Source organism: Malaya genurostris, chromosome 3, assembly GCF_030247185.1.
Source record: "Malaya genurostris strain Urasoe2022 chromosome 3, Malgen_1.1, whole genome shotgun sequence".
NCBI lineage: Eukaryota > Metazoa > Arthropoda > Insecta > Diptera > Culicidae > Malaya > Malaya genurostris.
The window spans coordinates 226,244,591-226,377,605 of record NC_080572.1 but is presented as its reverse complement, the minus strand read 5'-3'; the positions used below and the strand labels follow the sequence as shown (position 1 = coordinate 226,377,605).

Below are 133,015 nucleotides of genomic sequence, written 5' to 3'. Positions count from 1 at the left end.
TAAGTGTCATTTGATTGCTTAAAAAATGAAGGCATGGTAAAATAAAATTGCCTTTGGAATTTACGAACAGAGTTTTTCAAATGGACGGAATAAGTACTAATATCGTTTTCTAATATCTTTTTTCGACCAAGCCTGTATGAGTATGTAGTTTGAGTTTCTTTCTTGAAATGTTTTTTTAATACGGATGTATAATAAATTACATAAAACAGTAGAATTATCATTTGAACCAAGAATATTATAAATAGTTACCACTGATTTTATCTAGAATACGAAACAAAGTATTCTTTTAATTGGCGGTTCTCTGATGTGTCAGACCAAAATAATCGAATTTTTATCACGTCTCAAACTCGTCTAAAAAGTGGATCTCGAAAATCATTTTAATGTTTCTGCTCAAATTTACACCAAATCTTTAGCGCATATACAACTTCAAGTTGAACTAGGGGAGTAAAGTTTCCTTCGTTAGCTGTTTTTAGCTCTTATACAAACTCCACAAAAAGGAAAGAATGAAATTTTTTCTCAAAAGCTTCCCAAAAAAACTGTTGTTTAGCATTTTTCTTTATTTTAGTTTCGTCTCAAATGTCCTGAATAAAATGGCGTATGGTTTTTTGATGGCAGCAGTGGAGCCTCTTAAAAAATACAAAAATTGGTCAAATGTATTTGAAAGATTTATGTAGTATAACAATTTATTTAGGTTTTCCGAAGAAAAAAGAGCTTCAGCAGTATTGAAAACTGTTGTTATCGAAATACAATATTACCCGCTTGTGAGAAATTCTGGCAGCCTGGCGAAATTCCGGTAATTGTCAAAATTTTGCAGGCGAAATTGCGTCATTCTCTCGCCACGTCACATCTTGCAAGATCGCTGTAAATTAAATGACAACGAGTTTTAAAACCAATAAAAATGAAAATATTGGTAAATTGAGAGAAGAAGCTTCGCATATCATGTTTGGTAGTGCAAAATCTGTTTTTGCCCTTAATTTAAATTTTTAATGAAAAAATAAAACCTAAGGCGTTAAAAATGAAGAACCGATTCGAAAGAGTCCTGCCAGTTTTGTATGGCAAAAATCCGGCAGAAACAAAACCGTTAATAACCGCTAGGTGCAATTCTCTGCCGGAAACGGTTGTAGCATTATCGCCAGTCTCTTGCCCGAGTTCTGCCAGCATTCCGGGAAAATCTTCTGGCAGACGCTGCCAGGCGTCTGGGGGAAATCTGCCAGGCGTCTGGGGGAAATCTGCCAGGCACATGCAAGCTGATATCTTTTGCGTATAACGATTGCATGGGTAAAAATTGATGCAATGCTGAGTAAAACTAGTAAGAATGTAGTTTTTACATATGCAAAATTTCATCACAATCTGTCATGTGGTTATCGAAGTGGATTCCAAGCAAACAGTGCTTCAACAAATTCTGGACGCTATCGCGGTAAATCCAGACCAGATGGTCAGTCGTCTCTCAGATCAGAAACACTTTTTTACCCTATGTGTGGGTTTGATAGTCGAGCCTAGAAAGGTAGTGGGTATTCTCATTCCGCTGAGTTTATCTCCAATGCCGAGTACATTAAATCATATGCTCTAATTCACAACCAGCGACGGTTCAGCAACAGTATGAAATCACCGCTGAATGTTGAATGATCTTAATCAGAACCATTCAATTTAACAGTCCTATTCATTGTCACCGAAATCGTACAAGAAACATTTTCTAAAGAATACTTCGCCTAAATACTAATAAATTTATGAGAAACACAGAAAGATACGCTTCTTTAATATTAGAAACTAAAATTTACATCAATAGTTCAAACCTGATGTAAGGCTGTCGCTTGTAGATTTATCCGGTTTTGCAAATGAAGTCCTGCCTTTCTCTATAGAAAGGGTATGGAATTGTAGGTGAGACCGACATTTGAATGTATAGTCAACTTAGCTCGACGATAACGGAAAATATCTATGCAATTGCCCCATTCAAAGATTTTTCTCTCCGAGATGGCTAAGCTGATTTTAACAATCTTAGGCTCGTTTCAAAGTTACTTTTAGATTATCAATAAAGTTGAAGGGTCATATGGTTTACACTTCCGGTTCCAAAAATATATTTGTAACGTAACCAACAAATTGCATAATATTTTTAGAAAGTCGATTTTAAATGTAGGGTGATATGGGGTAAAAATACAACTTTTGTGTTTGGCGCGTTATAGAAATTAAGTTTTTATAATATTAGCAAAACAAAGCTCGCTTATGATTCTTTGAACCTCTGGCTACAAATTTTAATCAAAACTTTTTTGTATAAAGGATTGTTCAGTACAGTCGTTTGACAAAGTTTCTCCATTTGTCTTCTTACTTCACTAGGTAGAGTATGAACGCCAACATCGTTTTGCCTTTCTCATATAGAAATGTTATGCAATAACTGTGAAAACCGACTTTTTAACCGAGGCCCGGAAGGGCCGAATGTCATATACAATTCGACGAACTGAGCGAATGTCTGCGTGTCTCTCTGTATGTGTGTATGTGTGTGTATGTATGTATCTATTTAACTAAAATGTGCACTCGATTTTCTCGGAGATGGCTGGACCGATTTTAACAAACTTAGATTCAAATGAAAGGTCTCTTGGTCCCATACAAAGTTTACAATACTGTACCCTGTTTTGTTTCATTTTGCTTTTTAACAACTCATTCACTGAAACATTCAAGTTCCGCATTTCGTCTCACAATATTTTGTTGCTGATATTTGCTTTCTTCAAAATGTAATATGAGAGCAAAATTAGTGTCAAACGTGTGTAAAAGTTCGGTTATAATGACGCAAATATTGAAGATGAATCTAATTTCTTTCTCATGCTATCCTTAGAATGAATGCATTGAACAGATCTAACTCTAATCGTTCCAAAATATGAGATGAATGGTAGAGCTGCGATGATTAAGCATACCGTAACCATATTGCGTTATAGTCTGGGCCCAATTATATAAATTATTGCGTAGTAGGTTCTTCCGCAAGTACAATAGAATGCCAGTTAAGTCAGAATAGACGGATGATTATAATTTCACAGTCCCTATGGGACTGTAAGCAGCTCTACTTGACCTACAGTGAGAGCCGAAAATATGAGAATTGTCGTTTTATTTTCACATTAGCAAGCAAAAAAAACTGTCGTTTTATTTTCACATTAGCAAGCAGCTCAACTATGAAAAATCGGACATTTTTATTCCGGGTGTATTTTTGGAGCCCTATACTCAAAATAATAATCATGTTATAGTTACATGAAAAGTTATGTGAATGTTTTCCACCCCAGGTAGGTTTTAATAGACTGGCATTTAAAGCTGTTTAATGCATAATCCAGTAAAAGTTACGTGTTTCATAGGTAAAATGTAATGTACTGCTCATATCACATTTACCTATCAGTTCATATCAAATTTAGATACCAGAGAACTATTATTTTATATATTGGCTGAAGTCAAAAGGGAGATATTTCAGATTTTTATATAAATCTACTAGTGGACCCCTGCCCACTTAATAGCGCAATAATACTAAATTAGATGTAGAAAATCAAAACTACTTATCAATTTATATCGCGGACAACAGGAAAAAATATATAAAACCGATGGTTTGCCGAAACGCAAACAGGCAGCGTACAAATCCGAAAAAAAACTCTAAATTCACGCTACAGACTCATAACGATTATTGACGGTAATAGACATATTAAACGGATGAGAAAATGACGTTCAAATTGAAATGGCATAGCAGTGGGCATCATTGGAATGCGTGAAATGAAAACTTTTTCTTCTTCTGATTTGTCATTCAAAATTGTTGTCTCGATAACATTTGCGATTAACTTTTGAACTTTTAACTTTTTTCTGTACTTGTTCCTCTATTTTCTGTACTTTATTTTGTACTTTGTGTGCTTGTTTCTGTAATTTGTGTGTTTGTTCCTGTACTTTCTGTGCTTGTTTCAAAATTTGTTCCTTTACTTTCTGTACCTGCTCCAGTATTTTCTGTATTTGGTCCTGTAACTTCTGTACTTATATCTGTACCATCTGCACATTCTGTACGTTTTTCTGCACTCAATTGTGCCAGTACTTCCTATACTTGTTTCCCTTATTTTTGTACTTGGTTTTGTACTTTCTGCACTTGTTCCTGTGCCTTCTCCGATTATCGGACCGATTGAGCACGATATGGGGCCGATCGTAGCGCTTCGATCTGCCCGCCATCGGACAATTCTGCACCATTTGCATCAACCGCGTCGACCTAAAAAAGTTTTATGTTTAAATTATATATCGCTATAGGAACAGAGCGAAGGAACATCAAACAAGGCATTTTCGAACCGACGAGACCCGATAGGGTGTGAAATACATTCTTTTGTTTCGATCATAGAGGCTTTAACCTTAAGGTCATTCGCCTCTTAGGGCCAGAAAAACTCTGGCCCTATGTTCGGAGTTGGAAATCCAACCATATCCCATCCCCTGAGTATCAGACATCCGCTCTCTGATTTGGTATTTCTTCACTCTTTTGTTCTACCGATACACTATGTAAGCTCGAAACGCTATCAAAAGCTTTCTTGCACGATGCGTCCGATGTTTGGATTTACTGGGAGTGGGCAGCTTACATAACTCGATACGCGCCAAACAATCATTGGAGATCTAGCATGCATTGAATGGAAAATTTCCAATTCAAAACGAACCATTTTTCTAGTTTTGCTCTACTTTTCCGAAGGATTTACATTATGTACTATAGCCAAAATCCACCGCGTAAACGTCACCTTTCGAACAAAAAAAAATCATTTGTAGATCGGCCCACGCATACCAGAGAACATTAGCAACACACACTTTTTCCACTATTATTTTATGTATATACGTTGAGGGATCTCGAATCGACAAGGGAGGGATCTCGAATTTTATGACAAGGGAGGGATCTCGAATTTTACGTTGAGGGATCTCGAATTTTATGTATATACGTTGAGGGATCTCGAATCGACAAGCCTCCAGAAACAATCGAAGCCGAAGTTGAAGTTGAAGATCCGCAAACTCCCACAACACTTCCGGACTCACGCAGGCACTCGGTCGTAAAAAATTGTAAAAAAAAAACATTTCTCGCAAACATTTACACTACTTACACTTTAAGGCTTCGCCATTTTTAAAATCGAGTTTTTCACACCGGAAATTTACGTAGATTGTTTGACGTTTGGACAATTCACGTAAAATTATGTGATGACTCTATTAATTTTAGGGGATGTTTGTATTACATTCATTTTCGTCACGTAAAATGTTCAATTTGATATTTGAAACCATTTTACGTGGTAAGTTGAAGAGGTAAAAAGTTTTTACCCCCTAGTTTATGCTAGGTGCACATAACAAATTTCATTTGATTTTACGTTTCGTCTTAGACTCATCAGTGCGTAGCAGTTTATGTTGAACTATGCTACCTCCGACCTGACGGTTCAACATAAACCGCTAGGCAGACGTAAAGTTAATGCTATTTGCAAAACACTTCTTTGATATTACAACTAAGTGTAATATCAAGACTGACGTCCCAAACGAAACCAGCTCGGATTTTTTTATTTCAGTGTTGATAAACAATTTCAGTAAGGACAAGATCACAGCGCCGTCTGAATATGTTTGCGTCTGCTTCGCAGTTGAGTCGAACTGATACAATTACAGCAGAAGATCCTGTAAATGTACTGATGAGTCGAAAGACGGAACGCGAATGAAAAATTATTTTATGTTGGGTTTGGTTGGTACATGAATATTATTGGTTCGCACTATAAACCAAATGATGAACGAGATTTTTTAATTCCCATAGATTTCCATTTACTTTATCTCGCCGATTCGAGATCACATCATTGGTTATCTTTGAAGGGAAATCATGCTCTCCTGCCTCATCCAACTTCTCATACCTACCAAAAGAACATATTGAACGATCCTAAATGCGCCGTTCCACAATTTCAAACCGAATCGATGGATGATTGATTGTTTCGATTGTTGCATTTATGGGAACAACATTCGTCTTATGTACAGCTCAGATGATGATGTGTTGATGTTTTAGACATATTATCCGTGTAAATTGAAATTATATTTCAAATGAAATATTTTCTATTGATGATTGTGATCGATTTGATGCTTTAGTGAACCTGTTATGATAACCATGATTCCAAAATATCACAGAAACGGGAACAAAGTCGCACTTATCCCGTTCATGCTATTTTCCAAGTACTGCCAACTTCTGGAAATCGCTCTTTTACGGCAATGATTGATGAGAGACACCTGCTATCGGATTTTAGACTCGTGCTACTGTAACGTGTTGGAACATTCGAGACTATCACGAGTCAGAGTGATTGGTACCGATCAGCGTTGGTGGAATACGGGTGGATTAAATCTGCTCCAATTTAGTTTTGCATCTGACGACTATGACTGCCAAACAGTGAATCTTAACTGAAATTAGGGTGCGGGTAGCGAGTTTACAACCCATCAGATGGAAAAGTATCCAATGCTTGACAAAGTGTTTTAATACGTCTGCCATACAGTGTCCATAATATCCTTTTTTATTAACATGGTGAAAGTTCACATGACAAGTGATGCAGTAAACATCTGCTCATGTTCTATTGCTGTCCGTACCGTGTTTACGAGAAGAAGCGTTCAATTAAAAAATCATTTGAGTTAATTTATTAAACTGATAAAGAACAGTATGGATAATTATGTGACTGGTTACCGTATATTACCACATGACAGCCCTGTACAAAAGAACTAAAAATAGACGACTGCATGGATGAGCTTTCCTTTGACTGTGATATGTTTGGGAAATGTGAACGTTGCGTTGTGAGCGGGTTTAAAAATATTCTAATTATTTTGAACTTGATCTTTATTTAATATCATACTTTAGGTTCTGAAGCACAGTGCCTTTGGATATGGAGATGAATGGGACTACCGTTACTCTTTATCATAATGTCTTTATTATATAATAATGTAAAAAAACTTTCGAAACGAATGCTTTGGAATCTGTCAAGGATTGCACAAATTTGTAAAGTCGTTGTTTGTCTTGGTCGCTTGGATCATTATAACACATTATTATGGATCAGAATTAGTAAAATCGTTCAAAATAATAGTATTTTATTTTTTGTTCAAGTATTGATAATTTGATTCTATTTGATCATTAAACTGACTTTAAAAAAAGAACTTTTTCTCAAGGTAGGTCATTGTAGAATGAAATTATTCTTCAAATTTTCAACAAAGTCATGCTATTCTTTAACAAATAAATATATTTGAATAAAACTTTCACACATTGTGATATGGTAGAAATTGCAATACAATTTTTGAAAACATGGTCTGGACATGATACAATAAAACATCGTAGAATCGGATTTACCATTGATATACATTTCGTCAATAGTTTTGAATTAAGGTGAAATATAACGGATAGCGCGCGTCGCGTTTTTGATCAATTATTAACAAAATAGACAGAATTTCGATAAACAAAATACACTTGAGTTTTCGCAATCAAATTTATTACAACTAAGTATTTTTAGAATTTTGAAATTTTGCTTTGCCGAGACATAGTTGGGTTTTGAAATGTATTGACAGTTACTGTTTCTTTCCACTGTGATGATTTTAGAACTGAAGCATTGTGTTTGAAGTAAAATTTCACTTTCATCTGAAAGGCAATTCAAAATAATAAAACATAACACCCATATACCATTCCAATCAGTTCGTCGAAATCAGCAAATGCGTGTGTGACAAATAATTTCACACAATTTTCACGGAGATGACTAAACCGTTTTCTACAAACTCAGATTCGAATGCAAAGTCGAATGCTCCCAAACAAGGTGTCTGAATTATGTTTGGACCAACCTTCTGGTTCCGAAACTACAGGATGATATGTGAAACGAAATTAAAATTGTGTAACTCATTTTTCTCGTAGCGATTTCGTCCATCTAACATTCAGATGAAAGGTCTTAAGGTCCCATAAAAAATGCTTGTTTTTTAACCAGATCCGACTTCCGGTTCTGGAGATACTGGGCGATTGGTATAAAAATTTCACATAAATTTATCGATTTTATCGCGTTCACAGATTTTGAGAATCGATGACCAAATAAACTTATTTCAGTTTTGACCGGTTTTTGGTTTGTGATCCCGGAAAGTACCCCCAAATTTTATTTGGAATGCACTACGATTTCCCTGAGATGGCTACATTGATTTTAAAAAATCTTCGAATCTAATGTAATGGTTTACAATCCATTAGACAAATTTGACTGACTTCGGCTACATCAATTTCCGAAATCCGTTAGCGGAAGTATCGGGAATCAGTTAAAAGAATGCCAAAACGAATTTAATAAACAAAAATTAAAATTATAATAATCTTATGGTTTCTATCTTCGATTCGTCTTGCAGTTTCAAAAATTCAAGGTAATGAGTGATTGAAATTTCAAACTGGTATTTGAACGACATCTCACTGGTAGATGGATTAAGATCGATTAAGTTTATTGCATTACTTACAATCTGCGATTTACAATTGGTTGGTAAACGACTGGACAATGCGCAATTCAGGCCCAGTGTAGTTCTTAGCCTCTTGTCCAGTAACTCCTATCCCTACCTCCCCGCAGTGCCGGCTGGGGTACGAGCAACCATAGGAAAGATCGGGTAACCAACCCCGGTGGGACCTTGGTCGTATGCTGACAGGGAAGCGGACATCGAGCGGCTACCTTCTACCAAAGCTGTGGCACAACGAACGAGCTGGGAACTGGCTTTATAGTGCTGGGCAAGATGCGTCAGCGAGTGATTGGGTGGCAGCTGATCAACGCTAGGATGTGTAAGTTGAGAATTAAAGGCCGTTTTTTCAATTACAGCATCATCAACGTGCACTGCCCACATGAAGGGAGACCCGATGACGAGAAAGAAGCGTTCTACGTGCAGCCGGAACAAGCCTATGACGGCTGCCCACGCAGAGACGTAAAAATTATCATCGGTGACATGAATGCCCAGTTAGGAAGGGAGGCAATGTACCGACCGGTAATCGGGCCGAACAGCCTGCATACCGCATCGAATAACAACGGCCAACGGTGTGTCAACTTTGCAGCCTCCCGAGGAATGGTAGTCAGAAGCACCTTCTTTCCCTGCAAGGATATCCACAAAGCTACCTGGAGATCACCTGACCAACAGACCGAAAACCAAATCGACCACGTTCTGATCGACGGAAAATTTTTCTCGGACATCAACAATGTTCGCACCTACCGCAGTGTGAATATAGATTCGGACCACTACTTGGTTGCTGTATGCATGCGCTCAAAACTTTCGACGGTGGCTACCCAACGTCGAAACCGAACGTCGCGGTTTAACATCGCGCGGCTCCGGGATGCTGGAGTAGCCCAAGATTACGCGCAGCAGTTGGCAGTGGCACTACCTACGGAAGAGCAGCTTGGTGCAGCTACTCTTGAAGATGGCTGGAGAGACATCCGTTCTGCCATAGGTAGCACTGCATCAGCAACACTAGGTACGGCGGCTCCGAACGTAAGGAACGAATGGTTCGACGACGATTGTGAACAGTTAGTGGCCGAGAAGTATGCAGCTTGGGCAACCAAGCTACAACACCGGACGAAAGCAAACGATGAGCGATACAGACAGGCGCGGAACAGACTAAACTCGGTATCCCGTAGAAAAAAGCGCCAACAGGAAAACCGAGATCGCGAAGCGATGGAACAGCTGTTCCGTGCTAATGACACAAGGAAGTTCTACGAGAAGGTAAACCGTTCGCGCAGATGCCATGTGCCACAGGCCGATATGTGCAAGGACACCAACGGGGATCTTCTCACGAACGACTGTGAGGTGATCGAGAGGTGGCGGCAGTATTTCGACGAGCACCTCAATGGCGATGTGGCGGAATACGAAAGTGGCGGCGCGGTAACGAACTTGGGAACGCGTGCGGAGGACGATAGACTGCCGGTCCCAGACCTCCAAGAAGTCGAGGAGGTGTTAAGCCGGTTGAAAAATAACAAGGCCGCTGGCGTTGACCAACTACCAAGCGAGCTACTAAAACACGGTGGTAATGCACTAGTGAAAGCACTGCACTGGGTCGTTACCAAGCGGATGGAAGGAATCGTGTGTCCCATCTACAAAAAGGGCGTAAAGCTGGATTGCTGCAATTACCGCGCGATAACTCTGCTGAACTCCGCCTACAAGTTACTCTCCCAAATCTTATGCCGTCGACTTTCACCGATTGCAAACGAATTCGTGGGACAATATCAGGCAGGATTTATGGGCGAACGCGCTACCACGGACCAAGTGTTCGCCAAACGCCAGGTGTTGCAAAAGTGCCGCGATACAATGTGCCCACACATGACTTATTCATCGATTTCAAATCAGCCTACGACACAATCGATCGAGAACAGCTATGGAAAATCATGCACGACTACGGATTCCCGGACAAACTGATACGATTGGTCAAGGCTACGATGGATCGAGTGATGTGCGTTGTTCGAGTATCGGGGATAAACTCGAGTCCCTTCGAAACTCGCAGAGGGCTACGGCAAGGTGATGGCCTTTCTTGTCTGCTATTCAACATTGCTTTGGAGGGTGTGATAAGAAGAGCGAGGATAGACACGAGTGGCATGATTTTCAGAAAGTCCGTCCAGCTACTTGGTTTCGCTGATGATATTGACATTATAGCACGCAACTTTGAGAAGATGGAAGATACGTACATCGGACTAAAAGCTGAGGCCAAGCGGATCGGACTTGACATCAATGTTTCAAAGACAAAGTACATGAAAGGCAGGGGCTCAAGAGAAGATAACGTCAGCCACCACCCATTACGAGTTCTGATTGGTGGTGATGAAATCGAAATGGTCGACGAGTTCGTGTATTTGGGCTCACTGGTGACTGCCGATAATGACACCAGTAGAGAAATTCAGAGACGCATATTGTCAGGAAATCGTGCTAACTTTGGACTGCGCAGGACGCTTCGATCGAACAAAATTCGCCGTCGTACGAAGTTAACTATCTACAAAACGCTGATTAGACCGGTTATCCTCTACGGGCATGAGTCCTGGACAATGCTGGCGGAGGATCCCCGAGTAGAAGTGATTTGCAAACCAATAACAAGTTCTGTTATTAAAACCAAACATCTTAATGGTAGAAACTAACATTATTTAGTTTGAAATAAGAGTTAAAATATTACAAATCATAACAAAGCCTGCATGAGAAAATAGTAACAAAATATGAAATTCTGTCATTGTAATATCAAACCAAGAACAAAATATTTATAGAAGACGAATTTTTCAGTTATTTTATATTCTAGCATTCAGAATAGAGTAACATCATAAGTATTTATCTTATCTGATTCTGATGCCATTTGTTCAATAGTATTTTATTTGAAGCTAGAACTACGGGATCAATTTGCTTAATGAAATTTGAATAACTCACCAATAACGGAATAAGATAATATAACTAGTTTTGATACTAAACAGATATTGTACAATTTCTCGATTCCTAGTATGAAATATCAAGAAAATATCAAGTATCGCTACGACAGCACAGAAACATCAAGCCAAGATATGATGGTAAAATTTGTTATTATTTTGATCTTTGTTTGCTATTTACACCTACCCGGGTCAACGCGCACTAGGTGTTTTTGAACGGAAGGTGTTGCGAACCATCTTCGGTGTAGTGCGGATGTAAGACGGTACGTGGAGAAGGCGAATGAACCATGAATTGCAGCAGTTGTTGGGAGGACCAACCCTCGTCCAAACGGCCAATGTCGGGCGGTTACGGTGGGCCGGGCATGTTGTTAGAATGTCGGAGAACAACCCGGTTAAAATGATTCTCGATAATGATCCGACCGGTATAAGAAGAAGAGACGCGCAGCGGGCAAGATGGATCGATCGATTGAGGACGACCTGCGGACCCTTCGCAGCTACCGAGGCTGGCGGCGAACAGCCATGAACCGAGTTGAATGGTGACGCCTCCTGTATACAGCAGAGACCCGCGCTGTCTACGACTGAAAGAGTAAGTAAGTACAATCTGTGAAAGTTTCATTCAAATATGTTTATTTGTCGAAGAATGGCATGACTTTGTTGAAAATTTCATTGCCTTTCATGTACGTTTTTTCACACGATTCGATCAGCGCCATCAAAAAGAAACGAATATTTTCTCAACAAGCACCGGTTTGGTTCATTTCACATAGAATGGACAACAGTGCGAGAACGAATTTCTCTCGATGACTTGTCTGAGTTTGAGCATCACGGGTTTTTTTTTTCATAAATACGTTTATTTCTTAAGGCAGTTTACATAAGTTTTTCTTCGCCGTAGCATCACTTTTACATAATATTCTTATCCTAATTTAATTCTAACATAGTCACAACGTTTTGCATTTATTAAAACATATTCTCTTATTACTTAAATATCATCTTAGGTAACTCGTCATTAATTATGAAATCTACTCGGAAATATTATTTGAACCAAACGATTAACTTCTATAAATTATAAAATAAGCTGTTATTTTCAGACATTTTGTTAATAATTTCATAAACTGTTTCGAGTTTGTTTGTATCATTATATAATTTTTATTCTAATTTAGCTATTGGTTGAACTCATGGACGCAGCTGGGATCAGAACTAAGTCTTAAAAGGGGCCTTTATTAAATTGAAACTCCAGTTTTCTTTATGAAATGATAAATAAGTTTCATGTATGAAAGGTCACGACAAGCAAGAATGTCTCGAACTGGGATATTGGATAGTCTACCTTGGGTACGCAAAGAATTTATTAGTTGAGATCTGACATCACGATACTCCACGCATGTCCAAACGACATGATCAATATCTCGATAACCTTCGCCACAAGCACAATGATTAGTCTCGGAGAGCCCAATTCGAAGGAGATGTGCATCTAACGTGTAGTGATTGGACATGAGTCTAGACATCACACGAATGAAATCTCTACTCACATCCAGTCCCCTGAACCATGCCTTTGTCGATATTTTCGGAATAATTGAGTGCATCCACCGACCCAGATCATCTTTATCCCAAGAAGCTTGCCAGCTGGCAAGTGTTCTTTGGCGAGACGAGCTATAGAATTCGTTGAAAGCAATTGGTCTCTCATAAATTTCACCCTCAATAGCACCACGTTTGGCTAAAATATCGGCTCTTTCATTGCCAGGAATGGAGCAGTGAGCCGGGACCCAGACTATAGTGATTAGATAATTATTGTTCAATATGTCGTTCAGGCACTGTTTTATTTTGCCCAGGAAAAACGGTTCAGTCTTGCCAGTCATGTTTGAGCGAATGGCTTCAATTGCACTCAGACTATCTGTGAAGAGGAAATAATGGTTTGGAATTAATGTGACGATTACACTCAAACTATATTGAACTGCTGCTAGCTCTGCTATATAAACAGATGCAGGTTCTTGAAGCCTAAATGAGGCCGAAACATTATTGTTGAACATACCAAACCCTGTCGCTTCTTCAATTCGCGATCCGTCCGTGTAAAACATTTTCTCAGAGTCAATATGCCTGAACTTACTTGAAAATATTTTTGGGATTTCCGTCGAACGTAGATGATCCGGGATTCCACGCACTTCGCGCTGCAAGGATGTATCGAAAAATAAAGTTGAGTCAGGGACATTTAGGAGGCTGACACGGATAGGAATATATCTTGAAGGGTTGTTTTCCTGTGACATATGGTTAAAATATACTGTCATGAATTTTGTTTGAGATCGAAGCTCGACTAGTCGTTCGAAATTATTAATTACCATGGGATTCAGCACCTCACATCTTATTAGCAGGCGTGATGAAAGCTCCCAAAATCGATCTTTTAATGGAAGAACTCCCGCCAGAACTTCAAGACTCATTGTATGTGTCGAATGCATGCACCCTAAAGCAATTCGCAAACAACGATACTGAATTCGCTCCAGTTTGATAATATGAGAGTTTGCAGCGGAACGAAAGCAAACGCATCCATATTCCATCACTGAAAGTATCGTTGTCTGATACAATTTTATTAGATCTTCCGGATGAGCACCCCACCAAGATCCTGTTATTGTTCGAAGAAAATTTACTCTTTGTTGGCATTTTGTTATCAGAAACCTAATGTGTCCTCCCCACGTGCATTTGGAATCGAACCACACCCCGAGGTATTTAAAAGTTAAAACCTGTTGGATCATTCTTCCCATCATATGGAGCTGAAGCTGCGCGGGATCATGCTTTCTTGAAAAGACGACTAACTCTGTTTTCTCCGCAGAGAATTCGATACCAAGATGAACAGCCCAATCGGACAAGTTATCTAAGGTATCTTGCAATGGTTTATGCAGATCAATAGCTTTGGGTCCAGTAACTGAAACCACGCCATCATCTGCCAATTGTCTTAGTGTACATGGGGTTACTAGACAGCTGTCAATGTCATTTACGTAAAAATTATAGAGGAGCGGACTAAGGCATGAGCCTTGCGGGAGACCCATGTAACTATTTCTGAGTGTTGCCAAATCGCCATGTGAAAAATGCATGTGTTTCTCTGACAAAAGGTTGTGCAAATAATTATTTATAAGCGCTGGGAGTCCATTTTGGTGAAGCTTGTCTGAAAGAACATCAATGGAAACTGAATCAAATGCTCCTTTAATGTCTAAAAATACAGATGCCATTTGTTGCTTTTGAGCGAAGGCAATTTGGATGTCAGACGAAAGTAATGCAAGGCAATCATTCGTCCCTTTATTTCTACGGAAGCCAAACTGAGTATCTGACAACAAACCGTTCGTCTCGACCCAAGTGTCGAGACGTCGTAGAATAATTTTTTCGAACAATTTTCTGATGCAGGACAACATCGCAATGGGTCTATATGAGTTGTGATTGGAAGCTGGTTTCCCCGGTTTTTGAATGGCGATAACTTTCACTTGTCTCCAGTCAGGTGGAACAATATTTTGCTCAAGAAACTTGTTGAACAATTCCAACAAACGTCTTTTTGCGAGGTTGGGCAGATTCTTCACCAAGTTGAATTTAATTCTGTCCAACCCTGGAGCGTTATTGTTACAAGACAAGAGTGCTATAGAAAATTCCATCATTGAAAATGGGTTATTAATAAAACCATTATTTGGAGGAGATTCCCGTATAATGCTCTGCGTAGGAACAGAATCTGGGCAAACTTTCCTAGCAAAGTCAAATATCCATCGGTTCGAGTATTCATCACTCTCATTGCCCACGGTACGATTCCTCATTCGTCTGGCCGTGTTCCAAAGAGTGCTCATTGAGGTATCTCTTGACAAACCTTCGACAAAATGTCTCCAATAGCTACATTTTTTGGCTCGAAGTATGCTCTTGTACTTGGTTTCTAAAACCATAAGTTTTTCAAAATTCTGAGGAGTTCCTCCTCCCCGTTTTAGAAACGTCTTGCAAGCATTTTGTTTTGCGAGTTTAGCCTCTGAGCACTCTTTGTCCCACCAGGGGTTGGGAGGCCTTCTGTTAGTCGTTGGCCCAGGAAAGCGTTTAGTTTGGGATTGTTCTGCTGCCTCCAGAATCGAACAAATGAGGAAGTCATATTCTTCAAGTGGAGGGAGCTCTTCCATTGAATTCAAAATACTAGAGATACTACTTTGGTATTTAATCCAGTCGATATTTTTTGTCAAATCATATGGAATACTAGCGGAAGTAGCAATGCAATTGCTACTGCTAATTGAGATGATGATTGGTAAATGATCGCTACCGTGTAAATCAGGCAGTATTTTCCAGGTGCAATCTAGTCGAATTGATGTTGAGCAAAGAGATAGATCTAATGCACTTGGGCGTGCAGAAGGTCTTGGGATCCGTGTAATGCTACCCATATTTAATACCGTCATGCTAAAATTGTCACAAATGTTTTGTATTAAAGATGATCTGCTATCATTGTAAACGGAACCCCACATAATACCGTGCGAATTTAAATCCCCCAGAATCAATCGTGGTGCAGGAAGGGCTTCAACCATTTCATTAAGCTGTTGCTGTCCAACTTGTGCTTTTGGAGGAATATAAACCGAAGCCATGCAAATATCTTTGCCTATAATGTTTATTTGGCAAGCAACAACTTCTATACTAGAAGTTGAAGGGATGTTTAATCTATAAAAGGAATAGCATTTCTTAATTCCCAAAAGCACTCCACCATACGGAGAGTCTCTATCGAGACGTATAATGTTAAAATCATTAAAATTTAAAGCTATGTTTGAAGTAAGCCATGTTTCGCATAAAGCAAATACATCACATTTTTGACTATGCAATAATATTTTAAATGAATCAAGTTTTGGCATGATGCTTCGACAATTCCACTGCAGGACAGTGATTGTATCATTTGCGACGGGTGATAAATTATCCATCAAAAGATACAAAACCTGAGACAATTGGCCATTGAGCTGATAACTGCTTCAAAAAGGTTCTAGCTATTGGAAGGAATGCCATTATGAGGGTCTTTAAGGGTTCAGATATATTGAATGCTGAGAAAATCCATTCAACAATTTCCGAAAACTTCAGTAATCCTGTTGGTGGCTGTGAAATGGAGCCCACTGGATTATTATCTTTTTCTGTACTAGATCCTGGATTGGTTTGTGAATTTGACAAACCAGGAGGCACAGTCTTTGGTTTTGACTTTTTTTGTTTAACACGGGGATCTTTGAAGATGAAATTTTAGGTGTCTTTTTTGGTAATTTGGAGGAAGACTTCTTTCTCTTAACTGACCCTTGGGTAGTGATAAACGAATTACCTTCACTATTTTCGTCAGAGTCAGAGTCCTCTGGTTCCTCTAGATTTGAAAACCCGTTTTCGGTTTCCAAAGGGGGGACATCAATGACCGTTTTAAGCATTTCTGCATATGTGCGCTTAGACCGTGCTTTTAAAGAAAGCTTAATTTTGTCTTTGTGCACTTTAAATGCAGTGCATACTGAAATATCATCATGAGGACTATTCCCACAATAAATACATTTTTCAATTTCCTTGTTGCAATCATTATCTTTATGAGGCCCTTCACACTTAATACATTTTGGTTTATTACTACAGTAAGTAGCTGTGTGGCCGAATTTTTTGCAGTTCGTACAATTCATTACATTTGGAACAAAAAGCCGAACAGGGAGGCGAATTTTATCGACATAGACATGGGACGGCAACGCAGACCCGGCAAATGTCACTCGAAACGAGTCTGATGGGCGATAAACTTTTTTTTCCTCTTCATGAACTACTGAGTACAGTTGTTTGCACTCCAGTATTTTCACACCCTCAAGCATAGAGTTCTTGAAACAACCAACACCATGCTTGAGTAAATCATCTACCGAAAGACTCGCTTCGGTAACAACACCGTCAATTTCGACATCTTTGGAGGGTATGTAAACTTTATACTCATTATTGAAATGTTCCGAAGAGACAATATCATTCGCGTGTTTCAAATTATTTACCACAACACGAATTTTATCGTTATTTACTTTTATGATCTCTTTGATTGAAGAGTATCGTGATGTCAAACCTTTATTAATTTGAAAAATGTTTAATGGCTTTGATATACGTCTAAAAAAGACTATCCAAGGCCCAGAAGAGCTCTCCTGATATTTTTTCGTTCGTGGGGGTATCGGATTCATGCTAGGATTTACGTCCATGGATTCATCCATTACATTAAAATTTTTAACTAAACTTTAAAATAAAATTTGAAACCAACACTACACAGTACTCAATCAAAAGGAAAAGAAAAAACTTCTACCTTGAAATTGTTGTCTATCTCCGTTGCACTGCCGTGTAGATCCTCGTTGCTCTAGATGTTCTTGTTGGATGTATCTGGACGTTGATACAATGCTGAAGCTCACTGTAGCGATAGAATATGATGTGATGCTACTGCTACCTGACATCCAGCACCACTCGAATTCCGATTTGCTTTCGTCTTCGCCAGCTGTAACCAGCGCAGGTCACCGGTGTATACCTGCGTGTTGTATGGCAGTGGAAAGACCGAGTTGTCTTGTCTCCTTCTTCCTAGTGCTCCGCACCGATATGCTTCTGCACCGAAGTGCCTTCGCACCGGTGTGCCTTTGCACTCTCCTGCTTCTATGTGCCTTTGCACTCTTCCTCTTCGATGTGCCTTTGCACTCTCCTGCTCAGCACTTGTGGCTGTATATTGCGGCCTGGGTAGAGTTTGGGAAACGCCCTTTGTTGTTTCCTTCACCAGCTTGGCCCAGCACTAGGGCTCTCTTATGCAGCACGACTATACGTTTTAACGGCTGCTGCCAACAGGTTTCTACCTGTAGTTCAACCGTTGTCGTATTTAACGCGTGTAAACCAACCAGCGTTATTAAACTGTACGCTTCTATACACAACCTTCTCGGTTGAACGGCTATTACTGAATAGAGCATCACGGGTTAGCACGCTGCTGTGGGGATTCTCTCTGAAGCAACAAACGGTCGCTTATTCTTGTTTTGCGATCCGATTCTATACGGGCAGTAAATGATTGCGATAGAATCATCTTCCTGTTACCGCTTATTCTAACTATGTGCTTTGTATAAGTTGTGTCTATGAAAATGTCTGTGAATGCTCACACAAGGGTTTTGAAATATTGTAACCTAGTATCAGAATCATAGTATCATAGTATCAGTCGAATCATCGATTCGATTCTCTGCGATAATTGTCAATTTGCGATTCTCTCTTGCTAAATTCCACAAAGTACCGAGCATTGTCAGACTAAATATATTTTGTTAAGGGCCGTGGAATACTCAGAGAATGCAGTTGAGCGAAGAAATGTATAAAAATTCTCTCACGGTTCATGCATTAAAAGGCAGTGAGTTTTCTACCAGAATGAAAATGTTTTATACAATGTAGAGAAATATCGAGCCGCTTTCTGCCAAATTATCATCAATCACCAACACTGGTTAAGTCTAAGATCCGGACATTTAGGGTAACAGAGGTATTTTGGCCACTTCATATATTTTCACCCACCTAATTAACTTTATGGATTTAACCGATGTTAAGTAACCAATGTTGCATCAATTTGAAGCTAATCACATTAACCCATTATGTCCAAGCGTATGATATATCATACGCAAAACTTCCTGTATTTTAATACATGTTTACTTTAGAAGTTTAATACCTAAGAGCTTTACTAGAGCACTAGTTGATAGTTTACACTTCTAATTTCTTTGTATTTTGAAATTGTTTGCTAGTGTCAACGTTTTATTTGTATTATAACCTTGTAAAGTTCACACAAATGACCAAAGAAAAGTAAGCAACATATTCGTGTGAATCTTATGTTCGAAATAAAAAGGTAATAATTCCATCTTTTGATAAAAGCAAAGCCTTGGTATTACATTCCTGTAGTGGACTTTTTGTTTCAACAGACTTCGCAGCCGATTCAGAGTGTACAGAACCAGTGCATGGCTGGTGCTACGATTCTACTGACACTACGAATCCTTCCAGGTCGGGGCTCGAACATACGACAACTGCGACGACTGCATACGACCAGCGCCCTACGCATTGAACCGCCAATCCGGGATCTTTTGATAAACCATTGCCAAATATTCAAATTAGTTATTTCTGTAGCGTAATACCAAAAATATATGTTAAACAATAACAATAAATTGTTGTTAACATTTGAACGTATGATATATCATGCGGTGGGATAATACAGCAGTATTTTTTCCAAGGCGTAACGTTAACCGATAAACTCGAGCATAAGAAGTTTCTGATTAGTTGAAGTCTTTCGAAAATCTCTTGCCAAATCGAATACATTTTGTTATATCTTCGAAATGTGGAATATTCAAAAACATGGCTGCAAAAAATAGTGATAAGAATAGGGACTCTTTAGGATTGGACGAACAAGTGGACATGGAGTAGAACTTAGGAAAAAGTAGTATGAATACCTCTAAAACTTATTAAACATTGGAAAAACTATCAAATGAGCATACGATACTCTCAACAAATCGTACAAATATCTCGAATATCATACATATGCAAATAGGCCAAAATACCTTTGTTACCCTACCATAGGTGAGGAGGTTGGACAAACTAACTTTTCAAAAACATAGCTTAAATGTATGTATTTAATCCCTGAGAGTTTAAAAAATATCCGGCTTAAAATAAAGTTTTGTCTGTTGCATTTTTTCCAAGTACAGTCCTATTGGCATATTGTCGCAAAACTGAAATGTAGAGGTATTGCTTGTTTGAGTGATACTTTCAGCAAGAGATGTCAAATCGGTAGAAAAATTTCTAATTACTCCACCTTTTCAACGATTTCTTATGAAAACGGGCAAATTCATTTAAAAAATCATAGTAGAAATTGACGAAAAAGTTTTTACTCTGAGGTGGAAATGTTGATCTTAGTTCATTGTGCGAAATCTACCGTTTATTCAGAATAGAGCATTAAACTTTGGTTGATACCATTTTTCGAATGCCTGGAAATAACAAATAAAGTATCCAAAATAAATAGTACTCGATTGCTATACATTCTAGTATTCGAGAAATCAACACTGCACTGGTTTCTGGTTAAAAAATTGTTGATCCGAAAAAACCTAACCTTACCCAATTTCACACATTTCTGAAGATTTTCCATGTTTAATCGTAGTTTACACTTAAAAAAAATAGTAATAATCACTTTGCAATCGATTTTCTGCTACTCCGAGGGAACATTTATTGCGGATATCTATTTGTACTATTGAATAAACGATAAAAATGCTGCAAAACACTACTGCCGATATGAAAATTTCCGAAAGAATCCTCCTTTTCTTTGTTCCAGTTTTCATTGGCAGGTGTCGCTACAGATAAATCAGCTTTGCGACAATGTGCCAATCATGTAACATAGTGATTTTTATTTGCACTCATAAAAATTAGGATGATTAATGATGTTAAGGTAGAATCTATTCATGGTTAACTTTTCGTTTGAGTGTTTGAACAGAATGATTTTACAAGGATATTTTTTTTAATATTACCATTCAATTCTGTTATAAGTATATCACGTCACTATACAAATTCACTATGTATCTTACAACACTATAAATTATGTATTCATCTTCAGTGTATTAGCGGTTTTTTTTTTAATTTCCTCGTTTGGTGCTATTTTTATTGGAAAATTGGTCAAAATTTGAGTCGATTTGCGTATACAACCTTGACGGTTCTTCGAGTCAGCTCGTGCACTCGCACGTCCAGGGAGTGATCTGAGGGCTTCGGCAGGAATTATTTCTGGATTGTAGGAAAATACGCCCGTGGCTCTGAAACCAGCTAGAATACGTGCTCCACAATCATCAACAACACAAAAAAACCTGACATTACGTCGGTACATGGACGACCTAATACCCTATCAAAACCATTATAGATGTCGCCACTGCCTTTAAGCCGTTTCATAAACGACACTCGGCCAACCACCCCCGGGCTTCCTATACAGATAACAATCCGAATAATGATATTTATCCTATCCTTTATCCTATTGTTACGAAAACTTTCTTTGAATTTCGTAATAAATAAAAGTAATGCTACTGCGAGTTATTAAAGATTTAGGTTAGGTTTTGCTATGCGGTTTTTCACAAAATAAAAATAATCGAAATTCAGCACCATTAAAATTTTGAACCGATTTTTTTGCCTTTCTCATATAGAAAGGTTATGCAATCACTGTGAAAACCGATTTTTGAACCGAGGTCCGGAGGGCCGAGTGTCATATACCATTCGACTCAATTCGTCGAGTACGCAAAATGTCTGTGTGTGTATGTGTGTATGTAACGTTTTATTGCACTAACTTTTCTAGGAGATGGCTGAACCGATTTTCACAAATTTAGATTCAAATGAAAGGTCTTGTGGTTCCTTACAAAATTCCTGAATATTATTTGGATCCGACCTCCGGTTCCGGAATTATGGGGTAAAATGTGCAAAAAATTGTGAAAATAAGTGTACTAACTTTTCTCAGCAACTGTTGAGCCGATTTTCACAAACTTAGATTCAAATGAACGGTCTTGTGGTCCCATACAAAGTTCCTGAATATTATTGGGATCCGACTTCTGGTTCCGGAGTTATGGGGTAAAATGTGCAAAAAATGAAAATATGTGTTCTACTTTTTCTAATAGATGGCGCAACCGATTTTCACAAACTTAGGTTCAAATGAAAGGTCCTGTGGTCCCATACGTAATTTCTAAATTTCATCCGGATCCGGAAATATAGGGTAAAGTGTGTTAAAAATGTTATACCATCATTGAAAAGGGCGAAAAACCGTAAAAAGTTTTCTAAATCGACCTCAAATCTTCTCCAATTGATAGTTATTATCAGTAGACGGTCAAACAAACCGATTTCGGTTATTCTATTAAGAATCGAAGAAAATTATTTTGAAGAATACCACAGTATTATATATGATAGTATGATTGATATGAGAAAGGCATCATTACACTACTAGGTGGATAAAAACAGGTTTTTAAACGTCGTGCCACCAGTAATATAAATAGCACGCGTTAAATGTGATGGCAAAATCGTCAACCGACACAATTCACGAAATGTCTTAACGTAAACTTTCCGTGCTCGAAATGAACGCATCACAACAAGCTCAATCGCATGTGTGGCCACAAAGTTCAATAAACATCTGGGATACATCGCCGACTCTACTTGTAACGATCGAATGCATAATATATAAATTGGGCAATGAATGCCATACAAGAGACTCCCGTCGCTGAATGAATGAATGAAGAAACGAACCGTACGCGATCATGATCTACCGAGCGCCGAGTAACGCCGACGTTTATACATTTCTACCACCACAACTCCTAGGGTACATGCTGAACCGATTCGATCATATGCTTGTGTATCCAACCGAATACCCACCCGCTCCGCGCTACTAATCAATGTCGAGGATAGAGTAGATTGGGGTAAACTTTTATCACCGTCCAGACTGAACTTTCTATTCAATCCACGGTTTCAAAAGCACCACTTTCAATTAACTAGCACCGAGCCGAAAAACGTATTTATCCATATATAAAATTTTGACCTGCTTCCCTCAGCCAATCTAGAGTGGAGGTAATCCGTTTCTACTTTCAGAGGGGTTGGCCCGCTAACTGGAGGAGCACAAAGCGGCCGAAGTTGTGTGGTTCTACAAGCAACTTCTTAGTTATTGAACGGTCGGGTTCGTATTAACAGCCGTGTGTGTGAAGTGGACCTTATTAAATTGGAACAAGATCGAATTGTGTAACTGTTATCACTTTGTGCCAGTCTGTCTCCGGTTAGGATGAAGAGATCTCGGATCTTGCTTACGCTTGTGATCACCTTGACTGTGCAAATTGTGACAGTCCGTGGAATTCCGCTAGGGAAGAATATTTTTGCCGCATCGAAAGCCGTTGGCAGTTCGGAGTTTCATGACGATGCCGCCGACAAAAAGCTTCAGAAAGTATCCTGGGTTGGAAATGATCCAGTAAGTGATAAAAAACTGAAATGAATATGGTGTTCGTGATGGATTTCGCTATTGTTGATGTGATTGAAGCCGCTGCATGTATCGATTTGCGCAAACAGTGAAGCAAGTTGCGTATTTGTTTGATTACCTCTTTAAGTATACTTCATCGCGACGCGAAAATCACATCCATGATCGTTTCGTTGCCTGTAAGGTTGTTGCATCTTGGTTATGCAATGAATTCAATTGCAGTAGGTCCACTGCTTGCAAGAAGAGTTAATATAAACAGGTTGCGCTTGATTTTGTTTGTACATTTAAAGGGTATGTAAGTGTTGTATTGGTCTCATTTGTAGTTTCCAATATTGTTAAACATTTCTAAACGAAAAAGTTGTTGATCATGAGTGTAAGAAACATTTTAAAGAGATATCCAGTTATTTTATGACTTATTTTTTCTGATAGGGATCGATGGCACTGAAATATTAAATAGTTTGAAGCAGTCACTGAAAGCGAGCTCCATACTGCCTACTGGTCTATTTTGAGGTGATCCTGGAGCTTTCACAGTCATCCAAGAACTTCAGTGCAAACAGATCTTAAGATCTACACGAGTCGTGGACCTACATATTGCTTACTTGTCATTTTGCCCGCGGGCGCAAATTATCCTAGACAGATTAGGTTTATGATTGATACAAACTGGGGTGGAATAAATTATTGATTTGTTTCATTCTGTTTTCATTTGTGTGTAGAAACCCTTAGTAATAATAATATTTTACTATTTATCATGACTAGAGATGTCATCGTCGAGGATGTAACAAATGGTTCCGTTTTCAGGCCAAAACAGCAAATTGCTTGCCAAATCAGGTTTTTCTTGTAGGTTTTGAGTACTCGGCAAACTGTTGTTTTCAGCCGCTCCAGTACATTATCCAGTTTGGAACTGGATCACTTCGATTTCCATTTGACGTTATTTATTAACACGATTGACTACTTTGATCATACTAGAACCAGTTGTTCTCTATAGAATACCAAGTTTGAATCGGCCCCCTGTCACGACGCTATCTTGATGAGATCAAAATCGGAACTTCAAAATCAGTTGATTGCAGCGTAAACAAACAATCAATAACGCAATCTTTTTATGGTTTACCTTGTTTATTGCACGAAACTTAGAGATTTTTGGATCAATTCTCTCACAATAACTTGTCGGTTTACTCAAAATACAGAAACTAGTATTTTGGGACATCAAGTGGAACTAATTTTCACAATTTGAAAATCGCGATGAGTATCAACACATCACAGTGTTTGGGGCCCGAAACACGAAGGGCTCAACGCAATCGGTGGACTTTCAAATGGCTGGTGCTAACATACCGGTGTCAGATGGCTGCTTTGAATGAACCACTGTCGAAAATTTTCGATTCCCGGCACTAGAGGCGAACTAGCCGCACGCGAGGAGCGTTCCAATCTACTGTTAGTTAGCTTTCAGTCGCCATTTCTGTCTTCGAACATCTTCAATGTTACAATATACTTAAAAAAAATATCTGTTACCTTTTTTCTCTGAACACGACGGCTAGCACGCAGTTCAGAAAAAAAAACTTTCAATAGGTAACGGTGCATCTGCACTAAATGCGATTTTTTGATTATAAACATATTCTACCACACAATTGAATAAGACGAAACAAATGGGAGTACTCCCAGTGTACAGTGGGCGAAATCTGCATAGTTATTAAGGTGTATTTTATTATTTTTTAAATGAACCTTTTTGAGGAATTTATCCGATGTTAACAACTATTGAGTTCTTTTAGCCATCATTTATTTATCTATACCATAACCTAAATTTTGGACCAGGATTTAGAAACTGAAATTGAATTCAACAACTTAATTCGTAACCTGGAACAGGTTCCAAACTCAGTTACCAAATTCGGGTTCGGAATCCAGATCAATAATTCAGTTCATGAGTTTAGTTTCAAAATTCTGAAACCGAGCTCAATTTTAGAATCCAGGTTCCGAGTTTAGTACTAGAACTGAGATCGAAACTTGAATTCTGAACCTGAATTAAGTTACAACTCGCAGGTTCTGAATTCTGAAGCTGAAATCTGGATATGAATTCTGAAACTGAATTTAGGAATTAAATTCTGAAACCTAATTTAAGAAATAAATATTGAAGTTGAATTCAAGAATAAAATTTTGGTTCGGAGTTTAGATCAAAGGTTCATATCTTGAATTTTGTTCCAGCATTTGAAGTTGAATTCCTGAATCAAAAATCTAGATTCAAATAAATTCAGTTCCAAAATCTAATTCCTATATAAGAATTTAGCTCTAAATACTCACGATTAAGTTGTACCCATTCATCCACAGAGCGAATTCTGAAAAGGTGCCACATAGTAAAGTAAGACGTAGGGTAAAGTATTATAATATGTCCCCTCAAGGAAACATTGAGAAATTTCTAAATATATTAATGTGTTTTTCATGATTCTGGTAGGAGTGATGTAAATTGATTTTTCAAAACGACCACATTCTCAGTTTTTTTTATTTGCCTTAGACATAATGACCCACAACAAAAGACATTATGTCTCAAAACAATGATGCAATACGCCTAACGCTCGTATATTTTTTTCGACGAAAAACAGCACATTTTGCAGAAAAATCGAGAAAATGCTGTACATCGACATACATCTCAATAATAGTTTTTATTTCCCAATGAAAATAGATATTTTCAGATCAATTAAAACTAAAAATAAATAAATGAATTAATCATCCATCGTCATTACCACCGCATTTACATTGAAAAATTACGAAAAAAGGTTTGCAAAAGTCTTCACATTCATTTTACGTTTTTTTAGGAACGGCAAAACTGTTGTTACGCGCTCTGATCAAGAATGAACAATACAAAGGCCATGATAAAAAGGACAGACAAAATCAAATCTAGGGTATAGTGTTATAATATGCCCTCCTTACGAAAACATTGAAATATTTCTAAATATAATGATATATTTTCCTCGGGTATGTAAGGAAGAGTGTTTTTTTGGGTTACCGGCACCCTTTTATTCTAGGCTCATAATTTCTGACTTAGTGCACATTATGCGGACATCTATACACCAATGAAAAGCTAAAGTCCCTAGCTAACAACTGATTATGAAACTAAGTTGATTCATTTGATTGAAAAAAAAATTATTATCAATTTAGTACAACGATAAATTTTGGCCATTTCAAAAAAGGTGTTCAGTTACCGGCACTAGTGATGGGCAGAACCGTTCATTAAAAAAACCGTTCAGCCACTGTAGCACTTCTCCTATGTAGTGACTGAATGCCAAACAGGTCACAACTTGACAGGACCATTGCAAGGATTAGTGTAGTGATGGGCAAAACCGTTCATTTTGAAAGAACCGTTCAGAACTAAACAGTTAAATCAAAAGAACTAGCGAAAGAACGAAAGAACTAGTTCTTTTGATTTAACTGTTTAGTTCTGAACGGTTCTTTCAAAATGGTATGGTTTTTTCTTAGCAGGACCATCTGTTCTATGAGCAGCTTGATGTTTGACCAAAACTTTGACTTGCTTTGTCTCGACAGCAGCCTGCATATCACTGACTATTTTTCACGATTTGTCGAAAAATGCTGGGGTGCCGGTAACCGAAATCGGTAGACATTTTGAAAATGACAAAACAATTCTTTGGTTGCGAAAATGTTGATTGCATCCGGTATAAAATCACGAAATAGATCGATTTCACCTCATAAATATTCAATCCACTCACCTTTCCGATTGATGCTCTGCAATTTATGATACTATAAAAAAAGTCAGATAAAACTTTAGTGTTGATTTTCACGCAATTAAAATTTGTTTTGAACGTAGCAAAAAGCACAAGCGTCTGTTTGCTTCGGTATTAGGCACAAAAAGAACGTGATGCTATTAGGGGAAAGTGTTATAGAGCGTCCCTGCTGGCCAAAATGCCCCCCTTCCTTTTTTAAGTATTTAAGACTTTTCTAAACAAAAGTTTTATCTCTAATGTTATCTTTTCGTAAGATCTTTCTGGTATGCAAGTTTGGCAGTTGTGGTTTGCTGGAAAATATGAAAAAACTGAAAATATCATTAGATAGCTTTTCGGTGTAAGGTTTTGCTTCGACTAAACAAGCATTTTAATCGTGTAAAACGTCTAATGGTCGGTTGCAACTTAGTAATTTACTTTCAGCAGTGCTAATGCCTCTATTTACAGTATAAATATCTAGAGAAACAAAGCCATTTCTTTGATATACGAATTTTCTCATAACAATCACTCTATGGACATTATGCCCCACCTTTGATTCAACAGTACGCTTCGAGTTAAAATATTGTTTTAAAGATTTATAACGGTTATTAAAACAAAAAGTAGCGTTGGGAGGATAAAAAATGTTGGTAATTAATTGATTATGCAATTGATTTCTGATGCAAAGAATATCTTCTTTTTCTGCTTTTCTTCTATACCGACATTTCAAGGGGCATATTGCATCATTGTTGTGGGGCATACCACTAATTTGTTGTGAGGCATATTATACGGTTGCTGGGGCATTACGCCAACGGCAAGCGAAAAAACTGAGAATGTGGTCGTTTTGGAAAATGTGTTTGTATCAATCAATTCTCATCACTTCTTCCGGAATCATTGAAAATTATGTTCCTCAGACGTATTGCAAAGAAATACATACATTCTCGAAGAAAATATATCAGTACATTTAGAAATATCTCAATGTTTTCTTAAGGGGGACATATTATAACACTTTACCCTACACACACATGACGCCTAATTTGCCTAATGACGCTATCTGCTTTCTGTCAAAAGTTACGGTGGGTCGCCGGCAACCGAACACTGCCGGCAACCGAAAATCTTTCCCTAGATTTTTCTTTGCAATACGCCTGAGGAACATAATTTTCAATGATTTCGGTAGAAGTGATGACAATTGATTGATACAAACACATTTTCCAAAACGACCGCAATCTCATTTTATTCGCTTGCCGTAGGTATAACGCCCCAGCAACCGTATAATATACCTCACAACAAATCAGTGGTATGCCCCACAATAATGCTGCAATATGCCTCTTGAATTGTCGATATAGACGAAAATCAGATAAAGAAGATATTCTTTGCATCAGAAATCAATTGCATAATCAATTAATTTCAAATGGAAACCAACATTTTTGATGCTCTCAACGCTACATTTTGTTATAAATCTTTAAAATATAATAGCCGTTATAAATCCTAAAAATAATATTTTTACTCGAAGCATACTGTTGAATCGAAGGTGGGGCAATAGCATTAGATCGCAAGCACATAGGTTACTCGACTGAACTGCCAAAAAAGATAGTGTTAAAGATAAAACTTGTTTATCCTTGAATGCTTAAAAAAAGAAGGAGACGTTTTAGCCGGCAGGGTCGCTTTATTCAACTTTCCCCTATTCACGTCAAAAATGCAATTCAATATCATTCAACAGATACATCGAAGAACAATCAGTGATGCACAAAACATCTGCGTGATCTAGACATTAAAGTAAAATGAAGCTTAGTGATTATATTATTACATGCATACTAAAAATACATATATACCATTATATCACTTAACGAAATAAACTATCATGTGTCATCCGTATGGTTTGATGAATAAATAAATTCAAATGACATGCTTATTCCAGATACAACATGTAGATAAACCCAACTAATTCATCTGTTTATTTTAATCAGGTTCCTGGCCTGCAAAAATACGACAACCCACCAAATCAGGACAACGCCCGTAAGGAGGTGGACAATTTCCCATCCAATATCTACAGCAAATACGATAATGTTCAGAAAAAGGTTAAGGACTGGTTCGATGTAAGTAGCGGATAAAAGTTTAGTTTCTCGATTCGACATAACACATGATAACACGTTTTCTGGTAACATCACTAGGCGGAACCAATTCTGGACAACATTCACGAATCGGAGAAGTACGGCAATCACGGAGATCACTTTTACTTCATCACCAAACCGTTGGTGCAGTTGACTGAAAAAGTGTCCAAAATAGCCAGTATGGTTCTCGCGGTGAGTTGAATTTTCTACCGTGAACAAGGAAGCTTAATTAATTCCCGTATTTTCCCGTAGGCTCCACGTGATATTTTCCGGAAAGCAAACAAAAGCGTTTCGGAGAAGCTGAATAACATCACCGGAAATTTTATCGGATTGAAAAAATAACCCAAACGATTCTTCTCACTAGTAGTAGGTTTAGGATATGCCGACTGAACGATTATTGTAATTTGTTTGTTGAGAAAGTAAGGTGTCTTGGTAATACGAATCAGGCAAATGGCAGAGATTAAATTGGGTCATGCCGTCGAAGTTAACAAACATATTTGCATGTCACAAAATAATATGCAAAAAAAGAAAATATTTCAGATTCGTTTTTAAATTTTATTTTCGAAATAGATTAGCTTTATTTTTAAGTTAAACATTCAGCTGTTCAAAATAGTTAAGGTAAACATGTAATAATGCACATAGATTAATTAATAAAATTAACTTGTTGGTCTAATGGTCCCAACAAGCGAAAACATAACGAAAATGATGTCAGCATTTGTAGGCCGTATATATTTTTTTCTATCGTCCATCTTAGCCGACTCGCACCGGTAAGTTCAAATGCGCTTGTATTGGCAGGTTGGATGAATTGGTGATGCTGTAGCGGGCTTATTAGATAACCGAGCGACACTGTGCCACCACCATTATTGCACTTTTCGGCAACTCCTATAGCTCTGCAGTGCCTCGAAGAGGTCCCACCAATCTTGTCAAAATCTAGACCATCTCGGTCAGTACAACTCTGGTGATTGGGCATCGCGCTTCGTATGACAAAACAAGTTTGAATTTCGGGAGAGATAGTTTCAAAGTGATTGTAGTTGAATAAAAAATAAGCAATGTCACTCCAGTCGAAGACTAATCTGGTTGTGCTGATGTCCATAATTTTGAACAGTGAACTGACACTTTGCAGACCACAGGAAAAAGTCCCGCAGCAAGAACAGAGCAATGAGCTGACCAAAGAAACCGAAATCGGAGAGGCGAAGGTAAATAAACACAAACATGTTAAACAATTGATATTGTGTAAAAATGTTATTCATCACGATTTTTTGAAAATTTAAATTATGCATAAGCAATCTTCAAGACCAAAAAGGATAATTTGCATCATCAGTTTACCATACTGACTCTTGCTTTACCTTTTAGAAAGCAAAAAATTGTTCGAGCAAGGTTTGTTCGATTGATTTGGTGTTGCCGGCAATGTAAAGACTGTCCCAGAAAGTATGGAAGCAATGTGATTTCGCTGTAAATAATTCACAAGTGTTAGATATTCAAATTTTATTCGATATACTGATAATATTAGACTACAAAAACATAATATTATTCTAAACATTTGCTACTTAGCCATTGTAGACTAGCTGACTTCTTGGCGATAAGTTTGGATAGTTTTTTCCAATCATTTTCGAACTGTTCAATGGTTTCGGCTGCCGAGACATGTTTCCTAAGATGTGCCTTCGTTAATGCCCAAAATTCCTCAATTGGTCGAAGTTGTGGGCAATTTGGTGGATTCATGTCTTTTGGGACGAAAGTGACATTTTTGGTAGTATACTATTCTGCCGTTGATTTCGAGTAGTGGCAAGAAGAAAACCCTGGCCAGAAGACAATAGGATCCTTGTGGCTTCGAATCATGGATAGAAGTCGTTTTTGTAAACATTCCTTGATGTATATTTCGCTTTTCATTAAAGCAGTGGTGATGAAGAGTTTCGAAATCTTACAGCAGCTACAAATTGCTTGCCAGACCATAGCTTTCTTACCAAAATTTTCGACTTCAATCGATGTCTCGGACTGGTTCAACTCTTGCCCTTCTCGCACCGTATAATATTGTGGTCCCGGCAAGAATTTCTAATCGAGTTTCCCGTAGGTTTCGTCGTCCATGATTATGCATTCTTGTTTCGGACTACGTTTTGGTTGTTTCTGCTTCTTGTAGGTTCGAAGATTAAAACGTTCTTTAGCACGAAGAACATTTGACTTCGAAGTGCCCACTTTTTTGCCACATCCCGAACTGAAACCTCCTTCTTTTGTTCGAACGCCTTCAGTATACGTTTATCCAACTGAGGGTTAGCAGGACCTTTTTTTCGACCCGTTTTTGGTTTATCCTCAAAGGTGTTATCCATACCAAACTTTCTGATTGCATTTCGCACGGCTTTTTCACTTACTCCTTCCATTTTTGCTATCTTTCTCAGTGCAGTCCACGTTCTGTGCACTATTTGTACACAATTTTTCGACGCTGTTCTGCTGAAAGTCCACGCATTTCGAAACAAACTAATGAAAACGAATAAACAACTGCACAAGTGTTTAGAGAAGAGTATAAACAACAGGACGCAGCCATAAAAATTGACAGATTCTGAACCATTGCGAAATGGCAGCGGTTTTTGGTTGCGTCCATACTTTCTGGGACAGTCTTTATTTGAGACTATATGAAGAAAGTATGAAAAAAATTTATGTTTTTATTTGGTTCTGAAAATAATACTCGAAAATCAATTTTCTCAATAACGAAACTAATGATTTTTTTTTATTTTTCGATATGTTGAAGCTGATAAACTATCATCTGAATATGAATAATCAATTAAGCAAAAAGTCATGAAGTTTTCAATATATAACTAAGTGTTTGAAACTTATAATACCAAAACTTTACACATATAGGATCTCATGTTCATCAATTTTTTTATTGTGAATTATTAGTCGACTGAAATAACTAATTACAGCTACCTAATAAGGCTGCATGAACTACGAATTTTTGAGTTTGTTTCTACCATTAGGGTCTGTGCAGATCTCTCTGCAACCGACTTAGCTGTTCGAAAGCTTCCTAAAGTTGTAGCTTGTTGTTTATATTGAGAGTTTATATTGTTGTTTATATTGAGGCAGTTTTAATACAACATGGACTCCCTTGGCTTTATACAATTCCAAAACGTATTTGGTGTAATGGCAAGATGCCAAATCATACCAAAATAGCGAGGGAGAAGCATGGCTGCGTAATAATGGTAACAATCAATTCCTTAGACATACTTCATGGTATATTTCCTTGTTTTCCGTTTCGTTAATAAAGTAGCTTTAGCTTGCTCGTACACAGCTTGTTTACCAAAACAAATATTTTTTGAGAACCTTAGCTATTCTCGTCGTCCTGAAAATCTCTTCTACACCGTTCCGTTGCATGGCAGTATAAAAAGACACGTAAGATTTATCACGCAGAAAAAATGGGTCAAATATATGCGATCAGGCGCGGCAACTATGGGGGGCAAGGCATTTATGATCCCCCGCCATCCCACCAATAATTTTATTGGAGGACCACGCCACCCCAGTATTTTGGCAACTGGAATATTTGAAAATTAAGTGAAGATAATTAATGATATCACACTTTTTTCTGTAATCCCCATAATTCATCTCCGTAGTCGTAAATGGTAACTAATTTAATGCAATTTTGAATATAATTAACTACAATGTGGGAAGTGATACAAAACATTTACTCTATCATAATATTTGAGTTTATTGTGCTATGTTTATTCTGTATATTTAGTATAATAAAATTTTGTATAATTTGTAATTTCTGTTTATATCAGAGGTGGAAATAAGCCCATTTTGCGCATTAAAATGTGAATCAAGATTTCCAATTGTGAATCAAAAAATCGAATACCGTGAATAAAAAAATTGGGTAACAAAACTAAAATTGCGATTATGTTTCAAATTGTGGGAAATGAAATTGAAAACCTTTTCAAATTTTAAGTAAAACCAAAGTATATCTTATCAAAAATTATATATTTCCAAATTCATTATAATATCTACAACAAGTATGTGATATGAAAAGATAATACTGACTATTTTTAGTCACTGTGAATCAAAAAAATTTCTTATTTCCACCCCTGGTTTATATACCATCAACTTATTTCCTTTCGCTTTGTAGAGAAATTTTTTGTGCTAAATAAAATGATATATGATAAGAATTTTTTTGACCCCCAATATTTTTTGGAACTTGCCGCCCCTGTATGCGGTTCAATTTCCACCTTGAACGTCATACCTTGCCAGTGCTTAGAAATATGCACGAAAGTTGGAGAAATTTTTATTTTACTAGTCACAGTACGTACCGAAAGATCTGGTCTCTCCTGCAATATTTGCTTCACCTTCGCGTCCTTCTGGTGGTTCCTGAGATTCGTTTTTGTTACGCTCACAGCTTTCCTGGTTGCTGTCAAACGTGTATCGGAAGATTTAAGAACGTTATTGGCAGTGCTTACTGTAAAATCCAGCTTTTCCGAATGTTTTCTTACTAATAGATCTGGATTCTCATTGCTCTTCTATAGAGGCCATCTTCGATCTAAAAGCTTGTAGTATCCCCAAAAATTGATTTTACACAATAAACAGATATACGTTCATCAGTTTGTGAAATATTGGACGCATTAATGAAGTATTTCCAGAGATATGCAGAGGGGTGTCCAGAGATATTTAGCCTTGATTGGGATCAAAATTACTGTTTAAATTTGAAGGTAGTTCCGACACACTTCTTAGTAACCGATTTTCAGCCGATTTCTACTTACAATCTTCGGTATCGTTACATAAATCTTCGTTGAAATAGCGGGTGGATAATGTCACAGACATTACTGGAGGATGTGGATACGAATAAAACGGTCATGCTTCCATCACATGTCCGAATTAGAAGTATTAGTTGATTGTGTGAATTTTACACTGCTTCGCTTTCAGAATTGGAACAGTGCATATATAGTGAAGTACTACTTATTGACGACAGACATATTTTACCAAACAGTTAAATAATACGAAACTAATGGAAGAAAAAAAATTCAACATACAATGTTATAGTATAGTTTTTGTGGATTTATCCAAGTAGCAATTAAAACTTGTTATAATTGGCATGTTTCACAATTGCTTCAGATCGGTTATTTTTGTTAGATATGTTAGACAATTGATTCAACAGCAGTTTCAACAAGACTTTTTTGCAAGCAGTTTTTAATGGATTGTTTTACTTTGACACTTTTCATGAGTTTTTTGGCTAATAAACTTGTTAATAAAATCGATTTCATTTTTGTTTTCTTTGTGCTGTCTTTCAGCAGTGATGGTGACAGATAGATAGAGTTAAATTTTCTGATTTTAATCACAAAATTAGTTTCCAATAAGAATTTCGTGTTGGATTGAAATTTTTCTGGTTTGTGTCCAGGACATTCGCCAACTAAACACATTCTCTAAAAGCAAGAGTTTTTTTCAGAAAAGTAAATTCTGAATTTCAACTAGTTCTTTTGGACATTCTGTTGTTAAAAACTACAAATAAAAAAACAGTAATACGAATTATACGCAGAGCTAATTTCGGTCGTTCCGCGTACACTTGCTACAATAAGATATTCGTTCGAACCTATACATTTCTTCGGATCTCCTACGCTAGAACTAATTATGGATATAACGAACCCTTGACCAGTATGTGCCGCATATTCAATCATTGTCTCAGTTCCTTAGATCACAGTCTAATTGGTTTTAATTATGTTTAGTCTAGTTAGAATTATTGTATAAGAATTAGGTACATGAAATATGTGTCATTTGGATTATTGTAACCTGTTGATGCGATTGTAAAAGGAAAGATTTGGAAAACAAGGAAGGTTTTCAAAAACGACTAGGATGTGAAGAAAGAGTGGATAAAATTTTGTAAGAAATATAACGCAAGTGTCGCACAGAATTTTATGAATGCACAGAAAAAAATCATTAAATTTACACGACATTTAAATCAATAGTACTATGATATACACATCATTTGAATCGAAAATCTGATTTGAAACCATGATCGATGTAAAATTAAATGGGAATGCATTGCTTTCTCAGAGAACAAGACTGTATGTTAAAAAAAATGCTTAGTTTTGTTTTCAAAGTATATGAATGTAATGAAAAACTGTAATTGATGATGTAAAGTCATAAAATATTTACCCTACGATAGAAGATTGGATAAACTATCTTCGCAAAAACATAGCTTTGAGTTTGTTTATTCCCTGAGAGTTTTAGAAATATCCGACCTAAAACAATGTTTTGGTAATTATACTTATTGTGTGTTGCATTTCTTTCGAGTACAGTCTAGATTTTTCAAGCACTTCAAAAAATCCTGCCAAAATCATTTCTGTGTAATTTGTTCTTAAAACCTTTCATCAACGGAAATACCACAACAAAATGTGTGAATATATTGTCATTCAAAATCAATTTATCTCGAAGTTCGTCTCATTTTCACTGTGCTACGATCATTATGCCCTATGGCAAATTCTGAATAGGGTGGCAGTTTTAACCCAATTTAACAAATCGATAAAAAATAGCTATCGACATGGCAAATTTTAACCAATAGTGTAAATTCCTCCCGAAATGTTTCACAGCCTATGGAGCACCTAGAATACATAGTTCGGCTGTTAAGCAACGAAAAAGTTCTCTTGGAGCTTGTTATGTACTTAGAAGTTATCAAAAGTTACACGGTTACTTTTGAGCAACGTAGTTCACACAGAATCTCATTATGTACTTTCAAATTTCCAAATATTTCCTGTGTCTTCTAAGCAGCGAGAAAGTTCAAGCAGAACTTGTTCTGTACTTTCAAGTTGTCAAAAGTTTCTCATGTACTTTTAAGCAACAAGAAAGTGATTTTTTTCAGCAACTGCGGAACTTATGGTTGCTTCGGCCGTCCGATGTATCGATTCCTTTTTGTATGGCACCGTTATACAAGTCAACATTCATTCTAGGTCTATGGTCTGATTCACAATGATTCGGAAGGAAAAGATGCAAAACTAGAAAAGGAAGACTTCGACTCAAAAGTTCTTACCGTCCTCGAAGGTATTCAGCAGAAGATCATCAACTCGTGGAATGTAAGCTCGGCTACTTTCTCCGTGTATTCGTTCTGATTATGTTTCGTATTTCCAGCCCGGAGCCGTTATCGACAAAACCAAACCGGAGGACTGGGAACGCAACCCCATCGAGGACTACGAAGCGCTTCGGTCGGGTATCGTCAAAGTAGTTGATTTCATAGCTAAACAGATCAATGCCGCCATTGATGTTTGTATTCTTTGAATTATGAAAAATTTATGTCCTTACTTAAAGTTATCAATCATTACAGGCACCAAAAAAAGTTTCGAAAAAAATTAACAAATCGATTACCAAATCTCTCAACGATATCGGTAACAAGCTGGTAGGACTGGAGTGATACAACATATGATCGTTTTATTGCGAGTTTTTTGTTTTATTGTTCTTTTGTAAATAAACTCTTACATTACGACCTCTATTGCTTTGGAATGTCTTCTTTTTTTTGGTTAGCTATCCGTTATGGAACCAACGCTGTATGATTCTGTTTATAAATAACTTAATAAAAACGGAATTGTTGAAAATGAACAGTTGCAACAGATGTTTAACACTAATGTATCAATTTTAAATAAATGATTAATCGTTCGTAATAGCCTACAATTAAATTGGTTTCTAACTGACCTTAAATTCATCATACTTTTCATGTATTCTGATAAGTTATTTTTCGTCAAACCCAATGTGGCTCATTAAATTATTAGGATTAAAAACAAGTAGTTATTTTTTGGCACAACATCTCCTTAATCTAAGGATTCGATAAAAAGTTAACACTAGTACTTTTTGCTTATGGTAGAAGATATGAGTATTGTTTCCTCTTAGCGTAACGTATCGGTCTAAGCCGTTCTCTAGTGTTCCGTCGACATTCACTGTTCGAGTTTGTTAACTATTTCAGTTAATATCAATCATCCAAATATGTTCCGGTGCTGTTTCGATTCAGAGTCGTATCTACTGTCGGCGAGTATGACTTGTACGTTTTCGACGCTCGTTTATGTTTGACGGTGCAAAATAGCAGCATCGATGAGATTAAGCCAAACAGCTGGAAGAATAACAGAACATTAACTCGCACTTGTAGGAACAATGTTTGGTAGAAATCACCTGAAGGAATGCTATGACTAGACCGACTGTTCCAACGACATGTAACCGTTGGACGAACCACATCTGAAGAATTTGACCGCAGCTTTTATCCCACAACAAGGAAGGATCCCCAGCTCTGTAAATTTAATCGACAAAATAATCAAAGAAATAAATACACAATGAGCACAAAGAACGTACTTGCGACAATCTATACCCTGCAGATCATCACCGGATCCTTCCAGAAATACCGAGCTGTATCGTGGCCGGCAGCAGGACCGAGGCACCCATCGTTCACCCGGCCAAGCACTTATGTCGTACCAATCCTCGTAGGAAGTCACACCGCAGCATTGTAACTGAAAAAGTCAATTCGAAATGAATCATTTTTGAAAATTTCTATTTTATCTATTCTCCAGATATACTCCGTAATAGAAAAGCGTTATAGTATGCGTGATACTGCATGCACCACATTTAACAAAATTCCGAAAAAATCGGTGCCGTTTTTGTTTATTCAAACAAGGGGATGATTCTCAGAATCTTAAACTATGTTAATCGTCGATCGAGTTTCCACTCGTTGAAATTCGGAATGCACGGCAGATCCTAATAAGGTACTCTGGAGGTATTTAGAAAAGGACATGGTCTTCATGACGCGCCAAACGGAGTAATCCAGCTGAATAAGATCGGGGCTAGATTGCGGCCATATATCCTTCACCCAGAAGGATAGATGTTCCTACAATCACTTTTTAGTGCGGTTCGAGTTGTGTCACAGACAGAGCCGGTGAAACATATTAAGCCCAGGTGGGTAATTATTCGTACCGGGGAGAACGACCCACTATTTTGAATTATTATTTAGTCGATTTTTAAATAATATTTTGTTTCGATATAACTTTGCATGAAACGCGTAAATTCGAAGCTTGAAGCGTTTTCGATATTTTGTTGTGAAACAAAATTGCGCATTTAAGGGTTAAATACAATATCAAACTACAAAATTTCGGCCCATATTTGTTTGAAATATCAAGTCAGCAGTCTTTTAGGTTCCGTATAAACTTATTTGTGTTTGCAAATTTCGAAATTATTTATTTGAGAATTGTGGTTACCCTGATCGTTTAGTTGGTTGGGGTTGTTGGTGAAAGATGTCTCGCATGAATCGAAAGCAATGTCTTGGCATTACATTCCTTCTGTGGAATTTGGCCTTTCTTTTTCAACAGACTTCGCAGCCGATTCTTAGCATACAGAATCATTTTATGGCTAGTATTACGATCCTACTGACACTATGAATCATTCCACGTCGGGGCTCGAACATATGACAACTGGCTTATAAGACCAGCGCCGTATGCATTGAACCGCAAACCCGGGCGAATCGAACGGTGCACAAAACAAATCCAGCCGCTGATGTGCATAGCACATTGTTAAAAAAAGTCCCGGACCGACTGAGATGACGTTTGTAATGTCAAACTATCATCATCGTTCAGAAGACAAGTGTCAAATTTTTACATCAATCGCACCACAAACACTGAACTTACCAACATATAAGTGACGTTACTTTTTGATTTACGAAAACTTAAAAATAACCAATTCCGTTTATTAATAAAACATTGCTTCCTATAAGGAAAAACCGGGCAAGTCCAGTAATGGTTTAAGAAGTGTTACCCGCACTCAGATTAAAAACAAGGATTTATGGTATTCTGATTTTAACGTGACCAAATTAAGCAGTCATCCGGAAAAAATGTGAGCAAGTTTTGATAATCGTTATGGATGAACACAAAATCAAAGTCCGACTGAACTGGAAGTGCTTTTATGCGAAAATCTGGGCATGAAAAAAATCTTTTCCAAATAGGTACCTCGTTCGCTCATAATCCATCAAAAGCAACAACGCATCAACAATCCAGAGCGCTGGTCGGCACTGTTTAGTCGCAATAAAAAGAATTTCTTACGTTGGTATGAAACAGTGGACGACACATGGATCTATCTTTTTTTTCCGGAGTTGTTTTAACATTTAGACGGGGAAAACGCAACAGGTAGCTGCAACAAATATGGCGTCAGTTTTTAGACTCTCGAGGTATAATTAACGTCGACTATCTTGAAAAAGAAGTACCAACAAAAGTTTTTAGTTATTAATGCGTTTGAAGTACGGAATCTAAAAAACGGCCTCATATGGAGCAGATAAAATCATCTTTAACCAAGACAATGCACAGTGCCACAAGTCAATGAAAATAATGGCCAAATTGAACGTATTGGGCACCGATCTGTTTCTTCACCCACCATATCCTCAATAACCTAGCTCCCAGCGACTACTTGTCATTTGATGATCTAAGAGAGTCATCGCCGCAACTGAAGCCTATTATAAGGCCATGGACAAATCATTCTATAAGTATGATATAAAAAATGTAGATAATAAATAAAGAAATTTTGCTCAAGAAATGTTGTTTTCCTAGTTAGTTCCTGAACTTTTTGGACGATGTGGAAGCAACCTTCTCTACGGCAGTGTCGAACCGCACGGAGTGCAAGTCGATTCGACATTGAATTTGGTTTTCTGTGAGTAATTTTCTCAAATGCGAACGCACTCATTGAAGAGCAGAAATCATATGGAAACCGTGAACTTATGTATACGAAACCGTCATATCAAATAGAGGAATGACAATGGTTTGAAAAACATGGAGAATTAGACATTGTTCGTGGTTGAGTTGAGATGTTCAAAACCTAACCACTGTCTATATGGTTTTACTTCTATATTTTGAATTTGTACCCCGGTATAGAAAACAAAGACGCAAGAAAAGATAAAGAATGGAAAGGCGAAATGGGACAAGGTTGATTTTAGCAAGCTGAAATCTTTTACTAACTTAACTTTCGCAAGAGGAGTTGAACTTAAGCATCTCATCAATGCAAATCACTCGAGTCTCTGGTATGCCGGAAAGTACCGATAAAGGTCTTTTACCACTTACTATCCGAACCGACAAAAGAATAGTTATCAGAAGTTGTTGCTTTCTAAAGGGTGATTTTTTAAGAGCTTGAGAACTTTTTTAAACAATAAAACGCATAAAATTTGCAAAATCTCATCGGTTCTTTATTTTAAACGTTAGATTGGTACATGACATTTACTTTTTGAAGATAATTTCATTTAAATGTTGACCGCGGCTGCGTCTTAGGTGGTCCATTCGGAAAGTCCAATTTTGGGCAACTTTTTCGAGCATTTCGGCCGGAATAGCCCGAATTTCTTCGGAAATGTTGTCTTCCAAAGCTGGAATAGTTACTGGCTTATTTCTGTAGACTTTAGACTTGACGTAGCCCCACAAAAAATAGTCTAAAGGCATCAAATCGCATGATCTTGGTGGCCAACTTACCGGTCCATTTCTTGAGATGAATTGTTCTCCGAAGTTTTCCCTCAAAATGGCCATAGAATCGCGAGCTGTGTGGCATGTAGCGCCATCTTGTTGAAACCACATGTCAACCAAGTTCAGTTCTTCCATTTTTGGCAACAAAAAGTTTGTTAGCATCGAACGATAGCGATCGCCATTCACTGTAACGTTGCGTCCAACAGCATCTTTGAAAAAATACGGTCCAATGATTCCACCAGCGTACAAACCACACCAAACAGTGCATTTTTCGGGATGCATGGGCAGTTCTTGAACGGCTTCTGGTTGCTCTTCACTCCAAATGCGGCAATTTTGCTTATTTACGTAGCCATTCAACCAGAAATGAGCCTCATCGCTGAACAAAATTTGTCGATAAAAAAGCGGATTTTCCGAATGGACCACCTAAGACGCAGCCGCGGTCAACATTTAAATGAAATTATCTTCAAAAAGTAAATGTCATGTACCAATCTAACGTTTAAAATAAAGAACCGATGAGATTTTGCAAATTTTATGCGTTTTATTGTTTAAAAAAGTTCTCAAGCTCTTAAAAAATCACCCTTTACTTGCGGCTGCATTCTCGTACACAATTAATAAGTAAAAATAGCATGATGGGTTTCCATCAGGTAGCGGTGAGTGCAGCGCTACTGAATACCACTTACAACCTAGGCTAAACAGCCAGTACGCTGTGACTCTGGGGGCATGAGCAATAGTTCGAACAAACCTTTCATTCTGATGTTCAACTTGCTGTATAGAGATTGAGGAAAATATCCATACAGTGGAGAACTCAATGTGTATAAGAATGCTGTTGCAAGTAGAAACTGACAACTTCTGGTAACTTTTCTTTTACCGGTTCGTATAGTAGATGGTAAAAGACCTTTTTCGGTACTTTCCGGCATACCAGAGACTCGAGTGATTTGCATGAATGAGATGCTTAAACTCGGCCCCTTTGGTTGAAGGTAAAAATTAAGTCACTAAAAGATTTCTGCTTACTCAAATGACCATTGTCACACCACACCTTTTTGTTGTATATCTTCTCATCCTTGCTCTACCTTGAGTACTAGCATTTTATAATTCTGATTTTATTTATTGTTCTCAGTTACAATAAACTAATAAATGATACTAATATTACTGATATTTTTCGTTAGAAATTTCAGGTGGGTAATTACCCACCTTTGGAATTTTCGGGTGGGTAGTACTACCTACCGTACCCACCTCTTTCACCGACCCTGGGCACAGAGCCCCATCTAGTTTAAATACAACAATTATCTTCGGACCGTACTATTACTTGATCCACAGAAGAACATACTCATACGTTTCGATTACAGAGGTTTTAACCTTGAACCAGAGGTGGAAATAAGCCCATTTTGCGCATGAAAATGTGAAATAAGTTTTCCGATTGTGAATCAAAAAACCGAGCACCGTAAATCAAAAATTTGGGTAACAAAAATAAAATAGCGATAACGTTTTAAAATATGGGAAATGAAGTTTAAGACCTTTTTGAATTCTAAGGAAAACCGAAATTCATCCTAACAAAAATGATTCATTTCAAAATTCAATATAATATCTACCATAAATATGTGATATGAAAAGATAATACTGACTAGTTTTATTTACTGTGAATCAAATTTTTTCTTATTTCCACCCCTGCCTTGAACCTTGAATTCTTCTCTTCGGGCCAGAAAAACCTTCTGACCCTATGTGCGGGGTTGGGACTCGAACCCAGGTGGGCTGCGTGAAAGGCATCGACTTATCCATCACGCTATACTCGTCCACCATTTGTAGTTGTACTGAAAATCGAGTCGGTTTGTAACCTGATTTTTATATCCGGTTTGCTCACACCCCCGTTACTAAGTGTTTGCTTGATGAAACTACCCTGGGTCAGTTTTATTTTTTCTAACGAAAACGACATAGCAAAACCAAACCCTAATTGGACCCCAACTGCTGTCAAATGTATGGATTTGACAGCAGTTGAGGTTGGAACTAGGTTCATTTCGGTTTCAAACGAAATCGACCAAAATGAACCTAGATCCAACCGACGAAACAAAAGCACGTAAAAAAATTTCTAAACTGGTCTCAAAACTACACAAATTGATAGCCATTATCAGTAGGCAACTAAACAAACGGATTGCGGTTATCCTGGTTCCCGGTCTCCGGTTCCGGAAGTACCGGAAATAGTGGTCATATATTCCAAAATAGATATCACTCACTTTTCTCAGCGATGGTATGACCGATTTTAACCAACTTAGGTTCAAATGAAAGGTCTAACGGTCCCATACGGAATTCCTGAATATCATCCGGACCCTACTTCCGGTTCCGGAGTTTTAGAGTAAAATGTGTTTAATATTGTACACCGTCACTTAAACCGGCGAAACAAAAACACGTAAAAAAATTTATAAACGGGTCCAAAAACTACAAACATAATTAAAAGTAGAGTGCCAAATTTTAAAATATCATAATGTTCAATTGGATTGTCTGTAGGACTCAATCTTTTGTGAGATATAATCCTGCTCGTCGAAAATCTAGGTACTGTCTCGAAACTTGACGCCCTGCTGTACCAATTTATTCTAAAACTGACGAAAGTTAGAGGCTTTATTGAAGTGTATTTGATTGTTTTTGTTCAGATTAACCTCGCACAGAAAATTCAATTTAAAGACGCAATAATAATTTTATTTTCCACGTAATAAAAAAAAACACAATATAAAAATTTTAAAGCACTAACCAGACCGTCGCACAATTATGCCAAGGTGGCAGAAACTCAAAAAAAAATTATTCATATGAAACATTGATGCTATTATATTTTTTCAAAAAATCAAGAAATACTCTCAAGAATTTGTTGAAGTAAGTGAAATATATTTTATTTTTTCCATAAAAAATATATCGCGTAAAGGCAATGTGTTGTATCTATTATTTCAAACGTGTAGGAAACGTCTGGAACTGTTCACCAGTAATTGATTTCGTAGCATATTTTCTCTCCTTTTCGAAAATCTATGAGTCTTTGTGCGCATTTCTGTGCTTTGAAATTTTTCTCAATTGTTCGTGAGTAAGTAGATGAAAATTATTCCAACATAATCTGAACTTAGTCTGATGCGCTCTGATGAGCTTATTCAATTTGATTTACAGACGTTCAATATGTTGCGGACATAAAGGATGATTTCTTGAGGGGTGTAGGATTTGATTTTTTTCCGCTTTAGATGACCCTTGCGCAAGGTTTAATTTTGGCACACTCTCTTCAACATGGATCAGGGTCATTTCGCCGAAAGCCGTTTCGCCGAAAGCCATTTCGCCGAAAGGGTTATTTCGCCGAATCCTGAAATCGTCTTAGAATTGATTTAAAATAAAGACAAATGAAAGATGATAGCGTTAACACCCGTTTTGTTGACCTACAATTGTGCTTCTTGAATAAAGATTGATTCTTGTACTTTTGGATAAAAATTGATTCATGAACCTCAGAACGGAGTTCCCAAGAAAACTTGTTGACTATTAGCTACTAAGCATCAAAGCAATTGCATAGGTGTATCTACCAGGCAAATGTATGTGATATGTTCCGTTTATTAAGTGAAAATGAAAAAATATCTAATGCGGCGACACCACATTGTTTTGGTTCATGTGCTGTCCGACCTCGCTACCCCTCGTTCGAACCTAAACTAAAGCAAAGAAACCTAGCTTTGAGTAGACCAGGCAAACGAGGCGGTTACAGGTTTGTATGCAAGAGGCCGCCGCTTCCGACCGGCTTTGTGCCGCCGAGTTCTTGGCTTCGGTTATGTGGCTGCGCCACATCAGTTATACAGGAGACATAACATACAGGAGACATGACCCTTTCGGCGAAATGACCTATTCGGCGAAACGACTTCCGGTGAAATGGCTTTCGACGAAATGACCCGCTCCCCTTCAACATTGGGTTGGTATTTCAAGAATAATGCCACCGGCACATAATCTACACCAAACTGTGCCTTTTTGGTGTTGCATTGGTTGTTCTTGCAACGCTTCTAGCTGGTCTTAACTCCAAAAACGGCAATTTTGCTTGTTGATGTATCCATTCAACCAGAAATGAGCTTCGTCGCTGAACACATTTTTTCGATAAAAAGGTGTATCTTCTTCCAACTTTTCCAGCGCCCATTCATGAATAAATTATAAACCGAACGACGATTTTTGATTAAATTATAGACCGCACTGAACAAATTTGAACATGACACAAGACACGATTCACTTGTGAGCTGTCAAAAACAGTGTTGCCAAAAAGATAACAGCTAAAAAATCACTCTTATAAAATAAAAACATCAATTATAAAACAGGAACTAACAGAAATATTTCATCCTAATCCAATTCAATATAAGTAATCCTACAAGTTATTCTTTCAAAATATCTTGGCTCAGTATGTACATTGATCGTACTTACCCCACAGACTGATTGAACTAGAGTTGCCCTATATGATAGCAAATTCAATCAGAATAAAAGTTCCGAGAATTTTTTTAATGCTTACATTCCATGACTATGTAACATAGCTCGTGTCATTCAGTAATAGCCGTTCAACCGAGAAGGTTGTGTATAGAAGCGTACAGTTTAACAACGCTGGTTAGTTTACACGCGTTAAATACGACAACGGTTGAACTACAGGTAGAGACCTGTTGGCAGCAGCCGTTAAAAAGTATAGTCGTGCTGCATAAGAGAGCCCTAGTGCTGGGCCAAGCTGGTGAAGGAAACAACAAAGGGCGTTTCCCAAGCTCTACCCAGGCCACAATACACAGCCACAAGTGCTGAGCAAGAGAGTTCAAAGGCACATCGAAGAAGGAGAGTGCAAAGGCACATAGAAGCAGGAGAGTGCAAAGGCACACCGGTGCGAAGGCACTTCGGTGCAGAAGCATATCGGTGCGGAGCACAAGGAAGAAGGAGACAAGACAACTCGGTCTTTCCACTGCCATACAACACGCAGGTATACACCGGTGACCTGCGCTGGTTGCAGCTGGCGAAGACAAAAGTAAATCGGAAATCGAGTGGTGCTGGATGTCAGGTAGCAGTAGCATCACATCCAACAATCAGCATCCAACAAGAACATCTAGAGCAACGAGGATCTACACGGCAGTGCAACGGAGATAGACAACAATTTCAAGGTAGAAGTTTTTTCTTTTCCTTTTGATTGAGTACTGTGTAGTGTTGGTTTCATTTTTTATTTTAAACTTTGATTAAAAATTTTAATGTGATGGATGAATCCATGGACGTAAATCCTAGCATGAATCCTATACCCCCACGAACGAAAAAATATCAGGAGAGCTCTTCTGGGCCTTGGATAGTCTTTTTTAGACGTATATCAAAGCCATTAAACATTTTACAAATTAATAAAGGTTTGACATCACGATACTCTTCAATCAAAGAGATCATAAAAGTAAATAATGATAAAATTCGTGTTGTAGTAAATAATTTGAAACAAGCGAATGATATTGTCTCTTCGGAACATTTCAATAAAGAGTATAAAGTATACATACCCTCCAAAGATGTCGAAATTGACGGTGTTGTTACCGAAGCGAGTCTTTCGGTAGATGATTTACTCAAGCATGGTGTTGGTCGTTTCAAGAACTCTATGCTTGAGGGTGTGAAAATACTGGAGTGCAAACAACTGTACTCAGTAGTTCATGAAGAGGGAAAGAAAGTTTATCGCCCATCAGACTCGTTTCGAGTGACATTTGCCGGGTCTGCGTTGCCGTCCCATGTCTATGTCGATAAAATTCGCCTCCCTGTTCGGCTTTTTGTTCCAAATGTAATGAATTGTACGAACTGCAAAAAATTCGGCCACACAGCTACTTACTGTAGTAATAAACCAAAATGTATTAAGTGTGAAGGGCCTCATAAAGATAATGATTGCAACAAGGAAATTGAAAAATGTATTTATTGTGGAGAAAGTCCTCATGAGGATATTTCAGTATGCACTGCATTTAAAGTACACAAAGACAAAATTAAGCTTTCTTTAAAAGCACGGTCTAAGCGCACATATGCAGAAATGCTTAAAACGGTCATTGATGTCCCCCCTTTGGAAACCGAAAACGGGTTTTCAAATCTAGAGGAACCAGAGGACTCTGACTCTGACGAAAATAGTGAAGGTAATTCGTTTATCACTACCCAAGGGTCAGTTAAGAGAAAGAAGTCTTCTTCCAAATTACCAAAAAAGGCACCTAAAATTTCATCTTCAAAAAAAGATCCCCGTGTTAAACAAAAAAAGTCAAAACCAAAGACTGTGCCTCCTGGTTTGTCAAATTCACAAACCAATCCAGGATCTAGCACAGAAAAAGGTAATAATCCTGTGGGCTCCATTTCACAGCCACCAACAGGATTACTGAAGTTTTCGGAAATTGTTGAATGGATTTTCTCAGCATTCAATATATCTGAACCCTTAAAGACCCTCATAATGGCATTCCTTCCAATAGCTAGAAATTTTTTGAAGCAGTTATCAGCTCAATGGCCAATTGTCTCAGGTTTTGTATCTTTTGATGGATAATTTATCACCCGCCGCAAATGATACAATCATTGTCCTGCAGTGGAATTGTCGAAGTATCATGCCAAAACTTAATTCATTTAAAATTTTATTGCATAGCCAAAAATGTGATGTATTTGCTTTATGCGAAACATGGCTTACTTCAAACATAGCTTTAAATTTTAATGATTTTAACATTATACGTCTCGATAGAGACTCTCCGTATGGTGGAGTGCTTTTGGGAATTAAGAAATGCTATTCCTTTTATAGATTAAACATCCCTTCAACTTCTAGTATAGAAGTTGTTGCTTGCCAAATAAACATTAAAGGCAAAGATATTTGCATAGCTTCGGTTTATATTCCTCCAAAAGCACAAGTTGGACAGCGACAGCTTAATGAAATGGTTGAAGCCCTTCCTGCTCCACGATTGATTCTGGGGGATTTAAATTCGCACGGAATGATGTGGGGTTCCGTTTACAATGATAGCAGATCATCTTTAATACAAAACATTTGTGACAATTTTAGCATGACGGTATTAAATATGGGTAGCATTACACGGATCCCAAGACCTCCTGCACGCCCAAGTGCATTAGATCTATCTCTTTGCTCAACATCAATTCGACTAGATTGCACCTGGAAAATACTGCCTGATTTACACGGTAGCGATCATTTACCAATCATCATCTCAATTAGCAGTAGCAATTGCATTGCTACTTCCGCTAGTATTCCATATGATTTGACAAAAAATATCGACTGGATTAAATACCAAAGTAGTATCTCTAGTATTTTGAATTCAATGGAAGAGCTCCCTCCACTTGAAGAATATGACTTCCTCATTTGTTCGATTCTGGAGGCAGCAGAACAATCCCAAACTAAACGCTTTCCTGGGCCAACGACTAACAGAAGGCCTCCCAACCCCTGGTGGGACAAAGAGTGCTCAGAGGCTAAACTCGCAAAACAAAATGCTTGCAAGACGTTTCTAAAACGGGGAGGAGGAACTCCTCAGAATTTTGAAAAACTTATGGCTTTAGAAACCAAGTACAAGAGCATACTTCGAGCCAAAAAATGTAGCTATTGGAGACATTTTGTCGAAGGTTTGTCAAGAGAAACCTCAATGAGCACTCTTTGGAACACGGCCAGACGAATGAGGAATCGTAACGTGGGCAATGAGAGTGATGAATACTCGAACCGATGGATATTTGACTTTGCTAGGAAAGTTTGCCCAGATTCTGTTCCTACGCAGAGTATTATAAGGGAATCTCCTCCAAATAATGGGTTTATTAATAACCCATTTTCAATGATGGAATTTTCAATAGCACTCTTGTCTTGTAACAATAACGCTCCAGGGTTGGACAGAATTAAATTCAACTTGGTGAAGAATCTGCCCGACCTCGCAAAAAGACGTTTGTTGGAATTGTTCAACAAGTTTCTTGAGCAAAATATTGTTCCACCTGACTGGAGACAAGTGAAAGTTATCGCCATTCAAAAGCCGGGGAAACCAGCTTCCAATCACAACTCATATAGACCCATTGCGATGTTGTCCTGCATCAGAAAATTGTTCGAAAAATTTATTCTACGACGTCTCGACACTTGGGTCGAGACGAACGGTTTGTTGTCAGATACTCAGTTTGGCTTCCGTAGAAATAAAGGGACGAATGATTGCCTTGCATTACTTTCGTCTGACATCCAAATTGCCTTCGCTCAAAAGCAACAAATGGCATCTGTATTTTTAGACATTAAAGGAGCATTTGATTCAGTTTCCATTGATGTTCTTTCAGACAAGCTCCACCAACATGGACTCCCAGCGGTTATAAATAATTATTTGCACAACCTTTTGTCAGAGAAACACATGCATTTTTCACATGGCGATTTGGCAACACTCAGAAATAGTTACATGGGTCTCCCGCAAGGCTCATGCCTCAGTCCGCTCCTCTATAATTTTTACGTAAATGACATTGACAGCTGTCTAGTAACCCCATGTACACTAAGACAATTGGCAGATGATGGCGTGGTTTCAGTTACTGGACCCAAAGCTATTGATCTGCATAAACCATTGCAAGATACCTTAGATAACTTGTCCGATTGGGCTGTTCATCTTGGTATCGAATTCTCTGCGGAGAAAACAGAGTTAGTCGTCTTTTCAAGAAAGCATGATCCCGCGCAGCTTCAGCTCCATATGATGGGAAGAATGATCCAACAGGTTTTAACTTTTAAATACCTCGGGGTGTGGTTCGATTCCAAATGCACGTGGGGAGGACACATTAGGTTTCTGATAACAAAATGCCAACAAAGAGTAAATTTTCTTCGAACAATAACAGGATCTTGGTGGGGTGCTCATCCGGAAGATCTAATAAAATTGTATCAGACAACGATACTTTCAGTGATGGAATATGGATGCGTTTGCTTTCGTTCCGCTGCAAACTCTCATATTATCAAACTGGAGCGAATTCAGTATCGTTGTTTGCGAATTGCTTTAGGGTGCATGCATTCGACACATACAATGAGTCTTGAAGTTCTGGCGGGAGTTCTTCCATTAAAAGATCGATTTTGGGAGCTTTCATCACGCCTGCTAATAAGATGTGAGGTGCTGAATTCCATGGTAATTAATAATTTCGAACGACTAGTCGAGCTTCGATCTCAAACAAAATTCATGACAGTATATTTTAACCATATGTCACAGGAAATCAACCCTTCAAGATATATTCCTATCCATGTCAGCCTCCTAAATGTCCCTGACTCAACTTTATTTTTCGACACATCCATGCAGCGCGAAGTGCGTGGAATCCCGGATCATCTACGCTCGACGGAAATCCCAAAAATATTTTCAAGTAAGTTCAGGCATATTGACTCTGAGAAAATGTTTTACACGGACGGATCGCGAATTGAAGAAGCGACAGGGTTTGGTATGTTCAACAATAATGTTTCGGCCTCATTTAGGCTTCAAGAACCTGCATCTGTTTATATAGCAGAGCTAGCAGCAGTTCATTATAGTTTGTTTGTAATCGTCACATTATCTCCAAACCATTATTTCCTCTTCACAGATAGTCTGAGTGCAATTGAAGCCATTCGCTCAAACATGACTGGCAAGACTGAACCGTTTTTCCTGGGCAAAATAAAACAGTGCCTGAACGACATATTGAACAATAATTATCTAATCACTATAGTCTGGGTCCCGGCTCATTGCTCCATTCCTGGCAATGAAAGAGCCGATATTTTAGCCAAAGGTGGTGCTATTGAGGGTGAAATTTATGAGCGACCGATTGCTTTCAACGAATTCTATAGCTCGTCTCGCCAAAGAACACTTGCCAGCTGGCAAGCTTCTTGGGATAGAGATGATCTGGGTCGGTGGATGCACTCAATTATTCCGAATATATCGACAAAGTCATGGTTCAGGGGACTGGATGTGAGTAGGGATTTCATTCGTGTGATGTCCAGACTCATGTCCAATCACTACACGTTAGATGCACATCTCCTTCGAATTGGGCTCTCCGAGACTAATCATTGTGCTTGCGGAGAAGGTTATCGGGATATTGATCATGTCGTTTGGACATGCGTGGAGTATCGTGATGTCAGATCTCAACTAATAAATTCTTTGCGTACCCAAGGTAGACTATCCAATATCCCAGTTCGAGACATTCTTGCTTGTCGTGACCTTTCATACATGAAACTTATTTATCATTTCATAAAGAAAATTGGAGTTTCAATTTAATAAAGGCCCCTTTTAAGACTTAGCTCTGATCCCAGCTGCGTCCATGAGTTCAACCAATAGCTAAATTAGAATAAAAATTATGTAATGATACAAACAAACTCGAAACAGTTTATGAAATTATCAACAAAATGTCAAAAAAATCAGCTCATTTTATAATTTATAGAAGGTAATCGTTTGGTTCAAATAATATTTCCGAGTAGATTTCATAATTAATGACGAGTTACTTAAGATGATATTTAAGCTATAAGAGAATATGTTTTAATAAATTCAAAACGTTGTGACTATGTTAGAATTAAATTAGGATAAGAATATTATGTAAAAGTGATGCTACGGCGAAGAAAAACTTATGTAAACTGCCTTAAGAAATAAACGTATTTATGGAAAAAAAAAGCTCGTGTCAAAGTACTGTATGCGTGATAATGTTTGCTCCATCGTACAAATAACGTTTCACCGGTGCATAGGGAAGATTGGGGAAGGTTTGATCGCTTAATTTTCGAGCGAATTTTTTCAATGAAACTGAATTATAGATTTTGTTTATTCGTGGTCAAATGGAAGAATAAACATCCCTCTACATTATACATAATCGATTATCTGCCCCACTAGCACCGATGAAACGTTATTTGTACGATGGAGCAAACATTATCACGCATACAGTACTTTGACACGAGCTTTGTTACATAGTCATGGAATATTAGCATAGAAAAAATTCTCGGAACATGTTTTCCGATTGGATTTGCTATCATACAGGGCAACTATTTCATCTCAGCTTTACTATTCATCTAATATACCTGCACCATAAGTTAGAGTGATATCTGCTGTCTCTGTTCGACCCATTGACACTTAAGGTAAGATTTCATTCACTTCGAGTTTTTGCTTTGCTAATACATCAGTATTGCACAATTATCAAACTATTGTTTCTTAGACTTAGAGTTAACTAAAAGTGGAGTAATCCAAAAAAAAAATAATACGGGGAAAGATAGAGGAGACGACTATTAGTACAATAGACCTAATCTGATTTGATTTTTTAATTCGTATCTAAAAATGAATAGTTATCCCACTTGCGTAACCATTGCGGTCAGCTTTGAAACGCTGCCACTCTCGACCAATTAGTTTACCATCGAAACATCCTCTTTTGTCTCTTCCACAGCAAACACTCACCTCCACTTGCACCTTATCCCAAATGGATGCCACCGAGGGCGCGAGAAGGCCGCCCCGATCCGTCACGTTGTAGTGCTTTTCGATGCCGTACTTCAACTCGTGTACCAACATTCGGCCGATGCCCCCACGGAACACAAACGCCAACGAACCCAGCAGGAACTCACTCAGGAACAGCAGCACCACCAGCGTGAAATACTGCATCGAGAAAAACAAAAACAAATTGAAACATTACACGAGCAAAGTTTTCGAGCGGGCAATCCGGCCATGCCCGGATAGTCAATACTCACTATAATGAGAAAGCACCTGGACTGGAACCACGAGCCGCAGCAGCCGAAGAATGCGATAACGAAACTAATCACACCGATGGTGATGAAAATGTAGTCCGCACTGAGACCCGCGTGGTCCGGAAGCAGGGTGGCATAGCCTTGTGCTGCCAGTCGAAGCCACACACCGATGGCAAGGAAACCGCTCCCGCAAAGCTGCCGAAGAGTGAGAGGAAGGAAGGAAAATTTAATTTTTCCAGCGGTTCAGCCGGGCTGAAAAATGCTTCTGTCGTGTTACCCATATGAGAATGTTGAACGAGCAAAACGTCCGTCGTATGCACGTGTAACCGGAGTTGCCCATGGTGCTGGAAGAAATGAGAAATAGTTCCATATATCAATTAGTGGTGTTATAATCGATCACGTTGAACCGATAAGTTTAATCTTATTTTTCAATTACCCTTTTCTGCGTTCAATTGCACAAGAAAATGAAGCAAACGTGCCTTGCTTTGATGGATCAATTGTAATTTGCCGTATTCATGCAATTCATCATATGATTTTTTTTGCACAACCGGTGCCTAGTGCTTGAACGATAATACAATAATTCACGAAGGACGCATGAAATGAAGAAGAATTTATTAATGGTATCAAACTGGCCTTCATTGAATATTAATTTCATAAAACTATCAGGGCTTTTCAAAAATTACTTTGTTAATTAATTCTTTTGGAAAGTATAGGAAAAAATTACAAATTTATTTGAATATTCAACGAGCTATTCATTCAAACTTTCACATATGTTTGTTTGATTCTATCCGCAGTGATAATAACTTATCGACTTTAATTTTTTTCGAAAACCACGTCAAAAGGAATCGGTACTGAAAAACTGGTTTAATAATTTTACATAGCAGTTTTAGTAGCATTTTTTTTAATGTGACAGTCAAGATGTGTATTACTTTAAAGTGCCACCTATTTAGTGAGAATATGACTCAATGCAAATTGATTCCGCTTCCGGTAATTTTCTTGATGCAAACTTCCAGTAGTCGTTAGAAATAACCGATATTTCGATACATAAATTTTACTTTACAAAAATTATACAAATTCATATCGCACGATCAATTCTACGTAAGTTTTTGTCGCATAGCCCTGTGAATAAATATACAATTCATACGATAAATCTCCATAATCGCCGAATGTGGCAAAAATCATACCGTTCGTACGTGCAATTAAATTCCAATCTCCAATGTTCTGTAAATACTGATTTTCACGACAAAGAACTGTTATCAAAGTTTTCAGTAGGCGTCTTTTATTTTACCAAAAAAAAATATTGAAGGAATACTCAAAACTATTTATTTACTTATAGGCAAAAAATTGTTTCATATCACTATTGCACTTGCTGCCAACACACTTCGATCGAGAGTAATTTCACTTGAACTCAACAAATTATGCAGTGTGCTGGAAGGCGCTCATATTTAAATCCATAATTTTAACCAAAACAAAATTAACGAACCATTCTTCAGATGATTCAATTTCGTTTACAGAACTGGACGATAGTTGAGTGACAGTTCAAAAAAAATATTACAGAATGATTAATAATCAGTTTAATTGTCGAACGGATTATACCGAACATTCAGCTGTTGCAAATTTGAAAAAAATGAAGAATTCTATGAATTTTTCTAAGTGTGCAGCCTACTACTCTCAAGGCACCAAAAGTTCGGATACAAGGGAATGATTTAGCTTAAGCAGCTTACAAAGTATGCTAGAATTCTAAGCAGTTCATTTTTCAAATAATTATCCACACTTGAACGACTGAAAGCAAAAATCGGATAAGTGCAATTCACATTTTAAAACCTGCTCAAGTAGAGAACAAAAACCGAACTCGGATTATGCAATGCAAGAATCGTTTGATGTTAATGTGCAAGAACGGGACAAAAATTATGAAATCTAAACCCGAAAAAATCTTAACCTGTTCCTGCATTCAAAGTTTTTTGTCCAGTTATTGTGAAAAAAAAGTTCATAAATGTTTCTTGAATTACAAAATCTGAGTCCGGTTTTCGCCCTCATTGTTTTTATTCGATTTTTGCATTCAACAATACTTAAGCGAGTTTTTCAAACTCAGTTGCACTTATCTGATTTTTGCATTCAACCGTTCACTTTTTTTTTCAATATTATAATATAATTTAAAGGCACACTGCTTCAGCTCTAAGATGCCAAGGGTATTTACTAATCCTAATTACGACTAACTTAAAACTAGAATAGTATCATTATGTAATGTAGTATCGGGGTAGTGGGGAATTCAGCTTTCAGTTGGCGATCGGCAGTGGCCGGTGAATTGAATATTGCATGAAGGTCTTCCATATGGCATTGGTGAACATCCATGTTGGCCGCATCCTTCGGTCCGTGTGGGTCCGCGGGAAACACCCCCAGGCTACGAAGGCCCGGCGGGTGGCCCGCATGGTGGTCATCGACTGGAGCGGTCTTCCGTGGGCGGTGATGATGATATTGCCGAAGAGAATGAAAGAGAAGTAAATATTGTGGAAAACGTGGTAAAAGGGGATGTGCGAACAAAATGTCTGAAACGACAAAGATCTAATTAGTTGCCATCAAGATGGTGAAGAGACAGGGAAGGGGAACGAAAAGGTTAGTGACAAAATAAAAATCTTGTTAGTTCCAATGAAGATGGTGGACAGGGACGGGGATCGTGAGAATCGGGCGGATGTTAGTGTCGAACCTGTAGGTGGAGTTTATACTTTCTGAGCGAGGAATAACACATTACACTTATATAAAAATGTGTTCAAAGTACTGGTATATGAAGAGCATATATGAACTATCTAACCGTTCACTTGAAAGTTCACGTGACTCAACTGAACGGACTTTTAGGCAGCTCCTGGAATGCATCGTTTAGCGTTTCATCAGCGTGAATGTTCGCTCGGAACTTGTTCTGTACTTTCAATTTCCCAATGTTATACGCGTTTTGGATTCGTAGAACTTATTTGATAATAATAATAATAATAATAACAATAAACAATTTTCAGTATGTCTTATTCGAATGTCTAACATTTGAAAATATGAATAACTAACATAGTTCAAATCTGCGATGCCAGATTGTCTTAACGTCAAATCCGTAAATTCTAGCTGATGGAAGAAAGTACCAAAAGCGTAAAAAGCTGAGTTCTTTCTAAACGAAACGTTTTCCGAATGACCTTTTCGAGAGTTTAGAGCAGGTGCAAGAATTTCAGGTGATAACATCACATGACATAGAACTAATTTATAAAAAAAAATCAAAACATTCCTGAAGACTTAAAAAAAATCGGAACACAAAATCTATGAAGGTCTATCTAAATATTGAGATCATCGCAATTTTCCGAAAAAAAAACTAAGAGGAATGATGATTCATCACATATCATTATTCCTCTACTCATCAAAAATATCACCTGTTTAATTTCATATTTCCGAATAACTCTGTCGAAGAAACTCTCTCCTGGATTGACACTTTCCTTGACGGACCCTTTACCGAAAGAGTGATAAATTTTTCCTGAATGAAAGATGTAGTCCCGTAAGCTGCTTTGAATCCGAGGAATTTTGGAGAACGTTGACGAACATTGTAAGCGATCTGTTACAAAAATATTAATAATCCTGGAATATGCATTAGGACGGGAAATGACCGAAATCACAGATTAAATTTATTATTTATTATTCGAGTGAACTCAAACTACTATTTTAATAATACAAAAGATTCGACATAATTTTAGTAGAATGTTTTTTTTTATTCTCGTAAAACTATATATTTTCTCATCTCAAACTTCGAACGATTTCCGGAGAGTTAAAATTCATTTAAAACATTTCTAACAATTTTGAAAACACCTGAAGTTGGTGAAAATCTAGATCAACGATAAACGATAAACGATAAACGATAAACGATAAACGATAAACGATAAACGATAAACGATAAACGATAAACGATAAACGATAAACGATAAACGATAAACGATAAACGATAAACGATAAACGATAAACGATAAACGATAAACGATAAACGATAAACGATAAACGATAAACGATAAACGATAAACGATAAACGATAAACGATAAACGATAAACGATAAACGATAAACGATAAACGATAAACGATAAACGATAAACGATAAACGATAAACGATAAACGATAAACGATAAACGATAAACGATAAACGATAAACGATAAACGATAAACGATAAACGATAAACGATAAACGATAAACGATAAACGATAAACGATAAACGATAAACGTCTGTAATCATGTTTAATCATGCGGTCCTGAGTCCTTCTCCACTTATCATAATTAATTTGGCTGCTATAAGAATTATACAAAATTGAAGGTCGATTGGAGATACCATATTATCACGCCTACGGGAGTTAATTCGAGGAAACCCAAATTTACAAAACATTTCTTTTATAAGCGACCGAAAAGGCTTTGAAAATCTGCTATGGTTTTCATTTAGGGGTTAGCCAAATTTTGTTCTAGGGCAAATAGCCGTTTATAACATTTTTTACGTTTCGTCTTTCAGCAAATAGAAGAAACTCTGCTCTACGGTTCATATTAAACTGTCGAGTTTAGTATTAAGCAGCTCAATTTGAACTGTTCTGCACTGATATGTCGAAGACGAAACGTAAAAAATGTTACTATGGTAGTGTTTCTGTAGGAAATTCAATAAAAATATCAGGAATGAAAAGATACAAGTGACACATAAAATCATTTGATAATAAATATATCTGTTACTGCTACTACTAGTGGTCGTTGTATGATTTAATTTACATTTACTGGATTATAATGTTTGATCTGAGTTGCTCGGCGTGTTTGAACATAAAATGAGATTTTTTACTTACTTACTTTTACTTACTTTAAAGACGTATAAATACCACTTAATCAGTGGTATTCTCCAAGCAAAGTAATATTGGCTATAATATTATAGAAACAACCTGATTTACAACTCAAATACATTGATTCGTGATTGTCCTGCATAAAGAAACATGTTACTTAAAATACAGTTACTTAAGAATTACTTAAGAACAGTCCATTTCGAAGTGTGCTAAACCTGGTAGAGAATGACCAAAGATAGCTAATATTTAAATTACTAACAGTTCGGCTGAAAAGTTCGTATCGTTTAATAGAAACACACATTTTTTTGCCAAAATTCGTTTTTATTATTCAACATAATTGCCATCAGAGGCGATACAGCGATTATAGCGATCTTCCAACTTTTCGATACCATTTTTGTAGTACGATTTGTCCTTTGCCTCAAAATAGGCCTCAGTTTCAGCGATTACCTCTTCATTGCTACTAAATTTTTTACCAGCGAGCATTCTCTTGAGGTCTGAGAACAGGAAAAAGTCACTGGGGGCCAAATCTGGAGAATACGGTGGATGAGGGAGCAATTCGAAACCCAATTCGTTCAATTTCAGCATGGTTTTCATCGACTTGTGACACGGTGCATTGTCTTGATGAAACAAAACTTTTTTCTTCTTCAAATGAGGCCGTTTTTTTCAAATTTCGTCCTTCAAACGCTCTAATAACGCTATATAATAGTCACTGTCGATGGTTTTTCCCTTTTCAAGGTAGTCGATGAAAATTATACCATGCGAATCCCAAAATACAGACGCCATAACCTTACCGGCCGATTGTTGAGTCTTTCCACGCTTTGGGTTCGGTTCATCGCGTGCAGTCCACTCAGCTGACTGTCGAGTGAACTCCGGAGTGAAGTGATGGAGCCATGTTTCGTCCATTGTTATATATCGACGAAAAAAATCGGTTTTATTTCGATATAACAGCTCCAAACACTGCTCAGAATCATCAATTCGTTGTTGTTTTTGATCGATTGTGAGCTCACGCGGCACCCATTTTGCACAAAGCTTTCTCATATCCAAATATTCGTGAATAATATGTCCAACACATTCCTTTGATATCTTTAGGGTGTCAGCTATCTCGATCAACTTCACTTTACGGTCATTGAAAATCATTTTGTGAATTTTTTTCACGTTTTCATCGGTAACAGCCTCTTTTGGACGTTCACTGCGTTCATCGTCTTCGGTGCTCATATGACCAGTACGAAATTTTGCAAACCACTTACGAATTGTTGCTTCGCCCGGTGCAGAGTCTGGATAACACTCATCAAGCCATTTTTTGGTATCGGCGGTACTTTTTTTCATAAAAAAGTAGTGTTTCATCAACACCCGAAATTCCTTTTTTTCCATTTTTTTTCACAATAACAAAAGTAGCTTCACTCAAAATGCAATATCTCACAAACTAATAATCAGACAGCTGTCAAATTTATACACGTATCTTTTGAAGGTTGGTACTAACTGAAAATGGTATGGATTTAATTCTAGTGGCGCCCTCTCATAGAAACGATACGAACTTTTCAGCCGATCTGTTATAAATAATACGGTGCTATAGCACATCCACTCGAACAGGTATTCGAAGAATCATCACTGCTCATAAAATTAAAATAATAAACTTCACAGATGAAGAACAAGTTTTGCTCTAAATATATTTTAATTGCTCCAACACGTAGAAAAATTCCGGTTGTTTAAAATAACAAAACGATTGGGAGGCCCATAAAATAAAAAATGTTTTTATCAAAGCGCGATATCTCCGATTCAAACAGAATATGCTTCCTTTAAATTAGAATATGGTTGTTCCAAGAAAATGTTGGTTGTTTCAAACATTGTTTGGTTGAATCAAACCAGAATCGCTATCGTCACTATATCAAAAACAAAAAAATGATAGAATTATCCGCAATTTATATATTTTTACGACCTTTTTCCCTGTGTGCAGAAGTGGCTTTCCGTTGTTAAATTCACTAACGAGTATTGGTCGATTGGGATTTTTATGTTTCACCATCTAACCGATAATCACACCAAATTTTAATACTCACCCATTAACATGCCACTAGAATTGGTGAACTAAACGAGAGAATCTGTGATATTAGGATCTGTTGTGTCGTTTAGATGCCGGCATAGACGAATGCAATGTGTTTCATCAAAAAGTTTTCGATTCCAATTACTTCCAAATTTCTAAATTCTAAACTTATAAAACCGATACACTGAAGAAGGATATAAATAACATTCCGAAATACGTATCTGTAGTATAACGTTTGATACACTTTTGTGAAAATAGTGACTTTGTGAGAGTGTAATGACATAGTAGAATAAAACGGTACAAATACAGTACTATTAGTCCAATTACTTACCTACAACTATCCTTTAACAATTGTGAATCATTCTAATTTCAACAAGTTTCAATTGAAATAAAATATAAAGATACTAATGCAAATTTTTGCGAATTCGTCTTAATTAAGATAACAAAACCTTTCGTTGAAAAGAATAAACAATTCCTTGAAAAGAACTAATATTTTATAACCAAATTACCCAACCGAGAGTGTATAGTCTTTGCATTTTTTCCACAGTAGCAGTTTGTGCTGAATGAAGAAACATTGGTATGAGGAAGAACGTGCATACATAAGTGCTGACAATAGTCTACAACTTACAAGAGGGTAAAAGAGTAGCGAATGCCCTACATTATTGAAAGCAAGAAAACACAGATCAAGAAAATACCGAAAAAGTTACATCACCAGTACTGAAGGCAACTGTGGCATTAAAACGGTACAGTGAAAATAAAAAATAAAAGTGTGAGAACGAAAGTATAGCGTTGAAGAACGGCACAATACAATTTTGTCTTTATGATTTATTATTTTATACATTTCATTGTTCCACCAGCTACGAGCTACGTGAATGCGATGGGGGATGATGAGGAAAGAAAGAATACCACGCAAAAAATGAATCAAAAACAGACAAAGCATAACTCATAATACATGTTCTCATATTGTTTTACAACCGACGAAAAGCAGTGCAAAGAAAGCAGTGGAAAACAACAATACCCACGGGAGAAGAAAGAAAGCATAAAAACAAAAAGTAACTTCACCGCGGCAGGCCCTGGAACGCATTTACGACCTCCGCTAGGGGGGTTTAACTGGGCGGCAGCCGATGTGTGGTAGCATCATTTTACCATCAAGAGTTACCGTTATGTGAGAACCAACCTCAATACAATTCCTAGCGTGGGTGACGGATCGAAGGGGTGTTACTCGGTAGTCATTCTGAGCGCGATTCCTCGTGACGAAAGATTTGATTTACTAGCGAAAAGAGGTGATTAGATAGGACATACTTTGACAATCTATTTAGCAATGTATTGTGGTATATAATTTTTTATACACCATTTTTACACTTTCATGAAGTTTGGTCCAAAAACATTGAACAATATTATTGAACAATTTTGATAATATATCTTTTTGTACCCACTGTTACTCTTTTTCATCTACAATAAAATAAATTTATTCAGTTGTCATAAAAAACAAAGAAAAATACTTATTTTTTCGAAAGTTGGGTTTTAAAATAAATTTGGGAAATTGGGGTTAAGCTAGAAGCAAAATGAGCTGTAGAATTAAAAAATCGAATCTATCTCAAAATTATGAGGATTATGAAAAATATTCGATATTGTTATTTTGCGATTCTTGTGGATTTTTGAGCCCCTTTGCATATTAAACTGATTTGAACAAATATTGATGCAAAACGGTCATATATGATTTCCTTTCTATATGAGAAAGGCAAAAACCTGCCTTAATGCACCTAGTGGTGTGATGACGTCTTTCTTATATTACTCATATATTCATAAATATTACGCATACAATTTCTCTTTCAATATTCATTATGTTTTCGGTTATGAATTGTAAAACATTATTTCATTGAACTACTGGACTTTGGTAAATCCTATAATAGATAATAACTATGAAAAGACATTACTTTTTTCCAATTCAATGAAAGATTTGCTAATTTTCAGTCAATCATTTAATAATATTGAAGAACATCAGTACACATTACTGACTCTTTCGGTGAGAATTATAACTGTCGAATTGATTACTTTTCGAAAGTGAAAAAGTAAAAACTTAATCTAGCATCGAAAAAATTATCGCTCAATTCGTTAAAATTTCTGTAATTTCTTGATGGTAAACAAGCCTTTCAGTTATATATTTAGTGTTTGGCTCGCTGTCAAAATGGCTGGTGATCATATACTTTACGCTACCATCAACGATGATCAATGATAAGAATAGCAATTATAATAATAGATGTATAAATAAGTTCGTGCCGTTTTATAACACATGGCTTATCTTGATTTTTATTCCAGTAATTTGTCTTCACAAATATGCATTGGAAAGCTACTGTCATACAGTTTCAGAATCAGTTTGCGTCAGACGTAAAATATTAGCTATTTGTAAATCACTTATTCACACCGATGAGCAATGTCAATCCCGACGTGACGATATAAAAAAAATTGAATTAGTCATGTGTGCTTTAGCACAAACCGGTACGCATGAGGTGTCAAAACCCCTGACTGAGTCACCGACAGTTATTGTATTTTGGTGAGAATGTGTGATGAGCATGTTCTATCTGAGCGAACATGTCGGAAGTGGTTTACACGGTTCAAAAGTGGCAATTTTGACGAATACGAAGAACGAGCTTCACCAAAGATGAAGAATTGGAGAAATAGTTCGATCACGACCCGTCGCAAACGCAAGAAGAACTTGCAAAATAACTCGGAGTCCATTTGCCAACGATGACAAGCAATGGGAATGATCCGAAAGGTAGGCGACTGGGTGCCGTATGAATTGTAGCCAAGGGACGTCAAAAGCTATTTCTCAACGTGCGAACGACTGCTCAAACGACACAAAAAAAATAGTTTTTTTGCATTGAATTGATAGTGGCGATGAAAAAATGGGTTCCTTGCGATAATCCAAAGCGTCGGGCAACGTATGGATACCCCGGCCATACATCATCATAGACGGCCGTTCAGAATATTCATGGCCGAAAGGTTAAGCATCTCCTTAGCTGTTCAAATTGAGCTGTTAGACGGAGATGACGGTTCAGTTTGAAGTGTTTTAAGCACTGATGAGCCGAAGGCGAAACTCGAAGAAATGAAAACGACAAAGTGATTTTGCAACATGACAATGCTCGCCCACATATTACACAACCGATTAAAACAGACTTAGAAACGCTCAAAGGCGAAGTCATACTCCCCACCGCCGTATGGCTCTGACATTGCTCTTCTCGATTACTATTTATGCCGGTCGATGACCTGACTAACCAGCACTTCTTCAATAATGATAAAACCAAAAAATTGATCGATTCGTAGATTGCGCCTAAACTGGTCGAATTTTTCAATAAGGGTATCCGGGAATTTTCAGAAAGATGGGAGAAAAGAGTGACTACCGATAACTATTTATCGGTACTATTTATAAATTCGAAAACGCGACACGCATTTATTTATACTCCTAATTTCAGAACAAATCATTGTTGTATAGTAGATTTAATTAAATTAATATAGAATTGTAAGTAATTATCTAGTAATCAGTGTTGAGGAAAAGTCAAAATTTCGAAAATGAAATTTATTCACAAGTGATTTCAGACAAAAAAATCATCGATTAGGAAATTCACTTCAGAAAACTTCACTAGCCAACATTCTCCTCGACCATGTTAAAAAAAGCTTGCACATTGCATATATCTGATATGATTCTCTAACAGAAGATATCTCAACTCAATGCACGATGAATAAATTCGTTAATGAACAAAAATTAAACCTTTCTGAAAGTGTTCAGTGTGCGTTGGGTGGTTAATAGTGGTGGTGTAATTGAAATTAGATCGATACTAAAGACTGTCCCAGAAAGTATGGACGCAACCAAAAAAACGCTGCCATTTCGCAGTGGTTCAGAATCTGTCAATTTTTATGGCTGCGTCCTGTTGTTTACACTCTTCTCTAACCACTTGTGCTGTTGTTTATTTGTTTTCATGCGTGGACATTCAGCAGAACAACGTCGAAAAATTGTGTACAAATGGTGCACAGAACGCGGAGTGTCACTGAGAAAGATAGCAAAAATGGAGTAAGTGAAAAAGCCGAGCGAAATGCAATCAGGAAGTTCGGTGAGGATAACACCTTTGGGGATAAACCGAAAACGGGTCGAAAAAAAGGTCTTGCTAACCCTCAGTTGGATAAACGTATCCTGAAGGCGTTCGAGCAAAAAGATTTCAGTTCGGGATGTGGCCAAAAAGTGGGCACTTCGAAGTCAAATGTTCTTCGTGCTAAAGAACGTTTGAATCTTCGAACCTATAAGAAACAGAAACAACCAAACCGTAGTCCGAAACAAGAAGCATCGATCAGGCCGAGGGTTCGAAAGCTGTACAATACGAGTCTTGCTGAAAATTTGAACTGCATAATCATGGACGACGGAACCTACGTGAAACTCGATTACAAATCCTTGTCGGGACCACAATATTATACGGTGCGAGAAGGGCAAGTGTCAAACCAGTCCGAGACATCGATTGAAGACGCAAAATTTGGTAAGAAAGCTATGGTCTGGCAAGCAATTTGTAGCTGCGGTAATATTTCGAAACCCTTCATCACCACTGCTTCAATGAACAGCGAAATATACATCAAGGAATGTTTACAAAAACGACTTCTACCCATGATTCGAAGCCACAAGGATCCTGTTGTCTTCGGGTCAGAACTTGCTTCTTGCCACTACTCGAAATCAACGATAGAATAGTATACTACCAAAAATTTCACTTTCGTCCCAAAATACATGAATCCACCAAATTGCTCACAACTTCGACCAATTGAGGAATTTTGGGCATTAACGAAGGCACATCTTAGGAAACATGTCTCGGAAGCCGAAACCATTCAACAGTTCGAAAATGATTGGAAAAAAGTGTCACAACTTGTCGCCAAGAAGTCTGTATGGAATTTAATGAGGGACGTTCGCAAGAAGGTGCGCCAGCTAGTCTACAATGGCTAAGCAGCAAATGTTGAGAATAATATTCTGTTGTTGTAGTCTAATATTATCAGTATATCGAATAAAATTTGAATATCTAACACTTGTGAATTATTTACAGCGAAATCAAAGTGCGTCCATACTTTCTGGGACAGTCTTTACCGTGGCGGTGGAGCAATATCATAGTTATAATGACAAACATTAATAAAACCGCTCTCCGCAACAACAACCTCCTCAGATTGCCTCTACGTCGTAATAACTACGGAATCAACGGTGCCGTCATTATATTGCAACGAACCTTCAACGGTGTTTTTACGGGATTCGATTTTCATTTTTCCCGCAGCCGAATAAGAGAAATTTTTTTTAATATTCTAAGAAACAATCATTAGGACCTAAATTTGTCTGTTGGTTGAATAAATAAATAAATAAATTAAATAAATTAAAAAAGTGTAGGTTACCGCTACGCTAATAAAAACGCACCATTAAAACGCTGTGCCTGCTATGTATTCGAGACATGCAAATGCTGCGCTCCTGTTACTTCTATAAATCAAATTCATGCTAAATACCGTTTCATTCGATTTAATCTAAATAGTGCAGTGTAATCAACCAGCTGGAATTGAAGCAGCTGTTCGTCGTAACAATCACTGTTTTTTATGTAGAAAAAAAAATTGTTATTCATATTGACCACCCTACGTGCATCGAAAATATCGCAGTTATTATTTCTCAGTAGCGGTTTAGTTGCGAATTTACTCAGTAGAGATTTTTGTATTGATAAAAATATTTTTATTAAATCTTGCACGAATCACTTCGGAGTCGAACTGAAGGGTAGTGGAAATTTAGTATCGAAATATCATCGGAGACTCTTCTCCCTTTCGATTATATCTTTAGGGGTATTTCTGTGGGTGAAAATTCGTTATCAATCATTTTGCTGACACAAAAAATCACTTGTGAACTTGGAGGCTCAGAGTTTTATGGATGCTTGTTCCATGAATTAATATCTCGGAAGTAATTTCTTCAGTCACTAAGTATTTTTTAAGAAAATCTCTTGAACTGATTTTTTCACGAGTAATAATGAAATGAAATTTTTCTGATCATGATTTTCACTGCAGTAGTAATATTAAATAACTTGGACGAAAATGTTGTATGAGTTATTTTTTTAATCTGTGTGTTCTCCTAATTTCATTTCTTAGTCATTCCGGAACAGGAAATCGAACTCGTACAAAACTCAGCCGTTTCGTACAGGACCGAAATATCTTTCATTGGTATTCAAGTTTGTGGAATTCGGTTCAATCGTCCTTAAAATTATGAGAGGTGTTCTGTTTTGGAGTTTTAGACCAATATTGTCAGTACTTCTGAACTTGAAACCGATATAGCTGAAATTGGAATAAATCGACCGGCAATTCCCTCCAAACTGATGTAGTTTTGATTAAAATTTATAAAGATTTTTTCGTTTTAAAAAAAAACTTCAATAGCAGATTATGAGACCTTAAGACCTTTCATTTAAAACTAAGTTGACGAAAATCGGTTCAGCTGTCTCTGAGAAAATGAGTTAAGTGCTTTTTGTGGGTTATAACAGATTCCTACAAACAAATGGATGGAAATGAATGGAAATGGATAACCTACAAATTGAAGAAATTTTAGACACACTTCATCCGGTAATTTTCGAACCGGAAATCAGATCCGGATGAGATTCAATAACAGCCAATAGCTATTTCATTTCATTTGAGTCTAAGTTTCTGAGTATCGGTTCAGCCATCTCTGCCATATTCATACATACATATACATCGACATTGCTTAACTCGATGAACCGAGTCTAATTATAAATATGTGACACTTGGCCTACTAAGAAAATTTTTTCTAGTCGAGTTTTCAAGTGATTGCATAACCTTTCCACGCGAGAAAAATTGAAACATTGTCGAATCAATCTATCGGATCAACCGTTTCAGAGATATATCATTTCTAAACTTACGAATAGTTTTTGCAAAAGCCCTTTCAAAAATTAAAGTTAGTGTCAAAATGATGAACAGATGATGCAAATTATTAATTTTGGAGATGAAGAATGCTTGTGAAAATAATGACCCAAGTCAAAAATTGTAATAAAACATCGACCTTCGAATTTAAATGGGATACATTAAACTTATTTTCTTAGCGGATCAAGTTGAACTGCTAAGTGGCTCGACCGGATTAACTGAAACTGCTATACACTGCTGAGACGGAAACGAAAGCGTAACAAATAGGTTTTACCACCAATGTCTTTCTTTATAAATACAAAAATCAAATCACCGAACTAAATAATGGCATCCGGCATATTATCAAACTAAATAACGAAAATGTGAATTTATGGCAATAATATTTTCTAGATCCCGCAGAAAATTACGTGTCTTCCTAATCTCAATTCACAATAGTAAAAACAGTACTTTTGACAGAGTTTATCAAGAAGAATTTAAATAATGCTTTAACTTTAAACATCTGCAGGGTCTTTCCACAGACAGGATTTTTTTATTGTCTGATGAATCGTTTCGCAGTGCGAAGAGCTCGTACGACACTCAAATGTATATATCGATTTCAGAGTTCACGGTATTGATGGAAAATTTTCTATCTGCCAAAATATACTAAATGGAAACGAATTGTAAGTAACATGATGCTTCGCGAAAAACCACCGGTAGCAAAAGCACTTTACTATGATAAAAAATCTCACACCATAGAGTCAACAACCAGCTCGCTTTTTGTTTTCTTCAACTAAATACCAAGTGCCTTCCCAATCTGGTTGTTCATTTTATGTTTCGGAATTAATTCCCCTGCTGATTTATGCCAATTGTTTTACCGTACGTATGTACGCATTATTAATGTCCTGTCTGACAGGTGCTTTCTTTAACTAGACGATGGAAAGATGGAACGGTTCGAAAGTGGAACGATTTTGCGGTACAGATGATGACTTATTCGATCGTTAGCCCATTCGCACTGGCTTGGAACAATCACCGAACTTGCATAACGATAATCATGCATAACTAATTTGTTTTGATCTATGGCGTGATTAATTTCCAAGAAAATTTTAACGGTAGAGTTCAAATACGTCAATCCAAACGATGATACCTGCCGAAAATACTGAAATTCATCGATTGGATCATCATCAGTATAGGTGATAAGTGATGATGCCGGCATTCAATTTTGTTATCAACATCGTGTCTGCTGTTATATACAATTTCTTTCGTTTTTTTGCATCTCTTTCATTTGAACACAATCAGTGAGCACTGGGGCACGTAGCTTTCCTTCCGGCGAATTATTGGCTAATCAAATCAAATCTACATAATTCCGTTTGGTATATTTATGGTGGGAAGACACTTGATCAAAATAAAATTTAATAGCAATACAAGATGACGGCTATTTTCAATTGAGCTTAAGTTTATGCAAATCTGATCAATTCTGAGAAAACGTGTGACCTTTATGGTGACATCAATGCATACAATTCTGCACGGATAAAACTCCTAAGTTGGACTGAGTTATGGACTCACCAGGACTCACTGGCTCAGGAAGTCTTGTAATCATTACCGATATTTAGTAAGTTGAAATGGTGATTACATGCAACTAGTGACCATGGAGATTGGACTCTCGATTTGAAAGGAATGATGTAGTGGGTGAGATTGTTCGAAATTTTCATTTAATTTTCTTACACTTTATAATGAATCTGATCTTTGGCTATATCATGGTCGTATCGCTAGCTTAGAGCGAATCCTAGACCTTATACCAACCCAAATCTCCAACTACGCGACACCCATGGAAGAGAATGATGAGTCGTCGTCCATCCGGAAAGTGAGTAAAGTATCAATATTTTCTATTCTATTTTCTATATTCCTTATCCTTCATCGGTCACTGTGAACGATGGAGATGGGGGCACATATCAGTCCCGTTGTTACACTGGACGAGTGTAAAAGTTCATGTCTTCTAGTGCATTAGACGGAACTGGATTTCGTGTTGAGGTTCGCCAGCAGTGAAAGCTGTCCTTTTTCGTGGCACAAAACCTCAAACGCTCAGGTCGTCTCACATTTGGACGCAAATCGCATACATCTGCTAAATACTGGATCTGGGCTCGGGATTTCTGGAACTGAATTCCGAATCTATTTTGGTTCATCTGAATTCTAAACTCAATCACAGGTTTAGAAGTTAGCTTCAAAATTTTGTTTCAGTATTCAGATATAGAATTTAGAGCCTGCATATTGGAACTAAATTCTGGGATTGAATTCTGGAACTAGATTTCTGAGCTAAATTCGGTTCATAATTCAGTTCTAGATCTAAATTGCAACTGAATTTTGAGCCTTCTTACTCTTGAACTCAGGTTCAGTTCCTGAATTATATAAATCGGTTCTTTTGAGAACTTTTAATACTTTCCCAAAGAACTATGCGAAGTTTTCCTACTATGTAAATAGTAAAAACAAAACCAACTATAACATTGTTGTATTTTTACTGATGTTTGGACGGTACTTTTTTCAATCAATACATTTTGACGTGACTACTTTTCTATGGGGCGCCTTTTCAAAATTTACCCTGTACAAGAATGAGTAGAACTTGATCGTGAACATCTCTTGCTATACTTAACGCAGCAATGCAATGCTTTCCTCATACCATCTGCAATATGATCAGTAATTAACGATAATATTTTCAATATTGTGAAATAACCACAGATAACTCAAAATTCAAGTTTTCGTAAATGTTAAAAACAATCATTAAAGAAGGAAACTCATGACGCCTGTGATTGCCGTTTTCTGTTTTAATTTTGAGTACCTATATCGCAAAGATTTGTTTTTTTTTTTTAACAATATTATTTTTAGGCACACTACTTATCTGAGAATGGTTGATCGGTTAACGCAGGTTCATTAAAAAAAAAGTAAATGAAGTCGATTAGATCAATGAATAAATAAAACCAGGCAGGAATATACTGTTGATTTATTTCTTTTTGTTTCAATTATGAATAATAACCCGTGCTTATAACTGAATAATATTTTATCATTTCTCGTACACTTCTGAGAAGGCATAATGTTAAATTGGAAGATTTTTGTTTTTTTTTTAATGATGTTTATCAATAATTTGTAGTTGTGGAATTCTTAAAATCCAAGATAACGGCTTTCGGTTTGTTGATACTTTTCCTAATCGCTATATAATCATGTATCGTACACAAACCCGTAATCGTTAGCTATGATTTGTTCCGCCTATTGTAATTGTATGGTAGAATATGGACCGCTACAATTCTTGTTGAGGTCAAGCAGCTAACATTACTGATATTCAGAAGTTTGAAAGAAGCATGTCAGTTTTATTCGTATTCACGTCCTTCAGTTATGTCTGTGACATTATCCACTCACCTTATTTGCTCACTAAACCGGTCTGCTGTTAGATTTGGTCGCCAAAATTTTCCGGTCACGGAATGAAGAGAGTTATTTTTTTGGTCACTTCACCGATGGGGGGGGCGGTAAAATGTTTTTTTTTTACTGTAGACTGTAGAAAATACAAAAACTCTTAGTCAGGATCCCCTCACATTGCACCATTCTTGGCAAAAACAAACCAAACTTCATGGCTTAGGAAGAAGCATTAGAAGGTGATATTTATGAAAGATTTTTCGACAGAAAACTCTCGAAAGTTTGCAAACTTCATGGAGAAACGGCGATGGTTACATTACATTATCGCTAGGATATCGACGTTGGTTTAGAGGTTGGTCCTGGCTCATGTCAAACCACTACATATTCAACGTTCATCTCCGGTTATTTGGGCTTCCGAAGAGTGGTCTCGGCACCTGTGGTGAAGATTATTAGGACATCGACTAAAGACTATCCCACAAAGTATGGACGCAACCAAAAACCGCTGCCATTTCGCACAGAACGCGGACTGTCACTGAGAAAGATAGCAAAAATTGAAGGAGTAAGTGAAAAAGCCGTGCAAAATGCAATCAGAAAATGCGGTGAGGGTAACACCTTTGAGGATAAACCGAAAACGGGTCGAAAAAAAGGTCCTGCTAACCCTCAGTTGGGTAAACGTATACTGAAGGCGTTCGAGCAAAAGAAGGAGGTTTCAGTTCGGGATGTGGTCAAAAACGTGGGCACTTCGAAATCTTCGTGCTAAAGAACGTTTGAGTCTTAGAACCTATAAGAAGCAGAAACAACCAAAACGTAGTCCGAAACAAGAAGCATCGATCAGGCCGAGGGTTCGAAAGCTGTACAATACGATTCTTGCTGGAAATTTGAACTGCATAATCATGGACGACGAAACCTACGTGAAACTCGATTACAAATCCTTGCCGGGAGCACAATATTATACGGTGAGAGAAGGGCAAGTGTTAAACCAGTCCGAGACATCGATTGAAGTCGAAAAATTTGGTAAGAAAGCTATGGTCTGGCAAGCAATTTGTAGCTGCCGTAAGATTTCGAAACCCTTCATCACCACTGCTTCAATGAACAGCGAAATATACATCAAGGAATGTTTACAAAAACGGCTTCTATCCATGATTCGAAGCCACAAGGATCCTGTTGTCTTCTGGTCAGATCTTGCTTCTTGCCACTACTCGAAATCAACGGTAGAATAGTATAATACCAACAATGTCACTTTCGTCCCAAAAGACATGAATCCACCAAATTGCCCACAACTTCGACCAATTGAGGAATTTTGGGCATTAACGAAGGCACATATTAGGAAACATGTCTCAGCAGCCGAAACCATTCAACAGTTCGAAAAAGATTGGAAAAAAGTGTCAAAACTTGTCGCCAAGAAGTCTGTACGGAATTTAATGAGGAACGTTCGCAAGAAGGTGCGCCAGCTAGTCTACAATGGCTAAGTAGTAAATGTTGAGAATAATATACTGTCGTTGTAGTCTAATATTATCAGTATATCGAATAAAATTTGAATATCTAACACTTGTGAATTATTTACAGCGAAATCAAAGTGCGTCCATACATTCTGGGACAGTCTTTATGTCGTGTGGTCATGCGTAGAGTATCATGACGCCAGGTCAGAGCCTAAGGAATCCCGCTCAAGGTAGACCGCCTGAGGTTTCGGTCCAGAATATGTCGACGAATCGTAATAGTTCATGGTATATGTTCCTCATCTATAAGAACTTGAAAACATCAATCCACAAGTTAAATCTATGTTTGTGTCTTTCTAAGGAAGTGTGCTCCTATCCTTCGATGATGTTTAACCACATTCATTGGAACTAACTTGATCATTACAATGTCACTAATCTTCTCGCTTCCCCTCTTCCCCTCTTTACCACCTGTGCAGTTAACTAATACCATATCTTCTGGTTTTCAATTTAATTTGCCACAACATATACCTCTCTTTCTTTCTTTCCTTCTTTTGTACAAAATTACCAGCCACCGCTCTCCAATGGCCACTCTCGCCGATAACCAGCATGCGGGTCACCCACCGGATCTGTATGATTCGGGTGACTCGAACAGAAGAATTCGGCCTCCATTGATACGTACTAGCGACACCTCGATAGTTCATCGTACAAAATCTAACCCTCTAATCATTGCCGATTACCAGCTGGTGGCAGGATCCTCCGTAGTTGAACATCGCGACCGAAATCCGACAACTTAAAAATATTAATAATATTCAAGTTTTAGGTAACTAAAAGGTTATGTTTCTACCACTGTTTTTGACAGATCACGCGTGAATCGTGTCTTGTGTGAATTGTCAAACTTGTTCAGTTTGGTTTGTAATATAATCATGAATCGTCATTTGGTCTATATTTTAATCATGAATGGGCGCTGAAGTTGTTGAAGAGTTGGAGGAAGACCCACTTTTTTATCGAAAAATTGTGTTCAACGACGATGCTCATTTCTGGTTGAACAGATACGCCAATAAGGAAAATTTCCGCATCTGAAGTGAAGACCAGCCAGAAGCATTGCAAGAGCTACAAATGCATCTAAAAAAAGTCACTGTTTGATGTGGATTTATTTGTGAAATGGAAGAGAGTGTGCCGAAATTGGGCCTTGCGCATGGGCCATCTAAAGCCTAGGTTTGAATGAAATCATCTTCAAGCATTAAATTATATTGATTGTTGTATCGAATCCAATAATCATCAATTTTCTCAATTTTTTGGGCGTTTTTTTTTTAAATCAAGTCCTATACCTCTTGAAAAATCACCCTTTGGAAATATTCTCAGTGCATGGATTTTAGGCCTGAATTCTCAATCTGAATTCTTTCTGGAACTAAATTCTGAACACGATTTCTAGACTATAATTCTGAAACTAAATTGTAGAACAAAATTTTGGAGCTAAGCTCCGCGGCTGGATTCTGAAATTAAATTCTTGAACTGAATTTTGGAATTAATTTATAAAATTGGATTCTGGAACTAAATTCTGGTCTTGAATTCTTGACCTGGATTCTGGAACTCTTGAATTCAGAACCTGAGTGTTGAATCTAGATTAGGAAACTTAATGTCGGAACCGAACTTCGGGACTGCGCTCTGAACTTGAACTGTCTGCCTGAAAATAGATTCTGGAACCGAATCTGAGCTCTGGAACTGAGTTCGGTACCTAATTCATAGAACTGAATTTTTGGAGCTGAATTCCGGATCTGGATTCTGGAACTAAATTCTAAACCGGGATTCTGGAACAGAGTTTTGTAACGGAATTCGGAATCTGGGCTATGGATTCCGAAGAAGAATTTTTAACCTGAATTCTAGAAAATGATGACTCCTTATTTCCCGCCAAAACTTCATGATATGTCATTGGGCGAATGAAGAATGAGCTAACTTTGAAAATGCCATAACGTGATAAAAAAAGTACTTGTATCAACCTTGGAATTGTCAAAAACAGAGAAACGGGCAACCTATACTACAAAAAATGTGTATGAGAATATTCTATCAATAACATTTTGGTTTAGCTGGGCCAGTACTTTGTTGTTATTCCTATCATGTTTGCCACCAGATCAATTCATTTCTATCAAACGAATCGCGAGTACGGCCCAATTAGAAAACAGGTGCAACTGAAACAGTGCTGGACAAATTCAGCAGCAAACGCTACACCCAACGTTGATGGAACGATAGCAAAATGGCAAAATTGCCGGACATAACATCATATGTTTGTCTCTATGACTTAACGAAGCATTTCCTATATCAAAACGATTCTGGTTAGCGTAGTTGGGTACGCTGCAGGCAACGAAACTGGAATGAAAATGTACGGAATTGAACTTCGGCCATTGTCATGTATGTAAATTCATGGGAGGGGTTCCAACAAGTCTGCACTAACTCCAGCTAGTGAAGCGAATGGATCACGCTGAGCTGCTGGATTAGATGCACATCGAACAGTACAGCATCCATTCTCCGAACGACGCCCGGCAAACAACAATCTGTGTCATAAAAATCTCGTAAATTATTGCGACTCTCGTCGTTAGATTGCTCTCAATTGTTATGGTAATTTTCGCCTCGAATTCTGCTACAGCCGCCGCGGCTGCTGCTGCTATTGTTGTTATGCGAACAGATTACCTATGAAGTGCTGTGAGGGGGCCAACTGAAGGGAATTATGGTTCGCTCAGCTGCTACGACATGCCAAACGAAACGAAAGCCGGAACCTAAATTACCCAGCAAGATCGCAACCTTTTCAGAACCTTTGCCGTTTGTCGGCCGAACTGTGGCACACGTAGCAATCCCTACATGTCGGTAAGAGAAGAATGGTGTCAAGATCGTGATCATCGTTCCGAACGCGCTGATGGACTCGTGATGCGATGTTGGGAATGCACCGTCGTGCTGAGAAATTGCATTGCATAAATGGAAAATTGTCTGCTTGGTCAAATTGGAATTGTTCTCACATGGAACGAGTAGGATTTAAGAAGGAAAATTTCCGCCAATTGAAATCTTGATGTCTTTGAGAAAACATTTTCTGCACATCACCTATCTTCTACCATGTTAATGAAGTTTTTGTTGTTATGCAATTCAAATCTTTCCGTTAGTTTCTATTTCAAGTTGGTATCAAGTTGTCTTCGTTTTATATAAAAATTGCCCACCCCGTCAAACATACTAAATTGAAAATTGAACGCAGAAGAAACTTCGTTTAGTTAATAAATGATGTTTGTTCATCGGCAAAAACCCCAAGCGAAATTCAATTACGCTCACCGGTCACCCATAATAGGCCTGACTAAAAGCAAACAAAGTGTACCGTGAGATCGTAGCTCGTATCTACTCTTAACCGGTCGCAATCGACTGTGACTGTGGAACGACAGTAGGATGATACCGCGACCCACACCTGGGGACTGGAGAGCTACCGCAGAGTACGTTCAGGGTTTCGAAAGACACTTTCATATTTTAACGGAACGCTGCTTTCTTTGTGGGAGCGCTTGGATTTGTGAGAGTGTCCTCATTTGACGGACAGATTCTCGCTTTTATCTTATTTATTAGGTTTATTTAGGCTTATCGTAGCCGTTGGTAGAAGACACAAATACACTTCTTATTTGAGGAGCACGTGAGTTGGTGATGAAACAACATTTTGATTGAATTAAGATTTCCGTACTCTAATAATGTTCACACTGAAAATGAAACGAAATCATTCGTTGCACCAGCTCTAACCAACTCATCAGCCCATTCATTTCCAGTAATACCAGAATGGCCGGGTACTCATAAGAAGTAAACAGCATTTGAGATGCTAAGGTCTTCAATTTCAGTTCGACATGCGATCACTAGATTCGACCGTAAATCATTCGAACTCAGTGCTTTTAAAGCTGCCTGACTGTCGGAACAAAAATAAATTCATTTACCACGTGTGGCTAGTAGCATAATCTATAGTCTCCTGTCATTGCCATTAGGACAATCCTAGACTATTTAGATTTGACTGAACTGTCGCAACTTCTCCTTTCTGCCACCATACAATACATCCGTATGCTAAAATTGGTCTAACGATAGTTGTGTAGATCCAATGAATGTATCTGGGTTTGAATCCCCATGATTTTCCAAAAGCTCGTCTGCATTGGCCGAACCTCTGAACCGAAGAACTGTAACGGACGAGTTCCTGTCCTCCGTGTTTTGCCCGGATTTACAGATAATCTAACCTGACAACACCATTGTTGAACAGATCGCAGGGCTTGCTGCATTAAATCAAAGAGAGTGGTAATGCTTATACCGGTCATCAATATATGATAATCGTCGGTAAAACAATAAGTCGGAAATCCAAGGTTATTAAGTTTCCTTAACAAACCATCAGCGACTAGGTTCCATGAAAGTGGGGATAGTACACCAGCTTGAGGACACCCACAGACACTTAGCTTTCTAATCTTTGCTTACCGAAGCGATGAACAAAGAAGTCGATCGCTAAGCATTGAGACATGGATCTTGCAAGAAGATGCATTGTGACACTTTATTAACCTTCGCAATCGTCTGATACAAATCCTATCGAAAACGTCTGGGCCTACATCAAGTAGTAGCTCCTAGGAAAACTGTGTTTACACTTTGGAGTAGATCTCCCGATAAATTCGATTCATTTGAAAAGCGCTTCCGTTCGAATACACCGAAAAGTTAGTTGAAAGTATGCCTCGGAAATACCAAGCTATAATTGATGCTGGTGGTGGTTGGACTTACTATTATATTGATTACAATCTATTTTGGTTCAAGGAGATATGTTACAGTAATTTTTTGAAAACGATATCGAGTAAATGGCCACTTTTGGCTTCAATACAAAACGTGCCTTTTTTCGGCGTTTTCCATCATTTTGGCCAATGTTTCTTTCGATATGGCGGCGTTTTCACGTCGCATGATGTCTTTGAGTTGAGTTACGTTTCTTGGCTTATGGTGTAATTTCATTTTAAAAAGATCTTGTTTGAATATTATTCAGTTCTTTGGAATCGGCTAGATGAAGTATTATCATCATGCCAAAGTTGTAAGTTGTCAATTATAAGAGCATTTTGGTTATAAATTGAGCATAGTCTAAGTCTGTTTTACTAACGAACAAAACATGAAAGCAAATTGCACATAACCACTGAAAATATTCCGTAATTTCTATGTGTCAATTTTGCACGATACTCTTTGTGCGATGATTTGTTCAATTCATGCGGTTGAAATTTTGCGCGCCTTACTTTGGCACTGAATTTCACCTTAATGCTTGTTCATATCAAGCGTTTTAGAAACCTAAAATTTTGAGACATTTCTCATACTACTCATTCTACTGAACAAATGCATAATTGCTATAATTTATTATATGATTGCTGACCATATTTTCGATGATATAGAGGAAAAAAAGTTGAATACACAAAAGATACTCGTGACTATGTTCCCATTGTAGGACAGGGTAAATTTTGAAAAGCCACTCCATAGTACAGTACGGCGTATCCACGACAAAAGTCCTGCTAATTCTTGTTTCGATCAACATTTACTGAAGTGGGCACTTCGAAGTCATATGTTTTTCGTGCTAAAGAACGTTTGAATCCTCGAACCCAGTCAGAAACAGAAATGAAAAATATTATGGGGCTGTTGATCTTGTAGATTACACCGTGAGATAAAGGTTTTAAGAGTTACGTGATGGTCAAATGTCCACTGCCGATAAAGCACGCAGCGGCAGACCCAACGAAGCAAAACAGTCAAAACCACATAAAAAGGAGGATGAAACCGGGGTACAATTAATAACAATAATATTAATACATAAAATTCCCTCTTAGAAAAAAATTTACAACGGTGGTCCTTCATTGGTCCAATACGTTGGTCCAATGAAAGTCCAATCAATCGTTCAACGGGAGGCCAACACGGGACCTTCGTTTGCCGATTTTGAAACAGACCGTTGAACCGAATGCCTTTTTTTCGTTCAACTAACCCGGCAGACAGAGGTCCATTGTTGAGCCATTTTCAACATGAGAAGTTGGAGCCCCGTTGGACTAGTTTTACTGCAGAATTTCTGAAGTTTTTTCCACTTATTTGTTTAAACTAACAATACATACCTGCACAATAACACGTAGAATAACAACAAATTTTCTTTCTATGTAAAGGTAACACTTAATTTTCACACTATTTTTGCAAGAGAAAAAACAGCAACAAACCGTTCCAGCAAATTGAACGAATATTTCGTGCAATATGTCGTTCAACAAGCGCTCAAAGACCAACAAAATTGAACGGCCTGCTGAGAGGGTTGTTCTGGACAATCGGAAAGAGATAGTGCACGAACATGCCATAGTTAATCAAGATCCTGCAGATGAGAAAGATATCCAGCCGCTGGATCCCGCACATACTTATTTAGGGCTAAAAGACGAACGCAAGCGCACTTCGAGCACATGTTTGGCTGAATCCATTATTACACCCAAACCTCCGTTTACGACCACTTTTTATACGTTTTCTCTTTTTACGTAAATCTTTTCACGAACTAAATCCCAAATAACGGAATATTTTTTTACGAATCAAATCCAAAATAGCGTAAACTTTTTTCACGAACCTGCTTCGTAATAAGAGGTTTTGGAATACATCGATTTCCGACTCACTTATATTCCATGGAAACTACTACAATATGGGTATTTTTGGAACGGGTTTAAAGAGTAGATTCCGGAAAAAGATTTGTGGTATTTTGGAAATCCAAAATGGCGACTTCCGGTTGATTGATATTCCAAGAAAACACTTGCAATATATTTATTTTCGGAACAGGATTGATGAGTAGATGTCGGAAAACGATGTTTGAGATGGTTTTGAAATCCAAGATGGCGACTTCCGGTTTTCTGATCTTCCTTGAACACCCTTACAATGTGAGTATTTTCGGAACGGAATTGATGAGTAGATGTCGTGAAACGATGTTTGAGGTGGTTCTGAAATCCAAGATGGCGACTTCCGGTTTATCGATATTTCTTGAAAACCTTGAAAAGCAAGTATTCAATAAACAGATGCCGCAAAACTATGTTTGGTGTAGTCTCGAATTCCAATATAACATTTTCCGGTTTTTCGATATGTCTTAAAAACCCTTAAAACAAAGAAATTTCCGGAACAAATTGGATACCAATAAACGATTTTTGAGCTCGTTTCAAAATTCAATTAGGTGACTTCCGATATAGTGTTTTTAAAGAATGCCAAGTTCAAGGAATACGGCAAACACTTTTAAGAAATACTAATAAACCGGAAGTCACTGTTTTGGATTTCAGAACCACCTCGAACATCGTTTTCTGACATCTACTCATCAATTCCGTTTCGAAGATACCCATATTGTTAGGAGTTTTAAGCAATATCAATAAACCGGAAGCCGCCATCTTGGATTTTGGAACGAGTCCAAACATAATTTTCTTACACTTACTCTTCACATCCGTTCCGAAAATAGTCGATAATGAGCGGTTTCCACATTCATTACACAATACTTTTTTACGAAGTAAACTCCAAATAACGTAAACTTTTTTTAAGAACTACCTCTTTTTACGAACCCCCGTTTAGTTCGTAAATGGAGGTTTCGGTTTATACGCCAAAGAACAGAACGATTAAGAAAAATGTAATACAATAACCTTTCCTCGGACACAGTCACAAATTTTATTTGATTACTTCATAATGACAGTTCCAGTGGAAAAGTTTAAAGTGTCTGTTAAAAACGCCGATAAAAGGCACACCGAGAATAAGGTAATCTTCAGTCGGTCATTATTTTTTATTTGAGGGCCCCTCTCGAAACGAAATCCTGGGTACGTGTCTGCTCGAACCTATGTATAAGCAATCAAAACGCAGTCCCAAACATGAAGCATCGATCAAACCCAGAGTCTGAAACTTGTACAATAAGATGCTTACTGGGAGTTCGAATCGTGTACTCGAGGACGACGGAAACTTCAAGAAATTCGATTACAAACGGGACCACAATATTATACGGTGCGAGAAAGGCAAGTATTGAACACGTTCGAAGCATCGATTCCAGTCGAAATATTTCGTAAGAAAGCTATGGTCTGGCAAACTATCTGTGATTGCGGTAAGATTCCACATTCCTACATCATAACTACTTCGATAAACTGAGAAATATACATCAAGGATTTTTTTTCAAAAACGACTTCTATCCATTATTCGAAGCCTCAAGGATCCTATTGTCTTCTGGCCAGATCTTACGTCTTGCCAATATGTGAAATCAAAGGTATTGCGATATACCAGCAAAACCATTATTTGCGTTGCAAAGCACATAAACCCACCAAATTTTGAATTGGAAAAAAGTGTCAACACTTGTCGACTAGAAGTCCGTGGTGAATCATTTGAAGAACGTTCTTAATAAGGTACGCTAGCTAGGCTACAACCGTTAAATAGCAAATGTTAAGAATATTAATCTGTTTTACTATCTACTAAAAATTAAATATCCAATACTTTTGTATTATTTCCACTGAAAATTAGAACTTCATCCATACTGCCTGGAACAGTTTTTAATTTAAGGACAACTTTAAACAGATGGCGAAACTAGAGTTTTTCGTCGCCAAATTCAAGTTGGCCTTCGGGATTCAAATCCGCTTATTACGCCATAAATCAATCAGACTTATGTACAATTTTATTGATTCGTAGATGCCAGTTATTCAAGTTATTTAAAAAAAAGATTATTTGTTTCTTCCGCTCTCAACGACAATTTAATCTGCAATTTATTGTCTTGTGCAATTATCCGGGTTTCATGCATAATAAAGCCAAACCAAAGAAACTTTTTTTCCGATTTGTATTTTCAATCACGTATATGGCACTCTCTTTTTCGTTGTTTCGCTTTTGACGCGACTGCCCGCGACTTTCAACAGCAGAATTTAAGTAATAAGCCCCCATTCAATACGGACTTCTTTGTTGGGAGCTGTTTTGTTATTGTACAATGCACAACGAAGATCGGATGGCAACCGGCAGCGTGAAACCGGCACTGACAGCCGAACGGCTTATTAGATATCCATACAATTATGTGACTTTAAGAGTAGAAGCGTCTCAGTTGACTTAAATTTACGGCAGCTAAATTGCTTTATTATGGCCTCGCCGGTGCATGCACTCGAACTTATCCGGGATAGATAGATAAACTCGAGCAGCTTCATCGAGTCAAACGGAACCGGTTGGAATGTTTTGGAAACTTTTCCAGCAGACTATCGCCGTACCGTCCATAAATGGGCGAAGGTGTACTCGAAATGTTTTTATCTATTCAAATGTAAATTTGTGCACTGGCGAGGAAGCTGGCTCGGCTGTTGTATATGTAATCCGTTAAATGAGCAAATTACCTAGTTAGCTATCTAGATCGCATGTGTATTCAACTCCGGCATAGATCGCAGTGCTCTTGTGATGATGTTTTGTATGATATGTCTGAGAAAAGGTAGACCTACAGTATTTGGATATATCTGAAGTTCATTTTGATATTCGTTCAATTGATGGTTTATAGTTAGTATAGTGTACAGTATTACCGTAGTTTAGCTTTGCAGAGTGAATATGAAGAGAGTGACAAAATCTCATCTTTAATATTGGTAAGATTTGATTCCGTTGTTAGGTAATTTTTTTTTTGACGAAAACTTTCGGTAATCAATGGCAATAATCAATGTTTCGATACATGAATTTCATTTTACGAAAATAAGCAAATTTTTACCGATATACAATTCATACGGTAAAACTGAATAGTAGCCGAGTACGGTAAAACCCGTAAAACCGTCCGTATAGTAAAATTATCTTCCATTATTGAAATTTTCAGTAAGTATCTTTTTATTAACCAAACGAAAAAAAATTTGAAGGGTTCATCGAATAGATTGAGGTGCAGGTGCACAAGTTTTTAAAATATTACAACTACTCAAAGCTTTTTGTTTAAAGGCGCACCGACGAGGAATATCGGTGGCAACCAAATGGATTTTATGCCGGATCCGGCATTCCAATACATGCACACACCGACAGCTCAGTCATTAGCGGCCCTTACACGAGACAATAGCAGCCCTTACACGAGACAATATTATTGTCAATACAAGGAGTATTGACAATACTTTTGATCGTGTAATGGAAACTTCATTGGATTGACGAAAATATTGTCAAAAAATCAAAACTGCTCATCAATCCGACAATACTTTCTCTCCAGAGAAGAAACTATAAAATATGTGCAATGAACTCTCCTCTCAATGTTTCAATGTTCAGTTGCAATATTTGAAGCTTCAAACGCTTGATTTGTTCGAAAAATGCGGACTCAAGTTACCAAGTCAATTGGATTGACGGTATTGACAATACTTTGGATTGACAATAATATTGTCACGTGTAAGGGCTACTAATAGTATTGTCCATACAAGGTGTATTGACAATACTTTTGATCGTGTAGTGGAAACTTCATTGGATTGACGAAAATATTGTCAAAAAATCAAAACTGCTCATCAATCCGACAATACTTTTTCTCCAGAGAGGAAATTGTCAAATATGTACAATGAACTCTTCTCTCAATGTTTCAATGTTCAGTTGCAATATTTGAAGCTTCAAACGCTCGATTATTTCGAAAAATGCGGACTCAAGTTACCAAGTCAATTGGATTGACGGTATTGACAATACTTTGGATTGACAATAATATTGTCGCGTGTAAGGGCCGCTATTGCCGTCGTGGACAAATAAGTCTCGGATAGTCCCGGATCGGCCGTCCCGGCGTAGTGCGAATAGACTTTTACTTATAGGCAGAAAATAATTTCATATTGCTATTGCCACTTGTTGCCAATATATATCGTTTGATGGTACTTTCTTGTGGACTCGACGGTTAGTGCAGTGCTCAAAAAGGCACTTATAATTCCGGTCAACCGGGAAATGAAGTTGCATTTTTTCTAGATATTTTCCGTGGATATATAGTGCAATAAAACCGTAGCCTCGACTGGTTCGAATTGTCTTCACTCGTTTCTGTGAAAAATGTCCAAATCCGAAAAACCTAATCGGAAGTTGAAAGTTTGTGTTGTTTTTTTTTAAATCCATTCAAATTCAGAATTTTAACCAAAATAAAACAAACACATTCATGGAAGTCCAATAGACCGGAAAATGACCAGGAAAGTGGTACAACAGTTCCGGGGCCGTCCAGATATGTCAATAAAATATCTGAGGTGAGTAAAAATTTCTGAAGTGGCCCCCCCATTTTTCACGAGGTAACCGATTTTACAATAAGTGTTATTGTTTTGTAATATTAGTATCTACGAACATGTTCGTGAAATATTTCGTCGATATTCGAATTTTTTATACTATTTTTAGTTACATTAACATTTATATACCTTTTCATTGTAATGCTTCCTAAAACTCAAGTTCTCTTTCGAATTATACGAAACTTTGCAAATGGATAAACAACTATTTTTGGCATAGAATGAAGAAAAAATTGTTTAAAAATGTTCAATTTTACTAAACTTTCTACTTAAATTTTCCAAAGAAATCGATATTAAAGTACCTTCTTCACGCGATTTTTGTCTCTGTTAAATGCTTAAATGTTGCATATGTTATTGGTTTTCATAATCAACAAAAAAATTTTTGTGCTCAAATAGGGTTTTTGAAATATTTGATTTTTTGTATACGCGCGCTGTATGCAAAGTGCACCGTGCGAGCGAATCGGTATGGTGCGGCAGGGTTCGGTAGGGTGCGATGTCGTCGGTGTGATTGAAGCGAGCTGCGACAGGTTTGGACAAGTAAGCATAGAAAATGATTTTTTACCTTTCTCATCTCAACTTTTTTAAATTGTAGTATTTCGATGAATTTTTGCTATAATATATAAGAGAAAATGAATAATATGAAAAGGGCATCATTACAGTACTAGGTACATTTAAACAGGTTTCTCCATTAAATGTACGTCAGGTAATTTATTAATTACATCTTATTTCACAAGTTCGACTCTAGATTATTCTAATTTTCTGGTGGTTTGAACAGAATATTTACTACAAATTCTTCGTTGTCGGAAAAAATCTTACATTCGCGTGTAGTTTTAATTGTCATTACGTTTTTAAATCGATGTAGCTGTTGTCTATCCTGAATGTCTGCTTCGTTTATCATGCAAAAATCAAAGTTTATATTTTTGAATGAATCCTTTACTCGATTGAATAGATTATGCGCAGTTGGAATTCGATTGGTTTTGATTTGATGCAAATTAACTTTATACGCGTGTCTTTTCACGGTTCCTTCAAAGATAACTTTTTTCCCATGTGAGGCTGCGAAAGAATTCCACTCGGTCCTAATTTTATAATCTTTCTCGTGAAGTGCAGTAAATGCACTGAACTTGTACCATTAATCTTTTTTCCGGAATGATCACAAACTTTTGTGTTTTCCTTGACTATTTTCGCATCCAAACCACAGGAAAAAATGAAAAAAAAATGTAAAATAATATGTGATCAATAAATTACCTGACGTACATTTAATGGAGAAACCTGTTTAAATGTACCTAGTACTGTAATGATGCCCTTTTCATATTATGCATTTTCTCTTTTATATATTATAGCAAAAATTCATCGAAATAATACAATTTAAAAAAATTGAGAGGAGAAAGGCAAAAAATCATTCTCTATGCCTACTTGTCCAAACCTGTCGCAGCTCGCTTCAATCACACCGACGACATCGCACCCTATCGAACCCTGCCGCACCATACCGATTCGCTCGCACGGTGCACTTTGCATACAGCGCGCGTATACAAAATATCAAATATTTCAAAAACCCTATTTGAGCACAAAAATTTTTTTGTTGATTATGAAAACCAATAACATATGCAACATTTTAGCATTTAACAGAGACAAAAATCGCGTGAAGAAGGTACTTTAATATCGATTTCTTTGGAAAATTTAAGTAGAAAGTTTAGTAAAATTGAACATTTTTAAGCAATTTTTTCTCCATTCTATGCCAAAAATAGTTGTTTATCCGTTTGCAAAGTTTCGTATAATTCGAAAGAGAACTTGAGTTTCAGGAAGCATTACAATGAAAAGGTATATAAATGTTAATGTAACTAAAAATAGTATAAAAAATTCGAATATCGACGAAATATTTCACGAACATGTTCGTAGATACTAATACTACAAAACAATAACACTTATTGTAAAATCGGTTACCTCGTGAAAAATGAGGGGGCCACTTCAGTAATTTTTACTAAGGTGTCAGTCGGTTGTGTCCAGAAAACAATGAAGCAGGTTGGGTTATGTAATATGTTTATGAGGTGTAAAAAGCCTCAAACCGGAATGAAAAGCAATTTCCCGCTCAACACAAGTGCGATGCTGTTTTGTTGATATTTAGGATCGAAATCAAGATTCTGAGGGTCAAGTGACAAAAGTGCTTTCGGGCAATGTTGTGAATGTGCTTGAGGACAATCTTGTAAACTAATAATAATATTATTTTCAATAAAAATCAACGTAGGATCAGCCACCAAGACAGCAATCAAACATAGATGTAGGAGTCACCGTTAAAATGATTATTATTCTGTTGGAGTTTATCACATACTCACATTGTTCAGGTTTTCGTAGCTCTAAAAAAATATTACCCCAATCTTTCAAGAAGAGTACGTTAAAAAGCGCCTCTTGTCATTCATAAGAAAGCACAAAGCGTCAACTCTTTTTCACCAAATCTAACAACCTGTCACTATGCTTGACACGTGTTGGAGTAATGCCGACCCAATGGAATCAATTTTGTACCAAACATAATAAACCCATCAAATTCGTCGGAACTTCACCCATATCGAAATAATAATGGGTAATAATGAGGACGGAACTCTGCAAACATCGCCTAACAATTAGAACAGTGTTGGTAAAAACAACAAAAATCGAAAAATTGGATGGGTGTGAAAAGGAAGGTGTGGCCATTTGAAATGGACGAATAAATTATGTAAAACAAATTTTGTACATCAGATCTCAGTGTGTGGTGTGATTTTCAATACCGAGATCGATTAATTAATTTGAATTTAGTGTTTGTTTCTGTATCCAATTCAGCAAAATTAGACCAAAGGTTAGTGACATAATACATTTAAGCAAACCACAACGCTTCCTTTATTTGCGCCTGTATGATTTTTTCGTACTGTGTACATAAGTTATTGATAATATAGAATGCCACCATTTTACGTTTTCTTATATACATATATATATATATATATATATATATATATATATATATATATATATATATATATATATATATATATATATATATATATATATATATATATATATATATATATATATATATATATATATATATATATATATATATATATATATATACAAGGTCTTTAGCATTAGCATTAGAGACCGCCCGTGTGTTGCTACTCCGTTATTGATCTGGACCAATTGAGATTGCAAAATGATTTTTTAAAGTAACATGTTTGGGAATAACACATTGTTTCACACTGTGCAAACTTTATTGAACCATGCATGCTGATCAATACCGACGCCGGCCACGTCCGAATGCAGATCTACTTGGGAGGGAAAGGATTGTTAGTTCGATGCATGTTGCTACTAGGAACCGAGGAATCCTCTGCATTCCCACATGCATCCCAGGAGCGGATACTTTGTTAGTAAATGTTTTAATAATGTTATCATGTGTTTATTGCTCTGGGTAGCCGGCTACCAAGAATGTTTTTAAGTATTATCGTTTTATGTGTTACTTTGTGCTGGCAATATAATGCACGAAACAGTCAATCTCCGAAATTGATAAAACTCCGGACAGCCGGCTGTCGAGTATGCAGTCACTCGTTTATGCATCTACCTTTCGCGTTTTTTTTAGTCATGCAAAAAAAAACACATTCGGATTGATAAAAAAAAGGTATCATCTCACTGCTAGGTGGATTAAGTACGTTTTTATAAATGAAACTACGTGATACCAAATAAACGAGCGAATAGGATTTAAACAAAAAAGTTGATTCATTGCATTGAAATATTCTAAACAGTTATTATAAAATCATTTTAAATCACCAAACAAAGGTCAACAGATTTCACACGCGTCTTGATTCTTTATTATTTCCGCTTTATTATTTTAATTATTTATCAAAATTATTAATTGGTTATATTAGTTGATCTGGGCAGCCGGCTACCGAGAAAAATATTAATTTACTGTTTGAAATATTAATATCAAGTGTTTTTTACTATGTATTCAATATACCGATACATGTCATCTCTGTTATTAACTTTGTAATATAAACGGATTTGCGCAATGGTTGATTTTTATCATTCATTTTATAATCCTGAAAGACAATCAATAACATGGAAGAAGAAATCATTCCCAATAAAACTTTTCTACGAAGCTAGACGAAAATTGATAGGTTGAATAAAGAGATGATTTAGTAAAATAGAGTAATCAGAAGTAAAACATTGAAAATATCTGATAACTGAAAGGAAAAAAACTCCTGCAATTGTCGCCTTTTACGACATGGAAGCAGGAACCCAGCGGATCTATTCTTGGTTCATTTTTTCCGCCGGATTCCACACGGCATCTAGGCTGGTACAGTCCGGAGAGAGCTAATAGGTACTATCAATCTCCTAGTGGACCCCAGCCCCTATATATATATATATATATATATATATATATATATATATATATATATATATATATATATATATATATATATATATATATATATATATATATATATATATATATATATATATATATATATATATATATATATATATATATATACAAGGTCTGTTCAAAAAGTTCCCGGAATTTTTCAATTGCGCGCGTCTGGAGAGTCCGGTGGTCAAAATTTTTTTTTATTGTGTTGGTACATATGTCCCTAATGTATGGTGAAATTTTCAGCTGTATTCATTGTTTACATTCTGTCTTGTAGCGGCTGGTGTAGACGTGTTTTTTGAGCTCGGCGATTTTTGTTAGTTTAAACAATGGAAGAATTGAAGAGTCAAAGAATTTGTATTGAATTTTGCGTGAAAAATGAAATAAAGTGTAACCAAGTGTTCGAAATGTTACAGAGAGCCTACGGTGAGTCTGCTATGAAAAAAATCAAGTGTTTACGAGTGGTATAAGCGTTTCCAAGATGACCGCGAAGACGTTGAAGACGACGAACGCTCCGGTCGACCCAGCACGTCAATAATCGATGAAAATGTGGGAAAAGTGGAAAAAATGATTATGGATGATCGCCGAATCACTATTAGAGAAGTTGCTGATGAAGTTGGCATATCAGTTGGCTCATGCCATCATATTTTTTCAAATGTTTTGGGCATGAAACGAGTGGCAGCAAAATTCGTTCCGTTCATCGTTGCTTATTCGTGATGTTTTGGCTAAAAACAAGACTTTAATCATGCCGCAACCTCCTTATTCACCAGATATCGCTCCGTGTGATTTTTTCCTGTTCCCAAAGTTGAAGAGACCCATGAAAGGACAGCGTTTTTCATCGATTGAAAAGATAAAGGCAGAATCGCTGAGAGTGCTACAGAGCATTACAAAAAGTGACTATCAGGGGTGTTTCGAAGACTGGAAAAAACGCTGGCATAAGTGTATTATATCTAGGGGGGATTACTTTGAAGGGGACCATATAGATGTAGACGAATAAATGAATATTTTTTTAGAAAAATGTGAATTCCGGGTACTTTTTGAACAGACCTCGTATATAAAATAAGTATAGAATTCGCTCAAACTTTAGAAAAATTTTCCGAGGCCCGAAATATACCAATCGCTTCAGCTCGACGAACTGAACAAATGTCCGTGTGTGCGTGTATGTGTGTGTGTCTGTATGTGTGTTTTCAACTAAGAGGTCGAGATCCCAGAGATGGCTGGACCGATTTTGATCAAACTAGTCGCAAATGAAAGGTCTCCCCGTCACCCAAAACGCTATTGAATGGTTTTGGGATCGGATGTTTACTTTTTGAGTTATACGAGATTTTATGTCAAAATTTGTGAGGTTTTATGTCAAATGTTTTTTGACAGTATCTGTCGCATTTGACCTTGAAAACAGAATATGTTTCTATACTTAGATTCCACACGGTAATAGCTATCCAACAAGCCATAGATTGTTAAAATCCGTCCATTTTCAACGGAGATATCGACAGTTTTGTGTAAGCGACTTTTCCCCCTATTCCAGCAGTAGGAGTTTTGTGCATTGTATGACAAAGCAGTGGGTGCAACGTGAAACACGATTTTTTATACTGTTACATACAATTGTTTCTAAGTACCAAAAAGACTGTGTACAGCATCCTTTTTCATGACAATTTGCCTCGGACCGATTTTAGCACGGTTCGTTTTTGGCAACAAAATCTTTCGAATATGTAAACCAGATGATGGAAGAATTTTCGAGTTGAAAGCAATTCCATAATTATATCGTTTAAAACTAATTACAGCAATAAATGCTGGAAAAACATAACATAAAAAAACTGTGAGAAGTGTTATGGAGAATCCACTCCATTAGAAATAACAATAGAAAGTAGATTTGCTGATTTCAAACGTGATCGTAGAGACACCGATGATACAGAACGCAGTGGACGTCCAAATGAGGCAGTAACACCAGAAAACAGTTAATTTTGAACCAAAAAACGTCGTGTTCTCTTTGTCAGGCCCGGGACTTTCAGTACATGTGTTGTAACGACGTTCAACATAGAGTAAATAAGGTTTTAAAATATCTCTCGTGCACCCAAGAAACATAGCACTATGCGAATAACAGATAGTAGTTGAATCTCCTCGAACAATTGAGAGTTGTTATATTATATCCAGCTCATCCGATGTCTTCAATTAAAACTCAAAAAGTTTATCCATACAAAATATTTGAAAACCTAGCATAATGTTATAATATAATACTACGTTACAATGCTATGTTATTAAAAGGTCTTGATTAATCATAATGCTTCATCCAATAATTTAGAAACTTACATTCAGAAACGATAATTTCCTCTGTAATCATCCGACGCTGCAATTCGTGAAAAACCTCGCTCTTTTCCCTGAGCTATGTTACGTTTGATTTATCCAAGCACTCCCTCTTCCACAAAAGTAATGGTTCAACTCGTACTTGGAACCACCTTCTATTTCAACCACCCTTTTGAACTTTGATCTTCACCAAAGAAGCACAGCCACCCGTCAAAATCGTGATCGTGACCGAACGACGGCAAATCCGTCTGTGTTTGAATTTTCAAACAAAACAAATTCCAGATCGACGAAGTAAGTAAGTAAGAACTGTTGTTTCCAATACCGTGCAGCCGCTAGAATCACGTCACACTTAATTTCGCACTTACAAATCACTCTAACTTCGTTTCCTTCTCTTGACACCTAAAATACCACAACACCATGTAAGACGGCAAACGTCCAGCGCTCGATTGATTAACTGTCGAAACTCTCTAACACTTTCTACATCACTGAGTATAACCCGCGGCCAGCTCTCTGGACAAAAGATCAAATCAGCGCACCTTCGCCCGGAAGGAATTCACCAAGTGCCGCGCCACAGCTGCAACTTCACGTCAACCAAGCCGCAAAACCAAGAAGTTCCGACCGAACCTCGCCACGGGCAATCGTGAACTGAAGCGCATTTGATCCCATCGTTGCGCTGATGATTCGCGCTGAGTTGCGCTGCTGCTGATCGCGGATTTGATCTGAAACTCGAGAGAGAATTGGCCGGCGAGAGTGAAACACCAAAGTGTATCAGGAATGATTTATGGTGTTTTAACCCGTCGAGGGAACGCGTGTGAAACTGGAACGCTCACTTTGATGGTCCGCCACGGCCGTTGTTGCGTTCGATGTTGGTTAGTGCATAATAATGATGACTACTTTTTCCAGACTCTTGATTAATATGTCGTTTCTCACATCGTTTGTTTTCAATCAAAACATCTCGGATAAATTTATCACGGTGACATGAAAAATGCAATGATTTTCAAGAATCATTATCCACAAATGATTTTTATATGTAACATATCATAACACTTATAAAAAAATAGTTGTTGCTCACAATATAGTTGAATTTAGTCTTTTAATGGAGAAGTCAGAATAAACATTGATATTGCATACCGGCTTTGACAAACGGCTCAAATCATAATGTCGGTACCAAAACTTAAGGTAGCTCCGCATTAAACCGACTGAGCTTCACATGCTATAGTCTCGACACAGCCAAAGCAAAAGAAAAGTCGGTGCCGGAGAGGTCGGATCGGTTGATCGGTTGGATCGGCCTCGTGCTAAGTGTGTGTGTGTATCTATGTAACGGTTTTTTGCCCTTACTTTTCTTGGAGATGGCCGAACCGATTTTCGCAAACTCAGTTTCAAATGAAAATACAAAATAAATTATGAATATTGTATGGATCCGGCTTCCAGTTCCGGAATTAGGGGGTGAAATGTGCAAAATTATGAAAATATGCGAACTAACTTTGCTCAGAGATGGCTAAACCGATTTTTACAAAATTAGATTCAAATGAAAGGTCTTATGATCCCATAGAAAATTTCTGAATTTCATCATGACTCGGCTTCCGGTTCCAGAATTGTAAGTTGATGATTGTCCAAAATTATGAAGCGCACCGGTACGTATCAGGTGTACAACTTTGCTTCCGCCGTTATCCGATAGGTGGCTGTACCGGCTGAGGCTGGTCAAAATACATAGATGATAATGTCTTTAAAATGAGTGTGTACAGTGCCTAACGAACTGTCATCGCCGTTTCAGTGACAGTTGTTCTTGTTTTCGTATTATTCACGCTCGAAAATGACTGTTTATGAGCCCAATTCTTGTCATTTGCATGAAGTTTTACTGTTCTTTTACAATTCGAAAAAAAAATGCAGCTGAAGCGCATCGAATGCTCTCAGAAACTCACGGTGATGCTGCTCTGAGTAAAAGAACGTGTCGGGAGTGGTTTCAACGTTTTAAAAATGGCGATTTCGATGTTGAAGACAAACATTGTGGTGGAAGAGAAAAAACCCTCAAACATCAAGGATCAGCTCGGTGTGATTTACTAGAGCTCTTAAAACCGGGTGAAACCATCACAGGAGATCGCTACCGAACGCAACTGATGCGCCTTAGTCGCGCGCTAAAAGAAAAGCGACCACAATATCAAGAGCGACATGACAAAGTCATCCTCCAACACGAAAATGCTCGGCCTCACGTCGCAAAAGTGGTCAAAAAGTACCTGGAAACGCTGAAATGGGAAGTCTTGCCCCACACGCGGTATTCCTCAGATGTCGCCCCTTCTGACTTCCACCTATTCCGTTCGATGGCACACGGCCTGGCAGATCAACATTTTCAATCCTTCGAAGAGTTGGAAAAATGGATTGCTTCATGGACAGCGTCAAAAGAGGACTCCTTTTTACGAGCCGGGGTCCGAAAATTTCCGGAAAGATTGGTGAAAGTTTTCGCTAGCGACGGACAATACTTTGAATAATACATCTGTAATCACTTTTTCGCAATAAAGCTTTAAATTTTGGAAAAAAACGGCGGAAGCAAAGTTGTACACCTGATACATGCGGTGGTACGGAAGAAGAAAACACAACACCGCTTCTACGAACAAAGCACGCTGTGTGCGATTTCGATTATAACCTATTATCCTATTAAATGAAAAATATGCCTAACCTTCACACGAAACGAAAAAGTACGAAATTTTCCAAACAGATTGAAACAGTTATCCAAAATTTCCGATATGAAACTTGCATCGATTTCTCGTGAAAAGTTAATGAGAAAGGCACCATTACACAACTGGATGGATTAAAACAAGTTTTTATGGGGCACCTTCACCTGAATACGCCTTTTTGCCTTTATCATATAGAAAAGCTATGCAATCGCTGTGAAAACCGACTTTACAACCAAGGCCCGGAGGGCCGAGTGTTATATACCATTCGACTTAGTTCGTCGAGATCACAAAATTTCTCTGTCTGTGTATGTGTGTGCATGTGAATGTGTGTGTATGTATGTGTGTATGTGCTAAATAATGTCACTCAATTTTCTCAGAGATGACTGAACCGATTTCCACAAACTCAGATTCAAATGAATGGTCTTATGGTCCCATAGCCTGCTATTAAGGGGCGGGTAGGGTCTAACACTTTGAAAAAATCATTTATTGTTTTCTTTATATTTTCTTATAGTAAAACATTTCAAGAACGTTCTGTGAAATTTTCAACCCTATTGGAATGAAACTCTGGAAGTTATGGGCCATTATCTATGGCTATCTCATTCTACGAAGAAGCAAGAGCTCGAAGCACAGGTCCAAGATTTTTACTTCGATTGACTTCAAAACTTGACAAAACATTCTTGAAGTGTTTCATTACAATAAATTATAAAAGAAAAAATAAATTTTTTCTGAAAATGTTAGACCCTACGGGCTCCCTGGAGCATTTAATTGTTTCCATTGATTTTATAGGCAAAAAACTTAAAACGCGTTTCTCTCGAAAGCAAGTTTTGAAAGTCTGTGTCCATCGTCATCTCAAAACTACTGAACCATTTTTTTTTCAAATTTTGCACACACTTTCTACATATAAAAAACCAGGCCCCAACGTTTTCCTTTTCATTGTTTGTTACTTTGGGAGGTTTAACAATTACAAAATGGCGGATTTTTTTCGTGAAAAATCGTAGTTTTTACCTTGAACAACCACCAAAAATTTAAAAAAAAATTAAAAAATCAAACAGAAACGTTGGGGTCTAGAAAAACTTCAACTCTAACTATGCAGATTTGATTTGTTCATTTCTGATTAGTCTGCGCTGAGATACAGTGGACATCGCAAATCATGATTTTTAAGAAGCGTCTTCAAAAATACCTCTTCACCGACTTATTTCTCAATATTTTTCCACGAAAAAATTACAAAATGTTGTTCGAATGATGCTTTTTATCATGCAATTTATTTTGTTGAACGATAATTCTGGAAAAATTTCGCAAAAATGATAATTTTTTTCATCGTTTAGACCCTAGCCTAGAATTTCATTTGCATTCGACTTTAGGTCCCGGAATTACAAGGAAATATGTGCAAACTTATGAAAAATCATGAAGTATTTTTTCACAAGCGTGCACAGGTGTACATTTTTATAAAACTAACTGCTAAATGCATCTAATTGGCAGATGTTGTTAGTTAGTGAATATATAAAACTACTTCGGGACTACTAGTCCCCGGTGTCCACTTCCGAAAGCACCGATAATTGCAAAGAAAAGCTCCAAAAACGGAACTCACTTCGATTTCTCAGCAACGGTTAAACCAATTTTCACGAATCATGATTCAAATTAAACCTCTCAGTGTCTTTAAATATACTGTACAATTTCATCCAAATCCGTCTTCCGGTTCCGAAATTATAGAGCGATGAGTATCAAAACATTTAAATCGTCTTTCAAAACGACGATGCAAAACTGGTACGTGTCGGTACGGAAGAAGAAAACACCACCGGCTTTGCTCCGTTCGACGCGTGTTTAGTTCAATTTCGTATAGCGTGCACGGTTGGCACATTTAAATCTATATTTTTCAGGTGAAAAAATAAGTTAATTTGTAAATCTTTTATTCAGTTTGTTCCTACTTGTTAGTGTTATTACAAAATCATGAAACGATGTTTTTCTATAAAAGTACACTCATTGCCTTTCTCATATAGAAAGTTTATGCAATCACTTGAAAAATTGACAAGTGAAATCTCATAGTCCCATGGGTCGCTATTGAATTTCATCATGCTTTCATAGGGCAAAGTTTGTTTAAAATTGTACACCGTCATTAAGAGCGACGATGCAAAAAAAAGTAAAATTTTTCTAGATTTGGCTCAAAACTGATTCAATTTGTAAGCTATATTAGTTATTTACTAAACGAACCGACTTCGGCTATACTGGTTCCAAGTTCCCGGATCCAGATGTATCGAAAATAGTCGTCAAAAACTCTATAACGAGATTCACTCAATTTTCTCGGAGATGATTTCATCGATTACCACTAACAGACTCAAATAAAAGTTCCTATAGGCTTATAGGTTGCTGTTTAGTTTCATCTTGTTCCGACTTCCGGTTCCAGATCTGGTAAATGGTAAATTCTTATTAACTTGACATAACTGTTTACAAATTGGAAAGAAAGTTTCTTATTTTATGCAAGATAGAAAACAAAATTTTCGCAGAATCTTCTAGTGATATTTTAAATATATATAATATGAGAAAGGCATCATTACACCACTAGGTGGATCGAAAAAGGATTTTGGTATATAGTATCATTGTCATTGGTTTTGTCATTTGCTCTTTAGTTGTGAAAATGGTAACGTGTCAAAATTTTGCTCGATCATCACGAAAATCCGAACTACTCGCATGCAAAGTTGCTCAGAGGACAGACATCCAAGTAGAAATTTCAATGCGTGTAAGAAGTTTAACGGCTGTTTGGCAAAGTGACCACCAAGTAGCAATTCGCCTATAGAGATGCTTTGAGCAAGCCAAGGCTATTCCGTTTGAGCTTACATACAAAGATAGTTCTTGTGTGCAGTGATTTCTAACGAATTTTCATTTGGATGTTTCACTTAATTTTTTGAACAAGAACCTCTATTTACGTGAATTTAATTAACGCGAATTTCATTCACGACACTTTTCTTACGCGTTTTATTTTCAATAACGCGATTTTCGATTTATTTAACGCGATAATAGCGTAAAAAACAGTTTTCGTATACTGAAGGACATTTTTATTTTTAAGTATACAAAACAATCCAACATGCTTCAGTGAATTGAATAATATGAAATGTACATTATGGAACTGTTTGGTTCCATAGAATTTAGTTAAGATCGTGGATTTCAAAGAATTCTCTGGAAAAAAATAAATCGGTATATAAACTTTTGCATGACTTTTGAGTGCGGTATGTGCTCGTAGTACTGCGTAGTACTGATGTATGTAGTTAATTACAAATATTCGCCGGACTCGGTTTCAAAAAATAAATTGCAAAACGCTGTACTGGAGCCGTGATGATCATAACGAACGTTCCCACACGTGCTAACCGCCCTGATATCGTGGTCCCCGATCGAAAGGATAAGACGAGTTACTCTCATCGATGTCACAACGACGCTTCCTTCGACAAGAATTTTTAGGATCTGGCAGAAGGGTTTTCATAGATCAAATTTTCAACCAATCAGTTTGGGAAGTTTATTCGATTACTGGTCAAGGAAAAGATAAAATAAATAAATAATTCAAGGCATGACTTTATTAGCTAGCAGACATCAACTTCAGTAGAATTAGAGCATTTTCTGAACTACAGCAACCCACAGAACTTACGCGTCTACGATGGTGGCCAAATACAGCTTTGGTACGCATTTTGCAGATTGGTAAGGGTATCCTGGAGATCGTATTCAACCAGTGAAGCACAAAATTGATCACGACTGGATGCATCTGAGTATCCCGACATTATGACTTGTATCAACAAATACAACATACTCATTCCGGTGCTTTGTTCAGAGTACAATTGTTGGAAATACTGAAATGAAACAAAAGCATTAGTTTATCGCATTATATCGGAGAATAGGTTACTAACGTAGTTTTGACAATTGCTAGAGGCAGAAGCACACAACTTCAGCTGGTTGTTGAGAGAGACGAAATCGTTTTTGGCCACCGAAATTATATTCACAAGAGTTGGAACGTACGCTAACACTGTTGCCGTGTTTATCTGAATGCATTGACCGAATTTTGCTAAAGATGTGGGCACATTGATCATTTGGGTTGCATTTCGAGCCGTGCAGTTATCTGCAAGAGCTATTTGTACCATCGACATCGAACTCTGCAGCATGTTGTAATATTGGAGAACGTTAGAAAATGCTTGCGTAAAAATGGAACGAAGCTGATTTAGATCCATTGTAATAGACATTGTAGCTGACTGATCACCAGATTGTATAGTTTGATTGAAATACGACAGAGATTGAAGGAACGACGGCAACGAAGTCTGATTTGCACCGTAGGTTTTGTTCAACGCCGTATAGGTAATATTGACCCAGCCCATCAGATCGGTCAGACCGACAAATATCTGAGTACGGGCAGTGTTCAGTGTATTGTTGTAAGTGGTTAAAACGGTGGCAAGTTGTTGCATAGCAGTACTAAGCGTTAACAGCCCACTCGATCCAACTGAAATGGCCGTGTACGTTGTGAATGCCCCACCGAGGCATCCCAAAGCACAAACCAGCGCTAACCAACGGTTCATTATTCTGGCTGTTGGATTTGACGCGTTCAAATGCCGAACAATAACTGATAATAAACAGGATGGGTGCGGTATCTTTTATACGGATCAGCCAAGATGTAAAGTGTGAATCGAACATTTGTTTCGACGTGTACCGTTCGGCGTCAGCAAAGGAAGTCAACGAATTTGTTTTTATCAGTAGCTGACAGCAGATATTTTCGGTATCCATCGAAGTAATTGAATAAGGAGAGATGAATTTTATATTCTATAATATTCTACTCCGAATTTCAGAGTAGGAACTCGGATTCGGATAAATTTCAATTTCGGACAAGATCTTCCTTTCAATTAGAGTACGTGAAAACCGATCCAAGTGACTTTAGGATATCAATGAAAGATTGTTTTTGGTTCCTCCTGACTGCTCATTTCAAATCAAACGGATCAATAAATCTATTTTTGCCTTTCTCATAAAGAAAAGTTATGCAACCATTGTGAAAACCGAAGGGCCGAGTATTACATACCATGCGACTCCCGATCAACAAGGGATAACAAAATTGTATCTGAGGTTGTTTCGTTTTTTCTATCTAAATTAGTCATAATCTTGGTCTCGTTAATAGTTAAAATAACCAAAAATATAACTGAATTTAACCTAGGTGATAACAAAATTGTTACAAACCTTGATTTGTTAATATCAATATTATATCTGAATTTGTTACAAATTTAGTACGACTTTTCAGCGGTTATTACCCATTTTTTTGGGGGAAAGGTTTTATCGTGCAAATCTAAAAATAGATTTCGCGAAGTAAGATGAAATTGCATACCTTTAGGCGATTTGATTTGCGATAAAAAAAACATGAACAGTTAAGCGACGAACCGGGAAGTTTTTGAGTTGCCAACATACGCTACGATTGCATCGGGGCATGAGAACCAACTGAGGTTGGGAGGATATAACAGATCGGCTGAAAAGTTCGTATCGTTTCTATGAGAGGGCGCCACTAGAATTAAATCCATACCATTTTCAGTTAGTACCAACCTTCAAAAGATGTATAAATTTGACAGCTGTCTGATTATTAGTTTGTGATATATTGCATTTTGAGTGAAGCTACTTTTGTTATTGTGAAAAAAATGGAAAAAAAGGAATTTCGTGTGTTGATGAAACACTACTTTTTGATGAAAAAAAGTGAAGCCGATACCAAAAAATGGCTTGATGATGTTATCCAGACTCTGCACCGGGCGAAGCAACAATTCGTAAGTGGTTTGCAAAATTTCGTACTGGTCATATGAGCACCGAAGACGATGAACGCAGTGGACGTCCAAAAGAGGCTGTTACCGATGAAAACGTGAAAAAAAATCCACAAAATGATTTTCAATGACCGTAAAGTGAAGTTGATCGAGATAGCTTTAAAAAATGGGCTGCTTAGAATGCTATTGATGAACTTTGAGAGCTGCTTAAGCTAAATCAGTCCCTTATATCCGAACTTTTGGTTAGTTGGAAATGGTATAAGTGACGTAACCGACAAAACGCGATTTTTTCCGCACTATTTTTCAGAAAGTAACCGATGATCAAGTTCAGATGTAAAATGTAGAATGAGAATGTAATCGAACATACGACGTGTCAAGCTTTTCTGAACTAACCAAAACAATTTGAATGAATTTGTGTGAAAAATTGCCCAATTTCGTGTCCGAAATTATTCTATCGAATAGAAAAGTATTTTAATAAGACTGTTCGAATGACGAGAGAGAGGCACCACTAGGTGGATTAAAGAGAGGTTTCATTATTTGAATTATAATTAGTTACTCATAAAGAGGGAATTTTTTTTTCTGAAATAAAAAAATTATTTAGGTGCCAATATAAATTTTGCCAACCATGCGCAATCCCGCAATCCCGTTGATTTATAAATTCGGCAAGTAATTTTATTATGTAACTAGCTGAATGACCCGGCGTTGCTCAGCAAGGTTTCGGGAAGAAAAGGCCGAACAAAATTCCCGAAGTTGTCCTACTTTGTGTAATACTCTGAGCAGTTTAATGTTGCTATTCAATCAATTTTACTTTAAACTTCCCATGTTTGGGGCACTTGTTGCACTCCCTCTCCCTTAAAATAACCTAATTCTACATACGGTGATTCTACATTGACATAAAAGTAGTATCTGTATTTGTCAAGATCATTAAAATTAACAATAGCAGTACTACTTAATTCAAATTAACGATAGCAATACTATCTAGCATAATCTTGACATTCTTGCCCCTCTCTTATTTTATAAAAAAAATTCAAGATGAAAATTGATTTTCAAGATCCCCTTCTCCTAATCTGAATCCGCCACCTATCTTGTTTGATGACAAATAAGAAAATGTTACAATAAGCCTTTGAATATCTAAGCTTGTCGTGACCACCTCTGAATAGTAAAAAGTACCTCTGCCAAGTTTGACGATAATTTACTGAGTTGTTATTGAATAATAGTTTCGAAATTGTGCCGTTTCAAACATTACACCCCCCTTTTTAAAGCCACTTGCTACATCCACCCCCCGTAAAGTCATATCTAATGTATGCAAAATGTTTCTATGATCTTCAAAACGTATCGATTCTTGTCAAGTTATATGAATTTTTTCATGACCCCCTCCTGTTAATTACACTTGCTACCCTCTCTCCCCTATAAAGATGCTCCCTAAACCATCTCTGAAATGCGAGTAGTATCTTCCGAAGTTATGGCGTTACAATACCGCTTTGATGAAATGTTATTTTTACTGAAAAAATCAGCTACCAAAATTTGAACTAAAAAAACTAGAGATACTGGATATTTTTTAAACTGAAATAAAACTAGAGATACTGGACTCGAACCGAGGCTTATTCGATTATTACGTTCGTCCATTTATCGACTGAGCCACAGAAGCACATATCATACCAGGCAACAGTTACGCGAGAGAAAAAAATCTAAACTCAATCAGTCATGACATAAAATAGTGTTGGTATACAGAAAAATGCGAATCATTATTTTCACACTCTAACATATAGCTTCGTGGAGAATTAATTGAAAACAAACACAATATTGATATGAAGTTGGATATTTGGAAAACTAACAGTTCGGCTGAAAAGTTCGTATCGTTTAATAGAAACACACATTTTTTGCCAAAATTTGTTTTTTATTATTCAACATAATTGCCATCAGAGGCGATACAGCGATTATAGCGACCCGATCAGCAAGGGAGAACAAAATTGTATCTGGGGTTGTTTCGTTTTTTGTATATTAATTAGTCATAATCTTGGTCTCGTTAATAGTTAAAATAACAGAAATTATAACTCAATTTAACTTAGGTGATAACAAAATTGTTACAAACCTTGATATGTAAATATCAATATTATATCTAAATTTGTTACAAATTTAGTACGAATTATTAGCTGTTATTACCCATTTTTTGGGGGGAAAGGCTTTACCTTGCAATTCTAAAAATAGATTTCGCGAAGAGAGATGAAATTGCATACCTTTAGGCGATTTGATTTGCCATAAAAAAGTCATCCACAGGTAAGCGACTGGTTCCGAACCGGGAAGTTTTGAGTTGCCAACATACGCTACGATTGCATCGGGGCATGAGAACCAACTGATGTTGGAAGGATATATTGGCATCATATAATAACTAGTGTAAGTCCATGTTACTACAAAAATAATCTATAGCTCTTCTCGCTCCCTCTTTCGTTGTTCCCTTCCAACCGGCATATGAATGACAAAGGGGCTATTTTAGAACTATGAGCAAGCTTTCTTTTGGTATTAAAGAAAAGTTGTGAATCAACGGAAATGACTAAATTCAGTGAAACAAAACTACCTTATAGAATCTGAGGAAATTAACTAATGAATGATAGTTTTTCAGCTTTTTCTTCTTTGTACCAAGAGGCCCGAGTTTCCAATAACATTCGAATCAGTTCGCTCGTTCAGTTGAAGTAGTGAATTTTCTTTCGGTGTGTGTGTGTCGTATGTGTATGTGTGTTCGAATCGATTTTCGTAAATTTATATTAGAATAAAAATTCGTTTGAAAGACAGTGAAAAATCAGAAGAAGTGTATATAACATCGATTCGAGTAGCAAGTGTTTATGATTGATCATCAACCAATTGCCTAGTCACATTAGTTTGCGATATCCGCAGACAGAAGCCCAGCAAGTAATGTTCAAAAACCACCAAAATTGAGCTTTCATTCCGGTTTGATTATTAGATATCTACTTAGATTGACTCACCGAAAAATGATTCAAATGGATAATCTCATAATGCGGGTCGGTTGCTTTAAGCTCTAATGGCAAATTTGGAATCCCAGTTCGTGGTTCCAAATTGGAAGTAATCGAAGTACTACGAAATGAGGCTATCATAAATTTATCAGATATGGATAGATTGAACTTTTCAAATCGAAGGTATTATGGTGCGATAAATCGTTTTTGTCTGATTCATGATTTAGGCCCGTACCCAGGATTTCTTTCCAGAAGGGGCCCAATACATAATTAAAAATAATTTTACCGAAGATTGCTTATGTACCGAATTCTCGGTGTGCCCTTTACGGGTGTTAAACTTTAAACTTTTTCATTTGAACTGATATTACATTACATTTCATTACGTTTACTGTCTTGTAATTTGTGTAACACATGTCTGAGATCTTCTAAATAATTATATATCTGTTTTTGATTTAGGGAGGGGCCAGGGGCTGAGTTCAGATTTTGGTTTTGAGCTTAGTTTAGATTTTGTTTTCCGTTTATTGCAGCGTCACTTTTGAATACGTTTTGAAATTTTTGACACTTATCACTCTGTGTTTTCGGAAACAAAAATCGGTCACCGATAATCCACTTTTTCCAATATTTTTTAGTCGAGTCTTAGAGCTTTTGCCTTACCTTTCTTTGTTCCTGAGAGAAAAAGGGAAAAATCATCTTGAAGAATATTTATTTTCAATTTAAAATTAATATTTGAATAAAAACTTTACACAATTTAAGTAGGAATTACTTAGGAACGTTCTCACGTTTAAAATTTAGGCCGTCATTTTGAAATCAAATATCAAATTATTGTTTTCAAAAGCATCTTTAGGAATGTGAAATTGGTTACTGCTGTTTATTGAAGTATAGCATTTTTCGGGTTGAAAGTCAAAAATATGATCGACAAAAGTGTTTGAACTATCTTTTTCTCAATTCTCTAGTATAGTTTTATCTGAAATATAACGGCCCTTAATATAATATCTAGACTTGCTATAATCTTAATAAAATCTGAATGTTTGCTTCTGATTGGGAATCATATTTATAACATAATGAGATATAAATATCAGGATCATATATAATTTTGATAGAATCCTGTTATGCTCTGTTGATCGGGGATCTTCCAACTTTTCGATACCATTTTTGTAGTACGATTTGTCCTTTGCCTCAAAATAGGCCTCAGTTTATGCGATTACCTCTTCATTGCATCAGAAAAATTGGTAAAAACCAGCGAGCATTCTCCTGAGGTCTGAGAACAGGAAAAAGTCACTGGGGGCCAAATATGGAGAATACGGTGGATGAGGGAGCAATTCGAAGCCCAATTCGTTCAATTTCAGCATGGTTTTCATCGACTTGTGACACGGTGCATTGTCTTGATGAAACAAAACTTTTTTCTTCTTCAAATGAGGCCGTTTTTTTGAAATTTCGTCCTTCAAACGCTCTAATCGCTATATCATAGTCACTGTTGATGATTTTTCCCTTTTCAAGGTAGTCGATGAAAATTATACCATGCGAATCCCAAAATACAGACGCCATAACCTTACCGGCCAATTGTTGAGTCTTTCCACGCTTTGGGTTCGGTTCATCGCGTGCAGTTCACTCAGCTGACTGTCGATTGGACTCCGGAGTGAAGTGATGGAGCCATGTTTCGTCCATTGTTATATATCGACGAAAAAAATCGGTTTTATTTCGATATAACAGCTCCAAACACTGCTCAGAATCATCAATTAGTTGTTGTTTTTGATCGATTGTGAGCTCACGCGGCACCCATTTTCCACAAAGCTTTCTCATATCCAAATATTCGTGAATAATATGTCCAACACGTTCCTTTGATATCTTTAGGGTGTCAGCTATCTCGACTAACTTCACTTTACGGTCATTGAAAATCATTTTGTGGATTTTTTTCACGTTTTCATCGGTAACAGCCTCTTTTGGACGTCCACTGCGTTCATCGTCTTCGGTGCTCATATGACCAGTACGAAATTTGGAAACCACTTACGAACTGTTGCTTCGCCCGATGCAGAGTCTGGATAACACTCATCAAGCCATTTTTTGGTATCGGCGGCACTTTTTTTCATCAAAAAGTAGTGTTTCATCAACACACGAAATTCCTTTTTTTCCATTTTTTTCGCAATAACAAAAGTAGCTTCACTCAAAATGCAATATCTCACAAACTAATAATCAGACAGCTGTCAAATTTATACACGTATCTTTTGAAGGTTGGTACTAACTGAAAATGGTATGGATTTAATTCTAGTGGCGCCCTCTCATAGAAACGATACGAACTTTTCAGCCGATCTGTTATATTACATTGAAGGTAAAGTTATGTTTAATACAGATTTCCGCCTGTACTGCATAAGTCGGTATAATTTTCAAATATTTTCACTGCCCTGGTTACCTTCCTATAGCTTTTGATGCTTTTTCACTGAGTCTGCTGAAAAACTTGAATAAAGATTTCTCTACGAAAATTTTGTGTTCGGTTTTCAAGAACTTTACATGAGATGGATATAGAAAACCTTGGCACTTAAATTGTTTCTAGTGGTTCTTCAAGATAGTGTTGAAGATTCTCGAAGTTATGAGTTGTCGCAAATTTTCAAAATTAAGAGTATTTTTAGCGGATTTTCAATTCTGCAATTTATCATCAAAATTCTCTATAATACGCGGATTTTATGCTATGTGTTCAAAATCAACGATTGAGTTAAGCGAATTAGGAGTTCCTACTACCTCGAATTGACTTTTTTTTGTGTTTTTTATTGATTATAGAGGTTTTAATACTAAAGTCATTTGCCTCTTCGGGCCAGAAAATCTTTTAACCCTCTATGGGTTGGTAATCGAACCCAGGTGGGTTACGTGAAAGGCATCGACTTACTCATTACGCTATACCCGCCCCCTTTAACCGATTTGAACTATCTGCAAATAATCTTCTTTATGCCTTTTCATATTTCAACTTCCTCTTAATCCTACAAATCAAAATAGTGAATGTCGTTATGATCATTTAGCACAAAACGGTAACAAGTAGTATATTTTTTCGTCCGAAACATTAGAAATCGCTGACCCGTAAAATTGTACTGCTCAAGCGCAACAGGCTCTTATGTCTGCTAAGCGGCTCAAGTTGAACTAGGGGGTATTTTTAGGAGATTTGTTTTTTTCAATATGGATTACTCTATTCTCTGAAAGCTGTTTTGACAGTGTAAAGTGACATCTCTACTCAGTATTGTTTGGCAAATCGTCATGAATAGGTTAACTCCAGAACAAGGCTTCCAAACTGTGGAAAATCAAGATCAGTGTTCAATTAAAACTGTTTGTAGAGCATTCTGTGAATTTTATGATACACATAATCGTCCGTCTGAGACCACCATAAAGAACATATTTACCAAAACTGCCGTATTTGGAGCAAAGATAATCCAGACGCCGTTCAAGTCCTTATTTCTTTAAAAATGAGGAATGACGACGCGTTACCGTGAATGAATATGGATACAGAACCATGATCAGATTTCTTTGCAAATCTTTGAAATATGGATGTGAACAGAATGTGGTTTCAACAGGATGGTGCCACATGTCATACAGCAGCCGAAAAAATCGACTTATTGAAAGAACATTTCAACAACAACATTATTTCGAGTAATGGACCGGTGAATTGGCCTCCGCGTTCATGTGATTTGACGCCACTCGATTATTTTTGTTGAGATACGTGAAATCATTGGTTTATGTGGAAAAACCAGCAAAGATTGATTCAACGTGTCATTGATGATATACGCCCTTAAATGCTTGGAATATTTTCAAGGAAGGTTACAATTGCGTTGTGATACTTTGTTTGTTGGGGTGACGCCAACCAGAACCAGAAGAAAAAAAATGGACGGCTGTGCAAAATTATAATTCCTCCATTTAAAATAAAAACAAATATTTATTTTTCAATAACCGACCGCCTAGAGATTAAAAGGTCAAAACAATGTAATAATGAATGAACATTTCGCCTCCAGTTTACTCATGAGATACCGTTTTCCTTACTGTGAAATAATCCTTGGAATCGAAGGCCACTTTCACTGTCAAAGGGATACTGTAATGTGAAATCAATCATCAAAGTTTAATCAAAGTTTCAAAAGTTTACGAACAAAATTTGTACATAATTTTAAGCAAACAAATTGGATGAATTAAAACATAAATTTAATGGCAAATTTCAAGCCCAAAGGGATGCATTCTACTTTCTCTTAAGCAATAATATTTTAGAAAAATTTCAATTCTTTTAATGAAAGTGGATGTGAAACCGTTCTTTGGCAAAAAAGGTAAACGTTTGCATATTGGTGTAAACTTTACACACAAATAAACAATTTTCATTCTGCCTCAACTAAGCTCCAGATCTTGTTTTATCTCCTTAGTACGAGTTTATCAAAATGAACCATTGTTTTACTACTTGAATGGTCGTAATTCCATGCGTTACGCGCAACGTCATACACAATTAAGCAGTGTGTCACTTCAGTCATACGAACAGTGTTGCCACATGTGCAAGCTAACAAATATAATCGTTTGATTCACAAAATCGTTGTGACATCTCAGGAGCCTCAGAATTTGTTGCAGACACAACTGAGCAAACAAAATACGTTATACATTCATATTTACCTGTTAAGTCAGAACATAAAACAATCGCTTGTATTTTTTTCGAAAATTGTTGTTTATCAAATATAATATTTCGATTCAGTGAAGAGAGTCATCCATACCAAAAATAAGAATCATCGTTTTTTTTCTTAAATTCAGATATCCAGGATTTCCCCCGTTATATTGTTTTAATGAAAACATGCTATTCCATTGTTTTACGTTTCGCATTCAGCTCATCAGTGCATTAGCAGATTATGTTGACTGCTAATGCCACCTCGCGGATCAACATAATCCACTAAATAGACGTAAAGTCATTGCTATTACAGTGCGTTGTAAATAGCAATGACTTTACCTCTGCTTAACAGATTATGTTGATCCGCGAGGTGGCATTAACAGTCATGTGTACTTTAGCTCACATCGATGCCCACGAGGTATCAAAACCTAAATGACTAACATGCTATTCCAGAGAATTGGAGAAATAGTCCAACTGGTTTTGTAAATAACAGCACTCAATACGGCAAAGGTCATTATAATAAATGTAAAACTATCCGACGTTCAAATTTCCCAATAATCACATCGGAAACCGAGCGATTTACAGTTCCTAGTGCCATGCTTCGAATTGTAGTCCATTTTCTTCTTGACTGTTCGGAACAGTTGTTGTCCGAGGGCGCTGCGTCGATCCCGGAGAGCCACGGCTCACATCTGCCACAGGTGCAACGAAAAGCCATGAAATTACGACTTATGAGTGGCGACTTAGCATTGATTAACACGTCTGAAATCTCATCTCAATATATTTTAAACAGTCGAAAATTATTGATATAAACTTTCTTTTCACAATTCTGGTCGGAGAGAGCTGATAAAAGTCATATCCATTGACTCCAAATAGACGGAAATGACGATAAATCAATGTCACTCTCAACTACGCTCCGTGGAACGGTCGTTCAAAGATGTTCGCTCTCTATCATTTACACTTTCAGTCATTCTCGATTCTCAGTGAAAACCGTATACGGTTGCCGATATTCAACGATTCACAATTATTTTTACCAGTTGGCGCTCATATCTATAGTTCTATAGGTTTTTAAAGAAGTTCTGAGATGTAATTACTTCGATTTATTGTATTTTAGACACTCTTTTTTGTTTGGTGTCTATACAAAGAAGTTGAAAAATTTTCGTGTGGCGATTTTTATAATGGATGAAAATTTAGATCCCTGGCCGCCCAACAACATCTGTTACTGAAGAAAACATTGAATCTGCGAAGCAAATCGTGTTGCAAAATCATTCTGTACCGATTGGAGAGATTGCTGTGTTGTTGGGCATCTCTTATGGATCAGCCGAACACATTTTAACTGATGTTTTGGGTTTGAAACGCGTCGCTTCTCGGCTGGTGGAAAAAAAACTGAATTTCATTCAAAAACAGCGTCGTGTTGATGTGGCCAAAGAGATGATTTCCAACGCATATAGTGACCCCACATTCATCGAATGCATCATAACTGGTGATGAGGTGTGGATCTATGAATATGACGTCGAAACCGCACAACAATCGACCGAATGGCGCTTCGAAGGCGAGCCGTTGTTCTAAATTTTCATCCATTATAAAAATCGCCACACGAAAATTTTTCAACTTCTTTGTATAGACGCCAAACAAAAACTAATCGTACGATATGCGTCAAAATTTGACAGAATGTCTATAAAAGTGTTGCCAATGTTGAGAGAATAAAAGTTTACCAATTGGACAAGCGCGGGAATTTTAAAATGAAAATTCCGGTTCTTTTTTTATCATAAGGTATGAATAGAAGAACTCGTCTTAAATTCGACTGATTCTCCCTCCCCCTGGTCGTAGGGGAACGAGTGACGTTACCATTGATGCTCTCTTTTACGAAAAACGAAAATACTTCGTCTCTCTTCGTTTGTTTTGGAGGTGATCATTTAAGAACTGTGATGCCAACACCACGGGTTTATCCGTAGATCATCGGATTTCTGTTTTTTCTACGGATCTATGGATTCTCCTGAAATCTCCTAAAATTCACTATATATCAATGAAAAATACATTAATATTGTTAAATTATCTATACAATTTCTTGGGATAGCCAAATAGAAAAGCTTTTTTTTAAATAGAGGTTTTAAACTTAAGGTCATTCGCCTCTTCGGACCAAAAAAAACTTTCTGGCCCTATGAAACGCATGGTTCTGACCCTATGCATGAAAGGTACCGACTAACGCATCACGGTCTATACCCGTCCTCTAACTCCAAAGCTGTTAATGTTATGTGAATATACGAGTATAAGTACACTTGAAACCAAATCTACGGCAATACAGTTTACGAATGAAATGGTAAAAAACAAATATGAAGATATAATTTCGCATTGGATGGGATTCTTTCATTGAGAATGGGTGACAATTTTAAGCTCTGTTCATGCCTATTCATTTGAACTTGCTCACTACCAACAGCTAAGACAATGTAACAGGTACACTACTTGGCACTTGAAACTGAGTAAACAAAACTTCAAAGGTTTAGGTACGATTAATCAACTGATAATGCATTCTAGGAGCTTCATTTGAGTATGGATACAAAAGTCAAATAAATGAGACAGTGCTGACAGTGAATAACAATAAATTTCATTTTCATCAAACTATTATTATTTGAACATAATTTTTTCCTATTTCTTCGCGTTTCGCCTTCGGCTCGTCAGTGTTTAAAGCAGTTCAAACTGAACTGCCATCTCGTGCATAGCAGTTCAACTTAAACCGCTAAGCAGACGCAAAGTTTGCACTATTTGTACTACCCTCAAATAATATTGCACAAATGATATATTATTTCTGACGTCTCAGGCGTAAACGAGTGACGACTTATTACTGGCCGTGAATTTTTTTCCGCCCTGGTTATCCCCAAGTAAAAATTCGCCTACCCTTACAATATGGGTATTTTCGGAAAGAATTGGATTTCAAAACGACCACAAATATCGTTTTTTTGGTACCTACACACCAAATCTGTTCTCAAAATATCCATATTGTTAGTATTTTCAAGGAATATCAATAGACCGGAAGTGGTCATCTTGGATTCGGAACAATCATAAACATAGTTTTCCGACATCTGCATATCAATCCCGTTCCAGAAATATCCATATTGAAAGAGTTTTCAAGGTACATCAAGAAACCGGAACTCGCCATCTTGAATTTCCCCTATTGCACAGTGGTTCAAAAGCCCAATTTCACGCTATTAATTGATATCAGCTGTACAACTTTGCTTCCGCCGTTTTCCGATAGATGGCTGTACCGACTGAGGCTGGTCAAAATACATAGATGGTAATGCCTTTAAAGTGAGTGTGTACAGTACCTAACGAATTGTCCTCGCCGTTTCAGTGACAGTTGTTCTTGTTTTCGTATCATTCACGCTCGAAAATGTCTGTTTACCTATGTGCCCAATTCTCGCCATTTGCGGGAAGTTTTACTTTTCTGTTATAATTCGAAAAAAATGCAGCTGAAGCGCATCAAATGCTCTCAGAAACTTACGGTGATGCTCTGAGTAAAAGAACGTGTCGGGAGTGGTTTCAACGTTTTAAAAATGGTGATTTCGATGTCGAAGACAAACATGGTGGTGGAAGAGAAAAAACCTTCAAAGATGAACAACTAGAAGCATTGATGAAGATTCGCGCCAAACCAAAAAGAGCTTGCCGAATCGTTGGTAGTGAGTAAGTAAGCTATTTCAAAACGTCTCAAGGCCCTGGGCATAATTCAGAGAGAAGGAAACTGGGTGCCGTACGAGTTGAAACCGAGGGACATCGAGTGCATGTGAGCAACTGCTTCAAAGACAAAATCGTAAGGGGTTTTTACATCGAATCGTAACCGGTGATGGAAAGTGGGTTCGATACGATAATCCTAAATGCAGAAAATCATGGGGAAAGCCCGGGTACACTACTTCGTCGGAGGCAAAACCGAATATTCACGGCCCCAAGGTTATGATTTGTATTTGGTGGGATCAGCTCGGTGTGATTTACTACGAGCTCATAAAACCGAGTGAAACCATCACAGGAGATCGCTACCGAACGCAACTGATGCGCCTTAGTCAAGAGCGACATGACAAAGTCATCCTCCAACACGACAATGCTCGGTCTCACATCGCAAAAGTGGTCAAAAAGTACCTGGAAACACTGAAATTGAAAATTTTACCCCACCCGCCGTATTCCTCAGATGTCGCCCCTTCTGACTTCCACCTATTCCGTTTGGTGGCACACGGCCTGGCGGATCAACATTTTCAATCCTTCGAAGAGTTGGAAAAATGGATTGCTTCATGGATAGTGTCAAAAAAATACTCCTTTTTTCGAGCCGGGATTCGAAAATTGCCGGAAAGATGGGGGAAAGTTGTCGCTAACAACGGACAATACTTTGAAAAATACATCTGTAAGCAATTTTTCGCAATAAAGCTTTTAATTTAGGAAAAAAACGGCGGAAGCAAAGTTGTACACCTGATAACTCATTAAAAACGTGGTTTTCCAGGTACAGTATCTTCAGAAAAAGTTGCTCAGAATAATGCCATCTTTTGGCAAATTTTATTTAAGTAATTAATCCCCCCAAAAGTGAGACAAAAATTTTATTTTAGCTCAGGGCCAACATACGACCTGAGTTACTTCGACAAAGTTGTGCAAAAAGTTATTTCAAACAAGTTTGCTGAAGGTGCTATTCCCGTAACTTGAGTGCAATTCATGATATAATGTATTTTCTGAAAAGGGTGTCCAAAAACCAGTTTTTGTAAGAAAACATATATATTTTCAATTTATATGAGTTTTTCAAGTTATACATAGTTTTTCATCTTTAAAAACTACACAACTTTCTCAAAAATACTAGGCTGCTATCATTTCAGTTTAATGAAATAGAGCAATTTTTCTTTTTTTTTATAAAATGCTAACTTGCACGGAACGACCGAAATTAGCTCTGCGCCTAATTCGTATTACTGTTTTTGAATTAGTTGATTCTAACAACAAAATTTCCAAAATAACTATAAAATTAGTTAAAATGTAGAATTTACTGTGCTGAAAAAAACTCTTATTTTTAGAGAATGTGTTTAGTTGGCGAATATTCTGGACACAAACCAGCAATATTTCAATCCAACACGAAATTCTCATTGACAACTAATTTCGTTATTAAAATCAGAAACTTTGATTCTATTTATCTATCACCGTCATTACTGAAGGACAGCAGTGTCAAAGCAAAACAATCCATTAAAAAGCTAAAAGGGACAGTCTTGTTGAAACTGCTCGCAAATTGTTTAGATGTTTTTCGCATGTGTTACGATATATCCCTACACGGAACGACCGAAATTAGCTCTGCGCCTAATTCGTATTACTGTTTTTGAATTAGTTGATTCTAACAACAAAATTTCCAAAATAACTATAAAATTAGTTAAAATGTAGAATTTACTGTGCTGAAAAAAACTCTTATTTTTAGAGAATGTGTTTAGTTGGCGAATATTCTGGACACAAACCAGCAATATTTAAATCCAACACGAAATTCTCATTGACAACTAATTTCGTTATTAAAATCAGAAACTTTGATTCTATTTATCTATCACCGTCATTACTGAAGGACAGCAGTGTCAAAGCAAAACAATCCATTAAAAAGCTAAAAGGGACAGTCTTGTTGAAACTGCTCGCAAATTGTTTAGATGTTTTTCGCATGTGTTACGATATATCCCTATATAATTTTCTAAACCGATATGTAAAAATGACGTAAACTGTTAGTGGAAAGTGTATTTATTCAGAATTTGTGCGCACTTGAAGCGATTGTGCGTAATAATGTTTTTACGCGGAACAGTGATGTGAATTTCGAATGTTTCACTCTAATTGTGATGAAGTTTTTTTGTATCTTCAAACCTTCCGAGCTGCGCCGTCCGGTGTACTATTTGTATTCGGTTTTTGTTTTCCGAGTGCTCAAAGTTTTCAGTGAGAATGAAGAAACAGTGATTTAGAAGAAAAAAAATTCAAAAAGATGTTTACGTTTCGTTTATGTCTTTTTCTCCAACACAACATCGTATTTATACCTGCCAATATAGAAAAGACAACCGCGTCTGAATTTTTTTCGGCAGTAGTGTGCCATCTAGTGGCTAGTAGTCATTAAGGTGTTACCGTTTCGGTGACAGGGCGCCATATAGCTGCAGATTGCAGAAGTCGATTCAACCATTCATATTGGTTGAAAACAACATTATATTTCTTTAATTCAACTAAAAAATTAGTTGACTGGATATGAAGTGTGCCTTAGCTAAGAAATGACAGTACGTTTAATTTGTGAATTCAACTAAAAAAAATAGTCATTTCAACAAATATTTTATTATTATTAAGGGAATGAGAATAACAAATCTAAATCAGCAAAAGTAAGATTTTTTTAGTTGTCTCAAAAAATAACTAACTAAAATCAGCAAATCAACTAAATTTTTCGCGAAAATGCTGATTTCATCATTCAGTAAAAACCATTCAAGCGAAGAGGTTGTGTTTCGATTGTACTGGCTCGTGAGTTAACGGCTGCTACCGAGACAATTCTAAGCTTCAGGTAGTTAAACTGCCCATAGCAAACGCAATATTCGGGGCGTTTCCCGACTGGAAAGCTAGCAACGAAGGCCATCCCGTTCATACGCACAGAGGTGTAGAGACACAGAGGTGCGAGAGCATAGAAGTGACGAGTCACAGAGGTGCCATCGCATAAAGGTGCGAAGACGAAGGGGTGCAAAGGCACAGAGGTGCTAAAGCAACCCAGTGCTGATCTACCAGGTACCAGAATTTGTACGCTGCGTAGGATCAAAAGAGACGGCATATATCGCGAGGTGCTACACTGCAAGCATCGCATTTGATCGCCACCAAGAGCAAAAGCACTGTACCTGGGGTCAGGTACAGCAAGTGCAGTGGTGTTCACAACGACGGCAGAGCAACTGAGATAGCAGTAAACGACAGAAGACTGCCAATTGGAAACAGCAAAAGACTGCCAATTGGAAATCGTTGGAAGAGCTTCACGTCGTTCTTCACGATAAAGGAACAGAGACATCAGCTACAAGGTAGATTTAATTTAATTTATTTTTTATTTCTTATATCTGAAATTTTACTAAACATAAGTTTTTATTTTGGTATTATTAATTTACAAAAAAAATTTAATGTAATGGATGATCTCATGGAAGATCATCCGAATCCGATTCCGGATACTAGTAAAAGTTTAAATACTCCGAGGGCTAAACATTATCCACAGGGTACCACTGGGCCATGGATAGTCTATCTTCGAAAAAAAGAAAAGATTTTAAACTTGATGCAAATTACAAAGGATTTGACATCACATTTCTCTGAAGTTAAAGAAATCTGTAAGGTTAATAGAGATAAAATTCGAGTTGTAGTTAACGACTTGAAACAGGCAAACGATATTGTAACCTGTAAATTATTTGCTATTGAATATTGAGTTTACATTCCATCGAAGGAGGTAGAAATTGACGGTGTTGTGACTGAAGCAAGTCTGACAGCAGATGATTTACTTAAAAATGGAGTTGGCCGTTTTAAAAACTCCATGCTTGAGGGAGTTAAGATACTCGAGTGCAAACAATTGTACTCAGCATCTATTGTCGATGGAAAAAAGTCTTATCGTCCCTCAGATTCGTTTCGCGTAACATTTGCCGGATCTGCATTGCCTAGCCATGTCTATATCGATAAAATTCGTCTTCCTGTTCGGCTTTTCGTACCGCATGTTATGAATTGCACGAACTGTAAAAAATTCGGACATACAGCTACTTACTGTAGTAATAAGTCCAAATGTATCAAATGTCAAGGGCCTCATAAGGATAATCTTTGCGATAAAGATGTTGAAAAATGTGTTTATTGTGGGGAAAGCCCTCATGATGATCTTTCAGTGTGCGCTGCATTTAAGCTGCGTAAAGACAAAATGAAGCTTTCTTTAAAAGCACGGTCTAAGCGCACATATGCAGAAATGCTCAAAACGGTCATACATGTCTCCCCTTTGGAAACCGAAAACGGTTTTTCAAATCTTGCGGAGCCAGAGGAATCTGACTCTGACGGAAATAGTGAAGATACCTCGTTTGTCACTCCTCAAGGGTCTGTTAAGAGGAGATTAACAAACCACAAAATACCAAAAAAGACACCTAAAATTATACCTTCAAAAAAAGATCCCCGTGTTAAAGCTAAAAAGCCAAATTTAAAACCAAAAACTGTGCCTCCTGGTTTGTCAAATTCACAAACCAATCCAGGAACTAGCTCAAGAAAAGACAATAATCCAGTGGGCTCCATTTCACATTCACCAACAGGATTACTGAAATTTTCGGAAATTGTAGAATGGATTTTCGCTGCATTCAATATTTCTGAACCTCTAAAGACCATCATAACAGCATTCCTTCCAATAGCTAGAACTTTTTTGAAACAGTTATCAGCTCAATGGCCAGCTCTTTCAGGTTTTGTATCATTTGATGGATAATTTATCATCCGCCGCAAATGATTCAATCACTGTCCTGCAGTGGAATTGTCGAAGCATCATGCCAAAACTTGATTCATTTAAAGTTTTGTTGCATAGTCAAAAATGTGATGTATTTGCTTTGTGCGAAACATGGCTTACATCAAACATAGCCTTAAATTTTAATGACTTTAACATTATACGTCTCGACAGAGACTCCCCGTATGGTGGAGTGCTTTTAGGAATTAAGAAATGTTATTCCTTTTATAGATTAAACATTCCTTCGACTTCTAGTATAGAAGTTGTTGCTTGTCAAATAAACATTAAAGGAAAGGACATTTGCATTGCTTCAGTATATATTCCTCCAAGAGCTCAAGTTGGACAACGACAGCTTAATGAAATTGTCGAAGCCCTTCCTGCTCCACGTTTGATTTTAGGAGATTTCAATTCGCACGGAATGATGTGGGGTTCCGTTTACAATGATAGCAGATCATCTCTAATATATAATATTTGCGACAATTTTAGCATGACGGTACTAAATATGGGTAGCATGACACGGATCCCAAGACCTCCTGCACGTCCAAGTGCATTAGATTTATCTCTTTGTTCGACTTCAATTCGACTAGATTGCACCTGGAAAGTATTTCCTGATTTACATGGTAGCGATCATTTACCAATCATCATCTCAATTAGCAGTAACAAAGGCATTGCTAATTCAGTTAATATTCCATATGATTTGACAAAAAATATTGACTGGATTAAATACCAAAGTAATATTTCAAGTGTCTTAACTTCAATGGAAGAGCTTCCCCCACTTGAAGAATATGACTTCCTCGTTTGTTCGATTCTGGAGGCCGCAGAACAAGCCCAAACCAAACGATTTCTTGGTCCATCGTCTAACAGAAGACCTCCAAATCCTTGGTGGGACAAAGAGTGCTCAGATGCTAAACACGCGAAACAAAATGCTTTCAAGACGTTTTTAAAACGAGGAGGAGGAACTCCTCAGAATTTTGAAAAATTCTTGGTTTTAGAAACCAAGTACAAGAACATACTTCGGGTTAAGAAATGCAGCTATTGGAGACATTTTGTGGAAGGTTTGTCAAGAGAAACCTCAATGAGCACTCTTTGGAATACGGCCAGACGAATGAGGAATCGTAACGTAGGAAATGAGAGTGAGGAGTACTCGAATCGATGGATATTTGATTTTGCGAGGAAAGTTTGTCCAGATTCCGTTCCTACGCATAGCATTGTTAGGGAGTCTTCTTCAAATGATGATTCCATTGATAGCCCCTTTTCAATGATGGAATTTTCCATAGCACTCATGTCTTGTAACAATAACGCTCCTGGATTGGACAGAATTAAATTCAACTTGGTGAAGAATCTGCCCGACCTCGCAAAAAGACGTTTGTTGGAATTGTTCAACAAGTTTCTTGAGCAAAATATTGTTCCACCTGACTGGAGACAAGTGAAAGTTATCGCCATTCAAAAGCCGGGGAAACCAGCTTCCAATCACAACTCATATAGACCCATTGCGATGTTGTCATGCATCAGAAAATTGTTCGAAAAAATTATTCTACGACGTCTCGACACTTGGGTCGAGACGAACGGTTTGTTGTCAGATACTCAGTTTGGCTTCCGTAGAAATAAAGGGACGAATGATTGCCTTGCATTACTTTCGTCTGACATCCAAATTGCCTTCGCTCAAAAGCAACAAATGGCATCTGTATTTTTAGACATTAAAGGAGCATTTGATTCAGTTTCCATTGATGTTCTTTCAGACAAGCTCCACCAACATGGACTCCCAGCGGTTATAAATAATTATTTGCACAACCTTTTGTCAGAGAAACGCATGCATTTTTCACATGGCGATTTGGCAACAATCAGAATTAGCTACATGGGTCTCCCGCAAGGCTCATGCCTCAGTCCGCTCCTCTATAATTTTTACGTGAATGACATTGACAGCTGTCTAGTAACCCCATGTACACTAAGACAATTGGCAGATGATGGCGTGGTTTCAGTTACTGGATCCAAAGCTATTGATCTGCAAAAACCATTGCAAGATACCTTAGATAAATTGTCCGTTTGGGCTGTTCATCTTGGTATCGAATTCTCTGCGGAGAAAACAGAGCTGGTCGTCTTTTCAAAAAAGCATGATCCCGCGCAACTTCAGCTTCATATGATGGGAAGAATAATCGAACAGGTTTTGACTTTCAAATACCTCGGGGTGTGGTTTGATTCCAAATGCACGTGGGGAGGACACATTAGGTATCTGATAACGAAATGCCAACAAAGAGTAAATTTTCTTCGAACAATAACAGGGTCTTGGTGGGGTGCTCATCCGCAAGATCTAATAAAATTGTATCAGACAACGATACTTTCAGTGATGAAATATGGATGCGTTTGTTTTCGTTCCGCTGCAAATTCTCATATTATCAAACTTGAGCGAATTCAGTACCGTTGTTTGCGAATTGCTTTAGGCTGCATGCATTCGACACATACAATGAGTCTTGAAGTTCTGGCGGGAGTTCTTCCATTAAAAGATCGATTTTGGGAGCTTTCATCACGCCTGCTAATAAGATGTGATGTGCTGAATCCCATGGTAATTAATAATTTCGAACGACTAGTCGAGCTTCGATCTCAAACAAAATTCATGACAGTATATTTTAACCATATGTCACAGGAAATCAACCCTTCAAGATATATTCCTATCCGTGTCAGCCTCCTAAATGTACCTGACTCAACTTTATTTTTCGACACATCCATGCAGCGCGAAGTGCGTGGAATCCCGGACCACCTACGCTCTATGGAAATCCCAAAAATATTTTCAAGTAAGTTCAGGCATATTAACTCTGAGAAAATGTTTTACACGGACGGATCGCGAATGGAAGAAGCGACAGGGTTTGGTATGTTCAACAATAATGTTTCGGCCTCATTCAAGCTTCAAGAACCTGCATCTGTTTATATAGCAGAGTTAGCAGCAGTTCATTATAGCTTGAATGTAATCGTCACATTATCTCCAAACCATTATTTCCTCTTCACAGATAGTCTGAGTGCAATTGAAGCCATTCGCTCAAACGCTGCTGGCAAAAATGAACCGTTTTTCTTGGGTAAAATAAAACAGTGTCTGAACGACATATTGAATAATAATTATCTAATCACAATAGTTTGGGTTCCGGCTCATTGCTCCATTCCAGGCAATGAAAGAGCCGATATTTTAGCCAAACGTGGTGCTATTGAGGGTGAAATTTATGAGAGACCGATTGCTTTCAACGAATTCTATAGCGCGTCTCGCCAAAGAACACTTGCCAGCTGGCAAGCTTCTTGGGATAAAGATGATCTGGGTCGGTGGATGCACTCAATTATTCCTAAAATATCGACAAAGGCATGGTTCAGGGGACTGGATGTGAGTAGAGATTTCATTCGTGTGATGTCCAGACTCATGTCCAATCACTACACGTTAGATGCACATCTCCTTCGAATTGGACTTTCCGAGACTAATCATTGTGCTTGCGGCGAAGGTTACCGCGATATTGACCATGTTGTTTGGACATGCGTGGAGTTTCGTGATGTCAGATCTCAACTAATAAATTCCTTGCGTACCCAAGGTAGACTATCCAATGTCCCAGTTCGCGACATTCTTGCTTGTCGTGACCTTCCATACATGAAACTTCTTTATCATTTCATTAAATCCATTGGAGTTCCAATTTAAATTTTATTTTATGTTAAACTGTTTTCTCTTCCATGAGTTCAACCAATAGCCAACTATAGGATATTGAATATAAGTGGTGAACTGATACAAACAATCCTGAAATAGTTATAAGATCATGTACAAAATAAATGTATTTTATTTAATGTAATTTAAAATAGCAACTCGCTTGATAAAAACAGTGTTTAGATTAACTAATGAGTACCAACATACTAATATGATATTCGAAATGTATTAGGTTTAAACTACTATGTATTGTGGATGCCACGGCGAAGAAAAACTTATGTATATTGCCTATGAAATAAACGTATTTATGAAAAAAAAAAAAAAAAAATGCTGATTTCGGTCGTTCCGTGTGCCTATTATCAAAAGGTGCAGATGTGACTACTTACATATTAAACTACTTCAAAAGAGCTTTCATACCGTGGTTGAGTTACTCGTCTGCAGGCGAGATATGTTCTTTTCAAATATCCTTGTCCTTGACATTTGCAATGATTAGGTTCATTGTATTTCAAATCAGATTTCAGTATATATTCATTACTATGGTACTTGCCACAAAATATGATTTTTATTGTGCACATTGAAGTCTATAAATTGAATAGTTTAGTAACTGTTTTGTCACGACTTTTAAAAAGCCATCATCAAATCGAATTGAGTTATGTCACCTTCTGGAAGAAAAAAGTATTATCAAAACTAATATTTTAATTATTTGTATTTATTTTATGATAGCTGATAATGTTCTTAGCCAGCTAAAAGACTCTTAGAATCGTTCGACAGATTCTTACTGGACTGTTTTGGCCATTCACAAATATTTGTAACCAAAGGATCCAATGAAACTAATTACCAATTCATGGGATCCCGATTCGTAAGTGATCTGAATTGCTCGCGTGTATAATACTCCCGACAGCTGTATAAAAAACTTCTTAATCATTATGAACAGTACAATATAGCAAGCGTTTATCGATCTCCACTTTAATTGGTGAATAGAGGATATTTAACCGCAGAGCTTTTCTATAGAAAAGCTCTTACCAAAAATGACATAACGTAATTCGACATGATGATTGCCTTTTTTCAAAGTCGTGGCTTTATATCTCATTTGCAAAAAACGTCGGACAGTTACTTTCAAAAAACGTCTGTAATTATAACTAAACTTTTCTATTTGTAGACTTCGATGTCCATAAAAACCTTTAATTGTGAGAGTTTCCATGGTAACGAATATATACTAAAATCTGATCTGACATGAAATGAACCTTATCATTGCAAATGTCAAGGACAAGGATATTTGAAAAGAACATATCTCGCCTACAGACGATCGCAGACGAGTAATTCAACCACGGTATGAAAGCTCTTTTGAAGTAGTTTAATATGTTAGTAATCTCATCTGCACCTTCCTGCCCCTTTTGATATTAGACAAGTCAGAATTTTCGCGTGGAATCCCGGATCATCTACGCTCGACGGAAATCCCAAAAATATTTTCAAGTAAGTTCAGGCATATTGACTCTGAGAAAATGTTTTACACGGACGGATCGCGAATTGAAGAAGCGACAGGGTTTGGTATGTTCAACAATAAGGTTTCGGCCTCATTTAGGCTTCAAGAACCTGCATCTGTTTATATAGCAGAGCTAGCAGCAGTTCATCATAGTTTGAGTGTAATCGTCACATTATCTCCAAACCATTATTTCCTTTTCACAGATAGTCTGAGTGCAATTGAAGCCATTCGCTCTATCGCTGCTGGCAAAAATGAACCGTTTTTCTTGGGTAAAATAAAACAGTGTCTGAACGACATATTGAATAATAATTATCTAATCACAATAGTCTGGGTCCCGGCTCATTGCTCCATTCCAGGCAATGAAAGAGCCGATAATTTAGCCAAACGTGGTGCTATTGAGGGTGAAATTTATGAGCGACCGATTGCTTTCAACGAATTCTATAGTTCGTCTCGCCAAAGAACACTTGCCAGCTGGCAAGCATCTTGGGATAGAGATGATCTGGGTCGGTGGATGCACTCAATTATTCCGAAAATATCGACAAAGGCATGGTTCAGGGGACTGGATGTGAGTAGGGATTTCATTCGTGTGATGTCCAGACTCATGTCCAATCACTACACGTTAGATGCACATCTCCTTCGAATTGGGCTCTCCGAGACTAATCATTGTGCTTGCGGAGAAGGTTATCGGGATATTGATCATGTCGTTTGGACATGCGTGGAGTATCGTGATGTCAGATCTCAACTAATAAATTCTTTGCGTACCCAAGGTAAACTATCCAATATCCCAGTTCGAGACATTCTTGCTTGTCGTGACCTTTCATACATGAAACTTATTTATCATTTCATAAAGAAAATTGGAGTTTCAATTTAATAAAGGCCCCTTTTAAGACTTAGTTCTGATCCCAGCTGCGTCCATGAGTTCAACCAATAGCTAAATTAGAATAAAAATTATATAATGATACAAACAAACTCGAAACAGTTTATGAAATTATCAACAAAATGTCTGAAAATAACAGCTTATTTTATAATTTATAGAAGTTAATCGTTTGGTTCAAATAATATTTCCGAGTAGATTTCATAATTAATGACGAGTTACCTAAGATGATATTTAAGCTATAAGAGAATATGTTTAAATAAATTCAAAACGTTGTGACTATGTTAGAATTAAATTAGGATAACAATATTATGTAAAAGTGATGCTACGGCGAAGAAAAACTTATGTAAACTGCCTTAAGAAATAAACGAATTTATGGAAAAAAAAAGTCAGAATTTTATTTAAAAAACACGAAAACCTGCTCTATTTCATTAAACTGAAATGATAGCAGCATAGTATGTTTGAGAAAGTTGTGTAGTTCTTAAAGATAAAAAACTTTGTCTAACAAGAAAAACTCATATAAATTGATAAAATATATGTTTTCTTACAAAAACTGGTTTTTGGACACCCTTTTCAGAAAATACATTATATCATGAATTACACTCAAGTTACGGGAATAGCATCTTCAGCAAACTTGTTTAAAATAACTTTCTGCACAACTTTATCGAAGTAACATAGGCCGTATGTTGGCCCTGAGCTAAAATAATTTTTTTATATCACTTTTAGGGGTATTAATCACAGAAAGATGGCGTCTATCATTCTGAGCAACTTTTCTGAAGATACTGTACCTCAAAAACCACGATCCTATGAGTTATCAATTATGAGCGTGAATTTGCGCTTTTGAACCACTGTGTATTGTAAGGATTTTCAAGGTATATCAAGAAACCGGAAGTCGCCATCATGAATTTTAGAATCACCTCAAACATCGTTTTCCGTCATCTACTTATTAATCCCGTTTCGAAAATATCGATATTGTATGGGTTTTTCAAGGAATATCAATCAACCGGAAGTCGCCATCTTGAATTTCCAAAATACCTCAAACATCATTATCCGAAATCTACTCTTTAAACCCGTTCCAAAAATACACATATTTTAGTAGTTTCCATGTGGAATATAAATGAGGCGGAAACCGCTTTCAATGTATGCCTAACCCACTTTTTACGAAGTAAATTCGTAGAAAAAGTTTACGTTATTTAGGATTTGGTTCGTAAAAAAAGTTTACGTTATTTGGAGTTTGGTTCGTAAAAAGAGTTACCTAAAAAGAGGTAACGTATAAAAAGTATTCGTAAAGATTTTGCATGCATTAATTACACCCAAACCTCGGTGTAATTCATGCATGCAAAGTCCTACGCAACGGTGATTTTTAGCAAAAAACTGTTTTGCATTGTCGATTTCAAGACGAAACGTTAGCTGATGGCGAATAGAACTGACTTCGACTGTATCGGTTCTCGGATTCCTGTTCCGGTAGTATAATAGTGGAACTAACTTCGTTTTCCCAGTGATGACTTACCATATCTAAGAACTTTGGATTTGTTTTCTAACAAGAATCAAAGAAAATTATTTTAGAATACCAACAGAGTCTCGCGAATGAAATGAAGTTCGATTATTCAATTACAGATAAGCAAAGCCGCCGGAATCATGGCAGCCGTTGAACCCATTTTTTATATAAGTTCTTGTTGATCGGTTTGACTAAGAATATGTTCTGTACGAAGAGTTCAAAAATTATCCAAAACTTTCTGAAATGCTAAAAATGTATGAGATATAATAATTGTTTCAACGATTTCCCATTGAAGAAAAACCCCTGAAAGAGCATCAGAAACCGGCCGTCACACTACGAATATAGCATCCGAGTTATCAAAATGCTAGCAGAAAAATCAGCCTTCCTTACCACAGTGAAGTACAAAGCTCCACATTCACACCCGTACTTGCTAACCATATATAAAAGGAAACTGCTCATGGTACTTAGCTATCAGTCGGTTCTCATCTGTCATTGTGCCGCTTTGGTAAGATGAAATTCTTTCTAGCACTCGTTGGGACCTTGCTTCTCGGAGGTGTTGTCCGAGCTCAAAGTACAGTGTCGCTGAATGTGGCCGGCAATGTTTCTATTGCACTGGCTGGCATCAACGCCACCATCAGTACGCTAAATAATACACTTTTGGCGGCGGATAAGATAGTTCTAGCCTCGTATAATAACTGGGCAAACGCTTCTATCAAAAACCTTACCGGGCTGCTCAACCGATTTGTGAACTATTCAACACTTAGTCTGGACTCAATCAATAATTCCATCACCAATTTACAACAACAGTTGACCTACAGCCCACCGTTCATGCTACCATCAACCGATTTTTCGATATTGAATTTGTTCACAACTGTTTACGACACGGCGGCAAAAACTGCCGATACTCTAAGCGCAGCAGCTTTGAATCTAACATCCTACGCTACCTGTGCTAACAGTGTCTCGCTAACCTGCTTACGAAAGTACGGAGCTAATTTGACCGCTGCACCGATCCTGATGAGTCGTTTCAACGATTGCCTATCGGTAGAAAATACCAGACTGGCTCAAATTGGATTGAACATGAGCATTGCAATCAACACCTCCACCGCAGCCGCCCAAAACTTGTTCAGTCTTATTTCGCTATGCAATGTTCCCACAGCGGCGGCCTTGAATTCAACTAACCCATACACCACACCCTCGATAAATTGTCTTACCACGGTAATGTATTGTGTGAGTTCCTAAATATCATGTCAATAATTTGAAACTTTTATCCAACAGTTCCTGAGCCAAATTGGTACATCTAACAGTGTTTCTTACATCACCATGGCCGTCGATTCAACGCGCTCTTATCAAACTCAAGTTGTGAACTTTAGGGCAACTCGATGCGCCCAGCTTGTGCAGTACGACATCCAGGATACTATTACGCGTGTGAACACTGCTTTTTCCAAATGTTTATCTACCGGATCCTAGATTTTCGGAGGCATGTTTACTAGCTCAGCAACCTAATTTAAATAATGATCGAATATAGCAGACATTACTAAGTAGAATAAATCGCGTTTTACTTTTACCATTCATATCTTTATTGGAATAGTTCAATAATTATTAGGTACAGAAAGAAAACCAACAAGGAATATTACTTAAGCTCGTTACATTTTTCTGTACAAAAAATTGAGTATAAAAGTTTTTCAACGAAGTTGCATACTTTGCCTAGTTTAATTGATTCTATATTTGCCACAAATTCAGCCGAATTTCTTTTAGTTTCGGTTGAACGAAATATTTTCATAAATAAGCATTTCACGAACAAAAAACAAAATTGAAGAGCACTTTCCAATATCTGTTATCATTTTATAACAAACGAAAACTTTCATATAAAAATCTATCCACCCCTCATTCAAAATTCTATACCACGGTTCCACGGAAAATAATTGCTCTACAAAATTGCTTGGAAAATTCTTTTCCAATCAGATTTTGCATAGGGGAAGGGGGCAAAGCGGAGACATTTTGGTTTAATGACTTCCACTATTTAAATCTTTAAATATCATATATAATTCGACGAACTGAGTGTACCTTATAATAAAAACGTGATTAATCCACCTAGCAGTGAGATGATACCTTTTTTATCAATCCGCATGTGTTTATTGCATGGATATTCTTAGGTGTTTTAGTTCTCATGACATTATTTTAATTATCGTCGTTTCAAACGGCAAATTGAGATTTTAATCACTCATTACCCTGTAATTTCGAATCTGCAAATCGTATCGAATTTCAATCTTAACGTGTAACATTCGATTGAACATTCCATGAGATGTCGAAGTGAGTTCCACTTTAGAGTTTTTCGTCATTATTTATGGTACTTCCAGAGCTGGTATTCAGGAACTAGCATAACCCAAAATGATTCGAATGGCCATAAATTAATACGCCGAAAAATTTACATCTTCTATATCGGTATGAATTTTAAAAATTCATCATCTGTAATTCCAGAATTGGATAAAATTCACCAATTTTGTATGGGACCTTAAGTCCTTTAATTTGAATTTTTGTTTTTGAAGTTCGATTTGGCCTTTTTGAAAAAATGATTCAACTTTGAGAAACGATTCGAAACTGGATCCGGAGTTCTAAGATCGGTGTAGCCGAAATCAGATAAATTCACCTGAGGAGTGTGTAGACATCTTTGAGAAATTGTAGTGCGAATTAAAATTTGGAGGTACATTCCGAATCCAAAAAAGAATACCGCTTAAACTGAAATAAATTTATTTGGTAATCGACTATCCAAATTTGCAAACCCGATAAACCTGATTAATTTATGTGAAATGGACATTTTTATACTAATCACCCCGTATCTCCTAAACCAGAAATCGGATCTGACTAATTTTTATAGGATTTAAAGACCTCTCATTTGAATCATAGATGATTCTTAGATTTCATTTGAATCTTAGATCGGTTCAGCCATCTACGAGAAAAATGAATTGCATTATTTTAATTTCGTTTCACATGTCATCCTGTGGTTCCGAAATCAGAAGTCGGATCCAAATTTGGAAGTATACTAGTTTTCATATGAATCTGAGTTTGTAGAAAACGGTTTAGCCATCTCCGAAAAAATTGAGTGAAATTATTTGTCACACACGCATTTGCTGATCTCGACGAACTGAGTCGTATGGTATATGGAAGTTATGTTCTTCCAGCTTTTATTGCTGTAAGTAGTTTAAATCAATATAATTATGGAATTACTTTCAACTCGAAAATGCTGATATCATCTGGTTTATAAATGCCATATTCGAACGATTATGTTGCCAAAAACGAACCGTGCTAAAATCGGTCCAAGGCAAATTGTCATGAAAATGGATGCTGTACACAGTCTTCTGGGCACTTAGAAACAATTTTATGTCACAGTTTAAAAATCGTGTTTTCCGTTGCTCCCAAGCATTTCTTTGTCATACAGTGCTCAAAACTTCTACTGCTGGAATAAGGGAAAAAGTCGTTTACACAAAAATATTAATATCTCCGTTAAAAATGGACGGCTTTTAACAAACTATGGCTTGTTGGATAGCTATTACCGTGCGGAATCTAAGTCTAAAAACATATTCTGTTTTCAAGGTCAATTGTGACAGATACTTTCAAAAAACTGAAAATTTTGACATAAAACTCCGTATAACTCAAAAAGTAAACATCCTATCTCAAAACTATTCAATGGCGTTTTGGGTGACGGGGAGACCTTTCATTTGCGACTAGTTTGATCAAAATCGGTCCAGCCATCTCTGAGATCTCGACCTCTAAGTTGACAACACACATACACACACAGACAGACATTTGGTCAGTTCGTCGAGCTGAATCGATTGGTATATGACATTCGGCCCTCCGGGCCTCGGAAAATTTTTCGAAAGTTTCAGCGAATTCTATACCTATTTTTTATATATATATATATATATAAAACCTGTTTTAATCCACCTAGTGGTGTAATGATGCCTTTCTCATATCAATCATACTATCATATATAATGCTGTGGTATTCTTCAAAATAATTCTCAGCGATTCTTGAAAGAATAACCGAAATCGGTTTGTTTGACCGCCTACTGACAAAAACTATCAATTGGAAAAGATTTGAGGTCGATTTAGAAATTTTTTCAAGGTTTTTCCCCATTTTCAGTGATGGTATACAATTTTTAACACACTTTACCCTATATTATCGGATCCGAAAGACGGTACGGCATGAAATTCAGGGATTACGCATGGGACCACAGGACCTTTCATTTGAATCTAAGTTTGTGAAAATCGGTCGCGCCATCTATGAGAAAAATTAGAACACATATTTTCTTTTTTTTTTGCACATTTCACCCCATAACTCCCGAACCAGAAGTCGGTTCCAAATAATATTCACTAATTTTGTATGGGACCTCAAGACATTTCATTTGAACCTAAGTTTGTGAAAATCGGTTCAGCCATCTCTGAGAAAAAAGTTAGTGCACTTATTATAACAATTTTTTGCACATTTTACCCCATAATTCCGGAACCGAAAGTCGGATCCAAATAATATTTAGGAATTTTGTATCGGACCACAAGACCTCTCATTTGAATCTAAGTTTGTGAAAATCGGTTGCGCCATCTATGAGAAAAATTAGAAAAGATATTTTCATTTTTTTGCACATTTTACCCCATAACTCCCGAACCGGAAGTCGGATCCAAATAATATTCAGGAATTTTGTATGGGACCACAGGATCTTTCATTTGAACCCAAGTTTGTGAAAATCGGTTCAGCCATCTCTGAGAAAAGTTAGTGCATTTATTTTCACAATTTTTTGCACATTTTACCCCATAATTCCGGAACCGGAAGTCGGATCCAAGTAATATTCAGGAATTTTGTATGGGACCACAAGACCTTTCATTTGAATCTAAGTTTGTGAAAATCGATTCAGCCATCTCCGAGAAAAGTTAGTGCAAAAAAAACGTTACATACACACATACGCACATACACACACATACACACACACACAGACATTTTGCGTACTCGACGAACTGAGTCGAATGGTATATGACACTCGGCCCTCCGGGTCTCGGTTCAAAAGTCGGTTTTCACAGTGATTGCATAACCTTTCTTTATGAGAAAGGCAAAAAGGTAAAACGCAAAATTTCAATTTTTAATAAATTTTTTTATTATCGCCTTCAAAGAACTCTCCTCCTGCGACAATACATGTATACCAACGCTTGATCCAATTTTCCATACAAGTTTTCTAGGCCGCCGAAGGTATGGCCTCTAGTTCACGCAGCGAATTCTCTTTTAAAATCACTATGGTCTCAAAACGCGTTCCCCGCAATGGCAATTTGAGTCTGGGGAAGAGGAAAAAGTCACACGGCGCCATATCTGGAGAGTACGGTGGTTGAGTTTTTGGCCAACCAACGCTGTGTGAGTCAGCGCATTATCGTGGTGTAAAATCCATGAGTTTTTCATCCATAAGTCTGGTCGTTTTTCGAGAATGGTCTCACGCGAACGACGCATAACGGCCAAATAATATTCCTTATTAACCGTTTGACCGTCCGGAACACGATTTACTTCGCCGATTCAACGTTTTCTTCAGTAACAGATGTTGTGTATTGCCAACGTTGAGAGAATAAAAGTTTACAGATTGGGCGAGCGCGGGAATTTTAAAATGAAAATTCCAGTTCTTTTTTGATCATATGGTATGTCTGTGTGTGTATGTATGTGTATATATAACAAAAATGTGCACTCGATTTTCTCGAAGACGGTCGGACCTATTTTCACAAACTTAGATTCAAATAATAGGTCTCTTGGTCCCATAGGTTTCTATTGAATTTTACCCGGATCGGACTTCCGGTTCGAGACTAACGGGGTAAAATGTGCAAAATGAACTAAAAACGTTCCATCGATTTTTCTGAGACCGCTCATCCACTTTTTACAAACGTAAGTTCAAAGGTCTCACAACCTATATGGGGTCCTACCAAATTTCATCCGGATACGACTTCCGGTTCTGGAATTAAAAGGTATAAAAATTTCATTTTATAGGCGTGATACGGGAAAATTCATGAAATACATTCAAATAGCCGTATAATTCTTGATTTGGACAGATTTGTATAGTTGATGGTCAAATACATTGATATTGGGTGTCCGGATCTTCGTTTCAGATTCCGGAAGCATCGAAAAAAAGTGATCGTGTACTCCAAACCGGAAATCACTCCGATTTCTTATAAGAGGATGAACCGATTTTCACAAACTCAGATTCAAATGAAAGGTTTTGTAGTCTCATACCAAATTACTGAATATTATTTGGATCCGATATCCAGTTCCGGAAATATGGGGTAAAATGAGTAAAAAATTGTTAAAATAAGTGCACCAACTTTTCTCAGAGATGGCTAAACCGATTTTCACAAACTTAGATTCAAATGGAAGGTTTTGTGATCTCAAACGAAATTCCTGAATTTTGTTAGGATAAGACTTCTGGTTCCGGAGTTATGGGCTAAAATTAGCAAAAAATTAAAATTTGCCAACTAATTTTTCTCGAAAATAGCGTGTCCGATTTTTACAAACTAAAATTTAAATGAATGGTCTTATGATTCTATACAAAATTTCTGAATTTCATTTGGATCCGACTTCCGGCTCCGGAATTATAGGGTAAAGCGTGTTAAAAAATTTATACCATCACTTTAAGGGTTGAAACGAAACACTTAAAAAAATTCAATCAGGTGTACAACTTTGCTTCCGCCGTTTTCCGATAGGTGTCTGTACCGGCTGAGGCTGGTTAAAATACATAGATGATAATGCCTTTAGAGTGAGTGTGTACAGTGCATAACGAATTGTCATCGCCGTTTCAGTGACAGTCATCCTCCAACATGACAATGCTCGGTCTCTCGTCGCAAAAGTGGTCAAAAAGTACATGGAAACGCTGAAATGGGAAGTCTTGCCCCACCCGCCGTATTCCCCAGATGTTGCCCCTTCTGACTTCCACTTATTCCGTTCGATGGTACACGGCCTGGCAGATCAACATTTTCAATCCTTCGAAGAGTTGGAAAAATGGATTGCTTCATGGATAGCGTCAAAAAAGGACTCCTTTTTTCGAGCCGAGATCCGAAAATTTCCGGAAAGATGGGAGAAAGTTGTCGCTAGCGACGGACAATACTTTGAATAATACATCTGTAAGCACTTTTTCGCAATAAAGCTTTAAATTTTGGAAAAAATGGCGGTAGCAAAGTTGTACACCTAATAAATCGACATCAAAGCTGCTCCAATCGGTAGTCATTATCAGTAGATATGAGAAAGACATGATTACACCAGTGGGTGGATTAAAACAGGTTTTTCACAAGTGATGGCGGAACGAGCTACAAATATTCATCTAGTTTGCAGATCTTGTTAGTTAGTGTACATATAAACTTACATTGGGAATACTAGTTTCCGGTTACCGGTTCCGTAAGCAACGATAATAGTACAAAAAATCTCCAAAAACAGAACTCACTTCGATTTTTCAGCAACGATTAAACCGATTGTCACAAATCATGATTCAAATTAAAGCTCTCATTGTCCTATAAGATACTGTGTAATTTCATCTCGATCTGACTTCCGCTTTCGAAGTTATATGGCAATGAGTATCAAAACTTTCAAACCGTCATTCGAAATGACGATACAAAACCGGTACGTGCTGGTACGGAAGAAGAAAACACCATCGCCTTTGCTACGTTCGCAGCGTACTTTGTTCAATTTCGAATAACGTGCAGAGTTGCCACATTTAAATCTATATTTCTCAGGATAAAACTCTATAAATCTCTATCTGGGGATCAAAATTCTGTATTGAATATCTGTATATGAAAATGATAAGATATTTGAGCACAGAATCTTGACAGAATCTTCTAGTGATATTTTCGAAACTTTTACTATGAGAAAGGCAGGTTTTTTTAAGTTACATCAAATATAATAAAAATTGAATTATTTTTTGCATGTCAAAATTGTATCAGTAAGATGTACCAAAGTTTTCATTCTTTCGGGCAACGTAAAGTTACACGATTTTGAGCGTTGTACAACACCTCACTTTGCCCCGAAAATCATTGTTCTTTCTGACTCGAAGGAAACACAACAATGCTCGGAAACGAAAAGCATAACACGTTATAGAAACGCAAAAGAGAGCACTATGAAATACTTCGAAAATGCTTTTTTGCCTTTCTCAAAAAGAAAGGCTACGCAATCACTGTGAAAACAGCCTTTTGAACGGAGACCCGGAAGGCCATACCGTACGACTCAATTCGTCGAGATCACAAATTGTTTGTATGTGTGTATGTAACAAATAATGTTACTCCGGTAAATTCCGGTTCTGAAATTACATTACAATATCTGCAAATCTATGGGAAAATGCACGATCAGTTTTCTCGGAAATTTCTTAACCGATTCTCACAAACTAAGATGCGAATAAAAGGTCTTGAAATTCTTTGAAAATTCCCCGAAAAGTTTATCCAGATTAGACTTTGGGTTCCGGTATTACGATAAGTGGCACGATAAGTGAAAATTTTCAATTTCGTGAGTATTTTTTCAAAAGTGATGACGGAACGAGATGCAAATTTTTATGCAACTTACTGGTACATTGGTTCTAGTTCGCAGACTTTGTTATTTAGTGGATATATAAATCTACTTTGGGACTAGTCCGATGAGTATCAAAATTTTCAAACTCATACAGAATAATGCAAAACCGGTACGCATCAGTACGTACTGGTACGGAAGAAGAAAACACCGCGGTAAACAGCACACAGCGTGCTTAGTTTAATTTTTGTTGCGGTCAGGGTTGCCACATTTAGATCTATATTAACTCGACATAACTGTTTACAAATTAAAAAGGTTATGGTAGTTTATACCCAAAGAAAGTTAATGAAGCATAACAAACGTTACAATACAGATACGCGTATTTCGGAATGTTATTTACATCCTTCTTCAGTGTATCGGTTTTATAAGTTTGTTTGAAAGAATGCTGTAATGCTGCTCCTTTTATACGAAATGTCTTATTGTCAACGGGTAAAAACGGGAAGAAACAGGTAGTAACAAACAGGTAGGAAGGTAGTTTGATTGTCAGCGGAGGGCAACAAACTGAAAAAGTGGGATATTAAGAGATTAAGTATTACCTAAATCTATTTGTATCTTATGTTTAGGTAATAACTTGAATAGCCAGGAGGGCTTATTTCCTTGGTCACGATTTAATAAAGAAATGGAGTTATTTTTGAAGATTTCTAAACTTTCGGCTGTGTCTAATTTCCATGGGTTGGAAATTTGTCTTATGATTTTTATGTCGTTGGTAGAGAGTTCATGATCTTCAGAAAAGGCATGTTCAGCTACTTTTGACTTGAAATGATGTGGTAGTCCTTTCTCTAATTCTTTAGATGCTTTCGCTATTTCAGCGACGTGCTCTTTGAAACGGATGTCTAGAGTTCTCTTTGTTTGTCCAATATATATTTTATCACAATGAGAACACGAGATTTTGTATACCCCAGATTTTTTCAAATTATCCGTAGGATCTTTTGTAGAACCTAGTAAATTTTTCAATTGACAGTTCATGCTGCTGAATACTAAATCCAAACCAAATTTATTTAGTTTTGATTTCAAAGGATGTGCAATGTTTTGATTGAAGTCCACCGATATTCTTTTTAAATTTTCCGATAGGGGAGGCAGTGTTGTAAGTGATTGTTTTTTCAACAATCTTAATTTTTTGTCGAGGATTGTTTGGATTGAACGCTCCGGATATCCATTGAGCTTTCCAATTTCGAAAATAAAGTTTATATCTTTTATTGCGGCATCTCTCTTAAGGGGTAAGGTCAGCATTCTGTGAATCATATGGTGGAAAGCAGCCATTTTGTGTTGGTGGGAATGATTTGAAGTATTTGGTATGACCCGATCTGTGTTGGTTGGCTTCCTGTATATCTAAAAATTTAAGGTTTTTGCCTCTCTGACAATGAGGATATCTAAGAAAGGTAAACTGTTTTCTTTCTCCTCCTCATAGGTGAATTTAATGTTTTTATGTAAGTTATTAATCATTTGTAAGAAAGTTGATAAATCATTGCGTTTGATGATACAGAATATATCATCAACGTATCTCCACCAGCGATTAGGTAATAATCCCTGGTTTTTCAAAAGTTCTTCAAGATTTGCCATAAACAATTCGCATAAAAACGGGGAGAGCGGATTACCCATTGGTGCCCCTTGTAACTGTTTATAAAATCCGCCTCTGAATTTGAAGTAATTTACATCCATACACAGCCGAGTTAGGTTCAGATATGACCTTACTTTGCTTTTCCATAAACTGTTACTATGTTGTTGAAGTAACCAATCTTCTAATAGATTGATTGAGTCTTTCACCGGGACACTTGGGAATAAGGCGGTTACATCGAATGACACCATTATTTCGTTTTCTTCGATTTCACCAGAGTTCTGAAGTTGAGTCGTAAATTCTTGTGTGTTGGGGACTGATCTACTGAAAATTTTTTTTGGCATAGAATGGAATTCTTTTACTAGCCATTTGGCGATTTTTTGGGTAGGTGCTCCCACTGAATAAATAATTTCCCTTATTTCGTTACCAGGTTTGTGAACCTTTGGTAGTCCTTTGTGTAATAACGTGACAGTGAAATAGTGGAATTAAATGGTACATAAATAGTGCAACTGTTGAATATATTCCGCTAACAGCTCCAGGTGAAAAATAGTAAATAAATAAATAAATAAAGAAGTGCATGAGCACAGCTTCTCCCGGGGTATTGAGCATCCCTAAATTCCGTTTGAACATTTCCATAGTTATTGCATAGCCTTTCTATATAAGAAAGGCAAAAACGAAATTTAGTTTACTTGACATAGACAACTCAATTCAAGAAGCAAGGAGATACGAGAGCAAGGAGCAGAAGTAGAAACAACAAAGAAATGTGGTTTATTATTTTGCATGTGTAAATATGCCATAAAATTTGCATGTACAAGTTGCGCAAAAGGTAGTAAAATCAGTAGTGCATTACTATTCTTGAGTTCAAATAACTCTTTAACTCTTAATTGCATTGAGTCCCAAATATGGGACATTTCAGAAAATTCTACAAAGCGTTGTAATGTATATTTTTCACCGATTGCTTGAGCGACCACCCCTGGTTGCTACTCCGTTACTGATCGGGATTAGCTGAAATTGTACAGGGAGTTTTTAGATGATCCAACCTGGGACTGGTAAATCATCCTTCAATGTACATCTTCTGGTAAATCCAGAATTCATTGATCAGTACCGGCGCCGGCCAGGCCCGAATGTAGATCGTCTAAGGAATGGGCAGGGATGTTAGTCCAACACTTGTTATTACTAGAGGCCGTATATACTACTGCGCACTCCACAAGTGTCACGGGAGAAGGATATTTGTTAGTGAAAATTTCAGTATTGGTATTATTCGCGCGCGACTCAGTATGTTCCGGTCTCAAGATGCTAGGATGCACCACTAAACTCACTGACTTTCCGAGTGAACGTTTCATCAATATCATATATTGAAGTCCCGGGAAGTCTTGATTCACAGCTCTTATTCGAGGAAACTGAAGAAAAATTTGCAATACTATCGCGTAAAGAATAAAAACTTCCCTATTTTTTATAAATGAAATTACGTGATACAAAATAAACGAGTGTATAGAATTTAGACAAAATAGTTAATTCATTGCATTGACATATTCTAAACAGTTGTTATAAAATCATTTTAAAACACCAAATAAAGGTCAACAGACTTCACGCGCGTCTTGATTCTGTATTATTTCCGCTTTATTATTTTATTTATTTATTAAAATTATTAATTGGTTATATTGGTTGAGCTGGGCAGCCGGCTACAGAGAAAAATATTAATTTATCGTTTGAAGTTTTAATTTGAAATATTAATATCAAGTCAAAAACATGGAAGAAGGAAACAATCCAAATAAAACTTTTCTCAGAGGCTAGACGGAAATTGATAGGTTGAATGAAGTGATAATTTAGTAAAATAGAGTAATCAGAAGTAAAACATTGAAAATATATGATAAACGAAACTCCTGCAATTGTCGCTTTCTACGACATGGAAGCAGGAACCCAGTGGATCTATTCTTGGTTCATTTTTTTTTCGACGGATTCCACGCGGCATCTAGGCTGGTACTGTCCGGAGAGAGCTAATATGTACTATCAATCTCCTAGTGGACCCCAGCCCCTTCCCAGATTCTGGACCACTTGAACTATCGAAAAAAAAATTTCCGGCTGTTTTTTAAAATCATGCAATTAAGGTCTGAGGCCAGTGTGTTTTAGGTTGTTTTAGAAGGCTCTTTTCACGCTTCATATCTGATTTTCTGAGAAAAAAACA

General features: G+C 37.2%; 5 protein-coding genes across 5 annotated transcripts; 3 read left to right on the top strand and 2 right to left on the bottom strand.

Annotated features, from left to right (window-relative positions):
• The first annotated feature begins 22,939 nt into the window (after positions 1–22,939).
• On the top strand, positions 22,940–29,785 carry LOC131434662 (uncharacterized). The gene is made up of 4 exons (XM_058601621.1): positions 22,940–23,310; positions 28,982–29,110; positions 29,186–29,317; positions 29,378–29,785. The coding sequence occupies exons 1-4, from the start codon at positions 23,128–23,130 to the stop codon at positions 29,465–29,467; spliced, it is 534 nt and encodes a 177-aa protein (XP_058457604.1). The 5' UTR covers positions 22,940–23,127; the 3' UTR covers positions 29,468–29,785.
• A 258-nt stretch (positions 29,786–30,043) lies between these two features.
• LOC131434663 (uncharacterized) lies at positions 30,044–36,739 on the top strand. The gene is made up of 4 exons (XM_058601622.1): positions 30,044–30,321; positions 36,040–36,162; positions 36,218–36,349; positions 36,411–36,739. The coding sequence occupies exons 1-4, from the start codon at positions 30,175–30,177 to the stop codon at positions 36,495–36,497; spliced, it is 489 nt and encodes a 162-aa protein (XP_058457605.1). The 5' UTR covers positions 30,044–30,174; the 3' UTR covers positions 36,498–36,739.
• Positions 36,513–89,358, bottom strand: LOC131434661 (tetraspanin-9). The gene is made up of 7 exons (XM_058601620.1): positions 88,710–89,358; positions 52,467–52,533; positions 52,193–52,384; positions 51,906–52,100; positions 37,424–37,578; positions 37,247–37,361; positions 36,513–37,187 (listed from the first exon to the last, which is right to left on the bottom strand). Exons 2-7 carry the CDS (start codon positions 52,527–52,529, stop codon positions 37,050–37,052), a joined length of 858 nt encoding a protein of 285 aa, XP_058457603.1. The 5' UTR covers positions 52,530–52,533; positions 88,710–89,358; the 3' UTR covers positions 36,513–37,049.
• Positions 89,359–94,916: 5,558 nt separating this feature from the next.
• On the bottom strand, positions 94,917–95,967 carry LOC131436506 (uncharacterized). The gene is made up of 2 exons (XM_058605248.1): positions 95,266–95,967; positions 94,917–95,208 (listed from the first exon to the last, which is right to left on the bottom strand). The coding sequence occupies exons 1-2, from the start codon at positions 95,923–95,925 to the stop codon at positions 95,014–95,016; spliced, it is 855 nt and encodes a 284-aa protein (XP_058461231.1). The 5' UTR covers positions 95,926–95,967; the 3' UTR covers positions 94,917–95,013.
• Positions 95,968–121,187: 25,220 nt separating this feature from the next.
• On the top strand, positions 121,188–122,255 carry LOC131436482 (uncharacterized). Its single transcript, XM_058605208.1, has 2 exons — positions 121,188–121,922; positions 121,983–122,255. The coding sequence occupies exons 1-2, from the start codon at positions 121,218–121,220 to the stop codon at positions 122,172–122,174; spliced, it is 897 nt and encodes a 298-aa protein (XP_058461191.1). The 5' UTR covers positions 121,188–121,217; the 3' UTR covers positions 122,175–122,255.
• Positions 122,256–133,015: the final 10,760 nt, after the last annotated feature.

Coding starts and splice junctions, on each gene's coding strand:
- LOC131434663 (XM_058601622.1), top strand. CDS start 30,175: ATGTCACTCCAGTCGAAGACTAATCTGGTTGTGCTGATGTCCATAATT. Junction 36,163..36,217: donor AGATCATCAACTCGTGGAAT/GTAAGCTCGGCT, acceptor TCGTATTTCCAG/CCCGGAGCCGTTATCGACAA. Junction 36,350..36,410: donor AGATCAATGCCGCCATTGAT/GTTTGTATTCTT, acceptor CAATCATTACAG/GCACCAAAAAAAGTTTCGAA.
- LOC131434662 (XM_058601621.1), top strand. CDS start 23,128: ATGAAGAGATCTCGGATCTTGCTTACGCTTGTGATCACCTTGACTGTG. Junction 23,311..28,981: donor CCTGGGTTGGAAATGATCCA/GTAAGTGATAAA, acceptor TATTTTAATCAG/GTTCCTGGCCTGCAAAAATA. Junction 29,318..29,377: donor TAGCCAGTATGGTTCTCGCG/GTGAGTTGAATT, acceptor ATTTTCCCGTAG/GCTCCACGTGATATTTTCCG.
- LOC131434661 (XM_058601620.1), bottom strand. CDS start 52,529: ATGGGCAACTCCGGTTACACGTGCATACGACGGACGTTTTGCTCGTTC. Junction 52,385..52,466: donor CGTTCAACATTCTCATATGG/GTAACACGACAG, acceptor ACTCTTCGGCAG/CTTTGCGGGAGCGGTTTCCT. Junction 37,188..37,246: donor TAGTCATAGCATTCCTTCAG/GTGATTTCTACC, acceptor TTATTCTTCCAG/CTGTTTGGCTTAATCTCATC.
- LOC131436506 (XM_058605248.1), bottom strand. CDS start 95,925: ATGAACCGTTGGTTAGCGCTGGTTTGTGCTTTGGGATGCCTCGGTGGG. Junction 95,209..95,265: donor CTAGCAATTGTCAAAACTAC/GTTAGTAACCTA, acceptor GTTTCATTTCAG/TATTTCCAACAATTGTACTC.
- LOC131436482 (XM_058605208.1), top strand. CDS start 121,218: ATGAAATTCTTTCTAGCACTCGTTGGGACCTTGCTTCTCGGAGGTGTT. Junction 121,923..121,982: donor CGATAAATTGTCTTACCACG/GTAATGTATTGT, acceptor TTTATCCAACAG/TTCCTGAGCCAAATTGGTAC.